The following is a 144,179-nucleotide window of genomic DNA, read 5'->3' on the forward strand; positions in this document are numbered from 1 at the left end:
AAAACAGTGTTGCATGGAAAGATGACCAAGACTGACAGGGATGTCTGCTAGTCCAAGGAAGCTAGAACAGATGTGATAAGTACTGCTCTTGTCTTGTTTCTACTGCTTTTGACTTAAAACTATTAAAAGGGAGGGGCAAAGGCAAATCTAATTCAAAAATGAGACACGAAAATACTATCCACAATGAACTTTTCATACACTGCTGCCTTGGTAATAAGATGGTCTCCAAATATAGTGAATTTCATGCTGACACTTTGATTAGAAAAACACATTGGGAGCTCATTATTTCCAAGCCCTAAGCACCATTTCCTAACACTGCTAGTGAAGCTGTGCACCAGCTCTTTTCTGCATAGGCTTGTTGAGGTGGGTTTTTTTGTTTTGTTTTGTTTTTTTTTTTCCTTTCTTTTTCTTCAGAAAGAGGCTAACCATTATAAAATTCTATAACAGATGTTTTTATTTCAGCTTCAAAAAAAATGAATACTTCCCATTCCTAAAGATGTACACAGCTCCTCAGTGCAGAGAGGCCTTCTCTACTTTTTTCATGCCTGACAACATTTTTCTTGTTTGAAATATCTTTTTATACCAAACACATCTAACCAAAATTGAAGAAAATATTCTCCTATAGGAGAGTGACTATCTTTCTTTAACTGTCTGCTGAGATATCTAGATACTGCAATGACAGGCACTTTATAAATAGGCATAGATCTCCCTGTCCCTATCACACCATTTATCACTGTGTTTGGAAGATCTTCTAATTACTCTGCCAATGTAGGTGGTCAGAGTAGCTGAAGGAGTCGCTTTAGGTATACTGCCAAGTATCTAATTTGTCTTGTCATCCTTCACATTAAGCTCCTATTTCTTGTAGGGTCATTTCTCTGTGCTCATTCTTCTTTGATAGCTATGTTACCTTTGACACCATGGGCTGCACACTACTGCACAAGATACTCCCACCCTTAGGTTTTTGTGACACCAACTTATTGTTTCTTCATCTGGTTGACAGCATTAGAGAGTTAATGCTGATGGATCTTCTATTTCCCCCTGTGTCTGCTGGCACCTCTTAAGGCTCGGTCATCATTCCCTTTCCCCTCTTCCCTGCCATCTCTTGGATGTCTTTGCCAGCTGTTCTGGACATACTTATTTCTCAGAGTTAATGACTCTTGAATCTACTTTTCTGCATGCCCAGGCTTGCCTCTGTGGTATCTTACACAGGACTCCCCACTGCTTCCTAAGATGTTCCATGTCTACGGATCCTAGTGCAATCTTACCCATGGCAGCTCTTCTCCTAATCACTGTCTTGTGCAGACATCTCCCAGCTATTTTGACTGCTGCTTCAGTTCTATCTCCTTGCAACCACCGAGACTTTTTCGTTCTACAATATTGTATCTCCTGTCACTGTTTTTTCCATTTTCTTTGCCTAAATTTACCCAGGTTCTTTCTAAATGGACTGAATTAAACTTCTTGTACCTTCACTCTCTTTGCTGTTGCCTCCTTTTCCATTTACATGTATTATAAAACTTGTTCATCAAGGCTATTCCCTACCTCCTTTCAAAATGAGCAGTTTTAACATATGTTTATGCTGAAGTCTTTTGAGACTGAATTTGAAAAATGTAAAGGAATCTATTTGTTCACAATGTAGTATTTTTTAAAGACAATATGGTCAAAACATTTGAGATAATGAATATTTGAAACCATGCGAAATGCTTGTTTGTTCCAAGGTGGCAAAGTAACTCTCTGGCTGTGTAACAGTACTTTTCATATCTTCATGAATATAATATAGGATTTTCTATTGCAATCTGTTTCACAGTATTTTCTAGTTCTTTTCATCCTGAACTTTTCCAGCCTGCAGTTTTGCAAAGCTAGTCCTCCAAAACTGATCTGGAAAACTTTTCCAGTTTTTGTAAAACACGGGAAATGGATCACAGTCTTTTGCCTTAATGAAGCATTATATTCACTTTGTCTTTGGCCTTTAAAAGGGTTGGAACAGTGTTAGTTGAGGAACAGAAAGTTTTTCTACAGAGGTTACCTCCTGCCTTAAAACACTATTCTGAAAAGTGGGAGGTGAGACCCAATGTCCCCAAGAGCAGAGATGAATTTCAAAACCAACTGTCATGTATTATAAGCAAATATTCTCACAAGCCACATCTGATACTCTTTCATTTTCTGTGATGGTCGGTAGAGGGGAACATTTATTTTCCAAATGGCAACAGTCATTGCATAAGATAGTCAAGGAAAACTTTTTAATAGTCTCTCATGCAATTATATGGCTGCATAGGAATAGAAACAGTTGACTTATCTGACAGACAACAAGGTTATCTAGGCATGTAACAGAGAGTTTTGTAATTGGTGATGCTGAATAAATGTTAGGTCGTTTTAAACACACTAAGTCTGATTTGAATAGTCATCTTAGCTGTTAATTCAGCAACCAGCTGCCTTGCTTTGTGGGTATGAAATACTGAAAGTCTATGGTGACTGCTCAAACATTTTAAAGAGTGGTACTGCGGAGTATTTTCCACATTCCTCTATTTTTGGTCTCATATTACAAGCTGCACTGCAAAGTTAAACACTGAAGATCAGCCAAGATGGGTAATGAGAAATAGCAAAAATTTCCTGAGAACAGCATTTTCAAAAGTGCTGTTCTGAGAGTGACATCTTTATAGCACCTAATGTCTGCAGGACAAGCAGATTTGTGAGTATCAAAGCAAACATTACCAATGAACCACTTGGCATGTTAATAAGGCAAAGAATAGGGGGAAACCCTGTATGTTATGTAGTAAATCTGTTTATTACAGCTCTCCAGCTTTTATCTGCTTTAAAGTCTTAAGTGAAAAGTGATCCAGGTATAGCCACTGATAGCCAGGACCATGAAGATTCAAAAGGGTTGAACAGAAGTGCTTTATATAGGTGTGTGCCTACATAAACTTTGACCTCAAGCTCTGACTATGTAGGAGTCTGTAAGAGAGCTGCCAGGCTAGAAAAACACCTTGAAATTTCTGTCAATGAGTACCAGCTTGGAGAATTAATGTGTAGTGGAAGTAGATATGCTCAGAGTTGAACTATGTCTCATCATGACAACCTGACTGTTATTTCTCTGTATAAAGCACTTTCTGCTCTCCTTAGGGGGACCTTAGAAACATTTTCAGCTTTTTAGGATGCTGCTATTAACTAATATTGGACTGAGCCCAACCTTAGCTGTTCTGCATTAAGGATTTAATCTGAGAGATGGTTATATCTCCCTTGCTTACTCTTCCTTGAATATATGGAAAACATGGTAGGATATAGTATTTGCTATAAGAATACTTGTTCAATGTTAATCTCTTCTTGTCCCTTTGAGGTCCTTTTAAGAAGAGATTGGCTATTCCTTACCAATACATCAGGCAACACTGGAATATGCCACGCAAATTTTTCAGAACTAGAAACCCACAGACAGTGTCCCATACTTCAAATGAAAATGTCAAATCTTGGATTTCATATTGGTTTTACAGTAGTCATTGCACAGCAACATTTGCTCTTATGAAATTTTACAGTGAGTTCATTACAGGTGTCAAGGTATTATTTTCCCTATTGGACTGCCATGAATGCTCTTGTTCATCATCAGCCAAGCTTTTCCTTCTGAATAAAAGTAAAGCTTGTACAATTGTACTATGCAATCAATACTTATTCAAAAAATAAGAATCCTTATATACCACAAAGTGAAAACTATGAAATACACTTCTCCTTGAAGACTTCTGGAGCTGGCATATACAGAATATGCATCACTACAAAAAAAACCATTCAGTTATGCAAATGAAATGTATGGGCAAATGGATTTAAACAGATATTTAATAATCAAGAGATTAAAAATCAAACAAACAAAAAACATTAATTTGAAACCATGTACTTTACTATGCCTCGCACCTGGACAGAATTGGAATATTTGGTAGAAATACAAAGGGGAAAAAATTGACCTGAACAATGGAATGAGATTAGATTGAGACTTAGATTTCAACTGCATGAACTAAGAAAGTACAAGAGAAAGACCAAGAAAGTAGATTAAAATTCCAGTAATACAAATGACAATCTGACTTGCTTTCATAGAAATATGGCATACAAGGATAATCATACAGCCTCACAATTGTCAAAATTTGCACGAGTCTAAATATTTGAGTTAGGTTCCTCTGTATGGAAATATGCAAAAAGAATCAGCAAATACTGTCAAAATATACCTAATGAAGATTTGAAAAGATTCACATATATCCATTCCTTTTCATGAATGATGAAAGGACTCATGAGTTCCTGTGTGCATTGTATATTCATGTATAATTACATTTTGGTCACATTGATGTTAATGGCAAAGCTCCCAATGAATCTGGAACCCTGAATTTCATCTATGTGGCATGTTCAGCCATCTTCAGTTTTTGCCTAACCATATTGCTCACAAAAATTATCAACACAAATTAGATTTTTTTTCCCAGCTATACTGATGCCAACCAAACAGAGGTTTCAAAGATGTACTGGTGTAACATAGGAACAGATCTACCATATCATGCTTACATACCTAACCAACATTACACAAGCCACTCCCCCAAAAGAGATGTCTGAACTGATCAAACAGAAGAAGGCTGGGTTCCAGTTCTGATTTCCAATTGTTTATCATAAAAGAAAATTAAAATGTGAGTGTGAATTTTCCCCATCGCCAATAAAAAGTATATTTATTTTCTCAAGGCAAAGAGGGGGTTGGAGGTGAAGCAGTATTAACAGTCCAGCAACATACATTCATTTCCATAGATGGATGAAGACAAGAAAAAAAAAACATTTTTTGTACAGAAACAGATTTGTGTTTAAAGCCTCTAAGGAATTATTAAAACCCTAATGAATGTTTTTAATTAACATTCACAGTGTCCTTTTAAGTGAAATCATTTAGGAGTTGCAGTGGAAACCTGTTAAACAAATTGCTGGTTGGAAAAAAAATCCAGCTCTACTTATTAATAGGTCTTCTATTTCAAATGGCTCCGTGCAAGCCACTTGGTGTATCTGGAAACTGACAGTGGAACATTTAGCCAGTATTTCATTATTTTTAAACAGGAGATGTGGGCTAAATTTACACATTCAATTTACACCACATGTCTGTGGAACAGGTATGCCAGGCTACAACAGCAAATGGATGTCTCTCTGCACCCTGCACTAGTAAAGAGAATAGATACATTAAATAGATCATTTTCTTTAATAGATCAATATTCTATTGTTTTACAGGTTCAGGTACACTCAGTGGTTTGGCTGGTAAAAAAAATCAATACACACATATACTATCATTTTTGCAGCTGGGACCAGCACAGGGCAACTGGATTCTGTAACAGACTCTCCTTTAGCTCACCTCCCATCAGTCCTCTGTTCCTGTAAAATCTCCACTATTAGTCAAATTCTGCAGGACTAACAAAGTGTTCGGTATTTCACAATATTTCACAAAGTGAACTACTTCTCACCCACAGAAAGAAAAAAAAAAAAAAAAGGTAGCTCTGAAGCACTGAAGCAGAACTTTGGTTATTACTAGTAGGGGGCTAAAACAAAGGATTTTTATCACGATGTCTAGCTTGCTTTTTTTCCAAAATCTGTTGCATAACTATAGCCACCATGCAGCATATTCATACCTCCAGCTACCTGTGACAAAGAGAAATGCCTTTTGCGTTAGAAAGGGGTTTGCCTTTGCTGCACACAGAACTGATGCTACCCTACAGTATGTTTTGTATGTAATTTATAAACATTGTTTATATATTAATAAAACTAAGGTTCTGGAAAACCTTTTTTGTTTAAGTAAAGACATTTTTCATATCACATTAATCTTCCCTATTACAACTTTCAAACTGGTGCATTCACTTTGCTTATTTAAAAGCGATAGATTAAGACTGAGAGAATTAAAATGGACTTTCCATGACTAAAACTGACTACAAAAAGGATGTAGCAGAACACTGCCACCTCCAGTTACAGATCATGTACAGAATACACTGTCTATATTATTCAGACACTCAAAATAAATGAAAAACAGGCGTGAGTTCTGGCAACAGGCACAGACTGACTGCCAGCAAAAAAGCCACATGCACATTTGAGCTTTTGATCATGGCTGACTTTTAAGAAAATAATAACAAAAACTGATACCACAGAAACAAATAAGCCACCAGTCCCCACATACTAGCAACAGCATGTTGCGATGTTAGCAAATTCTTCTGACTAGAGTCTGTTCAATTAAGGACACTTAATACTTTCCCCACACAGCTCACATTTGGTGTAAGTAAAGAGAATCTACTTTCCCATTTTCCATGTCTTTGCTTGCATAGTTGCCTAGGATTCGCAACTCCTTGTATTAGTATACAAAATTCTGGGGGGATCATCTGTGACACAGGAAAATGCATAGTGGAAGTCAATGTCCAGGCTTGTGCCTCACCGAGGAAATACAGGCGGTAGTTCAGGACTCGGAGACTGCACTGATTATTATTTTTATTTTTTGCCAATATGAAGGGATAAGTGTTACCCAAATATGTATAAGACAAGGAGGGCACAGCTGAAGCTGGTGAAATAAAAGAGGATGAGTACAGCTGCTGCTTTAGGTGGTCAAAAGAGGTGAGGTCCTTCTCCTAACCTCTGCTTTTTTTTTCTAGTGTGCCTTAGCCACATTCCGGAGACCTTTATCTTCTTGCTTCACCCACTGAGCCTTTGCTATACACAATTTTGCTTTCCACATTGGGATGACACTTTTTCCTCTGTCCCTCACCCAGTTTTAGACATGCAGATTGCTGCTTGTCTTTTCCTTGGCTGAAATTGGAGTTTGCTTGAAGCATGTTTTGCCTGTCGGAGCGACAACCATGCCTATATAACACTTGATATTAGTATGGTCTCATGTTCCGGGTATGATGTTTTGGAGGATGGTAAGAACTTGAATGAAGTTGAAAGAAAACCACAGTGATCAAGAGACAGAAAAAATAAATTATGATTTAAGACCAAAGAAAATAGATAAATACGCACAGCCCGGCTACATGATGTCTGTGGCTGGAGGAGAGGAAACGGGGCTTCCAATGGCTGTAGGAATGAACACAAAAGAAAGAGAGAGATTATCTAGCATAGCACTTGGAAGCAGTAGCAATAATAGGAAGAAAATAAGGAAGTTTATTGGAATTAAATGACATATATTAGACAGGGGAATTGCTTTCCAAGTCAGGGTCTTATAATAATGTTAACATTGTACTTTTAAAACAATTTGTGGAATATAATTAACCTTTTAAAAAATCTTTATCTTTAAGGATAAAGCCATTACTGTTTCACACCTATATATGATTACATCATTTAAAAACCTATCACGGCCTGCATAAATGATAATGAGTCTCAGAGAGGAGAACAAGTGAGAACAACCAATGAGCATTAGTGTGGAACATGTTTCCCTGTTATTCTGGACAAATCTTTGGTGGTATTCTCATGAAAATAAACTTGCTGTAAATGCAATTACGGTGTGAGACGGGAAGAATTCTTTCAGCCATAAAAAAGCAATGCAAAAAGATTTGGGGAAAGTATAAACATTCAAATTTAAAACCTCCCAAAAGAAACATCTTGACTTTTCTTTGTGTAATGAGATACTAACTTTCAAATTGTCCTGACTTGGACAATTTGACCTGGAAAAAAAATAAAATAATAAAATAATAATAATTTAAAATAATTCAAATATTAAAATAATACACTCTGGATCACTGCATTCCATTGTTTTCTGTGGTTTTTTTGTTTGTTTGCTTGCTTGCTTTGTTTTGTTGTTGTTATTGTTGTTTTCTCCTTCAACAAAACCAGTGTCTAATATTGCAAGGGTATACATCACTCTAACATGATTTTGGATTTTTTGATTTTTTTTTTTTCTGATGATGTATGTACAGTCATTGTTATCAGCACTATTAAATTTATAGAATTAAAGAGAGAAAGATCATAAAATTGTCTAGTTTGACCCTCAGTGTATCACAGGCTCTTAAATTTCAGTAGTTTTCATGGGATGCATCTTAGATCTGGGTTTGACATATCTTCCAAACTACACTCAGCATCAATAGGAAGGCAAGAGGTGCAGAAACCAGTACTTCCGATAATTTGTGCCAATGTTTAATCACTTTCACTGTTACAAAGTGTGTCTGATTTCTCATTTGAATTTGTCTGGCATCCAGCCATTGGCTCTTCTTATGCTTTTCTCCACTAGATTAAAGAGCCCTTTAGTACCCAGTATATTTTCCCCATGAAGGTACCTGTACATTGTAATCAAGCCACCTCTCAATCTTGTTTTTGATAAGCTGGATAGATTGAGCTCTTTTTGAGTCCCACCGTAAGGCATTTTCTCCAGCCCTCAAATCATTTTTGCAGCTTCTTCCTGAACTCTCTCCCATTTTTCACCATCCTTTTAAAAAAGTGGACACTAGCACTGATGAAATATTCCAGTAGCTGTCTCACCAGTTCCTTACGCTCTGCACTGTACTTATTCATCCTCTGAAGAAAGGCAGAGCTAGTCAGAAGGCACCATCTGGTGAGGAAGTCTGGCTGGTGGGGGGCAGATTTAAATACTTAAAGAGTAGCAGAGGGGAGGGTGGAATGGGGAAAGGATATTTAAGGACTGACTTGCTAGACTATGATCATTTTTAGTATCCCCAGGAGGTTAGTGAATTCTTCTCCCTTGGACTCCTATTGCCTGTGTTTAGAAAGGTGAATATAGCAGATTATAAAATATGGAAAATGAAAATTTCATTGGGATTACACATGGATGAGGGGAATCAGCATCTGCCTGCTGGAAAACACAAGACTAACAGGGGTAAGGCAAGCAGGAAATTTAAAAGAAGAGAAATACCATGGTAGTCAAATAAGAAGAGAAGAAAATCTCAACAGTCAAAAGAATACAAATGAAAAGTGGATTTCATGACCCTAATTTAAGTAGTAGCATATATAAAAAAGCATTGGATTACTGAAGTTTCAGGATGCAGGTCCAGTATTCAAGCCAATGCTCACCCTCCAGAGCCGACACCTAAGAGAAGAGACTGATTTAGCCCCATTCTGGCTCTGCAAATTGTATGGCTTAATGAAAGATCTTTTTCAGAAGCTTATAAAGATGTTGAGTAAAGGGCAGGATGCAGAACCTGTGAATTGTTTACTTATGCACCCAGCTGATCATAACTGCTGGGGTAGCTCATGAGAAAAAGACTGCCAGACAGCCATAAAGCTGGTTGCTGAGATCAGAGGCGACATTCGGAGTTGCAGATATAAAAGGCATGCAAGTCCGAGAAAGCTTTTGAATGACTGTTTCAGAAGCTGTGGAAGCGAAAGCACTCTCTTCTCCCCTTCTGCAAGAGCTAAGGCATTTGTCTCTGTCTCTGCATTCAGCTATGCTTATTCATTCCTTTATGATCTTTAGATTGGATTTCTACAATGCATAGTGACTGAAGAATAAACTTGAAAAGTGCATGGCAGCTTCAGTTGTTACAGCAGGAGGCTACTTACTGCTGTGAAGGTATTAGCCCAAGCAGAAATTATACTGTATGAGCCCTACACTGTAAATGCTGACCCTGTGTTCACAATAGCACAAGCATTGTTCTGCCTTCTTTTTTTTTTTTTTTTAATCATCCAACTAATCAATAAGGATTCTTTATAAAGGTCACATGGTATTAAAAAACCTGTAACTCTGAACATTCTTTGTAAACATACGTCACATACTTTCATACACTTTCAAGAAAGGATGGTGCAAAATACTGTTGTTGTCTTTTAACCATCTGAATTTAAAAAACAAACAAAAAAACAAACAAACAAACAAAAAAAACATTAAGATACCTAAGGCACCTATAGATTACAGTTGATCCTTTCTGAAAAATTAAAACATTCTTTGTTGCTTAAACACTTCGCTAAAGGTCCCATAGCCCCTGCTAATATCCATACAAACTTTATAATTTCATACCAACATTGCCTGAATTCCAATAAATTATGCAACACAAAGAACATGAACAGCAACAAATTACACTGTAGCTGAGGAGACAGTGTTTCTTGGAATTCATGATATGGCTTTGCCATACTTAACTCATTGGTGTTACCAAAAAAACAAATAAACAAACAAACAAAAAACAAACAAGTGAAGACTGACGTGGAAGTATCTTAAAGCCTTCTTAAAAACTGAAACACAGATAAAATATGGCCTGGGATGCAGGAGAATGAACCTTTCCAGACATCTTTCCTTTTCACAGAGCACGGGGGCATTTTCTTCCTTCTTCTAAACGGCAATTAATCCCATGAGCCCAATACTAGCAAATACTGTCATGAAAGTCCAATTTATTCCAGATTTTATTTCCCATGCAAGATGGTTAAAAAGAATCAACACTATATTCAGATGCTTCTAGTCATTTTCACACTGGATAAATGTGCCAGGATGCACAATTTGAGAGTAGAACACAGAATTACTATAAGTATTAGGAAATTCTTTACTTTTACGTCTTACTTTTCCAAAGTAAAATAGTGCCACCAACAGAGGGTTCCTCCTCACAGAGAACAGCAAGAAAAATACATTTAAATTCTAAATTATTGTCAGGAATGTAAAAGTAAATTCTCTTTAAACATACATGAACGTGAACAATGTAATTTGTCCTTTGCAGACTACATTTTCTTAGATTTACTTCTTCCTGAAGGTGAATTGTTGGAGAAATTTCCAGAATACTTTATCTAGCTAGCCTTTTGTTGCCTGAGCATGAAGAAGTAAAAAACATGTCTTTTTTTTCCTAAACTTTTATATTCTAAATTGTGTTGCATCCAGATAGACTCAACATCCTCAAAGAGGTATAATTCCTTGTAGTTATTTGATAGTCTGATTTTTCATTTTCCAGAACAAATGATGCTATACTATCACAGAAATATTAACTCCTCAAAAATATTCTGTTCAAGCATCAGGCTTACCTCACTAAGGACAAGCACATTTAGTATGTTTGGAATGTTTTGAAATATTTTACATTTAAGTGATATATTATGAGTTCAGTAGATGATTTCCCCATTAGTATTTTTGATAGAAGTGTATTCATGTAGATCTTCATATTCTCTGATATGAATGTTTACTTCAAAATGTGTTTATTTGCAGCAAAAATGTGACATTGAGCACATAGAGTCAGAAAAGGAGAGCAGAAAATCCAGGTTCCATACTTATTATTAATCTCATCTTCTTTTTGACCTTAGCTAAATTACACTGAACTTGTGCTGCCTCAATTTCTCTAGTTCAAAACTGAGATAGAGATACTTCACTCCCTGTATGATGAAGCTAAGTATTTCTTTATATAAAAACGGGAGATCCTTTAGCAAAACTGATTCAATGCAAATAAACTAATTCAATGTTATGGTTGAGAATCTGAACAGAGAGCTATCAAAAAATGCAAAGGCAAACTCCCACAGCAATTATAAAGTAGGTCATAGTGAATGTATGTGTTAATGCATTGAAGAAACATATACTTGCTCAGTAAAAACTGCAGTGGAAATCATGGCTTTAAATGCCCAGAAATCTGAGAGTTCAAATTCTAGTGCTGAGTAACAGACCGAAAGTTGTATTTTCATTTAATAAGACTTTAAAACAGATAATGCCTTGTTTGCATTTTATCCAATCACTTCTGATACACTGCTCTATTGATCGATATGGCTTCTTTCCTTTTATTTTGACATTGTAGCAGCATATACATAGAACTGCAATGACACTGCTTCATTTGACATTGTGATATTCCCTGTACAGCTGCATTTACATCATTTTCAGCCCTTTAGAATTACAATAACTCCCATGAAATTAAATGATGAGCTATTATTATCACAGAAACATCATGAAAAATAACTAGTTTGAAAGCTGGATAGCAATATATTAGGTAGCCAGGCTATTCAAAACACAGATTTTATTATTATTATTATTTTTCTGGAAACCCTAACTAAGGTTCTCTTCCTGCTTATTCTCCTATTTGCACTGCTAAAAATGTGTCCTAGAAAAAAAGTCCTTTCTTCAGTAACTATCAAACAAATACAAGGACTGTCATATCACAGATCCATCTACTTGGTCAATAACAGATATTTAGAGAGAAAGATGAGAAACAGAGCATGAATGCTTCGTGTGGAAATTATCATTTAGGAATACCTTGAGAAAAAAGTTGTACCAGTGCCACTAAATTTAATAGCTTTTTCACTAATTCTCTAATACCTTTTGAAAACTATTTTCTTAGTATTTTGTGGTAATGAGTTCTGCGCTAAGACAGAATAGATTTCCTGTTGTATATCAAAATACAAAATCTAATTTTCTGGAACAGAAATCTGTGACTCTAAGAAGTGATAGGCATCTAAATAGAGATGTTTATTCTAGTAAAGTGGACCTATCTCTCCACTGCAGGAAAGATGTATGCCTATATGGAAAAGCTTATGCAAATTGTATTTTATATTAACTTGGTTTCTGGTGTGTGTGATCCTGTATATGATCCTAGGGAATACATTTAGAATGCACATAATGGGACTGAGTTATATAAAACTGAATTATCTTGAAAAGGGGGGGATTTAAATTAAAAACTGTCTCAAAGACACAACAGCAACACAGAATTTTTTTATGATGTGCCTCTGTGGTTTCAGTACATGTTCTTCTGAAAGGTAACTCCAAATGAAGCATGTGGCTTAGAAGTGATTTTCAAACCCAGTAATGTTATGTGCAATCCGCATCTGATGGATTTAAACTCAAAGTTTTCATAACAGTCTTCTTATTCATCATAAAGACCCAAATCCCTCTATTTTATTTATGAGGGTTTGTTTGTTGTCATTTTTGTTGTTGGTGGTGTTGTTGTTTTTTCCCTTGTGAAGTTGTCATTGTCTTTCATCTTGAGGGGAATCAAAAAACTACAGTAGGTACTTCTGATGTGGGGATTATGTTTTGTATGTACAAATCATTTCCTAAGGGAAATCTCTAAGTTGCAGGTAAGTAATAGTTGCCTCTAACTTTCTGGCCGCACTGATTAGCTGTTGAGATCCCACATCTTAGCTTCCACAACTGAGGCAACTGGCAGTAAAGCTGAAGAATCCTGAATTTTGCTTTAATAATGCAGTAATACTTCTATCTAGGCAAAGCGAATCTGCTGCTGCTAACACCAATTATACCCCAAAGGGACTCAGTCAGGAACTAACCAGCAGCAGTAACACATCCACAGTGCCGAAATATTTAGGTTATACGTTCTGAGGTAACTGACTAGTAGTCACAAAACCCCCTACATGCTGTCTCCCCTGCAGAATGGAAACTATTCTTATTCTGCAGTTGCTAATGCTTCTGAAGACTAACAGTTCACTGGGGTCTGAGGACCAATTACTTTTGAATCAAAGCACATCCCAGATACTGTGTGAGGATGTGGAACACTGGTTACATCCAGATTCCCCAGAACTCAAACATACTGCTGCACCATGCAGCCTAACTACTGTTCAACACTACAGACAAAATGCCCATGGTGGGACCAGCTGATCCCTTTCTCCAGGGACAACCTGATCGGTCCATAGTCATCTAGCCACCATTGCATATTCTTGCTTCCTGTTTATTCTCTTCATTTAAAATCAAGACACTGACAAGAAAGATATCTACTCATATATATGTGTTTCAGAGAGACAATTGTCTTCTCTTGGTATAATAGCCAGTCTCCTATTCTGTTTCCAATAGAAGAGAGAGCTCAGAAGTGAGCTTATCTTATCTTATCTTCAATTAAGACACTTTTGAAGGCACAGTTCTGAGCATTTTGGAGAAAGAAAATGTTCCTTCATAATTTTCCATTGGAGAACTGCTGGTTAAGAGTTGAAAAATGAGTGTTCACTTTTGCATATTAAAAAATTCAGATTATAGGATTATTGAAAAATAATTTTAAAAAAGAGGCTTAAACTTCCACAGACAAGAGAATCTTGCTATGAAGTCATTTCTACTGTCTAGAGGTGGCTTCAGACATCTGTCATAAGAAATTAAATGTGGATGTGCTTGTGATAATGTGAAGTTATAAAGTTGGCATTGAATTGGAACTTTATAGGATCACATCTGTGTATGTATTCTGGACCTATACTGTATTAAAAATATGATAAATACATCAATCTATGCTAACTGTATCTTTATGGGGTTTTGGTTTTGTTTCGTTTTGTTTTAACCTTTGAATCTCTTATACTATTCACAATGAATTCAGCTTGATTTTAACACTTCTGCAGTGACTACTGCAAAGCTTATTAACTTTTATACTATAATGCAGTCAATGTATTTATAGTTCTTGAAAATGTCACATGGCAATGTTATGCCAGGGACAGCACATCGCAGAGACTCCTTAAGATGTCTGCATTGTTGTATTCTATTTGTAGAGGCATTTTTGTCAGCAGCAATGAAGAAACAGAGCTGCGGCTGCAGCTCTTTCAATAACATTCAAGCTTATAGTTGACCCGAGGGGCTCACATTATGACATCCATATTTAATTTAACAATAAATCATATTCTCATGGACTACAGTATTGTATTATAACCTCATCGCTTTATGTGCATGGGAATGCAGAAAAAGCAGGCTAGTATGTATCTACAACACAGACTAAATGGTTAGTTCATGAGAGCAAGGTCAAAGTGTACGGTGACAACAATATATAAAAGGTTTTATAACAGCTTTTAGAAGTCTGAGGAAAAAAAGGACAAAAAAAAAATCAGTCAAGAAGGGACTGCATTTAACTTAAGGTACGTTTTTTAAAATCCTCTTAACTGTACCACCTTGCTTACTGTCAGTTTTAGTTCTGCTCTGCACTTCCCATGGCAGTCAGCATTCTCTGTATCTCATTTTCTTTTCTGCTTCATTTAAGCATATTTAAGGAGAAAATTAACACCATCTGAATCTTAAGCTTTACCTGTTCCTTCCTCCTAATGATAATTTCTTCTTTTTGTCCAGCATTTTTTACCATTGACCTTCTAGCTAACTCCAAACTGAATTTTCATATGTTTTCTATTTTCTCCCTCCTCTAGTCCCGCTTATTCTCATTTATTCTTGTTCCTCATTTCCCTCTTATTTGTCTCTGCGTGTATCACATCACATCATCCTCAACTTCTTCAGTTTCTATTCATACTAACTTCAACTCTCTTTCTAGTGCCTACTTCTTGCAGTCCTCTGTAATCTAACCTTCATTTAATTCATTCTTTCCTCCCCTTCAGCATTATTATTAATCTTCTACTGGCCAGATTACAGAATAACTTCTTTGCTCTTCTCCATCATCTGCTTCTGGCAACAGTTTACCCACTATTTACATTGCTCTCTTCCATGGACTTTATGAAATTCTATTATCCCTTTTAAAAGGTTCCACTTTTCCAAACTAAGTAGTTTCAATTACCTTTTTATTGGCAGCCTTGATCTTTGGTCTAGATGTCATCCTTAACATAAATTACATAAAATTAAGGAAGAGCAACTGTAGTAAAAGGCATTTCACTACTCTGATCCATTTTCTCTTTATACATTTCATCCAGCCTTCTGTTCATCATCTCTTCATGCATTGTATCTAAATTAGATTTTCAGCTCCTTGGGGTAAGAAGACATCATTTTCATTTATCTGTAAAGCACCATGCATGCTTATGGCTCTGTAGAGATGCTAAATATGTATATCCACATTTATTAAAATATTGATGCTTTTATCTATTCACATAGTGCAGAGGCAACATGGCAAAAGTTGTAACCATTTAAAAACTATTTTCTATCTGTAACGGCTATAATGTGATATATTTACAGTAGCTTCATGCTGTTCACTCTGTTTCCTAGTTCACATTTACATTGCTCTTTCTAGTCTTATTTACTAACACTGCCCCAAAAATAAAAATCTCATTTTTCTCTGACAGCATCAAAATCTTTTCTCTAAAGATAAAACGTAGGGTTAACATACAGTGGTTTTACTACTTATCCATACTGTGTGATTACATTCTTAGTGGGTGAAGGTTGGTGAATGAAGCCATGAAGTAAAGATAGTTCTTGCCCTCCAAAGTCTTGTAACTTAAATAGTCTTGATAGCCAAAATTTTAGGCATTTTACACACCAGAATTCTTGCTACTTAGTTTGAGAGGCACTGAAGTATCTGATTTTCAGAGTACAAGAGTAGAGCTCTTTCAAAAAGAGACACTCATTATTTGAGAAAGCATGTATTTGAGTGAGCAATCCTAAAAGCTAGGATAATTTTTAATGCAAAAAAAAAAATAAAGTGAAGACATGCATTAAAACACCTGTATTTTAATGCACAAGTGCAGTCACAGGCTGTAGATATACTGTCTTCTGTAGTCAAGCATATTAATTTCTTAGACAAAAGACATCAAGTAAGTAGGCATGCCCAAATCCCACAGCAAAATCCACATAGGCCCCTGTCATGACCCAGAGCTCATTGCATGAATAAGCCTGTACTAATCATTTTAAAAGTTAGCTCAAAGATAAGGAATTACTGTAGAGTAGACACTATACGCAGAGCAATTAAACTGTTCTGCTTCACATGACACTTAATAAATGGTTAAGCATTTAAGCATCAAATAATGTGAACGTCTCTGAGTCTCCTGTTTTGCAAGATATCTGAACTGAAAACTTGAAATGGGTTGCTTATTTGTGGGTCAGTACGTAGGGAGTGGCTTTAACAAACTGTTTACTCCAGCCTTCAGGAGGGAAGTTACATAGCGATAATGTGCATTTCTTCATAAAGTGTCTTACAGATGATGGATTTCATATTTATATTATCTTTGTTTACAGAGACCTGTTTGAACCAGTGGCCCACAGAGCTTATTACTGGACAAACAGATAGACATCAATTCAACATAGCATTAAAGCACCAATATAACTAAGCCTGTGTACAGTTGCACTGATTAGCCAGACCATACACATTTAAAAGCTTTGTTGACAAAGCTTTTAAATGACAAAGTAAGGCTCACTGAATGACAAAGTAAGGCTCATTTTACCCAACTCTCAATGTCTCCCATATAGCTAGCTACTTCCCATATAGCTAGCTACTTCAGAGCTAGTCTCCCCTCATTGTCTTCCTGGGCATGAATTGAACTGTGTAAATAAATGCACCTACTAAATAAATGCACACTATAAATTGCAGAGGAACTAGATTTGGTAAATTAACCCCGTTTATATTGCATTGAACAGTAAGAATTGAATGTTTATTAATTTCTTCATCTTCTTCAGAATAAGTCAAATACAGACATCTTGTGTACAACTTGGTAAGTAAAGAAAACAGGACCAATGGCTTGACTCATACACCAACCCTTGCTAATCCACAGAGTTTAATTTTTACTCCTTGACAAAACTTTTCTCCAGATATGGCCTGGGGCCAGATATGGCACAGCGCAGCCACTGCTCTCCAAAGGCAGCTACACTATGGTCTGCCTGCTTTAGACAGAAGCAGACCCCACCAACTGGTTTCAGAGAATGGCCCTTTGTATCTTCTACTTAGTTGAAGAAAAATTGGCATGGATGACAAATCTACGTTATGACTTTGAATGGAAAGGAGGAAGACAGAAAGGTATTTTTTAAATGAACATTTAAATGAACGTAACGGTAAAGAATATAAATATAGCAAAAGTAAAAGAGAAGCAAAATGAAGGCGTAAGAATGACTACAAAAACTATTAAATAAGAATACGACATTCATGATTGTGATCACATTGGACAAATATGACAGGGAGACTAACTGTTATATAAACAAACTGGCATTTTAAAATACGCTTCACATGATACATAGAGAGGTGACCTACTCCTTGTGAATTAGCTCAGAGAATCAGAGAATACTTCCAACCAGAAGGAAGGTAGGAATGAAAGTTCTCAAAACTGTATCAACTTTATTTCTATCAAAGTCAGTAGTAAAGCGTCGTGAAAAAAAAAAAAAAAAAGCCATGCTGGTGCTGAACACTGTTACATTGTTGGCCATCTTGATATATAGGCAGAAGCTGAGCTATAAAGACTTAATGGTCCTATACAGGAATGAATTATTATACGGACTTCATTCTGTATGGGAGATTGTATTCTGTAAGGATATTATGAGATATAATGGTCAGTTTTTCAGGTGCACTCAACTTTACATCCTTCACAATGAGAAGTATGTAATAAGCAGTTCAGAAGATCAATGTGGTTGCTTTATTCAATGAAGAACTATGGTCCTACAAAACTGAGTTTATAAATAATGTATGTATGGAGTACCTTTTCATCTATTTCCATCCCAAAATGGGGAAGCATGATTAAAAATACATGCTATCCTTTCAGCTGAACACTTTAAAAAAAAAAAAAAAAAAAAAAAAAAAAAAAAAACAGATAATTTTACTCAAATTTACAAGAGTTTAAGGTTCAAGAATCATTGGTCATTGCTGAATGCAAATAAGCACAAAGGAAAAATATATTAAGTTAGCACAATTGATCTTTCATCATTTTAAATGGTACCTTATAAAATTTCCTGTAAATTCAGCCTGAAATACTCCCATCATTGACTGTCATCAAGTAGAGCAGGGTCACTTTGGGAAAACCCATTCTCAGTGATGTAAATTACAGGGATATTATATGTATCCTAGAACAAGAGAGCAGAAGTTTTATTCAGAACAGATGTAAGAAAATCCATAAAATCAGATGCATTACCCTCTATCTTTTCTAAGCTACAAACTAAAACTAGTTTTCATCAAATTGCACTGACCCTATTAACTTAATTTTCCATGAGCTGACCTTTTATGACTAACAATGGAAAAGCAAAACTGTGCAAATATCCATGAAGACAGTGAAATGACTTATTTTAATGAGAAGACTAAAATATCTTTCCTGCATTAGCATCTGCTTATTGTCACTGCTCCTTAACCCCTTGGTACTGGCAGTCACCGCACGTCCCATTGCCAGGAGTAGATGCATGCCAGGAATGCTTACTGCTGGAATCACAAAGATCATTTCTGGAGTTCAAAAGACGATATAACACTGGTGTATTATTTCAAATTGTAAAATAGCTATCAAGTACAAAAGCAATAGGAAAATACTAAGGTTCCTACTCTTAATAGATAGCATGCAAAAATTAAATTAAAAATCCCAAGGTGACTCGTCTATTTATGTATCGTACAATGTCTTATGCCATCCAGATGGGCTCCTCAAAAAAAAAAATCACTCATATTACTCATTGGATTCTCAGAAACCTCATTGGCCAGCTAACAGTGGTTAAATAGTCCTGTGAGCCTTATGTCATACCTTGATATAATACAGAAGTCAGTGTAAACCCCATGGTACTACAGCCAGCCACAAACTCCCAGTTGCAACAGGCCAAGAAGGATCCATTATTTGTTCAGCCTCAATGACCATTGAGACGCTTAGATTCTTGTCTGTATTTCTTGATCTTAAGTGAAATAGTTCAGAGCAAAGAAGTCAGCAGTATTCATGACAATCATTTTTAACTCTTTACTGAATTCCAGAAGCCTTGATGATCAGTTCATAAAAGTGAATGTGTTACTGAAATACTGAATTTCTGTCTGGATATTCACCATCAGTAAATACTGTTCTGATAAACCTGTCTAAGATAAAGGATAGCTGCCATGTAAGCTCTGGAACCAGGTTTTATTGTAGCTGGGGCTATGCCCTTTTCACAACCATCTACACCAACAGCATAAGGCTTATTAATAGTGATCCACAGATTCACTCAGTCTTCAAATGCTCTGCAGCAGTATTTTGCATGAATATCAAAAGTCTCAATGATCTTTTCAGATCTCCAGCCCCTTTATCTTCTAAAGACTGAGGTAAGTCAAAGTGATACAGTGAGCAGGATGCCATTTGCCAAGTTATTAATGATTTTGTTGATGTAATTGACTCCCCAAAACATTGAAAGAAATATGAACGGGTTAACTTATTACATTTATTACATTTTTACACGTGAAGATACCTCACTGCACATTTTTCTCTGTTATGAGATGCAAACATTCTCTCTCAACTACATGCTGACTACTGTTACAAGACCCCAGAGTTGGCAAAAATGCTCAGCACACAACATCTTCTATTCAGGCACATAAAATAAAATGAGGATGCAAATTTTCAAAGTAGATCACTGGACAGCAGCTCCTCAGGAGAAACATAATTCTGATGGGTGCTGGTCACATGAAAATATAATCCTTTCATTAAAATGCCTGAATGGCAGCCCAGCTGCTTGTACAAAACCAGAATGCATTGGAAAAATCCTGACACTTCAGAGTATGACAGGTAGATTTGTTCCAATGAAAGTATTTCTCGCCTTGAGAACTCTATCTTTTAAAAACTTTAGTGTCACATTCAGCGAGGTAACCAAGCTGATCTTTTATGATTTGAATTTGGTTATCTGGGTAAACTGCTTCCTCTCGGCTGTTCTGTTTTCTATCGCTCTCCATGCCTACATCAAGACAAAGAAGATATTGTCGATGTACTAAGTACTTTGCAGTGGTGTGAATTTAATCATTCCCTCATTCAATGGGGCATCCTACCAGATCTACATGAAATTTATGGCTTTTCATGGTACTCTGATAGATTTCAGGTGTTTAGGGCACTGGTCTATTTAGCTACCAACTTGAACAACTTTGCAATATTTTATCCAAGCAACCAACTCTCTTCCTTTTACACTACCGTTACGCAGACAATTCAGTCTCTCTGGTTCTCAGAAGGAATTAACTCACCTTTCTAAAATCTCATGACTTCCAACCTTTCTTGTCCCCCATTGATAAGACAGACTTCAACTACAATTTCTTGGATGCACTGTTAACATCGGCCAGCACTGGGGATGCATTTCTAGAGGCTTAAAAGGAATCCACCTTCTGTACAGATTTAGCAGTGGCTGACATGAATATGCTTCCTAAAGGACTATTTTTATGCTGCTCAGAGTTCACTGCAAGTTTAAATATCAAAATACCTTAAGCTCTCATATAAGCATTTTTAATTTTGCTTAAATCCAAACACAGCTACATTGCTTTTAAGCCTTTTGAAAACACTAGATATAGCAAAACACATCATAAGCTCTGGTTCAAAGAGTATCAATTAGCCTGCTCTTTTACTAGAACTATCTGGTTTAGTGAGGTAATTGGAAAAGGCCAACAGAGGCCTTGAATTATTATTTGTTAAGCTAAGAGGCTCCAGCCAGGAATAGGTCTCCATCATGCCACTGGAATTTAGAATCAGACAGCCTTTGCTTCAGAGACTTGGGCTAAATATACCAAAGTGTTTAAGAACCTTAGAAACCTAAAATTCATTGAGGGTTTGTGGGTCAGCTGCTTAGGAAATGTCTATCCCTAGGAGTTGCTGTATTGAAGCCCCAAACTGAAAAAGGTCTAAAAAAGTTGAGAACTCAGCAGAAAGGAGGAGGAAGAAAGGAAAACTAAGCTGCACAAGTTAACAAAATGTAGGCTTAGGAGATTACATACGGTTTGTATTATTATTATCAGTGTGTGAACCACAGATTTTTTTAATTCATATGAGGAAATTGGTTCAGTAATAAATATGTCTCTACTGTATTGTACTATACAGTCCCAGCAGTGTGTAGGTCCAGCTTTGTGTGTATTGATATCAGGCTTCAAATTATCCTAATTGCAAATGACTGATCTTAAGGATTTGTGTCAAATTGCTTTTTTAATGCAACATATACTGCAGCAATCAATTATGAACCCCATATATAGACAGTGCCTTCTTGTAAGCAAACAGGTGCAAACACATGTCTTAGCACAGCTCAACTCAATAAGTTTGTTTACAAAGTAATTAACTCAATAAGTTTGTTTACAAAGTAATTCACAATAAATCTCACAGGTAGTTTGCTTTTTCTTCCAAGCACAGCACCAAAAGAATTTATTAAATTCTGAGGAGATATATACACCCACATAAAAAGGGGAATGATTATATCAGAACTGCAATTTTTGAGAAGAATATTCTTGCAATTTGCAACAAATTAGGTGCAAATACAGTTTGTGTCTGTTACGTTTGAACAGTGACCCATTTAAATTCAGAGGGACTGGCTGTGTGTTAACTGTTACTGGTGGGACTACAAGTTTTACTACATAAACATAATCTAGGGAAAACAATCCTTCACTAGTATATAATTCTACCATGTTAAGAGTAATGGTCAACTAGAAGACAATACTTTTTCTTATTCTAATTTTAAAATTATAAATTTTATAATACAATTTATAGCGTTTAAGCTCAAACAGCTACCATTCATTCTTTGCATTTCAATTAAACAACAATATTGGAAAAGATTTATCCTTTGTGTTAGGGAAAAGAGAGAGAGAGAGAGAGAGAGAAAGAAAGAGAAATCTAACTGCATCCCTGAAAAATATGTCAATTCAAAATTCCAGATTTTGCCATACCTTCCAGAGTAGCCTGGTTTAGTGTTTATGGCTGTATCTGCGAGTTAGCTAAAAGCAGAACTACAGAAGAAAACTTTCCTCCAGGAAAATGTGTAGATAAGTGTTTGTTTGTTTTTTGTTTGTTTGTTTGTTTTTTGAGATATCCCATAATTCTGGTATTACAGACATGTAGGAGCATTTTGTTATGGTAAATTGAAGGATTCTTCTTTTCTCCTTTCTATCATCCCATCCCAGTTCCCTGCCTCAATGCCGAAGTGAGGCAAACCATCAAACTCTCCCAGACCCAATAGCCCCATGCCTGCTGCTTCTGTCTTCCTCCGCATCTGCACTTAGTGTTTAGCAGCTAACCTCTTCTGCTCATGGCAGCTTTTAGGGCACAAATAATTGCGCGAAAATTCTTCAAAACCAAACTTGGTCCTGACACGTTTTAAGAACAAGACACCTACAGCACTGCTTCTTTAACAGACGCCACCCCCACTGAGTTGGAAACAAAATTGTTTTAAAGGTTTTCAAATGTCCTCTGTTTTAGGTGTGAAATTGGTAGTGAATCTCTTGGTGTGAATGATTTCATTTGAAAGGACATTGCTCTAAGCTTTCTAATTCTTCACATGCTCTTTGTAAAAATGTTTATATAGAAGATGATGGCCTTTCCGTGCTAGGCAGTTACAATTGCTTAAACAGATCACTGCACAAGAGAAGTGAACTCCTGCCTAATGAAAGCTGGCCTACTTGGAGTTCCTCCAATGCCCTTTCGCTAAATGTAAAGTTCATAATATTAATCAGGCAACTGCTTATACTGGGGATCGAGTGAACATTTTCTGAAATTATAGCCGAGTTTTGTCAAAATGTTAGCTTTCCTTACCAAGTCTCTGCTATCTTCCACTCCGATGACTGAAAAACAAAGCCTGTTCAGCGGGCAGCTCTGTGGCATTGCATGGAGCCTGCAGCACTAGCTGAAGGAATATCAGTACAGGAAGAAACCACAAGGACCCAGCCAAATTTAAATTCAATGTGCCACAAAAAGCATTCCAAGGGAAGGACAAGCTGTGCTAGTAAAAGTGGGCCACATATTGTAAATTTTGGTGGCAAAGGGAAGTCTTCTGTTCAAGCCTCTACGGGATGCTGGCACAGCTTTTGCAGTCATGCTCGGCAGGGGAAAATGGCTGGTTGGTCTGTTTACAGCAGATCCACCAACACCCCCCCCAGCCCTCCCCCCCCCCCTTCCTGAATTCTTGAAACAAAGGCTCCTTTGCTCTCTGGTGAAAAATATAATCTGCAGAGGACAGACTGCTGCCTATTGAACAGTCAAGCTCTCCATGACCAAAATCCTGCAGAAAAATATTGCTTCTGCTTCTTAGTACTGATCAGAAAAACCAAGAGCATTTTCTTTGAAGCCTTCCATTTTTTCAATCTTCAAACCAGTGGAAGAAAAGAATTTCCAAGGCAAACACGGCCCCAGAAGTGCAAAGGTATATATCTTCTTGGTAGAACTGAGATTCAGAGTAGGAGACGGAACTGAGATTCAGAGGTTCATCCAAATCTGCTTTGCATGTTTTCCTCAGAATGTTATCCTCCCAGCATACAGGAGACCTCAGCCAACTGCTTTGATTCTCCCATTCTTTCTGGTTCAGCTTCAGTTGCTTTTATACTTCACAATTCTCTTTATTTCATCTTTTTTTCCATTCCCTATTTTCTGCAGGGAATGCTGCCATTTCCATATTTTTTTTCTAGTAAGTCACCTTCATCTTTCCCCCAGTCTATACCAACAGAATTAAATAAAGAAATCAGATGTGCAACAAATTTTGTATCTGACATCTAGCAATCTGGCCAGCTTTTTTTTTTTTTTTTTTTTTTTTTTTTTTTTTTTTTTTTTTATGTGCTGTATCCCTTTACACGTATACTTTTATATTATCTGCTGAGGTTGTGAAAACTCTTCTCCTCAGAGCAGGAGCTGTCTTGTGTTTGTCACAGACATAGTCCCTAGCTGAGTCTGAAGAATCCCCTTTAGTTCTCTAAAATAAATAAATAAATAAAAATCTGGAAAGAAATGTCCCTCAGTGTAAAACAGTCAACGTGAAGTTCAGTACGTCAGGGTATACTGATAATCTATCTAAATGTATTTGCCAAATAAGAGATTTGTCTATTGTAAGCCATCCAAAAATATCCTTGTGGCTAGGATTCCTGTAACTAAAAACATTCTGATGAAGCAAAATGATTTAAAGTTACAATTAAACTGAAGTAAGCAAAAATACATAGGAAACATAATACTAATCCTATCCCAAAAGATTGTGCTATCCAAAGGGATCTAGAATATTAATTAGTAAGTTGTTGCAAACCTATAAAAAATCATCCCATAATTACTCTGAAAAAAGTTGCAATTTCAAAGCTACACTGCAGAATAACATACTGGATTAATTATGCCAGACTGCAGCAATAACCTTGAATTAAAGCTGCAACCTTCTATTTTTAAGAAACAATTGCCTTTCTGGTTGATGAAACCTGTCGTCCCATCAGGTAACAGACGTGACCAGGAAAGAGAAAAGCGATAATGAGTCAATCCAAGCTGTTTGATACATTTCAAATCTTCCTCCCACAGAGTGTAGCTGCCACAAGCTACATCACCAGTCTGGTTCTTGAAAACTCGATCTCCTCCCTGATGGGTGAATGTGTCCCAGACATTAGGGCCCTTCCCATCTGCATTCCAGCCTTCTGCTTGAAAAACAAAACTTGGTTGTTACACTTTTGACATCAAAAAGCATATGTTGAATGTAAATATTTACCATGAAGTAGGCACAAGAACCTCAAAATCCTAAAAGCAAATCAAGCAGTATCTCCCTCCCCACATCATTTAAAGTAACTAGGAACTTTCAAGCATTAGTATATATATTTGCAATAGGTTTTGCGTTAATTCATATTTTTGCTTGCTGCTAATTATTTGAAAATCCTGCTTCAAAAAGTACGAGTTCTGACACACTTCATACTTCCTTAGCCAAAAATCAGATGTTTGCAACTCTGGAGATATTACAAGTTTTCACAAAGGGCATTTTCTAATGCAGCTTCCATCCATAAATGTAAAAGATCAGTCCATATCAAAGAAAGCCTTTAGGGTATGAGAAATACATCCAACAAATCGACACTTATGGCTTTCTAGATGTCCTTTGAAAATCCTGACAGTCTGTTAAAAAGAAAGGAATGCCATTATGAGCCATGGCCCTAGGCATATACAAGCTGAATTAATAACACAGCTCTGAAAAACTTCTGCTTTTTGCTTAGCCAAACGTTCACAGAAATGAATTTTAAATGTTCAAAATCCCTGCACCATTTTCTTCACTTTCATAGTTTTGGGAAATTTCTTTACAATCCCAAAAATAGAGATAGTGAGATTACGTTTAAAATATTTCAAATTTAGCTGTTGTTTGAGATTACACATCATTAACATTACATAGAACTTAAGCCAAACAAATGCACCTTCCTTCTTGACAAGCTTCTTTGTCTTTCCAGAGCAATGCTGTAACGGAGGCAAACATTTCATTTTTAATGTGGAGAGCAATGTAAACCTACACTCCTGCAAAGTAAGATTTTATCATAAAATTCCAAATAACCCCAAAATGACCAACATCATTTACCAGCAAGATTTTTCAGAGCTCCAGTGAATGCATTGTTCCAGGGTTACTCTCTAAAAACTAAAATGACATTGTGTGTTAAAATCATGTATAAATTAAATATCAGTTGGGTTGTAAGATTAATAACTATATAATAGCTACATATCAATCCTCAATAAAAGTGTTTTAATAATCAATTAGTATCATAGAAATTAGAGATGGAGGAGAACTATTAGGAGGTCATTGAGTCCATCCCCTGCCAACGCAAGATTGCTCCCTTAAGTATATTCGGTACTTAATACACATCTGTCTTATTAAATCTAAGTTTAATGCAAGGTTAAGCATATTGAAGACACTTAATTTAAAGCATTACTAAAATTTGTAATATCACTTCTATAACCTAGCTTTTCAAAGATCATTGTCACATTTCATGTTCTTTACAGAATTTTATTGCAGCACATGAACACCAATACATCTACATTTGGTTGGTCAGTAAATTAAACTCTTATGTGGGACAACCTTCAAAGTAGGTCAAATTTTAGATCCAGACAGTTTGAGTTTCTCTTGATCTCAGATTTTATCACAGACTTTGCGCTCTGCCTGTATGGTCTTTAGAAAATACTGTACTAAGAATTTTCTCTATCCTGCTTTTGATTTCAAATATGCCTACAAAAATAAATATTCATTTCAGAGGAGTGCATGAAATAACAAACAATAGTAATTCTTTGGTGGTACATAGAATATGGAAGCCTTTGAGAGCAGGCTTCCTGCACCACATCAACATGACACAGCTCCTTTTCACCATGGTGGGGGTAAAGGGAAGCCAAAAGCTGCCAGAATGGGCAGCTAAAACACCTTCGTTTAAGAATCAGCAGCTAGTACCAAAGCTGCATCATTGCTTTTTGTGTCTGCCTTCCTCCAGTGAAGGAGATGAGAGGGAGGGGGAGAAGCATTTGATTTTCAGCAGTCTGACAGTACTTCTCTGGTGGTCATTAGCCACTATAAAGCCAATGGGGGCTGTGTCAAACAGACCCACTTTCAAGCATTCCTCATCTTGTTCAGAGAGCCTCTCTGTACCATGTGGAGTACCTGAGCTAGCTAAATAAAGTGTAGGAAGCAATCCAGGCATGGCAACAGAGAGCTCCACATACACTAAAGTATCCTGCTGAGCCACAATTAGCCTGCACAGAGCTCTGCTCTGCTTCAGCTAGCTTCAATGAACTGAGCCTGCACCTCTAAGCTTGTTCTGAAACCTCTATGCTACATGGCAGTTCATAGTGGAGACATACCCTGAGTTTTAGTAAGCTTCAGGGCCAGGAAGAAAAAAAAAAAAAAAAAAGAATAAGGAACTGATTTACTGATTTTACATTTCAAACACACAGGTGAGGTTTAGCTATCAAATCCTTACTTAGTACAACAACATGCCATCAAGTGATTAATCTAATGATGAACATGATGAAAGGTGATGCATATTCCCCATTCTCTGCAATTATTACAATAGAATAAGATAGGATTCTTTTCCTTTTCAGTGGAGCTAGTGAATTGGGGCTATTACTGATCAGACTATTTTAGTTTTCATCTGCTTTCCAAGTTAGGTTTTCTTCTAATTCAGATGTGCTTTTACCTTTCAGAGTGAAGTTTTCCTGGCCTGGTCTCTGCTAGGTAAAATTTTGTTTGAATTAATGTAGCTTGTATGTAGGCATATGAAAGAAGTGAAGAAAACCACTTTTACCATTACAAGATTTTTTTGCAACTTTTCCCTCCTTTCAAAGAAAAAAAAAAGTCAAGCAGAGAGTTGAAATTTAGCATAGAAATGGCCCTCAGTAAGAAGAAGTGCCTTTGAGTGTTCTGGTGCAAATTGATTTTGATTTGACTGAGTCATGAACCTCTGAAATCTGCACTTTGAGCATGCAGAGTACAATTGGTATGATTTTTTAGCACTTTGAAATATACAGAGTGAAGAAGGTTGTGCTGTGCATAAATACATAGCTGACAGTAAAAAAAAAAAAAAAAAAAAAAAAAAAAAGTAGACTGTCAAGCCCTTGCCTCATCTACTGTGTATCTTGTGATATGTGCAGCAACTGGGTTTGGAGTCTACAAGAGCTATTGCTTCAATCGTGCTGCCTTTAAGTCAGAAGCTGCATAGCTTCCACAGCTTTCAGGAGGAGGAATTCCCTGTTGAGTTTCTTACTTCTGTGGGAAAAGGGTCATTTGAGCAATGTCTAGACCACATTATAGATTTTTTTTAACGTTTCTCCCACTCAGAGGCCTTAGGAAAGCTCATTAAAAATACATTAAGAGAACATTAAAGTTGCACATCTAGCCACTCAAAAGGCAGGAAATTATAATGTCATCTGTATGCACACACAATTCACATTTTAAGAATTAGTTAGCAGAGCTCTGCGCGTTGCAGGACTTGAGTTAGGATCTGGCCCAGAATATCGATTCCCGGGGACGAGTGAGCTGTTCAGGCTATTAGGTGAAACGAGCAGAGCTCGTTAAAAGGTTCCAGGCATGGGCAAATATTCTCGCTTTCAGCAATAACCAAGAACTAAAGGCTACATCCTCAAAGACAATTTTAGATCTACAACTCCCATTTAGGCACTGAAATCAATGGGAGCTAAGTGCCTGTACGCTGCAGGGTATAATATGAGAAAATCAGATCTATATGTATTTTAGGGGTCTCTAAACACACATTTATGAAGAGAGAAAGGTTGGGGGTTTACAGCTGTCAGTGTCCCTGTATCTTATAGATTTGCATTCCCTACTCTGCCACATAGTTTCTTACCATGCTGGGCAAACTGTTTTATCAGTGGCACATGCTTGGGGGGGTTCTCCCACTGTTAACCTCCCAGTTCACAGTTTTTCATATTCTTTGAAGATGAATTCCTCCTTGAGGACCCCCATGAGTACCAATATCTGATGAGGGAGTTCTCCCATCCGTGCTCTTTGGGAACAGCCAATAGTAACCTACCTAAAGTAGCTCTAGAGAAAGGAAATAAGAGCTGGTGGGAAAATGACTTATTTCTGTCCTCCTCCCCCTCCCCCTCCCCCCCCTCCCAGTAGCTAGTGGTGGAGGTTCCTCCTCCATTCCCATTACCTAACCATATTTCTGAGATCTGAATCACCTTTTAGCCTCTTCTTACTGCTCAGGCCAGAAGTGTTTAAACAGAAGTGCTACATGCATTTGCATCAGAGGCAGCATCCAGGCAGTGAGGCAAAGATCAATCACTCTCCTTCCTGGATCCTGACTTCCTGCTCACTTGAAACTTCCTTAACACTTTGGCAGCTAAAAATTGACACCTTCAATTTGATATGCCGCTGTAGCTGCACCCCAAGCAAATCCAGCTGGAAAAGCAATATCCTCTAGCACCAGCTGCAGAGGACAGGCGAATACACAGCATTATGCGATGCTATGGAGATGTGGGCTTCGTTTGCAGACAACAGTTTCTGGCTCGATCACTCTTCCACTTGTTACAAGCAGATTCTGTACTGAAGACAAAAATAAACCCTGTGCAGCTTCACAGGCTGAAGGGTAAGCCATGCACTTTGCATATCTCCGGATTAAAGCAGAGAGATTCAGTCAGCTAACAGTGAAAGCGAAAAAGGCAGCAGTGGAAAAGCCTACAGTGGTCATGGTAAAAGGGCTCCACCTAGTCCGCAGCATCGGCAAACCGAGCAGGTTCCCATTTCCCTTCACCTCCCCCTTGTATCCCACTCCCCCGCCGAAGGACATTGGGGACCCTCTACTCATCATAAATCCTTCAGTCACCAGTCAAAGAATCCTTTCTACCCTTTCCTAGCTTCAAAAAGCAGCAGCACCTCTGCATTTCTGGCATCAAATGTATATTTTTTCTCTCCCCATACCAAAACAATTGGCCTGTCCCTGCTGCAGTGGATGGGAAAGGATGTTTTAGCCATTACATGGTAAGCAATGGAAATCAATGAATAGGAAAGTAAGTTTTATGTGGGAGTATAGGCAGATCTTTCTCTTTCTTTAAAGTCCCATGGATGCTTTTTTTTTTTTTTTTCTTTCTAGATTAGCAACGACAACCTTATGGCACATGTGCCAGGCTCAGCACCTGCAGAGCAGCCCTCAGGTCTCTGCCTCTACCTTCTGCCAGAGCTGTTACTGCTCCCCTGCCAGCAGGCAGAGAGGGAAGCAGCAGCAGGAGGACCACTCTGGGTAAGACTGTAACAAGTGGGATGGGCTGAAAGTCTTCACTGTCCCTTTCTAGAAAGCTGCAACACCTGGCACACTAGATGGCACTACTGCAAATTCTTTTTTTTTTTTTTTTTTTTTGAGTTAGAGGAGATTTTTCTCCCATTTATTATTCTACCAAAGCTATACCACTTTTGCCAAGGTCAGTATCTGCACTTATTGGACTGCTAAGCAATAACGTCTGACAACTAATATTTTTTCTTTTTGTTTACTTCTTTTTCACCTTTTTGATTTTGAAACCTTTCCAGGTGAGGACCTACTCCTGCAAAGTGTTATACATGCATGTAATACTTTCTTTTACAAGGAAAACAAGAAAAACCTTAAGATACACAGAAAAGCCACTAATACAGCTAGCACACATACTTTTCCCAGAAATACGCACAACAAAATAGTCAACTTATTAGGAAAATATATTCCTTGCAGAGATGCAGAGAAGCTGATTTAAATCCAAAGTGCACATTACAGAACCAGACAGTGCAGATGCAATGCAAAATGAATCAGGCTTTCACAGCAGGCATGCATTTCCTCAAGTGTCTTTCAAAGAAAAGGTAAAAGCTCTTTGAATACAAAGGAACAAAGGGGGAAATGAGGCACAACATACCAACTTGTTCTCAAAACACACATTGATGCATAGTTCAGACAGACATACATATTTCTCACATGTTTCTTACCGATGACTAAAGACTGATGCAACGAATGAGTTAATGCTCTCTGGTGGAAGCAGCCTCCTCAGGCTTTCATTTGCAAAGAGGTAAGCATTGGACAGTTAACACTAAAACTCATCAGGGACATCTTAAATCATGATTAATAGGTATTAATGAACCAGAGTAATTATGCATATTTTTACATCATTAAATGTTATTGGTAGGTACGTTTTAAAATGTAAGTGACATTAAATCTTTTCCCAGAAAATCATACAATTCAATTTCACAAGAGATATAATAAATATGTAACTCAATAATATGGGGGAAGAGGCAGACAGGAGATAGTAGCAATAAAAACCCAATAAAAAGTTTTATAAAAATGCTTAACCATAAAAACAAGGCTAAAAAGTGTCACTGCTGATTCTCTGGCAGGAATCAACAGAGACAGAGATGGGTTTTAGGAGAGATTGAGTGGGAGGAAAATATTCCATAAGCAGTCTGGGGAAGAGTGAACAAAATTTGCCTCAGAGGTTAAGGCAGATTCACAGTAATGAGATAGCAGACTATGTCAGATAAGTAGGCAGATACTGAAAGATACAGAGCTTCAAAATTCAGAGAAGCTGAGTTTATAGCAGCTAATCTCAAACTCTTCTGGCAACCCAATTTCTAGATTTGTAACCCCACTTTGGCTAGCATTTCTGGACTCACGAACCCATTTCTTGTTTCAGAAGTGGGACTTGCAATCATATTTCCATTAGACTCACCCAATGTCATGGCCTTTAGGATGCATGCCTGGCTCATCCAGCCTTCATCCTCTGGCAATTTCCCCCACATCTAATAAGTAGCCTCACCTGTACCTAGAATTTTGTACCTAAAAAAATGTACCTACCCTTGTTTTGTCCAATACATATGTACAAAATTATAACAGAACTCAGTTTTACCTAGAGGCAATTCTTTTCCAGACTAGATTTCATTGTTTTTGTTTGTTTATTTGTTTGTCTGTCTGTTTTCACATTTGCACCGAAATAGATTGTATGTAACTAGAAGAACTCAAGCAAAGTATTCCTAGGAAAATTTGAGCAGTTCTTGGATATCCAAACACACTTGGATAACTTGGATAAACTTGAATAAAATTTTGGTAAGTCAATAAATAACAAGAGTAATTGGGTTTGATGCTAAGAGTTGGCAACCTGTCTTTATAAAATGCTAGGTACTATATAAAGGTAAAGGGTGAACAGGTTTTGGTGTCGGTACCTTTAGTCATGTGGGATTAATTAATAACAGTGGAACTGTATCTTGTCAAAATTAATTTTCCCCAACTGATTCTGTTTCTACATATCTTATCCTGTTTCTACATTCTTATCTACATATTATAAATATGTTTAATAACATTTACTATACAATTTAGAAATTAAACTTTGGAGGGGTTGTGAAAATTCAAATCTCTCTCCTGAAACAGTACGCTGTGCAGGAACAGAAGAAGGATACAGATGCTTTGGAAGCATATGTCTCTGAAACAACCAAAGATAGAAGTTCACATATTCTGCGAGTTGTCTTTGAAATTGCTACTCATAAATTTAGCTTCCATCCCTGGCAACATAATGGAACAGCTATTGAGAAAACAAATTTACTAAAACACTTTGAAGCCTGCCAGACAAAGTTGATTTTTTTTTAATTTTATTGTGATACAAAATTAATGAACAGACAGCAGAAGATATACTGTCATGTGCCTGAATATTATCAGTATACTGTTTTCTTTTGGACATTTTAGCACTGATCTTAGGTGTTCTCACTTACAGAGACAGTTTCCACCTTGCACTGTTGATGCAGGAGAGGAGTCCTAACTTTGATCCCCTAAATTAAGCCTTAATTAGAAGCCTCTGCTGGGCTATGGATTAGCCTTTCTTCTCCCATTTCTGCTGTGTCAAAATACTGTTCCCAAGCTTAAATCAAATTGGAAATGAACTCTCATGTTGACTGAAATGAAGGGTGATGACAAACAATGAAGGGTAATGATAAACAATAACTTTGAAGGGAGGCATTTAGTGCAGTACACAAAGATTAGTATTAGTTCTGATCTCATTTAATAGCTTCAATAATGAGCTAGAAGAGGGAGTAAATGGTACATTAATGAAATCTGCAGATCTATTAAACTAGGAGGAGCTGAGCATACTGCTGAAAATGGAGAAATAATACAAGGGGTCATGGCAAGATTAGAAACACAGGCAGAATATTGTAATGACATTCAGTTTAGAAAATAGAAGAATAATATTTGGGTTAAAAAAATAATCAACAGGTGGTTACAGGTATAATGCTGGAAGAGATTTAATATTAAGAACACTGGGAAAACTAGGCAAGAGTCTGTAACTGAGCAGTAGAGAAAAACAGTGAAATTTGGGCAGAACTATTAAAAAATAAGCAGTAATGACTCATCTTAAGCAGCTCTTCTACCATCAGCTCTCCTCTGCATTTAGTCTGGGCACTGGAAAAACAGACTATCTGTCAGATGTTCAGAGATTGTGTAACTACAGATTTTTTTCCAGGAAGAAAACTTAGAAGCAAGCCATCCATTTAACAGAGTGTTGTCCTTCATGGAGTGAATGACATAACTGTGAGCCAGTGGCTAAAAGACAGTAAAAGCATGAGACTGAAAAAGTAAAATATTCTCCCACTGCTTCTGGTAATTGCATCATGCAGCTTGATTTTTTTTGATATTGCTGAGAAAACTGCCGATGCAATGCCAGCTGCTATGAACTTTCCAATACCAGATATATGTGCACAATATCTTGGAGAGCTAAAGCTAGTAGTGAGCAAGTTAATTCCAGTTGAGGAACTAACACAAATTAATCTTGCTGGGAATAATGGGTCACAAGCTATAGTGGAGTGCCAAAGTAATGTTTTATCACTGCCTGTACCAGAGAGGGTTTCGGCAATTTGGCATGGCACAGCATTAGGATGTATAGCATGTATGTAAAGTGATATTCCATATTGGTCATCAGTCATCAAAAGTCCTTGGTAGCTCTTGGCTGTTGAAGGAATCGTCCTTTATTGCTGAGTGCCTCCATACAGAATTTTTAAGTGGGCCTGACCACTCAAGAGTTTGTCACTGTCACAACATTATGACCCAACACTGAGTGTGCAGAGAGCCGGGCATTGATCCACAGCTTTAAATTTGCACACTTCAGTAGAAAAACTGGCTCATGTAAAACCACGCTGTATTCATTTATATCTCGGCGTGTCCTGCCGTTCCAGGTTCCTGGCTTGTTCACCTTCTAAGTGAACAGGCTTAAAACCAATGAGCTGTCATGCAAAAATGTCAGGATAAAAAAAAAAAAAAAGTACAATAAAGGAGAACGCACATATGAAAACCAACACACACACACACAAATAAATGATACCAGAAGCATGAGAAAAAGAAAGAGAAAGCATGAGGCATGAGAAAGATCTCTTGAGAATGACACTTGTTTGTTGAGAAAGCACCTTTCCACCGATGTTTAAGGGAGAGCTGCCTAAGTTTTTCAGAAATTGTCAGTTTCAAGAAATCTGTAGAAACTGCCTACTGGCAAAGTTGCTTGATTTGATTTTGCCAAGAAAATATCTGCTACAGCTAATCAGATTGACTGAAAGTGGTTAGGATGACATCTGAATGATTTTAAATGAAACTTGTTACCATTTTTAAAATAGAAGGTCCAGAAATCTTACATGCATTTGAAAGCTGTGCAATTCCTTTGTTCATGATATTTCTCCACAGGGCTGAATTTTCAAATGTGTGTATTATCTTCACTGCACATACCAAGCTTTGTTTTAAAACCAGTATGCCCCATTTTTTTCCCCCATATGTACACTTTGTAATCCCAACACTTTACCCAAGGGTTACCTCTCTTTGTAATATCATTCATGTGTCTATATGAATGCAAATCTGTGGGATTGTCTTGAAAATGGAGGCCCAGTACCTGGCTGTTTTGCTGCTTCCTCTGTGAAACTTCTGCTTTGTTCACAACTAAATCATATTTATCCTTAGAAACCTGGCAGATCACTTGGGTTATATTACTGGATCTCACTTACATGCTGTCTGTATTAATCTCCCACTGTAGCACTCTCAGCTTGCATATTTCCCTGCACAGCAAAGGTTTTCTTTTTGTTGCAGGTTTCTGAACCCATCGAATGATCAACATGAAGAGGAAGGCAGGAATTCAGCCAAAGCCAGGCAGAGCTTACACTGACGGCAGCCCCATGCACATATCAACCTGCAGCCCCTGCTGCCACTCCATGCCCCCAAAGGGACAAGCATGTGCTCCAGTTGCATCACATGGAGGGCAAAAAAGTGGGTGAGAAGTCTGAGTTCTTACAAAGATGATGCAGCTCAGTCCCCACAGTCTATCAGCTGACATCAGTGGAAATCACTCTCCAGCTTCAACCAAATTTGATAGAAAAATTAACATCTGTGAAAATACATGGCTGAATAAGTGGATAGGGTTTTCAGCTGATGTAAAGCCTGAAAAGTGAGGGCAAATAGAATATTAGGCACTGGAGAATGCATTCCAAATTTGTCACCATACCACCTGGGAAATGCTTCAAGCAGGATGTGCAAAACCACAAAAAAGCAAACCCCCCAATATAAACCTGGTTTTAAAACTTTGAATGATCATAGAAACACTTTTTTTTTAATCAGTTTTATGAAGATTTTTTGGCTGAAACGCTATCAATCCATAATTCTTAACACTTTTTTTTTTTTCTTTTTTTTAACCTTTCAGGTATTTTTATTATTATTATTTATTTTAACATATGTCTAGAATCAGGTAGAAAGGATTCTGCTCAGACTGATTTTGTACTGGGGATATACCGTCTCAACCCAATGATTTCAACATTTATGATCTGTAGTAAGTCCTGTAAATTCCCACATTTTGTTTTCAGAATTAGCTAGAAATAGAGAGACAAGGTTTTATAGCAGTGAAACGGTATCTTTCATTTTCTTTTCTTATAGAAATGCTGTTTCCAATGTCACTGACTATGACTAATGACATTGACTATGACTTTAGCAAATATGCTTGAAAAGCTTCTTCCACCAGTCAGGATTAAGAAATCCCATTATATTAGCGCATTTACATAAAATCCACTTCTCTATATCAGCAATATGGAACTATCTACTATTAAACAGCAGCACACTATGAGAGACAGTAGTTGATATTACTTTTCAAAAGATTTGTGCTATGCCATTATGCTGTAAATATTTTTTCCTTTTGCAAGATATACTATCCATTGTACTGTTCGTTTTTATCCTGCAAAATATTAGTAAATACTACTGCTTGCACCTGGAAAGTGAGATAAGTAGCACAGCAATACTTTAATTTGACAAAGTAATCCAAGTACCTATTTGGAGTTCAGTAAATACAGGTTATTTTTCAGACAACCTATGCTTTACATATATACTTTTGGTCTTCCAATCAGTGTTACAGATGTGCAGTGATGTCTGGGGATGATGTTATTCTGGAAATATTGCAAAACTTGTACCTAACCCTGAATCTAAACTAATAGAATCAGAAGAAAAAAAAAATCAATATAACTGTTTAACATAGCTGTCTCTTGCTTGATTTAAACACACAAATAAATAAATAAATAAATAGAAAAAAAGATTAAAGGATATGGTGGGTATAATGGTGCAGCACTGACCTTTTTATCATCAGAGAGGCTGACTACTTAGCAAAGAAGTCACACAGATGAATACAGTACCTCATTCAATTTAAGTTCTTTAATCTTTTCCCATGTTTTAGCTTTGCTCAGAGGAATCTGAACATTCACATAGTGCAGATAAAATCATGTAGATTCGTCCTCTTCTGATTAAATACTAACGAATTTTATAAACAACACACACAAAAAAGTGGAGTTTATGGGTAAGTAAGTCTGTTTGTGTATCCAATTCCTTTTTATATTAATTGTCTCTTTCAAACTAAACTGGTGAATAGACCTAGCAGTGGTTGCTGTATTAAAGCTTTTGGCTGTTGGGTGATCAGTTTCCAGTAGGAGGCAATAACTAAAGACATGAGGATGGGAAGGTTGGCTGAACACATACTGACCTCCTAGAAATGGTTCTGGCTCCTTACGTTCCCAAGGAGCCCTGTAGAAAAATGGTGGGTATTTGTGTAATTAAAAGACTGTATCAAGATCTATGACATGGATTGGGAAGGGGGAGACACAGGCAATCTATTATTTTCTAGCCTTTGAAAAGCAAATTTTGGAAAATATTAATTTGGAAATTCTGTTAGCAGAATGCATACAGCACTTTATTAAATGCATTTAAAATCTGGCCACTGGTGGTGCTGCTACCCACATCACTTTCCTCTCTTTGTCTGAGCCAAGGCAAGAAGTTGTAGCAATAGAAAGCTGTTACCTTTCATGTGGACTATTACTACAGCTTGTCACTGGTTCCAGTTATTTGTTTCCTTGCCAAAGACTGAGGAACTTTACGCTGAGTTCCAAGTTCTGCAGCAGAGTGTGCACTACTGATTATAAATTATTTTTATACTCCGCTTCTGGCCTACATTCCTGATCTTAGCGCCTGTTGGTTTTTTTGAAACAACCTTTGGCAGCAGTAGGAAAATGGCAGGGAATGTTTTGTTTGGCCTCTGAACTCTAGAGTGGAGCCTGCTCAGTCTCTGCAGCACTGGCCCAATCCAGGTAATTCAAAGAAGCTGAGAAGGGCTGAGGCATTCTCAAAGTGGACTGAATCTTTGGCAAATTATACAATCAAACTCTAACAAGCTCTCCACTGGGCTTCTGTAAAAAGTTTTTCTTCCAAGGCTTATACTGGTTCCAAATTTTAATAAATATAGCCAGATATGGCAAGATGCTTATGGTAATATGCATTTGTGTCCAAATTTCAACTTCCTCCTTCAGTGTCTGGAGATGCTAAAGTAACCTTGCTTTCTTCCTGTGAAAATCTCATGTTTCAGACACCTCTGATCTACACCAGGACAAATTTGAGACCAGAAAGAAAAAGGCAAGTGCACTTATACACCAAAACAATGAATAGGTGCAAGATAGAGCTGTTAGCTGAAATATTTGCAAGAAAAGAGTCCAGTTCTTACATTGCCCCAGTAAAGTTAACATTAGAACTAGATGAGTGTCCTAATAATCAGCATGTGTTTTCTATCCTACATTGAACTTGAATTCCCCCCCCCCTTTTTTTTTTTTTTCTTATTGACAAAAAGCACACCACGATGCTACATTCTGACAAAATATATCACAGTTCTACTGGTTCCAACAGTAAAAAAGTCATAATCATTGCTACTTTTTAAAATCTTTTTTTTCCAATTTTACTGTTTTCTTCCTTTTATACATACCATTGTAGAATTCCTCAGAGTGCAGTGAAAAAATGCAAATTCTATCACGGTTTTGACAAGTACATTACAAAAAAAAAATCCCATTTCAGACTCTATAAGGGAAGAAACAGCCTCTATGATCAAAATCAGCACAAGCTTTCCATTGGAAGTTGGATGAGGTCTTAGCTTTCACCAAAATGTGCTGTATGCATTCAGGTTAACTAAATTTAAGGAGAAGAAAATATGACACATGATGGTATCCAAATTTTTTCTACCCACAAAACATTTTTTTTTTCACACGGCTGTAGCTGATATTTTAAAAGCTATTTTCTCAGTCTTCTTTTAACCTGGCTGCACTGCCACTATTGCAATGGGTTGTTAAATGGGTATTGCAAAGAGGATTGGGATTTTTTCTTTCACTCTCTCCCTCCCAATTAGCCAACTCCTAGTCAACATATGCTATATATAATATTTCTTAGGGCTTTCTAAAGACTGCAGGTTGTGTATACTCAAAAAATCAGTATTTCTCTTGCAGTTCCAGCATAAAGTCTTGGACTGATGCCTAGAACAGACCCAAGATGTGTATCTCTCAGCATGCTCTGTCATGTGCTATTGGTTATAAAGCTTGCAATTGTTATACAGCTGGAGTAGTGCCTTAAGCATACCTTTACCTTTCAAGGAGAAGGTTCAAACAAAAAAAAACTTTTGTTCTCCCAGGAAAGTTCAATGAGAATGTCAGCATGACAAAGCAAGCTGGGAATATTTTCTTAAGAGAAGATCTTTTGATTAGTATAACTTTTGTTTCTGGCAATATCTAGCTGTTTGCTACAGACATTACTTTATGTAGGCATTGGTTTATTCTCTTCCTAAATTCTTATTTTTTATTTAAAAGGGGGTGACATGCATTTTTGAACTTTTTTTGGGTATTTTTTCCTTCCATGTGATAAATTTTCCAATAAGAAGAGTTCCCAGATGGAACGAGAACACAGTAAGTTGGGAATAACATTGTCAAAAGGCAAAGTACTGTAAAACAAAAACAAAACAACACCAGTTGTTTACAATACAGTAAACAATTTCCAGTGCAAAAAGATTCCAGTGCTGTTATGCTCAGAGGTTCTTTCTCTATGCCTGAAAAGGTGCTATGAAGGAGAATAGAGTCCCTAGAGAAAAGATAAATGATTTCTCAAAATCCATATAAAAGCTCAATATCAGGATTAGGAAAACACTTAGATCTTTCATCAAGCAAATGTCCTTTTCAGGGGACAATACCTACCTCTACATTCTCGCCTCTACTGTAAAATTATTATCTCTCACTATGCACATTTCTGAAATGTTAGGAAAATGTGCAGATATATGTTTTGTTCTACCATACACAATTAGAAAAATGGAAATCTGGAAGTTTTTTGTTAGATTTAATTAAAGTAAGTTACTGTGCTGCTTTGTCCTGGAAAGCACATGTGTAGAAATGCTCAACAGAATATGAAGCTCAGAATAGCCCTTCCAAAATAGACATTAACAGAGCTTTATAACTTAGATGTTAAAATTTCAGAAAGAAGACCTTAAACTCAATATCACGTACCCCAGCTCTCCCGTACTGAATATTTTGTATGCAGTAACTTCTATGTACTGCCAAGTGGATGCTGAAACGTATCTTTTCATCCGTAACTTTGCAATGGCAAGTCTTCTGTACTAAATTTACTTTGCATTTTAAAAGTTAAAAAGTTGAATGATTGCCTATTAAATTCAATACTACCATATCTCAGCTCCTGTGGAGAAGTAAATCTTAAAGGCTTGTGTTCAGTATACAACCAATTCAAACACGAACACTGTAAATGATGTTAGAGATTACCTTTTTATCATTCAAATTTCTCCTGTGAATCTGTCAGGGAAAGAGGTGGTTTTATAAAAGAAATAATTAGAATTGCCTTTGAAGTGAGTTGTGATCACAATCTAATAAGAAGGTAGATAAGTATTTGACAGTAGGACTAGAATTTTAACAGATGCAGCAAATCTATCTGCAAACAATAGCTTTTTCATTGGACAGCATCAGAAAACTGCTATGCTTTTCTGTTGTGGTTTCTCTCTGCTGTTGTCCACCTATCACTTTAAAATTTATCCCCTTAACAATCATTAAAACTCGAATACAAACTCTTCTCAAACTATGTTTGTGTATACATAGTGTAGATATTCATCACTATGATAAATGAAGGGAAGTTTCTGTTGAAAGCTGGAAATAGCCCAATTTTTTATTTATTTTTATTTTTTTTTTAAGCTATTTGAGCCTAAATCAAAGAAATCTATGGAATAATGCCATTACCCAACCCACTGCAACCTTCCATGAGATCACTTCTGCCACTCGCTTTTTCAGGCACGATGCCTCTTATAATTCTTTGACCACTGTGGAGTCTCTCCTAGGTGCTTATTTCCTAAGTGAAGTCACTGCATCACTTAGTGAGATAAATGTTTGTGTGCAGTTATTCTGAAACATGAACCTCTCCAAGAGGAGAGGAAGTAATTCAAGTTTCTAAATAATGGCAAACACATAATTTTCATTAGTTTCTTGAAGTTCTATTTCTTTCTGCACATGGTCCATACTAATGAAAAATAAAAATAGCTTGGATAATCTGTATAACTCTATCAAATAGGAATAGACTGTTAACAAAGCACTGAAAAGAACATGTTTAAACTAAGTACATGCCAAGCTAAATTTCAGTCTTCAGATATGCTCAAAATTGTGCAGGCAAAAACACAATCCTTCACAAGAAAAAAAGGAAACAGTTACATGACATATGATCACAAAGCTGGATGAAATGAATTTTAAAAAACTTAAAATAGTAAGTGACCAGGATAAAACTGACCTTTGGTCAGTAATCATATCTGACAAATTTCAGCTGTAAAGGTGAAAGCTTGGCAAAGTTATAAATAACCGAAAAGGACAGAAAGAAAACATTACGAAAATTATAGCTGTCGATATGGTCTCTATCTGGAATACTATTACTGGTAGTTTTTCAATATAGCACAGACAGCAGAGTAAGGTGATCTATGGAAAAACAATCTGTCATTAATTAAGAGGAAATGAAGACTGTAGCAGGGATGAGATCATGGACCATCCAGAAAACCAACCACTGAAAAAAAAAAAAAAAAAGGAAAAATAAAGGTCTGTTTTAGCCAACTTCAGTGTTTTACTGAATTGACCTTTGAACCACTAAGTCATCAGTTTCCAAATATCCAGTTTCACTGGCAAATTACTCAGCAGAATATGACATGATCAATGATCTGAAAGTTTTCAGCTGGTTGTATTGATCAAACATATAAACAAAACACAACTGTCAGCTGCTCCGAGTTCACTACTGATTAAGTGATGTTTAAAACAATTAATGAATAAACGCTTGAACACAGAAGAAAAAAGCCTAAGTGATATAAAGGGGTAAAGATGTTTATTGCTCACTTAATTAATAATTTGCTTTATAATTGATTTTTTTAATCATTTGACTGACAAACCTTAGGGTTTGAACTATAATTACTAGCTACCTACAATTACTCATTTTTAGATTTCCATTATACACACCTAAAGTTCAGAAAGCAGAATCACTGTGGCTGCCAAACTCTCTTCCAAATATTGGTGACAAAAAATAAATCTCAGACAATGCCAATTATTACAAGAATGTGAAGGTTGATTACTTCTTGTACGAAAAGGCACATAAGTAAATGCTGTGGAACGCTGAGGCAGGGCTTGGGCACACAAAGGAATTATCGTAAACTGATGAGCTTCCAGGTGTCGGCCGAGCTTGGGTAACTAATGATATTCACACTCTTAGCCTGAAGCAAATCTGAAGCAAAACACATTAGATTAATCTTCAGGGAGAGCACCCTCTGTTAGCAAAACCACCAACCCCAAACAAGAGTCTAGTTTGCAATGATGCACTACCTCATGAAGAACATCTACCTGATTCTCCCTTGTCCTGATCTGACAATAGGAATGATTGAAATTTTAATTTGGGATTTAATTTTCCTTAGACATCAACAGAGTGATCCAAGACTCAGTTCTATCTTGCCTTTGCAGAGGAAGAGCCTATAAAACAAGGGCTACTATAAAAGAGAGACCTGGAATCAAATTCCACATTGGTCTCACTAGAAAACTGAATTTATGTCTTTCTTAGACAGATAAGATGGGAGACAATCTAGCTGTTAGAAAATAAGGACCTGAGTTAAAGAAAATGGAGGGGGAGAGAATCTACCGTGGAAAGAATGCTGTTTAAAGAAAGGGTGAAAACTGAAAGATTAGCTTACTGTTACTCTAGTTTTATCTCTTGTAAGTACATTTTTTAATTCTTTAAATCAAAGTTCTTCTGCTTTATGTCTGCTGCTATTATTTCCCTGGAATTTAAAGTGCCTGTTTTGTTCGGCAAGTGGCTGTTAGAAATCTCGGGCTATTAAAAGATGGTGCCAATGTTAACTATTATATGAAGGATTAAATCTTAACTAAGTAGTATTAAAAAGTGACTGTATAAACCTTTAGGTTATTGGTACTTCCAAGATTTTTCAAAGAAAAGAAGACCAATATGAAGGATTAATAGTTAAGGTTATGCAAAATCCACTTAATCAGCATGGCTAATTTTAGCTTAAACTAAAGCTGCTGGCAACTCTATGCATTTTGCTTTGGGGCTTTACTTTTGAAGAGAGGGATGAATGCATTTTTGAGGTAAATCTATTTTAACTGAGAGACTACCTAATACTGTTTAATTGCAGAAAAGGTGATTTTAATAGCATTTGCATGTAGGAAAGGAATCTGTAAGATCCTAAAATAAGCATTATATTTTTCACATTTTTATAATATATTGGTTGATTGTAGAATAGGTAAGTTTTATAAACAATACAGTCATCAACATGGACATTAATTATAAAGATAGAATTGTTATAGGTTAATATATCATATATAATAATAATATATATTATATTAGATATAATATGTAATAAATAATAATAATAAATATCTAATGACATATATATATGTGTGTGTATGTGTGCTATATATATCTGATATTAAATACCCGATTCAGAAAAGAGCCTAGGAAAATTGGAGCACACTCTGAAGATATGAATATAATGACTTGCCAGGCTATCTGGGGTGCAAATACTGAAGGTGGGTGTGTTTCACTGACAAATGCTACCTAAGCAAGACAGATCATGTACAGAGCATTGGCTCAAGCACTCCAAGCATTTTAAGCCAAAAAGATGAATTTACTAAGACTTACAGGTCTTTTACCCACCTCCAAAATCACAAAGGATTAGATTATTCAATGCGAAGTGGTTATGATATGGTTATGCTCTTAGTCAAAATACAGTGATATGAGTGCTAAGTTTCCTAACCACTGAGAGTCAGACAAAATCTGGCTGCATTTCAGATTAGTAGGGTAAAATGTGGAGAAAGAAGGGGGATGGGTATTTGGTGGGATTACATAGGGCTTCTTCATGTGGCTAAAGTAGGTAAGATTGGTAAAGTATGACTTGATTTACAATGAAGTTACTGCAATTGGAGCCGTGAGTGAAATCCAGCCATGCTATTATTTATAGACCTAATGTAACTATGTTGAAATGTATGTCTAGATCCTAGTGCACTAATACAGTATAATTTATTTTGAAGTCTTTTTAGGCACCTTCAGATTTTTTTTTCCTGTGTCATGAATAAATTAATTGTAATTCATAAAGCTTCACCTCCCTATGCCTGCTGTCATGCCCTGAGAAGGTCATCCCAACTTTCCATCTCTCTTAGGTTTTTCACTACTGTTATTTTTTTCACTGAAACCTGTTTATCAGTTAGGAGCATAAGGGGTGATATACTGGACTGAAATCAATGCATACAGCATTGTGTGTGTGGAAGTGCTTTAGAAGATACTTCAGAAGGACTGTGAACCCCCACTGAGCTAATGAACTTTCTCTCAGTCTAAATTAATGCCTGGAGAACGCTTAGGCCCTGTGGACCAAAGCTGAAAATTGTATGTAATTAGGTCTCCTCACCCTGTGTAAAATTAGGTAAAGTCAATAACAGAAATAATAGAACCACTTCAAGAAAATGGGGAATCTCAACAGCAAGTCAGGAGTGATGTTCTTCCTTCTTGCAATAAATCTACGCTGTTTATGTTAAATCTATGCAGGTTATGTTTAACTCAGTCTGTCTGCTTACAGAGGTTAGAGTTTCAGCTAACTAGCTTAAGTGCTGTTAGTCATGATGCTGTACCAGCAATAGTGCTTAGCAATCTACTAAGGATTTGCATAAACACTTAGATGGCAAGCCTGGACTGATTTTGGTGTTGGCCATTTAGCCATAGACATACAGCTATTCGCAGCTTTGTTATGGGTTGCCTCTGCTATAGATAGTATGTGTGAGAGCTAGTGTTCTGTTTTTTGTTTTGTTTTAAGTGCAGCATAGATATTTTGAGAGTCTTGCATGTCTTGGATATATGTCCCACATGAGGATCAAATCATGGCTGTTAAAAACTCCTTCTTCCAGATTGCAAATGGAATATACTCAATGAAACAGATATGTATATTGTAGTATTTCCCTTGGCTAAATATCATTCAGTATTACAGTTCCGCCTGTTTAGAATCTTCCTGCTCCTGACACCTGTTCTTAGTCAGATATGGCCTTCGATTTTTGGTTTAGACCATTGTGTAATGGATCACTGTGCAATACTCTTTACTGCACCTCAGAAGAAACTGTACCTCTTTGATGGAAAAAAATATTGGTGGAGATTTGTGAGAGGTGTCTTTGAAAGACGAGGAGTGGCTGAGGGAGCTGGGCTTGTTCAGCCTGGAGAAAAGGAGGCTCAGGGGCAACCTTATTGCTCTCTACAGGTACCTTAAAGGAGGCTGTAGTGAGGCGGGGGTTGGTCTGTTCTCCCATGTGCCTGGTGACAGGACGAGGGGGAATGGGCTAAAGTTGTGCCAGGGGAGTTTTAGGTTAGATGCTAGGAAGAACTTCTTTACCAAAAGGGTTGTTAGACATTGGAATGGGCTGCCCAGGGAAGTGGTGGAGTCACCATCCCTGGAGGTCTTTAAAAGACATTTAGATGTAGAGCTTAGGGATATGGTTTAGTGGAGGACTTGTTAGTGTTAGGTCAGAGGTTGGACTCGATGATCTTGAGGTCTCTTCCAACCTAGAAATTCTGTGATTATGTGAAAATAAATTATGCTGATGGCTCACTTAAGAATCTTCAGATTCTGGCCTCTCCGTTTCTCACTGTAAACTGGCACTTGGAGAATAGTAATTATGAGCAATGAGAATTTGAGCCTGATTTTTTTTTTACTAGAAGCATTCAGAAAGAACATAGCTATAACCATCTTAATACTATCTTCTTTTAAATTCTTACATATGCTTAAGTGTCAAATGCATTTCTATGGGGTTAAAACAATTAAAACAATTTAAAGCTCTTGGAGAACTATTTATCTCTGTGTGTTTGTACATACACAGTTACACTACAGCTTCTCATTTAAAAAGGAAAAATGTACCCTTCTAAATCTTCTAGGAATCATTCTTTAAAATATATTTTGAGTTACAATCTCTGACCAGACCTCCTGAAGTGAGATGCTGTATGGTTCTTTTAAGTAAAAATATTGTTACTTAAGAATAAATCTGTCTAGGCATGCTATAACAAATTACTTTAATTCTAGAATAGAAAGTCAAGTATTTAAATACATTATAATTTATAAGGAAGAACAGTAAATTTAAGAGTACAGAGGTTTACACAATCTCTACCTTGTGTTAGCTGCTTCAAACCATCAGTGTGTAAAGCAAGATGGTAAATAGCTGTCATGTCAATATACATTAAAATAAGCACTACTGAAGTCTGTATGGACAGACAAAATCATCTGTTAACATTTAATTTTGTTAAATTTGCTTCTTCTTGTGTAAAACACTTTTTTAAAAATTGTATCTCCTTATTCTCTGTGCTCTGGATTCTTCTAGTTTTTTTCTGGATTCCTCACCTTTTGCACATGATGTCTCCTTTCAACACTACATTTCTATTCTAATATCTAAAATACATTTGTTGTTTTCTATTGTTAGAGCTGATTAGTGCACACTCTGTTCAGGTTTGTGCTACCCTTCTTACTTGGGAAGATTGTTTCATAAGAATCTCGAAAACTAACCTGATAATCATTCTTTAAGATTTCTTAAAAAAAAAAAAAAAAAAAAAAAAAAAGTTTATTTCCCTTAAAAGCTATGAAAAATCTTGACAATGTTGATGAAGCTGATGTGCTTGCTACAATTGCTGTCTATAAAGCTTACAAAGAATTCTCACTGATATCTTGGGCTCTCGCATGTCTAGCAAATGTTGTCTCCCGTCACATCTCAGTGATCAGCTTTTGGGGCAAGAACAAGATTTTGTTCTATTTTCCAAAATATTCTCTTGCGTGTCAAAATGCGTAGGCAGCTAACTACGCATTGTGCCTATTTACTGTGGTAAAACAAATGAATAAACATACAAATTTTTATTATGTCTTCTATAAAGAAGACAGCAAAAGTTATCAGAGACGTGATGCTACTAGACATTTTTCTCACTCAGTCACAACAACAAGGCATAAACATTTCATGAATCATGCAATTTTTAGATGGACAGAAATATCAGTCAACAGAAGCCACGTCAATAAATAAATTTGAGATAATCCTGCAGTAATCAAAGCTCTATTTAGATATGCTCTGGAGTATTTAATATGTCTAAATAAAGAAACTCAGCTGTGTAGCAGAAAAACGATGCTGATGTAAGCTATTTGGTGCTGGCATGGAACCAAAATGGATGACATTTCTGCTGTTCTGCTCAGTTTCTTTATTTAGGTGTTTCTTACACTAGATGCTGCTTTATGATAGTTTTCTTCCCCCACCCCCCTCCTTTTTTTTTTTTTTTTTTTTTTTTTCTTAAAAAAGGCAAGCAAAACACCCTTCACGTCTAAATTGATCTATGTAGGATGTCTGATAATCTAAAATGTTTTTGATCACTTCCTGGCTACCAGCGCAACTGTTCATTAAGATTCTCAGTGTTAGATTTATTTACCTGTGTAGTCAATTTATGGTGGTTCAACCTAATCTAATTTTATTTGGCTTCTTTCTAAGAATGCAATGAGCAACCATTATCAGTGTCTTACTAATATTAAGAAGTTCTGTGTCTACCACTTTTCCTTTATGCATTCATTATTCCATCAAAGAAACCAATTAGTTTGTTTTCACTTGATTTGTGCTTTTTACAAATGTGTTACCAATTTATCACTGTATTTTCTTCAAGCTGTTTACATACTGATTGCTCTTGCTTTGCTAATTGTTTTAGTTATTTGTCAGGTATTGAAGTCAAATTTAGTGGCCTATAATTCTTCATCTTTCCTTATCCCTCACTTATTCTCTTTAAAATTTTAATATAAATTTAACTCCCATCCCCCTTGGTCTCCAGAGGCAAAGAAATAAGTGGAGACAGATTTTAAATTAAACAGTAAACACTAAGTAAGACTTGACTAATAAAACCTAGTTTGAGCAATAAATGACTTCAGTGGGCAAAGGAGAAAGTTGTACAGAAATTGGATGAGAGGAATGGATTCTGTCTTTGGCCTACAAGGCCATACCCTCTCTTGTTGCCCATACTTGTTCTCCATAACTGTGCGTATCTGCAGCAAGGTAAAATGTTGGCACTGCCGTCTGCATATTATTTTTGGATCATGAATCAACAAATTAAAGATCACTGCTCTAGCCAAACTAGAGCTAAGGCTACAACATCAGTGTTACAGCACTACAGGAAGAAATAGCATGGCAAGAGCCAGAAATGATGTAATATTTGGCTTTATATGAGAAAGAAAAATTAAGTCCTATCAAGACAAGAAAATAGGTACTGTTTGAAAAGGGCAGAGTAATATAAAATATCTGGTTCTTAAGTAGCTGAGGACTGATTCACAAAGACATTTATTACTTAAATCTCATCAGCTCTTTGGATGTTGGCCTTAAACTCAATGTTCAGCTGCAAACAGCTAAACATTTTAAAGGATAGTAAATCTGTCTATTATTCCTTTAGCTAACACAATTTAACTCTTTTTAAACACTCCCTGTTTTCACAGACTGGACAAGATTATGAGGCCTGTGCTCTTTCAAGGCAGTTACTGTCATCAGCTCCCTCAATATTCAGCTTTCAAGGAAAAGAGTTCACAGGATAATCACGACATGAGAGAGAACTATGGAAGAGCCCTTACCAATGCTATTTTATTTCTGCAGCAAATTTTAAGATCTATTAAGTTTCTATCAGATTTGAAGCTAGCCAGCAACAGGTAGTTGGCACATCTGACATGCAGTGGGTGCAAAAACTACAACGCAGCATTGCAGACTTACAGGAACACAGCCTGGCTGCAAGATGCTGCACAATAGGAACTAATGGACAAATACAGTTCAAAACTACAAATTTCGTATTTGGAAGTCTTGTAAAAAATAACACACTTGATTTTGAGTCATCACTGTGACCATGAAGAATGTCATACATCTATGAAGGATGCAATTTTTTTTGCAGTGCTCAATTAACTTGTGGCTGAGACTCCAAGGAGAGTCTGCTAAGCACAGCTCTTACTCAGAGATGTTCGCTTTAATGTGTCTTGTAAAGCTGAGTGAATTTCAGGGAACAGAAGTGATAGTACTGTTGTGACAATATTCAGAGCATAATGACTTGTACAAATTTTTAATCTGGAAAAGTATAGCAAAAGTCAACACAGGATTTAATTGTTCAACAGAGAAAAATTATAATTTACCATCTGCCATTTTTAAGTACACCTCTTAAATGTATTTGAGCTTTTTCTTTCTTGACACAAAGTTTGAACAATTCAGGTAACTTCATAGATGTAATTTCTCTCCGAGAACTATAACACCATACCAAACAGCATTCTGGTTTAAAAGAAATCGGTGCTATACATTTACATTAGGATATATGTTATCTGGGTTAAACGTTCAATAATTAATACACCTAAAGTCTCCTTATGATGAGATGTTTCTCATGTGTCTCATTACAGATTTAGTTCTGGTACTATGAAAAATGTTAACGTTAAGTCTGGAAAAAGTAACGATGCACGATAGTGATGGATAATATGTACAGGGTAATAATACAATTTCCTTAGGATTGTAGCACAGCAACTTGCATGGGACTTAGATCAGGTTGTTTGGGACCTTATCCCATTCTTTACAGCACAGAAGTCGGTCCTGCTTTGAGCTGGAGTTCAACCAAATGACCAAAAGAGGTCCTTTCCAACCTAAATTACACCATGATTGTAATCTGAAAATTGCAGGTTTCAAGTGGGAACTGTATTGGGAGGAAGAGCTGGAGCACTGTTCTGTTGTGCTTGTGGTTTGCCTGTTAGATGTTATAGCACCAATGCAACAGAACTCTCAGACATAAAAAGCTTTATTTCAGAAATAAGGAGTCTTTCATGCAAAAACAGCATGCACTCTGGAAGCAGCCTGCTGTGCTCTTTCTATTTAAAAATTTACATGCATCTTCATATTGCCACATACACAGATATACACAGGTATTCTACCTAGACAGGACAAAGAACTCAAAGCAGATCTGCAAAACCAAAGACTGCTCAGTGGGCTCCTGAACAGATTCTCAAAGGACAGTGGCAGGAAAACAAAACTCAGGCAGTGGAAAGATAGAAGGAATGATGACAAAGAAGTCATATGGCCTTGATGAGACTAGTATTGGAATACCATATATAGTTTTGGTGACTGTGTTTTTTGTAAGATATGTTGAGTAACTGTAGTAGAGAGTGAATAAAAGATCTACAAAAGGGCTGGCAAGCCTTTTGTACGGCAGAGACTGGCTTTAAAAAGACTGAGAGGTGATATAATCATGGTGTATGTATAGGATAATGAGAATAAAATACAGGATGCTGAATAATGCCTTTATAGTTACACAATCTTCTAAAAATAGCAAAAATGCAGTTCAAACTTCATTTGTTTCCTATTCCAGAATGTTTTCTATAAAACTGAAGGTGAATGCATTCTGAAGAGAAGCAATGGATTTGCTAGCTCTGGATGTTCTCAGAAATATTTTTTCTAGAGAGCTTGATTTCGATATAATTTACTGAGGTCAGTACAGGCTTTTGATGGTTTCTTGTAGTATATGTTAGGTAGCATGACTCAACAGTTCTTTCTGGCATTTGTTTTAATGAATCTTGTCCCTTTCTCCAATGACACAACCTGGTTCACAGATCAAAACACTCCGATGCCAGTTATTGCTCATTGCTATGCAGTCTTTATCAAATAATAATAATAAAAAAATCTAAAGTCTAAATCTAGCATTATGCTAGCTTCTCACATTTGTTATTCATAAGATTGCAAGAGATACAGTTACTATTAAATCAATTCTGTGGTGATCTTGATTCATTTAGAGAAGAAATGTATTCTGTAAATTTTCAGTCTTACATCTCGTCCTGAGAGATGGTCATTTTGTAAACTCACAATGTGCAAATCCCACAGCTGAATTTTTACTCAACGATTTTAATGAACTGCTGAATGTCAGTTCTTGCAGGCAAAAGGGTTTACCTTTCCTAAACAAACACGTGATATTTTATTATCTTCAGGTAATGCTAATGACACTGGAAGGAAATGGGAGAGAATCTTTAATATTGCTATTAGAGAAGCTTGGTAGAACGTGATTCACAGATATTCAGAGCACCTAGTAACTATATTCTAAATGAAACAAATTTACTCAGTCTTTAAGACTAATTTTAATGAAAAAATATGAAACAAAGATCAGATCTGCTGGGAAAATAGGTAACCTTTTAAATTAATGTTCCCTGAGCCACAATTAATTTAGATTTAATAGGACAGTTAATGTATGTTATTTGAATACTGATTATTAAACATTCACAAAGGATTAAAAGTTATGTAATAGATTCATAACTGTGAAATTGATATGGACCTATTGCATAGCCATAATACTCTGCAAATATGTTTGAGTATGTAGTTGCTATTTATTTAATATATATTAACTGTTTTATGAAGTCTAAATTAAATACTTAAATCTCAATTGAAAATGTTTCTGGGAAATACAAAACAGAATGTGGGATATGTTTAATGTGCTGTGTTTATCTAGATAAAATCCCGTTGCTTCAGAAACAACAAAAACTTGAGTAGTCTGTGGGGCCTGCTTGAGTAAAAAGTTTTCAATGGATAGTTTCACTGCTGAAATGCCTATGAAAGTAAGTAGACGTCAGGATGATGAAGTATCCAAAATGCAGGATCCAGAAGTTTTGCTAATGTTGACATCAAAATCCTTTGTTTTCCCAATCTCCTTCCTCCTCAAGAAGCAAACCTATAATGATGTATTAATTGCTGTTTATTATACTTCCTATTGCTTCATTTTTGATGGCTTGTGGTTGCTTAACAGAAGTAAAAGTAATCCTATGGATAAAACGTAGTGATATAAAAGACCGCTACAAGTCTTACTGCAGATTTCTTGGATGTTTTTATTGTAATTGAAGGTGGCACAAAGATCACTTCTCTAATGACAGGAGCGCTAGCTCTGCGACCAGACAAGCATGCTATACCTACTGCTGTGGCTCCACCTGCTGAAAGGTATGGGTTTGAGTTCAGAAGGAGTACCACGGTAAAACACATTGCATCTCCTATCCACTCACTGTTTTTTTTGCATCTCTGCATGGTACTGTGTCTACGTAGCATATAGGGTGTAGATGTATCTTGATTACTTGACAAGAACACAGCCTCTGTTTCAAAGGCAACTTGTACCTCTTGCCACCAACAGGCCTGTAACTCCTGCCTGCTCCATCAGCTGCATCTCAATGTAGGTACACCTCCGAGCCCAGATGTGTGGCTGGGCTGGCACAGTCCTGTAGGACATTGTCTGAGCTACAGTCCCATGTCAGTAATGGTACTCTGAAATCACTTGCCTCCTCTGGCCAGCATAGCCTTTTTTATTCCAACTACCATATGAACCTTTCTCTTTTTTTTTTTTTTTTCTTCAGAGTTTTCTGCCTCAGTTTGAGGCACTTTGCAGGGGAAGAAAAAGAGAATCTCTTGCTTCAGGCACCATTACACAGCCAATAAAGTTGGGACTTTTCTAGAGTTAATGTTCTGTAAAATCTAAGGTGATAAGATTTGGGAACGCAGGAAATTCTTCAAAGTATTCATGTTAAGGAAGTTTAACTTCTGAACCATTTGAATGCTTAAGCATCAGACAGCTTTTCTTTCGTATGCATTGTTCACACAACAGTGCAAATCCCCATCTATCTGGCTAGATATAATCACTACCATCTTGGAATACCATTTCCTTCTTTTCAGCCATAAGCACTGATGTGTTAGTAATGAAGTAGTTCAGCTTGTATTTTCCCTGCTAATTCTACTCCCTCCCCTAAATCTGTGTCTTTGGATCTTACTTACATTATAATATCTTTTAGAGTATTTAATGAAATATGATGAGGAATAGAAGGAAAACTACTTTATTTCCATTTTTATTAGTAGTTATTGCTTAGAAGTCTATTAATGCTGAGTAATGTGCCTAACAGATGCTAATCTTTTCAGAAGGGGTTAAAGTGAGTTACACATTTTAGCAACATTTTCAATGTAAGGTCTTACAAGAACCATATTTACTTCTTCCCCTTTCATGCAGATATATATTTCTATAACTTTTTATTGAAAATTCACATTGGATATATAAAAATCTAAGAGGTTTCAAAGTTACATGAAACGTTTATTTGGAGGCCAAATACTAAAGAAGTGGTGATTGGATTGCATGTCAATAAGAAACCTGGCACAATATATTTTACACATTTCTGTGCGGTGTGCATTGCTTTCAAAAATTTACTAATGAGACTGTATTTCATAGTCAGTCTTCCACCTACAATTATAGACTAGAACAGCAGAGGAGGAATGAGATCCCTGCATGAGTCTGCTGAATCCACATGGTACTTTTTTTCCCTTTTGCTTAAGGCAAAGAAAAATCAAGCATGGAAATCTTCAGGGCCGACTGTTCTTTCTGCAGAAGTGCATCTGGTGATATTTCAGGTTTTAACATACAAAATTTCACTGTCTAATTCTGGCTTAATTTGGGATTTACTGAAAACCAAAACCAGAGACTTCTAAATAAACAACTTAGAGAGCAGTCTCCTTTTAAGCATTTCCAACAAGTTTTCCATAAGAAGTTCACAAACTAAGCCAACTAATGTTTGGGGTTCTGCCAAAGCATTCTTGAAATACTCACGTCTACTTAAAGGAACAACCAGGTAAAGGGAAGTAGTGTTCCTCCTCAGTTTTCCCCACTGAGTCTAAAAACTATAATTTCACCCAGTTATTTCACCCAGTTATACTACTGATACTGAAGATCCTGACCCTTGAATACAGCAGTGCCCAAGTTTGTTGTGTGCAACATGACAAACGTCAGCTATGCATCTGGGAATGCCTGTGTTTGTCACAAACCAACAGCAGAGCTCGGATTAAGTAAGTGAACTGACAGAGGCAGAGATGTAATACTACAACCTACAACTGTAAGATGTAGGTTGTAGATGTATTTATGCAAGATGTACTTGTATAAAGGTGACTCTGTGCCTGCTTGGATTTAGTGGTTAATAGCAAGCCAGTGTGTGCCAGCAGTTATCATCACCTCTGTCTACTTGGAATAGCAAATAACCACAGTATTGCAGACATAGCTAAGAGCAACCAAATGCTTCCTCTTCCTTGGTGATTGCTGTAGCAAACAAAACATATGTCCCAATCCATTAAGGAAAGAGATGAAATGTGGTAGGTAGAAGACTCCAAGGCAGTGAGAACTAGGGGCAGTATGACGGTCCCTTGTGAGGAAAATTAGGGAACAATCATTTTGATGAAGGTGATGATAGCTCAAGAAAAATGTGGAGGGATGTGAAATCTGAACTGATAAAAGCAATGGACAGAAGTAAGCAAAGTAAAGAATCAGAAGGAAAGACAGACAAAAAATCACTTAAGAGCTCCTATTTATCTCTCTACCCTGAGGACACATGAAGGATTTGAAGTGCTGCCAAAACTATCTTTGTTTACACATAAATGCTGATAAGAATTTCCTTCATCCTCCCCTATTTCCCACCCCCTTCCTCCTAATTTCTTGGATACAAAAATTTTGTAATTAGTAAACTAGAATGAACAGAGAAAAAAATAATTTTGAAAATTGAATGTGTTAGTGGTAAATTTTATGAAGGGAAGGAAAACAGCAAAAAAGGACAAAGGATACTCGTTTGCAAACTGGAAACAAAAAACATTTTTAAAAGTTCAAGTCTCACCTCAAGTAAGACATTACCAACACTGGCAGAGGATTGCAGGACTGAGGGAAAGAGAGCTTAGGGTTTTTTTTGTTTGTTTGTTTGTTTTAATCCATTGTTTAAGAAAAAGAAGTATAGACTGCAGAAAGAGAGAGTATTTTTGAGTAGTTGCTACTCCTACTATGTCCTGTAAATTTTGGGTACAGTTTTCCATCTTTTTTGCAGCCATATCACCTACTATAAGATATTGCCTTCCCCTACAGATCTTGTCTTTCTTTAAGGTATATATTCTGGCTTACTTTACTGCTAAGACAGGAGCTTGTGCTCCCTTTGCTAGTGTTCTTGTCTTGTTCCGACACTGGTAATCTGTTAGTTTTTCCCTGAGCTGATTCAACTCCATAACCTGTCAGAAAACAAAAAACAAAAAACAAACAAACAAACAAAAAAAAAAAAAAAAGAGAGAGAGAAAAAAGAGGGTAGGTTAATTGTTGAGTTGAATGGGTCTATTGTACAATCAGATTACTACCACAGGTAGACCAAGAGACAGGGTATATAACCTAAAAAGTAGAACGGTTGTGGGAAATCTAGGAGGAACAGGACTTTCTGGTTTTTGAAGCAGCTGCAGAACATAGTTTCATCCTTATAGCTTTAGACCACCACAACTACAATACAGGTAGTGATCTAATGAATGTGAAAAAAAAAATTACATTTCAAAAGAACAAAAAACAAAACAAACCTTGAAATATGTTAAGTGATTCCTGTGAGACACATGTTTTGGATTAAAAGCTTTTCTGAGTCAACGTAAAAAATACTTTTTCAAATCTTTAGCAGAAAATAGAAGTTGCAGTTTTTGCACAATGGAGGAAAGATAAAGGTAAAAAGCACAAGCCTTCAAGAACAGCCTTTTGCTTAAAGCTTTCAAGCCTTTTGAAAACAGGTGAGGAACAATATAATTTGGAATTAGATTCATTGCAGAAGCAGAGTAACTAAGAGAAGACAACAAAATAAAAATCAACAAATCACTCTGAGGTTTCAATAATACCAGTTTAAACAGAGGCATCGCTTAAGATGGTAGGTGCTTTGCAGCTAGGAAATATAGTTAGAGACCTTAGTAGGGGTGATCTCAGAGAAGTGGTGAGAACAGCAGATTGTTGAGAAATACCGAGGTCAAGAAACATGTGTATCTATAAAATACAAGGAATGAAAGTGGACAGGACATTAATATGAAAAGTAGTGGTGAGAATTTGTCTCTTCAGGATTATGGGAAAATCAAGAGTTAAAATGGTCTGTGACTGCAGTCACCAGAAGAAATAGTTCCTCGTCACCACTTCCGTCATCACCTCTGTGTTATGTGACAATGTTGATCACCTCCCTGATGCAACTGGAGACTAATGTGGTCTAAACAACACATTACCACAAATGCAAGGCAAGGGAGAAGAATAAGTAGCTGCAGAAGAAAAATGGGAATGTTCCCTTCAGTAGCACTGAAGTGCAATCTTGATTAGCAACACTGAAACTGAGGTGATGCTAAGCCAAAAAGCTCTGGTGGTGTCAATGGTTTGAAGTGACATATTCTGCCAGAAGAAGCAGCTCTATGCCCTGTCTCCATGTTGACCTTCACATGTTGTGTTTCAGCCAGCTTTATGTAGCTGTGCTGTGAACCACACTGTGGAACTGACATAGGTGAAGGTAGGAAGAAAGTAGAAAACATGAAGAGCTGCTTAACTCCAGACCAATTCTTGGGCCATGTTTTGATACAGTAAATCCAGATATAAAACTGCTGGTGCCAGATCAAAAATAATGGGGCTCCATGATACAAAGCACTGATCCAACAGAAATTCACTTTCCAGTTTGAATTTGTTTAAAACAAAGCCCCAAACTGAAGAATTGACTTTATACTGCTGAGCTGTATGCTGATCAGATATGTATTTTCTTATGGGTGCCACAATAGCATCATAAGAGCACAGACATTGTCATTTTGTATTTCGTGTCCTGACCTAATTTGGGTCAAGTATAATTGTGACTTCGCATCTCATCCAGATCAGGCTGGTCCTGCTGAGTGACTCTGTGACTAATATTAAAGTTCAAGGAACAATGGTCTCTTTGTACTCTGGTCAACAATTCCATTAAGTGAGACAGGCTCCATTTTGATTTGTCAGAGTCCATAAAACAGAGGAGAGAAAGCATGGTGGTAGGTAAAGAGTATCCACAACACGCCCAAGTAATTTTGATGCTGTTCTTGAAACCTTGGTCCACCTGCCACAATCCACAACTCCAGTAGTCCACCTGTATCTTTTATTAGGTTGCATCTAACACTGGGCTGCAACCTGAGGTGTTCCAGATCATTTCAAGGAAACAGTATGTTAAAGATTTTCTTAGCCTCATTTTGGAAGCTGTTAGTGCCAATACTTAGCACCGAATTTCTGTGTAACAATAGGTATTTTGAAGGGTGTTACTTGCCAGTGCTCTTCCATAAGGATGTGGCTTTGTGAGTTCTTAGTTAGGGACCAACAACTTCCCATGGGTTCTGGAAAGTCTTCCTTAAACTTCTAAAGTAGGTGCTGCCAGTTCTTGTAATTCGATTGCAAGTTAGATGGCAGTTATTTTACTAGTCTCACACATGCTGGAGGCAAAGAACATACTGAGAACTTCTACTGTCATCGGCACAAAGGTGTTTGGGTCTGGCCAGCCTGGCTGCTTAGAAAACTGCAAAAATGACCCAACGACACCCAGAAAAGCAGTCCCAAGAGTATAATGAAAAGACTCATATCTCATATCATAACAGGTAACATGTTTTTGTTTGTTTAACATGTAAGTTTAATGATATTGAAATGACTTTTTCCATCTTCTGGCTCCTTGGCCGTGAAGTGGGAATAACAGTTGCTTGTTTTTACAGGGATGACCTGAGGAGGACAGATGAATTACGAGTGCAAGACGCCATGGCAACAAAGGCCATTTAGCACCTATGCACAGGATGACCCTTTTTCCATGAGGCACGACTGGAAACAGCCCCTTGTGGACAACCGATGATTCAGAGCAGGGGACTGAGAGATGAGGCACACATGCAACCCAACGAGAGGAACGGCGCCCACAGAGCACCACCACGCCCCAGAGTGCTAGGAGGGGGGCACTCCCCCAGACTGGGCGCTGGCAGGAGGAAGGCCCCGACGACAGGCAGTGCCCCCACAGCGGCAGAAGGGTGGCCGGGGGTTCCCCGGGGAGGCACCACGTCTCTCCCCAGTCCCCGGGGCAGCAGCACCTCCCCGCCCCGGCCCCCTCAGCCGGCGAGGCGCAGGCGCGCTGGAGGCCGCCCAGGCGGCGGCGCTTGCGCGGTCAGGCCGAGGCCCGGCGGGGGGCTCCGGCCGCGGGGTTCCGACACCGGCGGAAGGCGGCGCTGCTGCCGCCGCCGCCGCTCGGAGCCCGCCCGGCCCCAACACAAAGACGAGGGCGGGTGCGGCAGCGGCGGCGGCTCCTGCCCGCCCGCGGTCCCCCCCCCAACACTCCCCGGCGCCACATGGCGGCAGCGCCCCCGCGGAGCTAGGCCACGGCGAGCCGCGGCGCCCAGCTCGCTGCTCTCCCCCCGGCTCCTGCGGGAGGAGCGGGGCCCTGAGCGCCCCCGCCATGCTGCCCCCGGGCCGCCGCGCAGCCTGCCGCCCGCCTCGGCCCCACCGCCACCGGCGGCCGGCCCGGCTGCTGGCCGCGCTGCTGCTGCTGCTGCTCCCGGCGGCGCTGGGGGGCGGCGGCGGCGGCGGCACGGCGCTGCCCACGGGCTGTAAGTACGACGGGCGCCCCAAGAGCGCCGGGAAGGCGGCCGTGGCGGCGGGCGGCGGCCCCGTGGAGGTGAAGGTGGTGTGCAGCAACCTGCAGCTCGCCCGGGTGCTGCCTCCCGAGGCGCTGCCCAACCGCACGGTCACGCTGTGAGTACGGGCGGTGGCGGGGGGGGGGGAGGACCGGACCGGGGAGGGGGAAAGGGATCCGTGCTGGGGCTGCCCGGGGACTCCGGCGTCGCTTTATCCCGCGAAGTCGCCTTTAAACTTCTAAAGAGCGCCCTGGTGTATTTCTTTCTGTGTTTTGGACTTTCTCTCAGGGGAAAGCCAGCCTCGGAGTGCCGTGCCGTGAGGTAGCTGTGTCCAGCGGGCGTGAGCCGCTCGGTGCGTGGCAGGCAAGGAGCTTGGCGGTAGCAAATATTGTCACGCAGCCAAAGGGACTTAGTTTGTCTCTTAGGAAAACGTCAGTTTACTTTCAGGTAACAGTAGGCGTGTTGTTTTTACCTGGACTTAATCCTGGCTCGTCCGTTTGAATAACAAGTTCAAACTGGGTGTGCAGCTTACTCCAGAGCAAGAAGTGTATTGCTGCTCGCCTAAAGAGCACGCACATGCAAACGAAGCATTTGCAAGTTGTTTTTTTCTTCTCCCTGAGATGTTCACAGGTCTATGTAGCAAAGAAGATATGTAGCAACACTGAATCTTATCAGTGGATGGCCCAAAAAGTGCAACCTGTGTTCATTTTATTAGGGAGCCACTGCAATTTTGGGGGTGCAACAAAGTAGCATGCAAAGAAGGTTATGAAAAGAAACGCTCTGATGAGGTCTAGCTTAAGATACTTATTATTTGACAGGAAATCACAGGTTTGAAAGATCTAGAGATAATTGGAGTTTATTATACTTCTGTTATGAGAATAACAGTTTGCCTTGTCTTTGTGAACTTTGGCAGCACTGAACACGAAGGAAGGGCTTCTTTGGGAAGTTACAGTGAGATGTATATGCCAGTCCCGTGGACGTGGACCTATGAGAAAGGGGAAAAACAAAAAAGGGAGATGATTGAGGCCAAACTAGTTGTGCTCAGCTTGTCAGTATGCAAGGGCTCAGAGAATATTTCTAAATGACCTGTGAGAAGTGACCAGAAATATTGATGTGTGAAGTTTCTGAAGTAGACAAGAAAGCAAAAGGTGGAAGGTGACAGCTGTTTGATCAACAAACTCATTTTAGTCTTTGTTAGCTGTAAGTGCTTTGCAGATGATTAACTCTTGAGCATATAGTATTCACACAAAAAAAAGATAAAAGTATTTGTTAGTCTGGGTGATATGCTGAAGTTGGCAGTGGGGATCTTTTGATTCAAAAAGTTTGGAGTCACAGCTGTGATTGCAGTGAAAGACAAGCAGATATCAAACACAGCAGCCTTGCTGTGAATGGACCTTTGTTCATAATTGTAGTCACAGAAGAATTTGGAAGAATGGCTCATCTTTCATCTTGATTCTTCATACTCCTTCATTATCTAGAGTGTATCTAGAGCATATCTACATACAGTAATTAGTTGTTTTCACTTTTAACTGGCCTTTGAAGATTATGATAACTTCTGAAACATTTTTTCTCTTAAATTCTCTTAAACTTTTAATAGACTTAGCAAGAACATGCTTTTGCATTGTTTACTCTAGTAAGTATCATAACTATGTTGATACAATCAATGTGAACACATACTTTGAAATTTTACTTAAATATAAGGCAAAGGTTATTAAACCAATACACTTTTCTAAGAGACTGGACACAGTAAGTGTTGTGGTTTGGGATCTTTCAGGTTTGTTCACTTCTGAGGAGTGACTTTCTGTATCATTTTCCTGAATCAGTGTTAACCTGGTTAGAAGATTTTGGTAGTTTATGAGGTGGGTTGCCATGTGCCATTTCACTACCATGTGGATCAGCTGGGTTAATTGTTATGTAATTGTTTGCCAAAATTTCTTGCCTTTTTTTTTTCCCTCCAAGCTGATACTTAGAACTGCAATACTTGGTGGGAAAGGTTGTCTGATTAGAGTCAAACTGCCCTAAGTTATCTTGAATCTTGATTCTTGTGGGATCCTTCTATTAAGATAACTACTAGTTCTATTATAGCTTTTTGGATTAGTGGATTGCTGTAGAGATAAGTAGCTGAAAATAGGTTACTGTTGTGTAGATCAGCTGCACTTTAATTCAGTTAATTTCCTTTTATGTTGACTCTTAATTTGCAGAAAGCAATCTTAAATATAAAGACTTTATAAAAAGTTTTATAATTTATTATGCTTCTGGAAGTGAGCTAGGAAGGACTCAAATTTAGTAATTATATTCTTCTTGGAGATCCTGGTTCCATCTTCATCACTGCTCAAACTCTTATTAGACACTCAGTAGATGAGCTGCTGTGCATTTAGCATGTATATTTCTGTATTTTTCCTCCAGTGAAACATTTTTGAGGATAAAACTCACTAAAAAGTAGGGACAGAAGAAAAATAGTGGAAATAGCTTTTGTAGTTGGTGGTTAACACTGGTGTTGGTAAGTTTGGCAAGGTCACTTAAATCATGAAATGCTTGACGTTTGTTTGCCACAAAAGCTTTCATTGCTTGTAATTTAGGTCTGTACTAGTTACGGTTGGTTAGAATATCTAGTTACAATTCAGGAAGAAATATCCTAACTTGATGTCAATTAATAAAGGACAAAGTAATTTTGCTTTATGTTTGAAGAAGGAAAGCAACCACTGAAGGAAGAACCATAAAGTATGGAGAGGTGTGTACATGAGACTAAGTAGTGTTTAGGATTTAAAGCTGTACTGTAAATTGAGATTCCTTTAGAATCTAATTAGAATTAGCTAGTGCTTTATTGAGCAGTAACTCAAATTCAGTATGGAATTTGACCTCTAGTTATGGTTATAGTTAGTCCCTAAGGAAGGGGCTGAGTATTTTGTAGCCTTATACAATAAAAAATGATTGGGATGCAAATGAAGGGTGGTGTACCTACACTAAAATCCAGAGATGGCTTTGACCTCTGTAGTTTAACTGGCCAGATGAGATGCTTTTGGTGTGAAGATAATATAACTGGGTGAATGTAGCTATGTGCTTTTGTCTACTGTGTTTCTCTAGATACTGAAGTCACTGCCATGATTCACATTTAAGTAAGGAGCACGCTATATTCACATGTACTCATGAGATAAGATAACTATTGCTGTGCTTCCTTTGATGCAAGCTCAAATGATGATCTCATAGCTTGTTCTGTGAAAGAGAATGTGTAATCCCACTGAAGACACGCCAGTGAAGTCATAATCCTTGTTGTTGAGAATTTTGGTTACTGGTTACATATAGGTTATGTTATAGGAATATAAATAAACAGAGGAAAAGCATGGGTGCTCAGTAAAGAAGTGTTACTGAAATAGGAATCTTACTGGTCTGCAACTTTGCTTACCCACATACTCTGATAGGAACATGAGTATCAGTGTTGGCACTTACAAGCATTAAGGTTTACAAGCCAGAACATTAGTCTGGATTTGCGTTCAGAACAGTCCAAAGATATGGCTAATTGGATTGCTGTTGAGAAACATCTTAAAACGTCACACTTTTTGCCCAGCTTCTAAATATAACCATATTGAACTGTATCCATTAAGCATCTGAAAGGTGTATTTTTTTGGCCTTTCGGGTACTTCCAAAGCCTTTCAATTTTTGTAACACAAGTTCTTATACTCCCAGATTTTCAAAGCAAAAGGTCACTCATATCACAAGGAGTCATTCCTATCACGGTGCGTGATGGCATTGTAATTCCATTAATTATGTGTAGTTACATGAGTAATTTTTTCCTACTTGCAGTAAAAGGACTTCCAAGTTTTAAAAATAAATACATTAGTATTATGTAGTGACTTTATATTCAGAATTTTTATACTCCTTTTTTTTTGAGGCATTGTCTAATGCTTTGCTAAACTGTTTTATTTCATTTGCTTTACTTAGTTGGGCATTTCTTTAGTATGTGTTAGAAAAAGATGTTCATAACCCAAAATTGACAAACAGGAAATACAGGCATAGTAAGTGTATTCTGTGGAAATATGGCTCTTTTGGATTATTTTTGAATTAATAATTTGTGTTATTAATTTGAATGGTTCTCTTGACAGCTAATCCCTCTTTTGTTGAAGTATCTGCCAGGGGCTTCTAAATACTCTGTACTAATAACTGATAACATTTTTTTTTTTTTTTTGAAGACACAAAGGGCTAATAACTCCCACGGAAATGTATCTTAACATTTTCTTCAGTTGGTGGGTACATGGACTGTGCAAAAATATTTTCCTCAAGAACATGTGGCAGAACAGAGACAGTACAGTGCTTGAGAACTGTTGTATCCACAGTTGAGTCATTTGCAAGTACTTGTGCATGCCCACCTACCAGTGGCATCCAACCTGTAAAAATCAGTAGTGATGCTTCATTTTCTGTTAGATTTTTATTCTAATAGACCTCTTCAGTATTCAGCTGTTGTTTTGTGTACATATTTGTTGAGAAGATAGCAATCCACGTTCAAAATAAAATTAACATTTTGCTGTATACCATGTTTCAAAACTGATTTATTATTGTGCAGTTGTTATTATTAGACATTGAATATATACAATATACTTTTATGACCACGTATGCCTATATGTTCGTAAGAGCATTGCAAAAAAACAAAGGTCACAATTTGAACAGCTTTTTCATCTAATTTGTAGTATTTTGTTCTGCCTAAATAACTACTGAACTTCAGAAGGCATCATCATGTAATTATGTGCACACTAGGACACCCACTCAGTTTTGCATAGTGTGTTATTGTTTATTATGTAGTAGTAATGTCTTCAACATAGATGGTGGGTTGTAATTGGTAATAATCTTCATGTGAAAATGATTATTATTAATACTGATTTTTTTGAGATTCTTACATAAAAATGTGTTTGAATTGTTTTAGGTGACTTTCAAACAGAGGTCATTGTACTTTTAAATAAATACAAATACATGAAGTACTTAGAAATATGGCTTTTTATCATAAATACAACTGTAGTCAATTGTTACACGTCTGAGGCTCAGAGTTTGAGAGCAACACATTGGTTACTGCTGAGTTTAAAAAGAAAAAAGGACAGGTAAGTTATGCAAAATTCTGCAGAGCAAATTTAAAATTTTGTAATGAGGCCAAATTCAATTTTTTGATTTCTGGAGCAAAAGTATTTATACAGAATTGCCCAGAACCTTTTATTGCCCATGAGGTTATCCATGAAAACAACATCTTTTATATGTTTCATAACCTTTCAGTGAATGTTAGATGTTCATTGTGTTGTGCAGTGTTTAACCTCAAGAAGTGGTATTTTTATCTTAAGGATTAATACTTTTGTATTCTTTTATTGTGGACTTTATTGATCAGTAGTATGCCTGGTTTTGCTGTTTCTGCAAATCTGCAAAACCGTAGAACTTTACATTTGAAAGTTAAATGAATATAAATAGGTGTTGTACTGCATTGTTGAATGAAGAATGAACAACTGCATGTCTTGTTCCTTCTTGCTTGCAGTTTGTTCATGTTTCAAACATTAGTGTTGCAATTTTAAATAAATATGGAGATGTAAGATTCAATTTATTTAGTCTTTATCTTGACTGTTATAGTCTCTATAATTTTAAATCTATACAGTTTAAGTGCTTTCATTGTGCTAATAGTTAATCCGTGGAGATTAAAACCAGTTGAGCATTTCTTCTCATTATTAATAAAATTTATTATTAAATTTTAAATTTAAGAACTTCAGAGAAGATAAGTATGTTTTCATTATATTTTGCTTTCTGTGGTGAAATAATTGACGAATTCAAAAAAATACTAAGTTGTAAAATCAGAGAGAAATCATCTGTTAAATATCTGAAATCTTTAACAGCAAATAAGTGAGAGAAATTTATTTTCACCCTTGGATTTCACTGTGCGGCTGTTTAGCAGTGAAAGCTACCATGTCTTGCTGCTCCTCGAGTGCTGCAGTGGCCATTAATTGCTGTTTCCATGCATTGCCCTGTTGTGGCTCCTCCAGTGATGTCCAGTGCTCAGCGTGGTGCTGCCCTGCAGGTACCCACACAGCCCCAGAGTGAAGGGGAAGGAAGGGCTGTAGGAACAGAGGCAGATAGCTATGGCTGGCAGCTGGGGAGGACCTGAGGTGGCAGGACAGGGGGAGTTCATTGGGATGGATTTGCTCATTATGGAGATGGAAAATCAGAAAGGCTTCGGAGGGAAAGAAAGTAGAATAAGTTAATGTTCTGAAGTGGAGGGTACAACTGGTTAGTGAAAGTGAGCAAGAATTTTGGGAAATTTAGCAGATACAGAGGAAATCTGGGTAGGATTAGTAACAGGTTGCCAGTAGGATGTGGATCATACAGCAGCATCTCACAAAACTCTTATGGTATTGTCCTCATGATGTATTTCCATCTGAGGAGATGAATGTAGACTTTTTCTGTTAGAAAAGAAAGCTCATGAGTTAACACTTGTTTTTAAAGAACAGGTTTTACCATGAAACCTAGCATCAGGCAGGTTTTGTAAGTTGTGCTGATTTCTAAATCGTCCTGTAAGATATCTGGAGGATCTTAGCCCATCTAATAATACCTCAGTCTTGTTTTAGGGTGACAGCCTCACCTGTTGACAGGCATTTACGTGAACCCTCAAAACTGTGCCGATGGTCATGTTAAAGCTGCCTGCTTCTGCGAGCTGGCATTCCAGCTCCATGCTGCAGACTGGGGGGTCCCTTTCCTGCTCCTCTCCCTGCTTTTGGCCTGGGGATGGTGTGGTGTGAGGGAGAGGAGAGCGGGATCTCCTTGCTGCTAGCAGGCAGTGACACCCCCATTCAGCTGCCTCTCGGGCACAGGCCGGGCCGCGCTGGGGTCTTCCTCACTGCTGTGCTGTGTGTCCAGCTCCATGTGGAGTCAGTTCGGGGAGCTAAACTATCCAAAAGCTGCCGACTTCTGCAGCATTAGGATATAAATTTTTGTGGAAATGTGTCTTCGTGTGTTAGGAGTTGACAGGAAGTACTTGCTAACGTGTCTAGACAAATCATGTCTAGACAAAGCACTTTCTTATCAGGTAATATGTGCGCGCTGGAAATATAAATACATGACTGTGGGCTTGACGGCATGGGCTATAATTACTGCTTCTGCGATAGGGCGTACAGAACATATTGCCTGTAACAGCTTAAGCTGGTTAAGGGTCTGGCTAGACTTGTGTGTCTGCAGTATTTCCCATGAAGTGAGCTCTTCTCGTGCATGTTTTTGTGGAGCTTGGAAGTGTAGGGTATGCTTGCACTAAACTGCAAGGGAGAATCCTAAAAAGTGTATAGCTGCTGGGTAAGAAGTGGAAAAGCTAGGAAAAGGGAGAGGAATAAGACAAGAGGCCACAGAAAAAGCCAGTCATCTCTTAAACTGATGCAGTTGCTACAGATACGGGGAGGGGAGGAGAGAATTTGGAGGAAACTGGGAACATTGTGGTCACAAGGGTTAGGTTGCCAGTACTTTTGGTTAGCTTTAGGACTGGAAATGTGGAGTGTTTGGAAAAAAAATAGATGTCACTGTGTTCTCTTGACTTTTCCATCTTATCCTAGGTTGAAAAACTGAAGTACTAGAAAGAGAGGTTTGGTTGTTAAGCTTATAATTTCACAAGCATTTCTCTTCATGGTAGTGTGATTTTCAGCAATATTGTTTCTCATTATTGCATTCTGCTTTGTCCCTCATTGCTTCCTTTTCCCAATATCTCTTTCATTTAGCATTTTTGATTAGAAAATTAATTGAGGTAGTCCAGTGATGGGCACTGTATTTCATTGGAAATCAAGAATAATGCCCTTAAAGATGATAAAGACTGTGGCAGCACACTGAGTATCAGGAAAAAGTCTTGAATAGCATTGCAGAAAATGAGCATCATTCCTTTTGTAAATTAATGATACAGGGATTGTGCAGAAAAAAAAAATAATTGGTCTGTCATTACATTGTATAAAGTTAGTATGTTTCTGGTTTTAAAAAAAAAGGAAAGATAGATACAGGTGTAATTCAGTAACCTCATTAGTTTAGTTTACAATGTTAATATTGCCTAATGTGCATAATAGTGAGATAGAACAGATCTTTTTACCTGTTACAAACTTGTATTTTTGGAATACAAAAACATTTGGAAATGTTACATTGCTAAATTTCCTCATATTTTTATATATTGGAAAATGCTCTCTCCTTTAGTAAAGGCTTTAGAAAGATTCACCATTCTATTTCTGTATAATAGTTTGTAGAATGTTTTCATTTCAGGGATTACTTTTAAGCAAGTACTGTTCAAGTTCTGCTCAGTGTATTACTTAATGTTTCTTTACCTTTGACACCAGTAATTCGCTAGAAGGCAAAGTACTAACTGTGCAAAATTCAGTTTTTATGTCCTTATTAAATCATAGTTTCTACAAGATAAACTTTGATAAATATATTTATTTTTGCACATCCACTGCTTTCAGCAGAAAGCATTTTTCTTGGTTGTACCGATGGTTATTTTAGTCCATTTTTTGCTGGTGGTCACTTTTCCTAGTCCTTAAGAATATACAGCCATCACCGTGAAATGATCAGATCTATTTTCTGCTTCCTAGCTCACTGCTGAGCTCTCCTAAATTTTGTTCTGGAAGCTACTTAAGTGTTCAGCTACAAGTTACTGTCTCCCAGTCTTGATACTTCTTGGAGGCTATTTTGACTATTTTGTAATAGCGTTAATGGATGTTAATGTGTAATTTAGTAATACCCCATTAAAGGGATTCATTTGTGAAGTTTGGAGATGTATTCTAAATTCCTGATTAGTTGACTTCTGTCATAATAATGGTTGTTTTATTGCTGACAAGCCAAAATTGTTTTACAGCACAAAACCTTTTTCACTTAGTGTTTTATTACCTCATTATAAAGGTAAAAATAAGCCTTTTTTTTTTTAATTTTCTTCTCTGTCATAAAGACATGGCTGATTACATCACATTTAATGGCTGCTGTTAAGTAATTGCATAAAGTAGATCCACATCTCAGTTTGTGTTCTTACGCAAGGGTTGGACAATGGAAAATCAAAATGTATTTCTTCAAAGCAGGTACTGTTTAAAAACAAAACAAAAAACACGCCCCAAATCTAAACCAGAAAAAAAACAACCCAACCAACAGAAAAACAGTGAGTCTAAACTGGAACTTATGAGATGTATGGCGTAGCAGTGACACTGGCTTATGGAAACCAGCAACATTTATGTGTGAGGTCACTTGTTAAAGAAGAGTTGAACAAGATGGGGTTGAGTGGAGTGTGCACTCATGCTCATTTTCCCACTCACTTTCTTAATGATGTGCAGGTTCAGGTATTTTTGCCTCTTAGGAAGAATTATGGTCTTAAACTAATAAATTAAAATTATTATTGATCACAAAATAATCGTCTGTGTCTAAGTGGTACATAATAGCTCATTTCACTGCACATTAATGGACAGGAATTGTAAAAGTGGATATAAAAAATCTACTTTGAGGTGAATGCTTTATTGTGTTTTGTCGTCTTATGCTACATCCCTAAACACTTCTAATAACGTATAGACTAAATATATTAATAGCAAGTTTAAGCTGCATTTTTTAAAGATTACACTTACAACATTAAGTGTGATGAAATGTCTTACGTTATATGGAGTGTTATAAAATCTATCATTTATTGTACTAAACCTTTATGGTTAAGCAACTAACAGCCTCTGCAGGAAAAAATACTAAATCAGACGGACTATAATTTGTACATCACACTCCAGAGAGAAATTTACCTAGTGAACAGATATTCAGAGGCTTCTACTTCAGGCCTTTTGTTTTATAGGCAATGTCAGAAAACTGATTATTTATTTACAGAATTGTAATTTTTTATTTCATTTAAATTTAGTTCAGTCAGTTATACCTACTTCTGAAGAGGTTTCTGCTCCTCTTTGAGTAGCTATTTTTTTTCTGGAAAAAGTACAGGTGAAATCAATATTTCGTGAAATGAAGTCAGTTATAACTAAAACAAAAAAGATTTCTGTGCCACTGAAGATGGTAGTTTGTTTGCTTGTGTTTTCACTTCGATGTTTTATATCTGACTTTCAGGTTTTTTCTTTTCATTTTATTTGTAAACCTGTTTTTTATTTATTTTTTTTTAAGCTGCTGTTATACCTTGTGCTCAGTTTGCATTAAGTAATAATTAGTTTTTTATAAGCTCCTTCATTCATTTATTTTTATTCCGTTTTTTTCTGCATTTTCCTGGAATCAGGAAAAATGTTGAAATAAAGATGTACTTCCTGTAGATTTAGCTAGATGGTTTGAGGTTTGTAAAAATGAGTCCTGTACTGTCTAGGTTGAACCCCTACTCTCTTTTAATAGAAGTAAAAGTAGTTTCAAAGGTTTTAGGGTATGTGCTTTTAACACTTCAGTTAAGTATTAATAGTTTTGCCGGCATTCTGTGTTGAAGATAGATTTAAAAAAATAAATTCATTTTACTATTAAAATGTCTGCATTCTGTCTCGCCAAATTTCAGCCTTTCAAATGTGTGCTCTGTTTTTCTGTTCTGTGTTGGGTCTTCCTTGAAATACCTGCTGATCTCTGAAAAGATTACCCTTGTTTCCTTGATTTGTTTGTCTGTCTTTAAAAAACTCTCTGTGGTTTCATTTGTTTGGTCAACTAGATTATCATAGATGCAGCCAAGGATAATTTTCCTTTTTCTGGAACTGTATTTTTGCAAGAGCAGACTTTCTTAGCTGACACTCTAGTGGATATTACAGACATAGACAAACATACCAGCATATTTTTGGTATACTTGTAAAAGTAAATATTTTTCTTATCCTTTCACCTTTCCACTGTTCCTCTGATCAGTTTCCACACAGGACTGTGTAGAGCACTATGTTGATCACAGTTCTGCAATTAACATGTAATTGTTCATGTAATTGACATGACACCTTGAAAGTTCCCTGGGGTATTTGTGCAGTTTAACATTGCTTATGGAGCAGTGGGCACCGGGGTTGGCTTTGGATGAGCTGCTGAAATACGTGGTATGGGTGGAAGAGCAGGAAAAAGAACGGGATCTCCTTTTAGCATCAGAACTGTTACCTTGGTTGAATGATTCAATATTAACTTCAAGAGTTTTCAAACCTTCTGCCTGTCAGATTGGGAATGGAAAGATTTTCACAAAAATTGTTCAGCTGTCTCAATTCTCTGCATGTGTGTGATCGAGAGAGATTGACTCAAAGCCAAAGCTTTGAGATGAAAATTGCCTTCACTGTTTGTCTAAACCATAGACGCTTGAGGCAATCGTTGAGAAACCCAGAGAAGAAAACTGCTTAATGTAATATATGGCTGTGTCAAAAAGGTGCTGTTTTCATAGACGGTATTTCTGTATTTTAGTTTTGTCTTATTCATGATGAGCTTTGAAGTACTAATGCTTGTCATTGGATAATAAATTTTATGCATTGGAGGAAAGGTGTGTGTGTTTGTTTTTACTGCTACTATAAAGGATATCTGAAAGATGTAGCAGACTGGAAAAAAAAATCTCCTAGTGGCAGTCGTTAATGCTGAAGTAGTGTGATCCAGTCTGAAGATATAATTGGTGTAAGTGAAGAAGGGCATGGACATGCTGGATCTGCGAGACACGTTTGATAGAGGATCTGACAGAAATTGAAGTGACTGTAGCAGAAGTTATGGAACAAGCTGACAGTGAATAAATTTACAGGATGAGCTGGTTTTCACTGGAGAGCTTTTTAGAAGAACTTGGGGATGAAAAAGTCAAATGATGAATGTCTGAAGTCTTGCTCAGAATGAACTTGATTTCTGAAGGCTGGAGGGTGGCAAATACACTGCTGATTTTAGAAGTGCACCAGGAGTTTTGTGGAACTACATGCTTCCAAGTCTGATGTTTGCACTGAACAGTAGAAGTAGTGTTTGTTGGAAAAAGTGAGAGATGTACACTTTGGAAAACTTGTATCTGCTTTAAGTCAATGATCAGCCCTCTCAATGGAGTGGGATCTTACAGACCTGTGATGTATGGTGTATTTGTTAATGACCTGTAAATGAGGGTTTTGGGTTGTGACAATTTGAGAATGAGGGTAAACAGAAGAATTTCAGAAGAAGTCTATGAAACTACTAACTGGGCAACAAAATGGCAGAAGCAGCACATTAGAGAAGTGAGAATTGTGCTGGGAACAACAATGACAACAATTCTGTCTTCATATGTGAGATGATGGGCACTGAGCTGACCAGAAAACTTCAGTTTTCAGTACAAGTAGTGAAGGCAGATCAGATGTTATGAATTGTTAAAAAAAACCATAGGAAACAAAAAAACAGCATCCTTATATCACCGTCTGAATCTGTGACTTGTCCATGTGTTGAATACCACTTCTGTTTTGGTACTTTAGTCTCGAAATTTTCTGAGTTTAATGAAGCTGGAGAGAGCTCAGAAAAAGTTAAGAAGGCAAAAATTTACCTTTTGTGTGAGAAGTAATTAGTGAAAATGAGTCTTCCACCTGGCAAGAGACAATCTAAGATTCTACAAAATTGTGGGTGGTAAAGAGAGGGTAGACGGGGAGTTTCAATATAAAAAGCAGGGAGCACCAGCTGAAGGTGGTAGGAGCTGTGATCCAAACAAATGAGATGAGGGGTTCTTTATGCAACAGTTGTGCGCTGTGAAACTTTCTGCTCAGGAGTGTTGTGGATGCCAACATTCATAAATGGTTTCAAAAAGAAAACAGGAAAATTTAGTGACTTGGATATAGAAAGCAGGACCTTCTAAGTAAGGAAGCCTTCAAGGAGTTTCTTAGCTTAAGGATAAGTTGCATCTGCAGACGGCTACTGGAGACAGGACACTTGACTAGATGGAGCTTAATAGAATCATACAGTCAGGTTGGCAAAGACCTCCAAGATCATCCAGTCCAACCATTAACCTAGCAGTGCTTACCGCTAAACAATGTCTCTAAGCACCACATCTACATGTCTTTTGAATACCTCCAGGGATGGTGACTTTACCACTTCCCTGGGCAGCCTGTTCCAATGCTTCACAACCATTTAAATGAAGAAATTTTTCCTAATGTCCAGCCTGAACCTACCCTGGTGCAACTTAAGGCCATTTCCTCGTTTCCTACTGTTTGTTGCTTAGGAGAAGAGACAGACTCTGACCCCCGCTGCAGCCTCCTTTGAAGTAGTTGTAGAGTGATAAGGTCTCCCTGAACCTCCTATTGAACAGGAGTTCAATAGCCTTTGATCCAGTTATTTGTATGGAAGAGAAAACATGCAGTGATCTGGTTCTTCAAGGGAAGAAGTAATGGATAGGCAGAATGCTTGCTGACTTCTTTTAAAGGTGTTTTAAAAGAATTACATTAGGTAGAAAGCTGAGTATGTGAGGGACTGCTGGGAGATTAGGTACAAAAAAAGGAAATGAACAAGTCCTGTGTCATCTGGAAAACCAAAATGGGTGCAACAGAACATCATGCTGAGTGTGTAAGCTTGTTGTTTTTTTAATACTGCACTTTCTATTACACCAGTTACAGCATTTCATTATGGTGATCCATAATGGTGTTTTTGGTGTTACAGTGATTTGTATGGTGTTTTTTCTTTCATACGTTATGACATAAGCTTGCATGTTACTTAGAGCGCTTAACATAAAAATAAAACACTTCCTTTTTCCTGTGTGATATTTGGGCAGTGCTGTTATATGCATTTTAGATAATAGCTAGGTATTGTAGTTCGGTGTAAAGACTGCTAAGTAGAAAGGTTGTTTAGAAGTCTTAGCACCAGAAGTGTAAGCCGTAGCAAATAATGTTGCTATTAAATATGTAATATATTGTTCTATTCTTGTTTACAGGATTCTGAGTAACAATAAAATAACAGAGTTGAAGAATGGTTCCTTTTCTGGATTAAACCTTCTTGAAAGATTGTAAGTACTTCTTCAAAATTCGATTTCACTTAAAAAAAAAAATAAAAAATTAATTCTATACTGTTTATTTCATTAATACTGCTGTAACAAGATATGTTCCCATTGTATTTTGATACAACTTTGTGATTGCAGAGTTAACGTAGTTGAGTATTTTCTTTATGAAAATGAATTTTATGTAACAGCCTAAAGGGTGCTTAGTGAAAGCTGTAACTCTCAAACTAGGTGCAAATGAAGAAAATGCAAAGTCAGCAAAACAACCAACTCCTTCCCTCCCTCCCCCCCCATCAGAACTCCAGCAAACAAAAACTTTCCTACTTTTTAAAGGGCGGTAATGAAATGTGACATTTTACAGGAAAGCTGTAGCTCATAACCCGATTTGGGTGAGATTAGGGCATTTCCAGTGGGAAGTTCACTGGAACACTATGATGGACTGGACTTGCTTTCTTGTTGGCCTTATAATATGAAAACTTAGGTTGTAGAGAAAGCTGTTTAATTTCTTTTCTTATGAAGTGTCAAGCCCTCTATCAAACAACTTCAAAGTATTTGTCTAGGGGAAATAAGTATATGACAGCCTCTAAAAGAGGCTGTATGCACTGTAGGTTTGTTACTGACATACATGTTAACAGTTTTGTATGTTACTTTACAGTCCCTGTATATACCAAATATATGGGGAAAAATGGGAGCGAGCCTGATGGGAGTAACCTCTTTGACACCTTTCACTTCCTGTTTTCACTTTCCCTTTCAGATGATGTATTGCCTATGGGATAAGAAGCATTATAGCTTCTGTTACAGTCAGCTTTTTTTCCGGCTGGTAGAAGGTCAGGATTGGCAGGTTGATCTACCTGGGAGCAAGCAGAAACTTTAGAGATAGGGATTTTTCTAGGCCATTTGACTGGGAAGGTAGCCAGTTTCATAATAATCTTGCAACATCTAGGAAGAGTTCCAAAGGACTTCTGGCTTCAGGGGATTAAAAGAATTTTATTCATCCTCTGAAGCTTGAAGGCTGCAATCCCAGTCACCTGGCCTAAATAAATTCAAATGCTACCACTGTTCATCCCCCACAACCTAGGAGAAAGATCTGTCTCCTGCACTGACAGATGAGCTCTATTGTAGAAATAAGCCTTTGTGCCAAAGAAGCAAGGTTATCAGCAGGGACGGCATTCTGGATCTTTACACATTATTTTGGCATCGTTGCTCTAGGTAATAAAAGCATCTGCTGACAGTTGTTAGTTGTTGAAACTCATTACAATTTTCAGACAGGAAATACTTGAAACTCTAATTAGTTTGAGGTGATCGTTTACATTTGCTCTATGAATCCAAATCTTAATTTCATTTAATATAATAACCCAGCTTTCTTCCATTTAATGCCTTTTGTTTGTAAGGATTTTTAGGTTATTTTTATATCTCTTTTCAAGAAAAGGAAAAGAAAGCAATACGTAATCCATCATGTTTTGAACGTTTAAAGTGATCTGGAATAGGCAGTATTTAGATGGTATGGTGATGTAATTTGAATGAGATAACACACTGTGCGTACTAGTGTAGGAATTAATACACCAACAAATGATTATTGAGGGTAAGGTGTCTTCATCGTAAAGGAAGGGATAACTGGCATGACACACTAGTCCTTAATGACCACTCTTTCTTGTGTGTGTGAAAGACCTGATGAGGGGGAAAAAAAAGTATTTAATAACAAAAAATAAACTTTTCTGCTTTAAATATTGCTAAGACATGCATCTAACTTAGGACAGAGAGTAATTGTATAACTGAAACAATTTTTCAAACTTAAATTAATAGTCATTCTCTTGAGACTATATAGCAGACTCATCCTGGGGAAACTGAACCTGACAAGGTACCCTTGCCTAGAGGAACCATGAGTCTCCTGTGAGCTTTTCATCATTATTTTTAGCAGTCCAAACGAATGTATTGTACTGCAGTTGGTGTTTGAACAATTTGAAATAACACCTGTATTTTGAATTTCTCAACTTGGAAGTTTAGCCAGTGCCGTATTCTGGAAGGGTATCAAGACATCATTATGTAACCGTAGTTCTTAATTCTGTCTTCTGTGAACTAGACAGTACTTGTTTACTCGTAAGCTCTGCTTCTAAAATTATTGCAAACAGTTTGAAGAAACAAGATTCATACATTTGTTTGAATTTATTCTGTAACCCCTTACGTGCTAACCTGGATTTAGGAATGATAATTTGAGAAAATAATGGAGAGCATTTCTCACGCAGGTCTCAATGTGCCTCTCGAATATGCAAAATAAAAGAAACACTGCAAGTTTAAAATAATTTATTTTTTTCTACCTGAAATGTTTGAAATAAGAAAGACTTATCCTCTATTGATCATCCATTTGGAAACATCTATTGGCTATAGTTCACCGTTATATTGGATTTCCTTCTTGATTTCCTTTTGTATATGTGATATTTTAATGCTATTGTTATAGGGGTTGTATACTTGGCCATGATACCTTCCTTGTGATGAAAACAAGATATACAATTGTTCTCCTTTAAAAACTTCAGTTTTTATATTAGCTTTTGCCAACTCACAAGATGAAACAGTCTGACAGTCTGTTTTCTGTGTTCTTTCAAGGAAATTAAAAGATAATTTAGTATAATACTACATAATAACATTCTTGCCATTACATTGATATTGAAAGCTTTCTAAAATGTGGGAAATGTAATGGAGAATGACTAAAAAAGATTAATGGCTGCTCTTGTGAAAGAGAATATTTTGATTTGTGTTGGAATTATGAATATCTGTGTACTGCATCCTCCAAAAATTCTCGTTAGATGTTACCTTAGTAGTAACAGAGTTCTGATGTGTGTGCATGTGTGACAGGGAAAGTAAGGAGGCCACAAAGTTTGACTGCCTATGTGCTGCTTCTTTGCCGAAGAGGGAGTACACTTAGAGTGGTGTTTGTCTGTGGCCTTCAGCCCTTCTGGCAGAAAGTGGAGTGCTCAAATGTCTGCTTCTTTCAGACATAACAGAAACACCCTCCCAATTCTCTAACAGTGCTTCTCTATTCAAACTGTGAAGCTGTTCTCAGGGCTCTTGTTCTGTCCTAAGAAATCATGGATTTCAGTTTTTCCCACTGGACTCTTAATATAAAAACTTATAGAAGTTCAGATGAGGAAAATTCTATTCAGTGACCTAGAAAGAGTAGAAACAGGAGGAAATATTTACTTTTGGTAGTAAAGTTTGTCCTGTTTTGAAAGGAGAATGTAATTACAACTATGCCAGTATTTGCTAATGTAATCCAGTGCTGAGAACACTTCCAGATATGTTTGTTTTAATTTTCTTGTTTGTGTTGGGCTGTGCCCATTGTCATATGCGTGAACACGTTACTGGTTGATGTAAGTACTACTTTGACCTTCCCTCAGTTAACTGTCATCTCAAATTAAGAATTTTAAATAATTTCTTCTCACTTTCCAATGAGGGAATTGTCATTTTATTAAGACTGTTGTCTTCCAGGGTGGAAAAGATACAATTTCATTGAATAACTTAATATTACTATAAGACACTGAAATAAATCCTCCTACTTTTTCCAAAATGATTTTTGAGTAAGCATGAGAAGGCTACAGAACATTTTTTTTGAAGTTATGTAGAGAGAGATTACCAAAATAAGAGCTTTATTTAACTGAAGGATGGAATGTTTGTTGGGAGTTTTTTGGACAGTAGCATTTTCTGATTTTAGTTTCTGTTGTGATAGTGCTGCAGAGCATATACAAAGAGGGACTTGTGTTCTTCTAGTAGTGGAACTGATTTTTATTGTATTTTGAAGTCTTCTTAAAAGTGATCGATGTGTGTTTCTTGTTTGAATGACACTGAGCAGAGAAGTGGTTTTATGGATATTCAGAAACTTGTTTTCTGCTCAGACATTAGGTCTGTTTTCAGTTTTGGGAGCCACATTTCTTTTTGTTCTAGGAGAAGACTGGGAGTTAGGCTAACAAAATGGTATTTGTTTGCCCTATCCTTGCAGTGCTTCAGAGAGAATTTTTGAAAGATTAGTGGTACGAGAGAAAATGTTCCTTTAGTCTCTGAAAAGCCAGTGCTCCAGAATTGAATAGTTTGGAATGTTCTGAACTGTGGGAAATGGCACAGAAATTGAAGGAAAGGGAAAAATAGGGCTTCTGGTCTGGGCTCTAGCTTTTGTGTATACCCTATAAAACTGTGGGAGGGAGAGGTTGGCTTTATGTAATGATTAACCTATTTTTATAACTTCATACTTTGTCCTTTCTCCCCATTTTCTTTTTGAAAAGGCATTTTATATAATAGGGGTGGGGTCCCTGTAAGCTAATCTCTCTTACATTAATTTTCAAGCTCTATTAAAAAAAAAAAAGATTACTCAATAGTAGTGGAGAGCTAGATGTATACATGCCAGTAGGTACATATATGCATCATTTGTGCCTGCAGGATGCTTAAGTAACTGCTTAAACAATCTTTGTGTCCTGAGACAGAAAAGGATAAGTTTGCAAATAGGGTGTATTTATGCACAAGTAATTTTTAGATACTTATGCACATGTTTTTTTGACAATTGGCTAATGAAATACAATTCTAAATTTTAATGAAATAGAAGGATTTTTTTTTAATGGCAAACCACAGTTAAATCCAAGTATATTTTTTCATTTCTATTTTTGTTATATTAGCCAAGTAACATTAGGGTTGATTGTTAGGCATCAACATTTTTGCTTGTTGAGAAGTTGGTATTTGCCTGCTTAATTGTGGATTTGTGGGGAAAAAAAGACCGAACATAAGAAAATCCTTTTTAATGAGAATGATTAAACACTGGAAGAGGTTGCATGATAAGACAGTAAAATCTCCATCCTTTCAGGTTTTCAGGACTTGACTGGATATCATAGTGGAGCAGTTCATCTGACTCAGTTATGCTTTTAGCCAGACTGTATGACCTCTAGTGATCCCTGCAAACTAAAGTTTTCCTATGATCCTAATCCCAGTTAGTCACCTCTCCTGACAAATACATGAGCATCCTCATCTGCGGTGTTCTGTAGATTTAAGAAAAATTATTTTTTTTTTAATATAGCTTCTCAGTGCAAGATTGCTCATCTGCCTGGCTTGTGGTTTTTGTTGTTTTTCAGCAGTATTTCTAATTACTAGATGGAAGATGTAGTTACTGTAAAATAAAAGATGTGCCAATGAGATAGAGCTTGAAGTTGTAATACTACCCTAACTGAAACCCTTCTAGTGGATTTCTGTGTTTTTAAATAAACTTTTATTTGAACAAATTAATACCTATCACTATATCCTGTTGGTTAAGCTTTGCCAAAGAAAAAATAATTAAAATCAGTGAATAAGATGATTACATTCCATTTGCTAAAAATCAGTAGTTCTGTTGGCAGATATTAAAAGTGGTAAGAATAAAACAAAACCCTTAAAAGCCAAACACAACTTTCTAATGAGATCATCTTCCCCACCCTACCCCTTTGATGAGGATGTGACCAGTCTGTCAGTTTGGCCACAGCTGCCACTTCTTGAAGCTGTCCCAGATCCCGGAGTCCTGGCAGCTGCACCACCTGGGCATCAACATCTCATCCTATTTTAGGAGAGCTGCCAGACATGTCAGTACTGTGTTAATTTGTGCTCTTTAAATGTCTCTTACGTTTCACAGTTTTCATCTGCTAATGCTTTTTGAGAGCTGAACACATAACTAGTCTTCCAAATGATTGCCTCTGGGAGTGGGAAAAATCCCAAAACGCAGACTCCCCAACTGTTGTTGTTGCAGGTTGAGAAAAAGCTATCGCTTTGGGTATTTGGGATGTTGTTTTTTTTGTTTGCTTTAAAATATTTTAATATAGTTGTTGATTAATGCTTTGCTATCTTATTTAAAAAATATGGAGCATCAATTGAATGAGTTCTATGAAAACATGACAATTGTTGGCATTTCTTTTCTAAAAAAAAATGTTAATTCTGGTTTAATTATCCCTCTGGAACTTGTTTTAAGACCTATTAAGAGGAGGAAAAAAAATACTATGTATAAATCAGACTGGTCACTTTTTATAAAACTAATCTGAAACAGATTTTGGAAGTAATAAAACTCTTATAATTCTGAAGCTACATTGTTGTGGGTTGGTTTGTTTGTTTTTCCACTGAAGTGTGGAATTTAAGTAAGAGATGTATCAGAGAGTACAATTTGAATTAAAGTAATGAAATTAAAGATAATCTAAACTAGTGGATTTCCAAGGCATGCTGCCAAGGTTTTTTCTCCCCGAGTGGGAGTTGTATGATTTCAAATTAAAGCTTTAAATATGAAAAGAGACTATCATTTTTCTTCATTGTCCAAAGACTGATGGTAAATAAGTGATGACTAATATTTCATATTCTCAGATTTGTCACAGTATCGGGACTGGATTTATCAGTCTTCTGAAAGAGGCTTAGAAACATCAGATTTTCAGATTCCTAATACTGCCTTGGATGCTGCTGGCAGTCCCTGCTCCACACAGGGCAGGAAAATAAAGTTGAAATAAGAGAGCAGAATATACACAATATACACACATCGTTTGATTTAAAACTAACTGGTGATACTGCAAGGTAGATTTGAAGTATTTCAACTATTTAAAACATTTATTAGGTATGGCAGTGAGGCCTGATCCATGTGCCCTGGCATTGTCTGTTGTACCGTGTCTGACTAATCTGGCTGCAGGAAATGCTATTGTGAAATCTCGGGATGAACTTGTATTTTCATTCATGCATATCTGTGTGATGGTAGATGTAATCCTCTTGTACTGTTCTTTTTTTTTGGCAGAACTATTAATGTTCTAAGAGCTTTTTTTTCCTACCCCAGCTAACTAAAACATTAGTTTTAATTGGAATTACTAATTTTGTTTTCAAATGTGAATCTTTCCTGCATTACCAAATGAGTGAAAACTTTTCCATGTCACAATAAATGCCTGAGAAATTTCAGTAATAATACAGTACAAATATTAGATGAGCAAGAAGATAAAAATATTTTTAGCAGTGATAAAGTTTGTTCAAAACTCTGTAGCTACTGGCAGACGCTACTTGTGATCTTTCAAACTAAGCCATATCTGCAGGATATCTTAATTCAGGAATTGAAACTATTGTACAAGGACATCACTTGTACAGTTAATAAAGCTGTTTAATGACATAGACACTCTAATTCCCTACAGTCTCCTGTTCTAGAAATGAAAGATTTAAAAATTTGTGCTCTGAGTCTTTTCGCCGTCTTTAAGTGGGATTTTCAGCCAAAGTGGAAACTTTCAGTGGTCTGGTATATTTTTACGATCTTGTTTTGCTGCTTTGGTTGCTTTGGTAGATGTTGGGCAATACTAAAGCATTAAAATGCAGGTAGGCTGAAGAAAATAATACTGAACTAGAATGTATTGTACTATATAATGAGCAAATGTAATACATCTTGAGCAGGTATAACTTATTTGGACAGTATGATAAAATGTCTTTGACTGTACCTTTTCATGTGGTAAGAATCAATAGAATATTTAAAGCAACATATATGCTGTTTGTATTCCTCTTTCTAATTAAAATACAGGTTTGCAAATTTCAAAAGATGTGAAAAATTACAAATGTGTTGTATGGGGTTTTGGGGTAGTTTGCAAAGTGGCTAAGACAAGCTAGGTGTATCTTCATGCATTTAGTTCTATATTTAATGGGTAGTTTTTGATTAATGTTTTAATTTTTCTATACAGGGACCTTAAAAACAACCTTATTAGTACTATAGATCCAGGAGCTTTTCTGGGACTTTCATCTCTGAAAAGACTGTAAGTAGCTGGTCTTCCCCCCCAGTTTATGGGGGTGAAATAAAAATAAAAACAAACACAAAAAATTATTCTATCTTTTTTTGTTTGTCTGTTAGAAGGCAGATATATATCACAGTCACAGAATTGTAGGGGTTGGTAGGGATCTCTGAAGATTATGTGTGTGTATCTATATAGTTTTGCTGTCTAATACGCACATTTACGTCTATATGTAAATATAAAACAGTCTGCTTTCAGTCTAAAAGAGCTGCTGCTTCAGTCTTCAGACTGAAGAACATCTTCAGTCTGAAGATGTTCTTCATCTTCTTGAAGAACTACCAAGCCATGGCTTGGCAGTCTCGCTTGATCTTACTGGCAGTCTCTCTTGTATTATTCCTTTCTTTTAGTATTTCAGTGACTTGAGACAACACTGGGTTGTTCACTCAGAGCTTTGATGCCATCAAGTGTTGCTTTATTAAATGTTAAACTCCCTGTGATTTATTTTTTTTTTTTTTGGGTCATAGTGGAACACAAAGTCCCTTGCTATTAATATTACGCTGAGGTTACTATGCTGTTAATGCCGCTTTACTGAAGGCTGTGCCAACATTTCCATTAACGCATTTTTCAGGGATCTATACCTTGGCTGTAAAAATTCTGTCTTAGATGAAACTTGAAAAACAGGATATTGGTGTGACAGCTTTTTTTTTTTTTTAACTCTGTTATTTCAAAATATCTGGGACGGCTTTTAAGTCATGGAAGTCCTAGTAATTCTATTTTTCACAGGCCTTTGCTCAGCGTGCAACTGTGCTCTTAAATTTTCATTGTGTTTATGTATGTTTGTTACTGTTCAGGTGATCTGGCTCAGTGAAAAGGAGATTTTGTTGCCAATTGCACTTTCAAGAACCTCAAAAATAAAGCTGAAGGGCCAATTCTGGAACTTGCAAGCTTAATTTTTATTCCTTATTAAGATTTACCTCATAAATTATGTAATGTTTATGTATTAATATAAATATTGAAATATTCATACCTGTATACAGTAAATAAACTGGTGTAGATTCCTTTGGCAGGCTAAAAAAAAAATCAGTGAAGTAGCTCATGAATATACCACACAAATGCAAAAATATGCTTCGTAGTGATATAAGCCAAGCCTGTTCTGAGGGGACTTATGTTAAAGGTTAGGCTTATTTTACTGTATATAGGCAAACCATTATTGAGATAGAAATGGGGTAAGGAGTGTGTGTGCATACCAATGCACACAATATAACAATACATTTTGATTTTTGCTGAAAAAGACTAAATGTATATATGGTACATTCCATTACTCATGAATCTTAGTTTAATTACTTCAGTTTGCAGACTTGTATGTCATTTTGAAATGAAATAGTTTATTCTGATTTTTGCTTTCTTTTTCCTATTGATAGAGACCTAACTAATAACAGAATAGGCTGCCTGAATGCAGACATATTTAGAGGACTCGTAAATCTTATTAGACTGTAAGTATAATTTTGTTGTGTATTATTTCACTTAAGTATTTTTCTCATGTAAGTTAACATTCTGTGTTTTAAAGGGACTAGTTTGTTTTAAGTGTGTGCATGAAAGACATGCCCTGTTTGTGGTCAGTAGCAAGCTTAAGATAAAAAGAAAAGGGCAGGGCAGGGGACAACTAGTGGATACTAGTATGTACTCTGCCTGCTTTGCAATTGTTTTCCAGTTCCTTTACTGGAAAAGTAAAGGAACTGTTTTTTTACTTTTCCAGTTCCTTATACTGGGGGGAAAAAGAGTAACAGATCGTACAGAATATTTTCTGTAGAAATGTATGTCAGGCTTACACAACCCTGCTTTCTTACCTTAGCATCAGTATGGTTGTGTTTTGCTGCCTTTTTTGCATATTTTGTAAATATTCTTCATTTATTTTAATAAAATAACATCTAAGATTACAGAATGTTTCTTTGTCTTAGCTATTTGTTTCTTACAAACTTTCGCTGTCTTTGGGGGGGAAAAAAAAGGGATGTTTTTGAAGTATCATTGAATTTTTACTATATAATTTTTTTTTTTTTTTTTTTTTTACAGCATGGTAGTGATGTCAATTCAGTGAAAACAATGAAGTTATTTTAAAAATTCTGGAAGTGTATACTGAATACATGCTAATTGTTTTTAATAAAGTATATGCTACCAAACCTTGTAACCAATCTTAAAAATTCCTCAGCTAAGAAGTATCGGGGAACAGTTTATCTGGGGATTTTTGCTATGCTTTCAAACTTGATACAATTCTTAGTCTTATGAACTATGGCAGCGTGCCATAATAGTTACTTATAGGTTTTAAAAAATAATGCTGTGTTGAAGAGGGATCTTCTTTGTAAGTAAGTTTCACATTAATCTCTCGAGCATGAATTGAAATCATTTTACTTTTATTTCTCAGAAATCTTTCTGGAAATCTGTTTTCTACACTTACACAGGGAACATTTGATCACCTTGGTTCACTAAAGTCTCTGTAAGTATTGCATCTAATTTTAAAATGATCATTTGTGTTTTAAAAAACAATTACATTATTAAAACATGCCTCAGTGTTTTCTTGGAATGGCCTTTTGTGTGAAACAAAAATAGTTGAATCCAAAACTTCCACAGTTTTCCAGATTTTGGTTGAGATTTTTACATTAATGTGAGTGCTTTCACTTGCTAATACTTCAGTTTCTATTTTACTTTTAAATATCATAATAGTAGTTTTTAAAGCCTGAATTAAGTGTATAGGAAATGTGCATACTAACATACAATATAAACACACGATACTCTGTGTTTATAGAAAAACCTTCAAAATGTTCAATGTGTTACAAAGGTCTGAGAGAATAATACTACAGCAGCTTCTGGACTTCTGAAGTTTTACTCCGTATGTATGATTCATACATAAATACTTCATATTAAATAGGATCATACATTTATTTAAAACGTATATCTGGAGAAATGCCTATGAAAAAAGACCAAACGGAGTTTCACAAGAATGTTGGTTTAGTGTTTGAAGTGTTCAGCCTATGATGTGCTATCCTCAAGACATTTGCAAAAATAGAAATGAATTGTTTTTAATAGAGGATAAAACAGTGTAGGCACAATGATCCGTTTTGATCCATTTTAACTATTTCTAAAGAGACTAATTGTTTTTTACTTTGAGTACAACAGACACCTATGGGGGATTTGGTATATTGTTTTAGTAGAAAGCATTAAGCTCTACGGAGATTTTATGAATCAATGGAAAGCCTTATGTGATTTGCACATAAAGCAGAATAAAACTATCGTTAAAATTGTGTGAGTGGTGGCTCTCGTAACCGAAATAAATGAGAGGATGCTTTTTATATTTTTGTTGATTTTAATGTTAAAGCATTTGATTGCTAAATAAACCTTTTGTCGATGAAGCGTGCTCTTAAGTCGTGGTGATGCATATTCAGGCACATTATTTAAAAATTACTAGAAATTATTTCATACACAAGTATTAGATGTTATCTGTATTTACTGAGAGGATTACATTTCTTGAGGATTGTTTACTTTTGACATGACACCAGAGCTTGCAGGGTTATTAGAGTACCTTCCAATATGTGGTAGTAGGCCAGGCGGCTGTGTTGTGGGGTTTGGTCATCTGTTGACAGCGTGTCTGCGCCTGCGAGAGGCATCTACAGCTGTTCTGTAAAGCTTTCAGGCCTCTGAGTGTCTCATTTCATCATTGTGAATACTCATTTTGCGTTGCAGAGAATTTCAGACTGATTATCTTCTTTGTGATTGTAACATACTCTGGATGCATCAGTGGCTAAAAGAAAGAAATATAACTGTACGTGAAACTAAATGTGCCTATCCCAAATCACTGCAGTCACAGACGGTGACGGGTGTTAAGCAGGAGCTTCTGACCTGCGGTAAGCACTTCTGACAACTGACACTTATTTTCTAATGCGTTTGCTACTGTGTTAATATTAGTGAACAGGCTTTTTTAGTTTTATTTCCTTGAAATAAAGCACTTGTATGGAATGTGGTAATAGTGATTTGTTTTTAAAGACTTGGTTTTATTCCTTGTCCAGTGTTACTTGCTTTTTGGAAATAAGTTTTTGATTACAGATATTAGTATGTAGAAATTAAGGATGAGTGGCGATGCCTGGAGATAAATTCCTTTTCCTTCTAATACTTGTTTTAAGTGATTTTTACCTAAACTTCACAAGAGGAATCAGAAACTGTTATTATTTTTTCCCCAGTCTAGTTATCTGCCTTCTCATATACACAAATATTTCCAAGCCAAAGTCTGAAGTTAAAAGGTCTTCATCTTATCACTGATTTTATTTTCTGGTATTTTATATATATTTTTAATTTTGTTGTTGTTTAGTTTCCAATGCAAATAAATAAAATTGGGGTAGGGAGAGTCAGTGTAATAATTTTCTGATCGGTTATGTGATTAAGATGCATACAAGAAAAACTTGTGAGAAAGTAGCTTTATTTAAGAAGAAGGGGGAATACCACTACACTGGGTTGTTCTTAAAGCTTTCTCTTATTAGAGAAGGACCAGAATGCACACTGAACTACTCAGATTATTTTTTTGACGGGTTCAGGAAATGCTTGGCAGTCTTCTGTGCCTAACAGTAGGTCTGCCTCAAATAACCTTTCAGGGTATGTCCTATGGCTTTAGGAAAGGAGGAAAAAAACATTGTATTACCTATAAATTACAGTCTGCTTGGCAATAGTGTTTCAGAATAACTGAGATGTTTATAGAAGTGGCTTGCTTTTCTTTGTCAGACTTCTGCTAGAGAAGCGCATGGGTAGATCTGGCATAAGCATCAGTTGTGCTCTGCCAGTGGAAGAGGATATCCTGAGAAGAGGACAAACAGATGAGAAGAGGAATATCAACTTCATAAGCATAGTATTATATATATGATTTTCAAATATTAATGTTGAAAAATTTTAAAGAAATAAAATGCATAGGGATATTCTTCTTTCAGATTTATATTCATTCACGTGGATGTAGGATAGCAAATGACTTCAGGAATGTACTACATTAAAGGAATACTTTTTTTTTTTTGAAAAAGGATATAGTTTGAATTTCTGATGCATCAGATGTGGCTCTTTGCATATAAATTTTGCAAATTGTAGCTTCCAGTGCGATTGAATCAATAATTGATATACAGTTAATGAATTTGTCTCGTTTTCTGAAGAATGCTTATAAAACATTTCTGGTGTTAATTATGCTTTTATTTCTTGAATTTCTAGAGCCTCCTCTTGAGTTACCATCTTTCTATATGACTCCATCTCACCGCCAGGTTGTTTTTGAAGGAGATAGTCTACCCTTCCAATGTATGGCTTCGTATATTGATCAAGACATGCAAGTCTTGTGGTACCAAGACGGAAAGATAGTGGAAACTGATGAATCCCAGGGTATTTTTGTTGAAAAAAACATGATTCATAACTGCTCACTGATTGCAAGGTAAATCACTATGGAGAAAGTGTATTCCCCTACCTCCCTTCTACCCCTCAGCCCCCCAGCAGTTTCTTGCTGGGTATGTAGAGAAACATCCTTGCAGGGACATAGTAACAGTTAAATCAGGTAATTTAAGATATCATGTATGATATTTCTAACTACTTAGGAGGGAGCTCTAGAGATCGCGTAGCTGACACGTGTACACACGCACGCACACACACACACACACATATGGATTTAACATTGCATTTCACATAAGACAGCTTCGTGGTACGATACACTTGTAATTTTACCATCCTAAGACTGCAAGAATGGGGTTTTTAAGTGAACTCATGAATTGTTCCCTCTTCCTTTGGACTACACCACAACTGGTAATACGGAAGTTCTCCATCAGATCTGTATCATTTATTCCACCTACAACAGATTTTTGATTTTTCACTGTCTACAAAGTGATTATATATAAAGTAATCATATTAGTAAATAAGGGTGTTAACTTTATCACAAATTATGCATTTGGAATATTATTTTAGTTTGGCATTTCTACAACAACTATTAAAAATTTGTTTTAAGAACAGTGGTAATAATTAATGGAATTCAGTCTTCTCATCTCTTCTTTCAAAAGTCAAGGAACTTTTTCTAATGGCCATTTTCTTTCTTCACTGCCTTGTCGTAATTGAGAGCTAGAAGAATAGAAAACATTTCTTTGTTAATCACAGTGCACTTATAGCTGTGATCTTACAAGATTACTCACAGTTCTGTGTAACTGGTTGTTTCTTCCACTGTCTTTCTGTACTTGATTAATCCTTTTGATAAAACTTACGGGAATCTTGTTGCAAGACTGGGGTTTTTGTTTGTTTATTTTGTCTTCCCAGTGCACTGACAATCTCAAACATTCAGGCTGGCTCCACAGGAAACTGGGGTTGCCACGTACAAACCAGACGTGGGAATAATACGAGGACAGTAGACATTGTGGTATTGGAAAGCTCTGCGCAATACTGCCCTCCAGAGAGGGTTGTGAACAATAAAGGAGATTTCAGGTTGGTAACATCACTTTTTCTCAGAAAAAGTCTGTTTACTTCTGTTTTTAACTCAAACATTATTGCTTTAAAGGCACCTAAATTAAATGGATGTTCATTTGTAAGTGATAAATTTTTAGCTGTTCATGGTTAGCATGTGTTGAAAGAAATGCACACAACTGGAATACTAAACTTTTGAGCTTATAAACTCAAATCTTTGTAATAAATGGAAATTAAATTGTATATATCATGATATCATAGTTTAAATTATTAGAATAGATTAAAACTTTTAAAATGAGCTGTAAGTTAGAGTTAGAATGCATACTGGTGGATTGGGTTTTCCACCAGGTTGTCATTCTGGTTTTTAAAAACTTTTCCTGCTTTCATACGACAAAATAACTGTATAAGAAACAGTCTTGTGTTTTTTTTTCCCTGAATATTCAAGTGAATATTCAGAATGTTGCTTCCTTTTTATGATTGTTGGGATTGTAGTGCTAGTTCTGATATTCCATTGTGTTGGATATTGCAGATTATGTTGTCTTTTTGTTCTTACCTCTTCACCTGTTTTCCCTTTTCTGATCTTTCTGCTGCTGGTCACTCTAACAACACGTTACTCCTGGAGGTGCCAGCTGTAACAGATAGCTTCTGTATAGATTCTCTGTATGTAAGGTAATTCCCTTTATAATACTCTCTGTTGTACCTCCCTACAGTAGCTCCTGCTGAGAATTAGTGTATGTCATAGCATATATTTTCACTACAGGTTGTAGGGTTTCTTAACGTTGTGATAACTGCTTTTCATTTATGTTCCTTTATGCTGCTTGGCTATGTTGATCTGTTTACGTTAATAAACTTTCTTCCTTTCCCTGTGTACATTAGGGCTCTTTAAAGTTGTCTTTATGTAGAAATAATCTAAGGCCATTAACATTTTAAGAAATTAAAAGCAAGTTAAAGCATGTTGCTGAGACGTAGTTTATGGGGGGAGAGAAGACATGCTTTCAAGTACAAAAGGCCTTCTCCAGTTCTAGCAAAAATTCAGGTAAAGCCCCAGCTGAGAACATTTGTGTTGAGTTCATCTTCTTGTTCATCAGCTGGACGTTTTTGAGGAGAAAGGTAGTGGCCATCTGGGTACTAGGGAACTGTTAGTGGGGAAGAAACATTAAGATCAACTTGCTGCACAGAGGCAATTTGGAATTACTGAAGAGTTTCACTTTCACGTTATAATGAATTATTTATGTAGGAAACAGTGTGAATATCTTCCTTTTACACTGTAGTGGTTCCTACTGCAGGGATGAGCGCTACATTAGCGAATGAGAACTTCCTGCTCAAGATAAAAGGTGAAGAAAGTCAAACAGATGCATGCTGTATTCATCAAAGAACATACACATCTATTTAAATCACTTACGCTTTTTTTATGATGCAAGTGTGAATTGTTCTTCTTTGATTTGCCATTAGAGGTGAAAACAGATGGTAAAGGCTTTTTTCAAAGTGTTTTCCATTAAATTAACCTGTGCAGTTCAATGACTGTTGAGTATAATAGGATTTACCCCCTCTGGAATTCAGTGGAAAGAAATAAGGGAAAGAAATAAGATTTCAGGGAATGTTCAGCTTATCAAAAGCTTCACTGTGTCTGAGTTCACTATAACAGTCTTCCATTTGTAGTTTAGGTAGAGTAATAATAAAGAGTAATTTTTCACCTTTGAGACCATATGGAAATATGGCTTTGACTAGTGAGAAAATGGTTCTGAGCAGATGGCTGTAAATGATCCTAGGTGAATTTGATTTTATAGTTTTTTAGTTGGAACTGGCTAGTCATTTTAGCTGAGAAGCTGCTTCAGAATTGGCAGCTAGATTTTTATCCTTTCAAAGATGGGAGAGTGAAGTGTCGTGACGGAGAATGTTTGTCTTTAGTTGGTGCAGTAATGATGGTTTAGCATGAGTTCATAAGGATTAGGTAAAAGCTGTCTCCATTATGGGAATTGTTTTTGTTGTGTTTTTTAATATAAGTATTCTTTTAAGTCTTAGCAGACATCCCAGAATACATTACAATCCATGAATGAATAGAAAATATAATTTGTATGTTAAAATATAACGTATTGCTTCTGCTTCGGTAAATCCTTCAAGTGTTGTTTGGCATAACTTTCTGCTGGTAGTTGATAGAATTCTGTCATAAATGTAAGAATTATCCTTTTGAAAACTGTTACAAGGTTAAATTAATCTTAAAAATGTAATTGTTATGTTGAATTTAGAAAATTATTAGATATAATAATAAAAAATATTCGACTACTTGCAAGCTAATGAAATTACGGTATCAAAACCCATTGTTACTAAAAGTTATTGTTCAAAGAAATGTTTTCAAAACAGCATTAAAAATAAGCATGAAAGAAAGAATGCTTCTATAACCTCATGGTCTGGCTTTTTCTTTCTGAAATTTAAATTACAGTGTATAAATATAAATGAATCCTATTTTTCCCCACAGCTGTCTACTCATGTATATATGATAGATTTTGAGCACATAATTATAAACAGTGATGAAGTAAGAGTTAATACAGTCCAAATGTTCACTTCTGCTAGCATCGGTTAAAGTGTGGAAGACGTTCAAGCATAGGCTCCCAAGAAATGAAGAATGCAGCCAAAGTTATACAGCCTTTGTTCCATGATGAGAATTTCATATCGCTGTTCACCTTTTGAACCCTGCTTCAGGGAAGAGCAGAGTACCTCATCTCATGCACGTACTGGGGAGGGAAACAGTTTATGGCTGAGAACAGTTAAGATTAACATTCACTAAGGAAAAATGGGGAACTAGGGAAGCGTAGCTACAGCTGGAGTCAGTTCCCCTATCTGATTCACTGCTGGGCTACAGAGAAACTTACACCTGCACATGGAGTACTGGGACCAGGAGAGGGAAAAGGGCAAGGGACTTGAGTTCCCCAGAAGGTGCTTTTAGTGACTGTGTTTATTTCTATTGGTTTTGCATATGGGGAGTTATGGCAGGAAGCTTGGGAGTTTAAACTGGACATAAACAGTAGGCCGTTTAAGTGGAAAGCTTTCTAAATCATTAGATACATAATGTATGAGCTTTATTAGCAAATTGTTTCTGTAAATGATTAAATTTGCTAGAAAAGTAGTAGTGGCTATATGACTTTCTGATGTTGGCAGTCTTCTTTTGAGAAAATTGTGGTAAAAGACGATAAAATGCTCTGTAGGGAGATGAATGAAAAGTAAATGCAGTAGGAATAAAGGAATGGTGACAAAAAGGAAAGAGATGCATAAAAAAATAAGGCGAGTATAGAGATGTACAAAGAGAAAAAAGACAAACCATCTTGTGATCATCTAATAATCTTTGTTGAATTAAGGAATTAGTGTTACACTGAAACTCATTCTTCCCATTTAACAGCTGCGGAAGTTCCAGAAGCTATATATAGCTTACCAATGATACTTGCTTAGAAATGTGATATTTAAATGTAATAATTAAAACTGTTGCTGGAAAAAAAAAAAAAAAAAAAAGCTTTTTAGTTGAATCCTGCTGTTTCACTTTTTTCTTTTTTTTTTTTTTTTTCCCCTAATGTTCTGAGTAGTGAGCAAAGGAATTGAACATGCCATTTTTCGATTAAAATATTTTCCTGATCTTCTTGGAGGTCATGTCATACAACATCTGGTAGGACCGCAGAGTTCAAGTTAGTATAACACCACGCGGCGCTCAGTCTGTAATGCAGCGTATTCAGTCAAAACTGAGGCAGCCACACTTCAACTTAAAAGCCTTTGGAAAAATACAACTTCTAGAAAATTGTGTGTAAAGAGACATAGATATACCTTTAAAAGTGCTGGCATTGATGTAGAAACCTAATCTTAAAAAAAAAATAAAATTGTTTTTGTCAAGGAAATAGCATTTTGAAATTTTGATGTCGGTATTTCTGGAAACCCGAATCTTTGCTTTCTGGAAGCTGTGTTTTGGATGTATTCCCCAAAGTGTTCGTGGGCCTGCATGTCGTCCAGTATCTGTTAACTGATTCTTCAGTTGTCTTTTAGCTGCTTGTTTTCTGTTTACTTCATCCTCTGAAGGCTTTTTGTATCCATAAGAAGTAGGAGCTCAGAAATAACTCAACTTTTTAGTTGTTTTCCCCCAAATCCACGCAGATTGGGCTGTTTTGATTTGCCCATGCAGGAATTTCAGTGATTTGGAAATATTTATCATGTATAGTATATATTGTACTCCCTTACTCACTTCCCAGCAGATCTGTAACTTGCTCTGTCCACGATCAGTTGTCCAGACATGATCCAACACCATTAATTCTGTTAGCTTACAAGGATGCACATAATGTTGCTCTAAGTTTGCAACTGGGATTGCAGCTTTTAACAGAGGCTGCTGTGATTTTCATAAGAAAGGTTTTGTCCTTTCTGCTGGCTTTTCCTCTCTACAGGAGATACGATAAATAATTACAGAATCTATACCTACTCTTTGAAATTGTTTACATTGTGTAAAATACCAGTACATAATTGCTGGCATTTTAAATCTCTGCTTTTTTTTTCATCTTCTTTTTAACATCCTCTATTGCCATTAATTCTGGTATAAGTTTTCCTTCCTGATATAGGTTGAATAATGACCCTTTTGTTAATTTCTTGAAGTGGCCCTTGAGGCATGTGTACTAGGCTGAATGAGGCTATACTACAAGACCCAAATAATCACCTTTCTTCTCATCTAGTACTCAGATATTATGGTGATGGTCATATGAAGTCTCCGTATCTTATCTCAATTATGTCACTGCAGTATGGCAAATTGATTTGTAATGCCAAGCTGTTAGAAATGCACAAAAATTTAAGCCTGTATTTCCTTTTTTTGGTTTATTGTAATTATATTGTCTAATCTTTTCCATTAGATTCCTTACTGACTTTCGATTTTTTGTGGTGATGCCGTGACTCATGCATTTTAAGGATTCTGTCATTTTAAGCTATCATTTTGTTAGTTGCTTGTTTTGACCAAACCGAAGTAATCTCTGCCAAAATGCCTGCAATGCTTTTCTTCCGCTGCTGAAGGTGCTTGGAGTTGACTAGAAGTTCACAGGAATTTGAGATAGAGAGGACTTTCAGGATACTGGAGATGGTTAATGTATTGCATCATGTAAGACAATTTGATCATAAACCATTCCCTGGAATTGTTTATCACAGAGTACTCTGATACTAGAACTCAACTTCTATGTTTTGTTCATATTATTTACATTTTACTTCCCTGAAGTGGAACGATTTTTAAGGTATTTACTCCAGTCTCCTTCAAATGCAGAAATTTGTATTTTTTTCAAATTTAGGTAATTTGTTCTGCAAATCTGTTAATTTAGATAATAGCAGTGATTAATTGGCCGTTTACTGACATACAGTCCAGAGATATGAAGAAAAAATAACTTTTTTTTCCAGTTTTTTTTACAACTGCTGTGTGTAAAGATAATAGAAATTCTTAAGACTGAGAAGTGTGTTGGTTCTTCAGGCTCTTCAAAGAGCTTGCTTTGGCTTGACTTGATTATGGTACAGAAAGCCCAGGGTGATGGAATGAAGCTTTCTTTTGCTGTTGGTTTTAGTTGTACCGTATATGTTAGCTTGTGAGATTTGAGATACTTGGCTTTTTGTATTGTAGGTATATGTGGTTTTGCTTTCAATTTTAAGCATTAGTGTTCTGAATGTAAGCAATATTTTATTCATATCTTACTGGGAGAGGGCAGGAAGCATGGCAGACTGGCTGGCATTTCTTGTCCTTGCCTTTCTCAGTGTTGCAGCTTAATCCAATTGTTGTTTCTTTATATTCTTATATCTCTTTTGAAACAGTTCTTAGGTTTTGAATGTGTATTGCAATTTAACTTTGTGTTTATTCTTACTCATTTTTACCTGTGTATATGAATCTATAGATATACAGTAAAATTACAGAAGAGAAAATGGAGAATATTCAGGTTTCCTTAATCTTAGTTCTCTGTCACTTTAGTTAAAGGAATCCTTTCCTATTTAACATTATCAACATTTCCCTCTCATGTTAATTTCTATTTGGTATATGTTTGGTTGCAAAATCAGTCAGTGGTAGTACTACTACCACTGTTTCAGAATTAGTTTGAAAGTTGTTTTCTGCAGTTTAGTGTTAATACGAGTGAAGTCACTGATGAAGTTAGTGATGCATGTGAACAGGACAAGTAGAAAATTTCAGCGCTTGCTACTGTATTTTTAACAACTATTTATATAGCTTTAATACAGTTTTTTTCATGAAATAGGCTTGTTTTCTTTTAGAAGAAAATCTGTAAACTGTTCCTAGCAATTGTATGAGCACCTTTTTCACTCCACCTGCAACCTTATGAAAGAACGAAGAAAAGCTTGCAGGCATTAGTACTCATTTTGTTAATAGTGCTCAAATATGAACAGCTTGAAAGGGCTGAAGGCGAGCCAAGGTGGCCCTTTAAATAGTTTAGAGATGCTTAGTTTTGAGTGTCTCTTTATTTCATGTTGTAGTGCTTAATCCTTTTATTTACTTGTCATGTAAATTTGTCTTTTTTTTTTTTTTTTTTTTTGGTTTTTGCTTCTGACTCCCCAGGTGGCCTAGAACATTGGCAGGCATCACAGCCTACCTGCTGTGTACACGTTATTCTGCTGGCAGTGGGATATATCCTGGCAACTCACAAGATGAGAGAAGAGCTTGGCGCAGATGTGACAGGGGAGGATACTGGGCAGAGGAGGACTATTCTAGGTGCCAATATGCAAACGATGTGACTCGAGTTCTTTATATGTTCAATCAGGTAATTTGTTTGTATCTATGAAATCAAATTCTTTAATGAAAACAAAAACTCAGAACCCTACTTTTCCATTTCTTTTACGTAGGTAAAACTGGGGGGTCTTGGTTGAATTATGAAAAAAGAATGACTCTGAGTATGCAAGAACTCATAGGTTTATGTTAAGAGCTTGATCTATTTTGGATGCCCCAAGTTTGAGAGCATGAGGAAATTCTATTCCTTAGTGTGCTTGTGTAAAGCTTAGAGAGGCTGAATGGTACATGTCTTGAATATATTTGTTAGCTGGATGCCCTATTCTGCCTATGTTCTGTAAGGAAACAAGGCAGGTTCAATTTGTAACAGAACAGCTATTTTCATTATAATAATCATAGAGTGGCCAAATGCTGCTCAGCCTCTGTTGCAGTAAGCCTGTAATAGTTTTTTGTGGTTAATGAGAGTTTACGAGTAAAAGTAGCAATTATTGCCTAGGCCTCTATAATCTGATTGTATTTACTAAAAAAAAAAAAAAAAAAAATAGTGTAGCTTTGAAACAATATTTTTCTGCTCAAACTACTTTTGAGGCTTATCTCTAGCTAATGCATGCTTTTGGTACATCACTGCAAAACAGTGTATGTAAACCCTGTGTGTATAGGTACTAGGGAACATCAACACAGTGCCTAGGGTCAGATCAGTAGCACCTGTGCAACAGAGGGGAATAGGGAGGTCTGAGAAATTCAGTTATTTGTAATACAACTATACCTCTTGAGTTGATGATATTGGTAGCACAGGCCGTGGTGCTTGTCTGACCTCAGGGAGGGATTACCACATTTCATCAATTCACAACATTTCCTTGTGTGAGCTCATATTCCTTTAGAGAAAACTGTGCATCAGAAGCACCGCACCCTCTATACGGGAGTTAAGATCTAAACCAGTATGTGTTCTCTGGATGTCTTTGACTTACATGTATGGTGAGTGCTTTATGTCCAGAGGCTTGGACTAAATCTAGCCTGAAGTAAAAGCATTGAACTGCATATTGTGTAGATTGGTAGCTGCTGACTCGCTCCCTCTGTATACTTAACAGCACCAACTTACTAGCATTTACCTTTCTGCTCTGGTTCCCTGGGGATCAGTGAACACTTGTGTACGATGAGTGGGAGGGAGAGAAAGGGAGAAAACTGCCTGTTGTGGCCCAGGTTGAACTTGGGTCGACATAACTGTGTGTAGCGCTCCCTTACATTCCTAGCACGGGAGGTGTATGCTGTGGCTGAGGGTTAAAGGGGGGGAGTGCTCAATAAGTGGTTAATAGGTGAGAGGTGATGCCGGGGATCCCATTATTGTCCCATTGTGGGACACAGTAAGGTCAAGTATTTGCTTATTAAAACCTTTGATGTAGATGGGTTGCATTTTTCCTCACTTAAGAATTCACATTTTCCAGCAGGGCCTGTAACAGCCCGGTACTACTGACTGCATGCTGCAGCATCAATTTATTGCTGCAATTGCTCAGAAGCCTGGATGATTTCAACCTGTTGTAGCTGTTTTGTTAGCCAATGTTTTTCAGGTTGTAAAAGAACGTTGCCAATTTAGTGTTAGGAAATTTAAAATGCGTTTGATCCTTCTTAAAAATATGGGAACAGGTTGAAATAAAGCTTTCCATTTTTTTTCTTTAAAGAGAGGAGTGGCATGTTTTGATTTTGGGGGTTATTTTCTACTCATTAGAGCCTTCTTCTCTTTATGTGTAGTAGGTCTGGAAGTCTTTCTAGCAGTATTCTGCACAGAAGTTTATTGTCTCTTTGAGACTAACATTAAATGTAATAATGATATTATAAGCATCATTAGAGTCTTTGTATACAAAGTAGTTGATGAGCTGTTTTGAACATTAGAACTCTGCCAAGTAATTTAAGTCAAATAGAGGCATACATTTTAAATGGCAGGAAACCTTTGTGGCATAATAAACATTTTTATTTTTATATAAATTTGTATATAAAGGTATAGTTCTTGGTGAAAAGAAATAAATGTTTGAAGTTCAAAAAACCCCCTCACAAAATATCTGAATTTGAAAATTTACATTGTTCAGTGTCTGTTATGACATGGAATTCTGAGTCATTTAAATTGTAAATGGTGTTTTGGAAAAAAGAATCTTCCTTTAGTTGCATTGAATTCTATGTATGTGAGCTAAGACCTGCAGGGACTAACATATAGCCATGTTTACATGGCAGATTGCAAATTCAGTAGGGCAGACTGTATGTCCAGACTCCAAATAATGGAAAGAAGAGAGGTGTCTACTTTAGATCATCGTGGATAGACAGCATCTGAATACAAGCAGATTACATTTTACACAGTGTTCCACTGTCCTGTGTGAAATTTATCATTTTGGGGCCCTTCTACCTCAGGCGTGTTGGAGTTGTGTACTGTTTAGTGGTAAATATTTTTTTTAGCCTGTCCTTGTTTCAGGAATGAAGTGATCAGATTTGTTATACGGAGGATCTGCCTTGGGTTTGTTGTTTATGCGTGTTCAGTTCCAAACACTTCCAGTAATTACAGAATCAAGAGTGAGTGCTACAGCAGTGGTGTGTTGGAATTTCTTTTGGCTTCTCTTACTATAAAATGCTGTATTTTTAGAAACTTTACATTACTCAGGCTCTCATGCAAAGCGAAATAAGCATTTAACAATAAAGTCTCTTTTGCTGTTCATGGTGCAACATCTACTTTCCAAGACAACTGGACAAAAAAGGTCTTACGGCTGCAGATAATGTTGGTTCTTTGGCTTATTTTCAAATGTGGTGTTGCTATCAGATATACTGGTAGTTTTGGCTAGTTCAAACACTGTTTGAAGTCTCCCATGATCCCTGTGGGATTTGTTAGCCTCTTTGGCAAATGCTGGTTTTTTAATTGCTGAAGTGTTTCTTCTCTATAGTACTTAAACCTTTCACTTTTTTCAAATGTTTTTCTTCTTTATGTAGATGCCTCTCAACCTCACTAATGCAGTTGCAACAGCAAGACAGCTCTTGGCTTACACTGTTGAAGCAGCAAATTTTTCTGATAAGATGGATGTTATTTTTGTGGCTGAAATGATAGAGAAATTTGGAAGATTTGCGGAAAAATATAAAGAGGTAACTGGATAACTTGTCGTCGCTTTAAAGATAACCACAGTGTTGGTCCTAAAGTATTCTGAGCAGTGAAGCCTTTTCAACAGTAGATGCAGGCACTGAGTTAGTGGTTTATTAGATGCTATTCCATGTTTTTGTTTGTTTAGTAGGTCCCTGAAGTTGCTGACCCATGGTCACAGACTTTGCATTGGCGCTGAGATCATCCAGCATTCACTGGACCTGTAATGTGAGTAACACCTCTGGTCAGCACTGGAGCAGGGAGATAGGTACAGTAAGTCTGTTTTTATTTAATATGGAGTGGGTCACACAGGTTTTCATTGGCATGTTCTTATCTAAAAAGATAAATAATGAAAGCCTCAGAGATCCTCTCAATAATGAATAAAACAAGACTTATCTTCTCCCCTTCCACCGTGTCAGGATGTCTTTATTCAGTATTGAGCTGTATCTCTAAGGTTTTCAGTATTCCTGTATCTTGCAGGATATAAGATAAAACATGAAAATAAAATCTTAGAGAACGCTCGTTGTCGGGGAGAAAAATGTGAGTGGTTAAACAGTCCCACCAGTGGGCAGGAACTCTCTGTTTCACTGCTGAACAGAGGTTATGTTGATCTCACTGTACAGTGCATGTTGGGCAATTGTAGACCACAATGCCTTGGTTTTAAATTTGTACACAAAAAAGCATCCAAATTTCCCCCTCCACCCTCAGCAAACCATAAATGCCAGCTGTAAATTCTTTGCAGAACTCTTGGAGAATTTTCAGTCTACAACTTGTTTTTACTATCATAGCTTGGATTTTTTTTTGTGTATTTTGGAATTACATAAGTAGTTCATAAGCAGTTCATTAAATAGCTAGTTTTCTATCGAGCTGAAAGTAGAAACATTTTTTAGATTGCTGCCTCATTTGTTACATTATAAGGGTATTCTTTTCTCAGCTGTGATTTATTGTCTGTGAGGTGACACAATCTGACATTGTTTTGCCATTTTTGAAGGTAATAGTTGATATGAAAATGTCCTAAGTTAAATTCATTGGCAATTTCAGACTTGCCTTTGATGTATTTTTATCTAAATTGGTTTGATTTGAAATCAACCTTGATGATATGTTAAAAAAGAGTGCAATTTCATTTAATACTCATTATTAGTTAATAAAATTCTTGTTGGCCTTACTCTACAAAACTCTTAGCTATGAATGATACTGTATAGACTTACACCATCTCATTTTCAGTTCTTTAGTTTGCATTACGGTGGCTATTCTGAAATACAAACATTGTACATTATAAAATGCTTCATTTAATAGCTTTTTGATGTGAAAAGAAGAAAAATTGAAGATGTTCAGAAACTTCTCGGTAGATTGTCTTAGGTTAAAATGCAGTTTTAACCTTAACATTTAACCTTTAACATTTTAGGTTAAAATGCAGAAACTTAGGCATACCTTGATAAAGTGAAAGAATAATGTTTAATGTATGGAACGTGAAATAACTTGAGCCCTATGACTTTAGGATCTTAACACTGATAATTTATTGTAACAACTCCATCTATTGATGTATTAAACATGATAACACCTTTCAACTAATAAGTAATAATAAGCATCTTACGTTAATATAATTTTGATTTGTTCTTGAAAATTTAACAAAAAGCGCTGTAGCCTGCAAATTTTGCTTGATGCTCTTTGTTAGCTGTGGAATGTTTACTGACTGTAGCTTCTGTCCCTAACTGTGTTCTCGACTTACTAATGATATTCCTTCAAAAAAAACAACGCCACAATCTGGATCAAAAGGAGATCACTTCCCAACCCCACCACCCTGTCAGTTTAGGCACTGTGAATTACATTTCATTCAGTTTGGTTAGAATTACATGCACCTTCACTTTTGGTGCAATATTTGCCACTTTCTTAAATGCGGTGAAAATCCAGTGTAGGCCAATATAGGTACTTGATAATTTTGGCACAGTTGTGGTCTAAGTGAAGGAATTCCCTTCATTGGTTTGTATTTCTGTTATGTAGAAGGCCAGGTAGGGAGTGCGAGCATCCACTTTAACAGTGTAATTGGTGGTTTGAAGTCAACTCTGGTACCTTTCTAAATTTCTTGAATAGCCTGTGACGTAAAACAGTCCACAAAGAACTGAAAGTAGGCAAGGAAGGAATCAAAGAAAAGGCAGACATAACAAAAGGAAGAGAGGCAGAAGGATTGTGTGCTAATTCTTCCTCTGTTACTCTTTTCTTGACATGCACACTGTACTATTGCTGATTCATAGCTATTTATTTTAGGTTTAAATTTGATTATAAATTGTTCTTTAGAATAACTTGAAAAGTAGAAGTTGGAGTATTACGCCTTTTTCTCTTACTGAAATACTTGTATTTCTCACGGTTTTGTTCTGTAGTTCTAATGCAATTACACAAATTACTTTGGTACAGTATTCTGATGGGGGTAAATGTCTATGTATTTCAGTATGTCAACTTGACAAGCAGTGATTGAAATAAGGACAACCAATTCCTTTTTCTTATGTTGACAAGTAGCATTGTATCTTCTGGTAATGATCCTGCTTGATGCACGTTATCAAAGATATAAAATAACCTTATTTCTTTTCCCTGCTAGCTTGGTGACGTGATGGTGGATATAGCAAGTAACATTATGTTAGCTGATGAACGTGTTCTGTGGATGGCACAAAGGGAAGCAAAGGCTTGCACTAGAATTGTACAGTGTCTACAGAAAATTGCTATGTACCGGCTTGCAAATGGGGCTCAAGTTTATTCAACTGTAAGTACAAATTTCTTTAGAAGACATGTTGCTGGCTCGTAAGTTTCAATAGCTTTTTATTTTTCCTTGCTTAATAGCTTTTGGCATTATCTTAATCTCTGCTGTTTCTGTAGGAAGAGGAGAAGTATTCTGAATTCCCTGCCAGATATACAGAAGTAGTTTTTGTTTTGTTTTTGTATACTGTTATGACAGAGAATCCCTTAAAGATTATTTGTTATTCTTTCTGTAGCGTGTAACATTTTTTATTTGATTTTTTTTTGTCTCAGTATTCTCCAAATATTGCTCTTGAGGCTTATGTAATAAAGGCTGCTGGTTTCACTGGGATGACGTGCACCGTATTTCAAAAAGTGGCTACATCAGACCGTACAGGACTCAGTGATTATGGGAGAAGAGATCCAGATGGAAATCTAGATAAGCAACTAAGCTTTAAATGCAATGTTTCAAATACGCTGTCAAGCCTGGCTTTAAAGGTTGTATACTCACTGTTTTCCCACTCTTTGTAATAATATCATAAATATGAATCACTTGGAAAGCAAGCTTACATTATGAATTTCTGATGTTAAAGTAGCATTCTTATGTAATCCAGAATGACACTGACAAGGGATGATTAAAGTGACACAGGATAATATAGTTTGCTTATGGGATAATTTCTTAATGGACTTAGTTTTTAATGAGTAGGTGTGGTTTCCCTTATTAAAACATCTTAAGTGGAAAGATGCTCTCAGGCTGTTTGTAGGTATAGGTATTAAATGCTCCCTAGTGCATAATAATTCGTATTTATTTTAATCTGTTTATTTCTAGAATACAATCGTGGAGGCTTCTATCCAGTTGCCAGCTTCCCTTTTCACCCAGAAGCAAAAAAGAGAAATCAGACCAGCAGATGAATCTGTCTACAAGCTTCAGCTTATTGCATTTCGCAATGGAAAGCTTTTTCCAGCAACAGGAAATTCAACAAATCTGGCTGATGATGGGAAACGTCGTACAGTTGTAACACCAGTTATTCTTACCAAGATAGGTTTGTTTTTTATTATTACACTTTTATGATCTTTAAAAATAAGAAGCTTTTCTTAACTCATTTCTGTCAAGTAGCATATTTAAATTTTTTTTTTTTGCATTTGACGTACTGAGAAATTCATGTGCAAATACATTTATTTTGTAACAGATGGTTTAAACCTAGCCAGTCACCACATTCCTATAAATGTGACACTGCGGCGCATTGCGCATGGAGCAGATGCTGTTGCAGCTCAGTGGGACTTTGATCTACTGAACGGACAAGGGGGCTGGAAGTCTGATGGCTGTCGCATTCTTCTGTCTGATGAAAATATTACTACCATTCAGTGCTACTCCCTCAGCAACTATGCAGTTTTAATGGTATGGCACTTAGAATTACATATTTCTGGAACTTAAAAGCACTGGAACCACAGTCCTGTTTTTTGTTTCTGCATTAAAGTAAGCATTCCCATGTCTGTTTTCACAGAAAACTAGACATAAGAAATGTTCAATTGTTACTTCTGTTAATACAGATTTTGATGTGAAATGAGATTTAAGTGGAAAACTGTCAAAGTGGAATTAATTGCATAGTATGATGGAGAAAAAATAATTTTCACACGAAAAGAACTATGCTATAGGAAGCAATTCTAACGAACCATTTAATTAGATGTTTTTATGAACTTCAGTCTTAACAATGGCAGTTTAAAATAACAGCGTTGGAGAAAAATTGCATCTGTTAGATAAAATTTATTAGCTTTGTCTGTTAATAGGAATGCTTCCCTTTTTTTTTTTTTTTGCTATTATCTATAATCAGGGTTAGCTATCTTACTGTAAATTAGCTATTCATTCACTAGTATTAGTGAATGGAACAGTATTAGCTAATCTGGTTCGTTAATGGAAGAAATGAATTGAAAAGGTTAAAAAAATAAATAAATCAAAACACTATATAAAATACTGTTCCTTTAAGAAACACCTAAAACTATATATCTCAACATTAGTCTTCATGTAATGCTGCCAATAAAACAGTTAACCAGTTGTAAAATATGATATAATGGGGGGGGGGGGGGGGGGGAAGGGAGGGAAAGAAGGAGGTGCCTTCTCATGCACTTTAGTTAGAAGTAGAATTTCTTCTTTGTTCCTGGAGTGCTTCGTTTCAGAAGCTTCCAGTTTTCAGTGATTGATACCCTGCTTATCAGTCATCACCACATGTAAAATGATACCTTAAAAATGGTTGACCAGTAGGAAACAGGGTGGAACTTGCTACGTGTAAATTTGGTGTGGGTTTTCTTTTGTTGTAGTTAATGTGCTGTTTGAAATTATATATGTATGTTTATGTAATCATACTCAGAAGAAAGAGCATTTCTTGATGATCAGTGCATGAGAAGTTGCAGGTTTTTGTTGTTTTCCAACTCAGATTGATAATTCATCCTGTTAAGGGAATTGAATAATAGAATAACGAACAGCTAAATAGAAATAAACAAAATTATGTTATGGCATCATGCCAAATCTTTTAAGATTTTTACCTCTGAAGGTACTGTTTTAAATGACTTCAAACCGTTATAATCCCTTAGCTCCCTTTTTAAATATTTTTAATATATAATTCTTCCCTTAACATATATGTTCTTTAGAATTGAATTCATCTGTATGTGTAGTATACATGTAAAGAGAGATTATACTTTAAATTGGTCACATTTCTGCCATCTGGAGGAAGAAAAATGAAGGGCATACTCAATCTGCAGCTGTAAATGACTTTCTGTATTAACACATGGTACGATTACATCAATAACTATATTGTGAGGCATATAGAAAATTGTTGACTGCCAGAAGTTGGAAAGGAGGATGGGGCAGCTTTCTTGCTTTTCTACCAGTGGCTCTTTGAGCAAGCATTCCTGTTCCATACTCAAAACTGGTATTCCTTAAATATTTAGCTACTTCCAAAAGTGTTAGGTTGAGACAGGAGAGGAGTCAGTAGGTGGAGGATGAGGGAGAGTAACTCTCATCTATATTTCTTATAATTTGGTGCAAAACATCTGGCTAAGTAGCTGCTGAAGAAGGTTTTCATACTTCCTATGTGTTATTTAACTAAAAGTTAAAAATAAAGTTATGTTATTTTGAGTTCAGTTTTAGAAGCTTGGCTTTGAATTCAGCAGTTATCATTAACATAAAATGATATGAACAGAAGTGGCAACCAAGGATCTGAATGCAGCGTCCATCATTATGGCTACTGGCTAATAAAGAGTGAAATAACACTGGTTATTCTTTCTTCTGCGCATATATACACTAAAATAAAAGGTTCAATATAGTGGCCTGTCTGTATACATTTCAGAACATAATGTAAAGTCTTCTCTGATAAGGAATGCCATGACCAAGTGTCCAGTTTCCTAATCTAGTGATCTAGGAACATACAGCTATAAAACTTTGTATTTATTTGGAAATAATTTTAACTACTGCTTAATAATGGCACAGGTAACCAGGAGGCTCAGCAGTTCTCCTACAGTTCTTGTTCTCCAGCACCCAGCAACTGTGGGTGCCACTGCCTTTGCTTGTGCTTGTAACAGCAGTGGGTAGTTAAGGATCTCCAGCTGGATTTTAATTGGGCTGTGGGTAGTGTTCTGATCAGACTATGCTGCCTGCCTGAGGTGCAATATCTTATGACTGTTCCTAAAGTGTTTTCATCCAGGTGCTCAGGAAAACCAAATACATAAAAAATCAAACTGACAATCTAACTAAATTAGTTTGAAATGAGGTTAGTGAGTTAGCAACAATAAATTTATTTTCTGATAAAACAGTAATTGAAGGAGTAGTGAAGATGTTGCTGATTCTAATTTTAAGCCTTGATTCAAGAGCTCTTTCCCTGACCATTAAACCAGATTACCCATTGTAACCTTAAAAACAGATTATATATCACTGATTTTTCTTAAAATAAATTAAAGCTTCCTTCTAATGTTTTACAGTTTTTTTTGTGAATGCTGAATTTATTCTCCCTTCCATCAGCATGCATTTGAACTTCACTCAAACTTCTAGAAGTTGTATAATTCTCAAAATATCTGAGAAAAGTTCCTGTATCTTGGCCCATCTGAAAGTAAAATATATATATATTTTTTCCACTGAACTTAGTTTTATTTTGTGCTGGAAGGTACTGAAGTTTTTTTCATTACCATTATGGAAACAGAATCCTAGTAAATCGTTTCAACATGAGTGGAAACTTACCTAACTGCATCCAAATCAAATGAGTTTTTTTTTTGCTTTTCTTGTTCATAAGTGAAAATGTCACTCCTGAGATGTTATTTAAAATATTGTCATGCTTTAACAGTTCAAGATTCCATTCCATACTTATTCCTTGAGGAATATTTTGACCAGTGGGTTCACCAAGCTTGAATGATGCTAAGGAGATGCTTAAATCTTGAGTTATCAGCTATCTATTCAGTCAAACAGTACTCATGAAGTAAGTCTGATAGGAACCTCTGGATGTCAGTGGGTCCAATTACTGCTTAAAGCTGGATCAGCTTCGAAGTTGAATTATGTTGCTCCAGGTCATATTCAGTCAAGCTTTTTTTTTTTATTATTTGCAAGGATAGCAGTTGTACAGCCTCACTGGGCAGTCTGGGTCTAGTATTTGACCACTGTCATCAGAATTTGTTTCCTACATCTAATTAGAATTTTCCATGCTGCCAACAATGTCCATTGCTCCTCACAGTTTCACTGAACTCCAAGTAGTTTGACTCTGTTTTCTTTTTCCCAGTAGATGGTTCAATATAGTAATGAGATTTCTCATTATAATGATTAGTCCAGTGTAGGAGTAATGATTTATCTCATCTTCTTTCTCTTAGAGGTGAACTAATCCAGCTTTCTCAGCCTTATATATTGTGTGCTTCACCCTGTTAATCATCCCAGTGATGCTTTGTTAGACATGCATTATCCAGTGTGTCGGTGTCTGTCTTATACTGGGGAGTCTTAAACTGTATATACCTCTGCAGAGGTGGTCTTGCAGCGCTGAACAGAGGGGAGTAATTGCTTTCATTCACTTGCTTGCTATATTTTTACTAGTACAGTGAAGTGTGGGCTTGGGCTGTAGGGTGTGCTGCTGACTCGTGTTCAGATTCTGTCTTACCAGCACCCTTAGGTTCTTCTTTTGCTTTCTATTCAGTCCAACACCCAGTCTGTTCTTTAGCATGTGTGGCATTATTCTATCCAAGATGCAGAACTCTCACATGTTCTTTTGTTGAAATTTGTGGCATTTTATCAGCCTGTTCTGATGGCTTTTCAGTAACCATTTGAATATTGTCCAATCTACTGATCATTCTCCCCACTTCAGCATTATCTGCAAACTTGCTGAGGGCACTTTCTGTTCCGTTCTCTGAGTTGTTGCAGATTTCAATCATCACTGAAACACAGGATTGTTCTACGTGCTATACAAAGTTATACACATCTTAAAAACAAGAAAGTTGTGTTCTGTCTAAGCTGATAACTTGTCTGTATATTAAGACATACACGAAGTCGAAGTGTGTTATAAAACATAACTGCATTTATAACATTCAGCCAGAATAACGGGTATTGGTAGAAGAAAGATAACCTTAAATAATGGGGGTAGGCTTCAGGGGTATAGTATTATATCTAGAAGGTTCCTGTTTCTTATATTGTCTCCTCTCCCATTCCCACCCGCAAAATAAGGAGATAAGATGGACTAACGTTACTTGTGGTTTTGTTGCCAGGACTTGACAGGAGCTGAATTATATACACAGCCAGCTGATCTTTTGCATCCAGTAATTTATGCCACTGCCATGGTTTTGCTAATGTGCCTGATGATGATCATAGTCAGCTACATATACCATCACAGGTATGAATCAAAATCACTAGAGACTAAAAAAATTACTTTCAAAGTTCTTAGGATCCTTTTCTTTCTTATATGAACGTGATATAGTAATTTGCATTCATATTTTTTCCTGTAAAATTTGTTGATGCAGACTAACACTTAAGCAAGTAGCTATTTCGTATGTTCTTTAGTATGATAATTTAACTCATAACCGTGTATCTCTTTGTCATTTTTCCTTCATGATGCAAGAAGAGACCACTCAAAAATGACAGTGAAATTTAACAAAATGTTTAGCTTTTGACATTTCTGTTAATGTCAGTGAAAGCTTGAAGCCTAAAATTTCTTGAATCAGATCCCAAATACTTGTATAAGCCCGGGTTAATAGGAGGGTGTTTTAAATTCTTGTAACGAAGATTAGAGATTATATTTGAAGTCAAACAATCATTAACGTTAATTATATCTCATTTAACATAAACGTATCTTGCTGGTTTCTGAAAGACAATAATGCAGCTGAACTTTATTTTATTTGTTTTTCTTAACAGTGTGATCAGGATCAGTGTAAAAAGCTGGCACATGCTAGTTAACCTAAGTTTTCATATTTTCCTGACATGCGTGATGTTTATTGGAGGCATAACTCAGACCAGGAACGCAAGCATTTGCCAAGCAGTAAGTAAATACAACAGCACAAAAAATAAGTTACAGTTATTTCCAGAAAACAATGTTAAAATACTGAATTTTAACTCTTCCATCATTTGGGAGGCAAAGCTGAGCTTTTATGTAAGTAGGAAGGTTTGCTATTTTTAGCTCTTATTTATTATAACTGAATATTTGGAATTGTACTTAAGATCATTTGAAAATACTAGTTTTACCAGTTTCATACTATTAGGGGTATTCATATATATATATATATATATCCCCTTGCCTCCTACAGTGCAGTACAGGTATTTTCATCAGAATGTAACATTTTGATAAAGAATCAATTTTTTTCTATCTTAAAACTTCTCTTATTTTGACCCATGCATGGGGATAGAACTAGGTCATTATTTGAAAACCAAAAAGTACTTCAGAAGTGCTTGGGGTTTCTTTAGCCAGAAACGCTATCACAACAATGTTTTTTACCTTGTAGCTTTATATAAAAGACTCATTTGTTACAGAATTATTATAGAGAGCTGTAGGTGACATTTACAGACCACACAAAAGGTGATTTCTGCAAATATAAAAGTATTTATTTCTACTGCCTCAGTATAACTTAAAGGTACTGAGAAGTATTTAAAGTGAAAGACCTGTTCTTTCCATAAACAAACAGCTTTATTGGGACTCCTCTTTTATAATGATTTATTCTTCAGCGATTGAGCCATCTATCATTCAGTTGCTGTGTTTAAATGTAATGCAGTTGCTTCTTGATGAAGCAACTGTATGTAAAGTCAGGTTTTATGCAAATTGCATGGTAAATGGTTATCTTGTAACTTTGTAAAATGGGAATGTTTAGGGGTTTGTTTCTATTTTTCTTTTTTTTTTTTTTTTTAAGGTTGGGATAATTCTCCATTATTCCACTCTTGCAACAGTATTGTGGCTGGGAGTGACATCTCGTAATATTTACAAGCAAGTAACCAAAAAAGCAAAAAGATGTCAAGATCCTGATGAGCCGCCGCCTCCACCCAGACCAATGCTGAGGTGAGCCTTGTTTGTTTCTGCAACTCTGTGTACTAGGTCACCTTGCTCATACTCTGACCAGAAATTTTAACAGGTTGATACTGTTCTTTTGCAAGTGCTTTTCCTATAAGATTTTTCCTTTCAAGTTTACAAAGTTATTTCCAGATTTCTCTGCTCCTCGTTAATGAGGATGAAGTGCAGGATGGTTGGTCTCAGCATGTTACGGTTATGATGATGTATTTCTGATTTGTAAATTAACAAATTGGTACTGGTTTAACATCACTCCTGGGGCTTTGATTAGGAGTTCAGATAAGAACACTTCCCATTAAGTTATCATAGGGGAAAGAATGTGGAGAACTGTGTTACCAGACAATTAATAACCACTATAATTCAAGTAAACATAGTTTAATATGGTTTTCCGAAAAATTGCTGACAAGTCATTTCAAAAAATGTCAGGCACTGTCAAATGAAAATAGTATTCTTTGTAAATTAATCCTCTTTACAATTTGTATTTCTAAAATCACTGAAATGCAAAAAAAAAATAATCTGTAAAATTCCCCTTATGAAATACTTTTAGTAGTAAACATTCATATAATTTGTACATATACCTTACTGTTTCTCCAGATACTAATTAAAGACTGCTGAGCTGGAATTCTCCACAAGGTGGCAGACATTGATTAACTTTGATTAGTTACATAGCAAATATTTAGATTAATTTTAAGGTACAGAAAGTGCAGAAAATCAGAAATACTCTTCTGAATATCAACTAAAATTTGCAGTACTATGTATAAGCATATATAAATATTAAATACATGAGTCAGAAAGTAGAATGCTAGTATTTATATTACTAAGCACTCCCTTTGCTTTATTTAATTTATTCATTGTTTTTGTTTTCAGAAAAATAATCTGTTCCATTCAGTGTAGGATATCATGATCACCAACTGTTTGCCTTCCAGCAGGATACTGCATGGCTATTTTAACATCTGTGTAATTTTATTTCATTTTCCATCCCCTATTATTTGTCATGCTGGTCTTGCTTTGGAAAAATTTACAGTAACGTTACCAGCCTTGGAGGCTCAGCTTTGTGTAAATATAAACATGCACATACCTTTTCATATCTGGGCACCTCCTCTGTGATAATGACAGTAACTCTGGAGAGAGTATAAGAACTGAGCAAGCATACTTAATAAATTCTCAGGTTATTCTGTCTCTGCAGATCAAAGATTTCCTTAATCAATGTGTGATGTCTTTATGTGGGACAGCCATAGAAGGATTTAAATTTTTTTCATTGAGTTGCCTGTTAAGCTCCTGCTCAAAGCAAACCTACCCATTAATGGCAGAGTTCTGTATAAGAGTTTCTTGCTTGTATGGAACCAGTCGCTGTCTTTACTCAGGCCCCCTGTTTCTTGAACCGAAAGAGACAAAACCAACTAATTCACTCTTTGCCACCATACTGCTGAGATTCTTCCTCCGATGTACCTTTTCACATTCACAAAGGGTATTTTGAAATGGATGTAGAAAAGCCCTAGTAGGTGTAAATAGGTATATAGTTTTCTCCTCATTTGCCATATCCAAATTATTCTGCTTTGCACTCTTTGGGTTTAAAGAATTCCACTCTGCACTTGATAGGAAACCATTATGCTTACATGTGGATCTTCAGTTCCTGTAGGTGTCTTATGAGGGTGGACTTAATAGCTATTAGCCTTCCTTCCATACTAGCACAGATAAGCTTTGTTCTTTATTTTGGAAAATTCATTGCATGCAAGATAATTTTTGTTGATCTTCTCTATTCTGTGTGTTAATGTGGCTTTATACAGTTCATAAACAAGATGAAAAAGACTTCAAAACTGATTCAGTGTTTCGTAAAACACTCTAGACCAGAGAGGGGTTCTTATGTGGTTCACAGATGCCATGTTGCAAAGATAGTACATCACTTGCACTGGGTGGAATTTCTTAATTGTTCAGAACTTTATGCCAAGCACGTTGCATTGCATTGCCATGCCAAGCAGGAGGGTGTGAAAAAAAATGAGTCTCCTAGCTGCCAGTCACAAGCAGGAAATGGAGTTTGTCATGCAGAAACGGTAGTTTGTTGACATGTCAACCAAGACAAAAGGAAACAGTTTCAAATTATTTTTACTTAAAAGGATTGCTTTTAAAAGAAATTCAAGATCTTAATCATAGTATTCTTCATGGAAAGTAAAATATGGTAGTACCAATACTGGGCATGAATGTTCTACATATAGTGAATTTTTCTGGTTTTGTGTTTCTGTTACTGTTGTAACACGTTGTATATCCATGCCATTAGATTTTTGATGTAACTGAAGGAGAAATTGTAGCACAGCGTGCTATTGATTGGAGTGATTGTTGGTAATTAGTGATTTGATTAGTTAGATCCTCTAACAACATATGCCCTCATCCTTGTGAAAGCATACAGTTTTCAGTACAACTGCACAAGGAAACAGGAAGTAAGATCAGAGTTCTTTTTAAAAAAAAAAAAAAAATCTTCAGGAATAAGACAGAGAACACTTATTTCATTCTAAGTTTCCATATTCTCTTGTAACAATTTATAGCTTCTGTCATCTTTTGCTTCTTCCCTCTAACTTCATATACCTTGTCTATTCAGTGCTGTGAAGGGAAGTGAGAAACTGAGAGAAAGGTGGTTTACACAGAAGAAAAAAAAAACGTAGTGAGGAAGACATGGAAGAATTGCTTTTACTGGAGTCCAAAACCAACTCACCCCACTTTTTTCTTTAAAAAATTGCATATTTCCAGAATTCTGGAAATTCCTTTTCCCTATGGTGACCAAATAAAATCCATTGCCATTACGCAGCCAAGTGTTCATACATTGTTTTTACTTCTTAGGTTCTACCTTATTGGTGGAGGGATCCCAATCATAGTTTGTGGAATAACAGCAGCAGCAAACATCCGAAATTATGGCAGCAGACCTAATGCACCTTAGTAAGTACTGTATAACTGAGAGCTCTGTTGTAATGTTTCACAGTCTTGCTTTTCTAAATACTACTTGCAATTAATTCTGATAGTTCCAATAAATGTAACGCAGCCGAGGTCACTTCACTTTCCGTTTTGAACTGATAAAGCATAAATAACTTGTGAGAAGGTGTTCATCCTGATTTTTGTTTCTTTTCCAGTTGCTGGATGGCTTGGGAACCTAGCTTAGGAGCATTTTATGGACCAGCTAGCTTTATCATTTTCATAAACTGCATGTATTTCCTCAGCATATTCATACAACTAAAACGGCACCCTGAACGTAAATATGAACTTAAGGAACCAGTTGAGGAACAGCAGCGTCTCGCCACCAACGAACATGGGGAACTGGCTCACCAAGATTCGTTGTCAGTGTCACTAGTTTCTGCATCTGCTTTGGAGAACGAGCACAGTTTTCAAGCACAGCTTCTGGGAGTGGGCCTTACTTTGCTTCTGTATGTTGCTCTGTGGATTTTTGGAGCTCTGTCAGTTTCCCTGTATTATCCTATGGACCTGATTTTTAGCTGTTTTTTTGGGGCAACTTGTTTAAGCCTTAGTGCCTTTCTTATGGTGCACCATTGTGTTAATAGGGAAGATGTCAGGCATGCATGGATAACAACGTGCTGCCCTGGAAGGAGTACGTACTCGGTGCAAGTGAATGTTCAGCCCTCCAGTTCCAGTGGAACCAATGGAGAGGCCCCCAAGTGCACCAACAGCAGTGCAGAATCTTCATGCACAAATAAAAGTGCATCGAGCCTGAAAAATTCTTCTCAAGGTTGCAAACTAACAAATTTACAAGCTGCTGCAGCTCAGTGCCACCCTACTTCTCTTCCACTGAACACAGGTCCTCAGCTTGATAACAGTCTCACTGAGCATTCAGTGGATAACGATATCAAAATGCATGTAGCTCCATTAGAGGTACAATTTCGGACAAATGGACACCCAAGCCGGCATCATAAGAACAGAAGCAAGGGACATCGTGCTAGCAGGCTTGCAGTATTGAGGGAATATGCATATGATGTTCCTACCAGTGTGGAAGGAAGCGTGCAAAATGGCTTACCGAAAAGTCGACAAAGCAACAGTGAAGGGCATTCAAGGAGCCGAAGAGCTTATTTGGCATATAGAGAACGTCAGTATAACCAATCCCAGCAAGATAGCAGTGATGCTTGCAGTACGCTTCCCAAAAGTGGCAGAAATACTGAAAAAACAACAGTTACCAACAACAAAAAAGATATTCTGAGGAAACCAATAGTGGTTGAACTTGAAAACCAGCAAAAATCTTATGGCCTAAATTTAGCCATTCAGAATGGACCACTTAAAAGCAGTGGACAGGATGGACCCTTGCTCACTGCAGACAGTACTGGTAATATTAGAACTGGCTTATGGAAACATGAAACTACTGTGTAGCATTACAACTTGTGGGACAAATCCATGTGAACTGTGATTACACATTCCTTAAAGCTATTAACACTTTTAAAGACTGTTTACAAACTCTAGGTACTTTATGCAGGGAGGGAACAAGGATAATCTGCCAAGCAAAAGATTGTATGCATTACCTTCACTGTTCTTACAAGGACAAACTTCTGGTGTTTTTGTGAATTTTTTTTGAAGTATCAATCTTGTTAAGAGATGCAGAATGGAACTTTGTACATTTTTTATTTTTTACCTGTAACCCTGCAGATGTGTCCACAACACATTTCAAGTTTGTATTTAAATGTATAATAAATAAATAGTATTTTCCCCAGCAGCCTAATGTTGCACTTACTTGTTTTTCAATTACAGATTATTAGACTCAATGTCATCTTGATTTTACTCAAGAAGTAAGAAGTGTGGCAGTTTCAGTCACCAAAGAAAATACTTCGTGTCTGAAATAGACAATGCAAATAGCTTAATTACATCAGTCCTACAGTTTGTTTAAAATGCAATTCTAATTTATAGAGGTTTTTCTAGTTTACAGGCAACTTCTTTACTCCAAAATCACTGTCTTGTTGTGATACATAAGTTAGTTATATTTTCAGATGGTTGTGGCTGACTTCAATACGTACTTACACAGGGCTGTAGTATACTTGTCCTGGTAATGTATTTGGAAAATACAGTTTTTCCCTCATAATTACTTGGCTGGGGTTTTCTGTTTTTTAATTTGATTTAATCATTTGTAATTGAGAAGGAAAGGGTGCATGTGTGTAAATTTTCAAAAGGGACGTTTTCCATGCAAACAATCATTTCATCAATGTATGATAAGACTTGAAGGTGCAAGTATTTTACATTCTTCCGAATGAGGAGATCACTGTATTGTTATTTGCTTGTGGGTAATGCAAAGGAATGGGTTATCAGAATGCCTTAAGTGCTAATTACTAATTTTAAATTTCTGTAGGTTAAGAAATGTCAGGTGGTGGGGTGGGGTGGGAGGGGACAATTGCTTTTCATGGAGTTTTCATTTTTGTTAAGATGTATTCCATTTTGACAGTTCTGTATTAACACCATGCTGCTTACTGAAACTCTGTCTGGTGTTGTATTGCTGCTTTTTCACATCCCTGAGCAAACAAAGATCAGTGGGAGTTTTTTGTTCACGGTTTCTAGATTTTAAACAGTGTTTGTTTCTAAATCTTAAATCAATAGCATAGATACTGTTGAGAAATTGTCCTTGTAGTTCAAGATTTGCTTATAAAACATGAAGAAAGTTTGTGCTGTAACAAACATCTTGTGAATTTTTAATTCTTGCTTTCCAAAACAGGGGGACCTGTTGTGTTGTGGGAGTTTGTTTTTTCATTTGTATTTGGTTTATACCTTCTCTGGTTGGATGGTTGAATATGAACATGTGGGGAGATGGGGGAGGAACTGAAGGGGTGGTATCTATGAATATAAAATTTGTTTCATATGGAAAATCTAACTTTTGAAAGTGATGGGGTTAACAAGATCTGCAAATATGACAAACTTTCGTACCTGCAATATTAACCTACCAATGCCACCTCGCATCTGAACTCACCTCCATACAAGTAGATAAAAAGTGTCAGTAGACTGCGGTCCTGAAGTAAGGAGTTGAGGAAGTCAGCTTGATATTTACTGTTATGCCTAGTGTTTGCTAACCTAGCACTTTTAATAAAGGCCTTGCAGAATTGGCACTGCTGACCAGGCTTCTATGCTGACTGCGGTCGTGGCTACCAGCATATCATGGACCAAACCCGGTGTCGAGTGGAGAATGTCCCTATGCACTCAAAAGACAGCAGCTAAAAGGTCGGTGCAGAGATACGGCTTTACAGATCTCTGAAAGTGTGCTTTATATGCAGTCAAGCAGATGACTGGTGTGACTTCAGTTTAAAAATTAAAATAAAATTTTCATCACTGCGGCAGTCTGCAATGAGGATGGTTCTCCTTGAAAATTAACCAAAATCAAAGCCCAAAATGCACATTTTTTATGTACAAATGAATACTTAGCTGAACACATCATCTTCTCTGAATTCAGCACTTAGTATAATGGTGCTTATAAATCTTGCATTCTCTGAGCTCTAGCACAGTAGATGAGGCAGGACTTAAGATTAAGTGAGATCAAATTGTGGAGAAATTTTGTAGTCTTTATCAGATGAAGATTGTTGAAAATTTGCGCTTCATTTGCACTACTTGGCTATAGTAAAAGTTTAGTACACACCTTTCAGTGGGGCATCACTAAAAAGCCTCAAATCCAATAGATAAAAATCCAATAGTTAACTTTCATGAATGCAAGAAAATACTAAATGTTAAAATAACAAATAGAGGAATGTAAGAGTCTAGAGATTTCCAGAGAACATGCTTCTCATAAAATGCATGAAGACACAAAAAGACAAACATTTATATTAAAAAAAAACCTGTTGTTAAATGTAAACTTCTGTTTTTGTTTACAGGAGGAGGACTTCAGCCCATTGCCAAAGCCTAAGGGATAGGTGTGTAGAATCTGTGTAATTCTTGATGTAATGAGCTATATTTTGTATAATACATAGGTAACGTTTACTTCCATTGACATCCACGTAAATTCTGTTCACTGGCTGATCTCTTTCCCTCAAATTCAGATGTTCCCCCTGCATCATTTTCACTCATCTCTGCTGAGATGCAAATGAATTGTGTTAAACTGCATGCTGCAGTCCTCCGCACCCTTCTTCCTATCTCATTAAGGTATCCAGCAACTTCACAGACTGTGGCAATTTCCCTTTAAGCCACAAATGAGTGAGTTTTTCCTCTATCAGAGTCTAACTCTGAGGAGCAGAAAGGTGCAGTATGCAGAAACTTAATTTCCTCTATTAGCTAACTGGTCACAACTGATGAAACAGAAATTTGTATGACAGTTTTCCTCCTAGGGAGGAGGGATCCCTAGCAACATCCAGAGCTACTGAGCAAGTTATTTAAAATTAGAATAAATACTGATGTGCCATGCAGCCAATCATTAGCAGACTTATTTATAGAGGTGGTAGAACGTGCAACTTCTGCATGTTCCCACGGAAGCTATAATACATGATGAACTTGTTTATTCTGTTGACACTTAAGAGCACTTACCCAAATCAGACCACAGTTTAATCTTCAGCTCTGATGGGCCGAAGATGTGCTACTATTATGAATTTTCATGTAAAACTACTTGGAATTTACGCATTTGTTAGTAACTACAAGGAAAAGAATGCAGAGGAAAAGAGTTTGATGTAAAACCAGAAAAGGATAGTTAAAAGACTGTTTTTTTACTAACTATGGTTGTACATACCAAAATACCTATTCCCAGACCATTACAGTTTCAGTATCTGGTTAAAAAATTGATGCAATCACTCCCACCTGGTTCCTTCCTCTTGTGGATAATGAAGAACCTAGTAGGTTGTCACAGAATCACAGAATTTTCTAGGTTGGAAGAGACCTCAAGGTCATCGAGTCCAACCTTTGACCTAACACTAGCAGTCCCCACTAAACCATTTCCCTAAGCTCTACATCTAAACGTCTTTTAAAGACCTCCAGGGATGGTGACTCCACCACTTCCCTGGGCAGCCTGTTCCAATGCCTAACAACCCTTTCAGTGAAGAAGTTCTTCCTAACATCTAACCTAAAACTCCCCTGGCTCAACTTAAGCCCATTCCCCCTCGTCCTGTCACCAGGCACATGGGAGAACAGGCCAACCCCCACCTCGCTACAGCCTCCCTTGAGGTACCTATAGAGAGCGATAAGGTCGCCCCTGAGCCTCCTCTTCTCCAGGCTGAGCAAGCCCAGCTCCCTCAGCCGCTCCTCGTAGGACTTGTTCTCCAGGCCCCTCACCAGCTTCGTCGCCCTTCTCTGCACCCGCTCAAGCACCTCGATGTCCTTCTTGTAGCAAGGGGCCCAAAACTGAACACAGTACTCGAGGTGCGGCCTCACCAGAGCTGAGTACAGGGGGACGATCACCTCCCTAGCCCTGCTGGTCACACTGTTCCTGATACAAGCCAGGATGCCGTTGGCCTTCTTGGCCACCTGAGCGCACTGCTGGCTCATATTCAGCTGACTATCCACCATCACTCCCAGGTCCTTCTCTGCCTGGCAGCTCTCCAACCATTCCTCTCCCATCCTGTATCTCTGCTTGGGGTTATTGCGCCCCAGGTGCAGGACCCGGCACTTGGCCTTGTTGAACTTCATGCAGTTGACCTCAGCCCATCGGTGCAGCCTATCCAGATCCTCCTGCAGAGCTTTCCTACCCTCAAGCAGATCGACACACACACCTAACTTGGTGTCATCTGCGAACTTACTGAGGGTGCACTCGATGCCCTCATCCAGATCATCGATGAAGATACTAAAGAGGACAGGATGCTGTCCTAGGATGCTACCAGGCTGGTGTGACATGGAATTGCCCAGTACTGAAAGATGATCTGGATATGGGAGCCCATCACCAGTGTAAAAAATTCCTGACAATGACTTACGTTACTTTAACCTATGTATCACATCACTGAAGTTTTCTCAGCCTTGTGGACATTGCAAAGGAGCTTTAAAAAATCCTGACGTACAGTTGAAATGGTTTTATGTCACCAGTTTTGGAGAAATGGATCTTTCAATTTTAAATGAGGTAAGGTGCACAAGCGAACCTTGGGGGTAGAAGACTCAGTATGAGCTTTTTCTATTGCAAGATTCAAGAGCTTTCCTAGTACCTTCAGTAGTTGTCAGTGAAGTGAACTCTGTTGCCTCCATCTTTTTGATGAAAGTGTTTTGTAGTTTGAATTTTCTCATCCTTTTTTTTTTTTTTTATGCAGTTTTCTGTCATCAGATTTTTCAACACTAAGGTATCCAATCAGTTATATCTATTAAATAGATCAACTAAACAGGTGTGATTTCCCCTTCCCTGGTACATCTGCTACCTTACCATTCCTGTTCCTGAATCTAGGAACCACTAAATAAAGGCAGCTTAGTTCTTGATCATTAATTTTGTAATGAACTCTTAAGTAGCCTCATGTATACAGAAATGCTCATGAGGAATCTGAGATTTTCCTAATCCTGTGATCCTGTCCAATATTTCAGATAAAGGAAATAGAACAGTTTTAATCCAATAATTGTCAAAAAACAAACAAACAAACAAACAAACAAAAAAAAAAAACCACCTCCCTGTACAAGGAAACCAAATAAATTTCTCATGCAGATCTAAAAAGGAAGGAGAGCAAAATTTTACTACTACTTATTAGGTAAAAATATGTTTACTGGCAAAGATGAAGCTGCTTCTTGCACTGAGGTGCCCTTAGGCTGCACAGTGTTTAGACATGTTAATGATGTTGGAGTATAATGGATGAGATCTGATGTACTAATTCAGCTCCTACTTGCCTATTTTGGAAGGTTTTGTCTGAAAGCAAGCAAGCAGACCCAGGAGTACCCCTAAAAATGACCTGGAGTGAAGTTACATGTTAGAAATACCACAGCAATTAATGACCAAAGCTATCCGAGGGCTGATCTTCGTTTGTTCCCAAGACATCTTGTTTTGGAACAATGTAATTACTGTAGTCCTATGACTGGGGTAAAATTATTTTCTACCTTCTACCAAACAGCTGATAATCAACTTGAATAGGCACCTGATTTGTTTTGTTGCCCCCACCTTGCTCCTCCATGAAGCTATCAGGTAACAGCTGTTAACTCCGCAAGTTAGTGGCTCAGCTTCTGCAATGCACGTCAAGTACCTTTCCTCTCCTAACATTGTCCGTCTAATTTTCTTGCTTCCCAAAACACTTTTATAGATAGGTACCTTGATGGGCAAAACGCCCAAAAGCCAGTCTTTCCCCCCCAGGAATCCTGGCTTCTGCTGCAGGCTGGTTTCACTTCATCAAGAAGTGTTTTGTAAAGTTTAATTCAACAGTACTGAGATTGAAATGGAGATGTTACATTTCTACAAGGCCGCAGGCTTTCTTCTGTGAGATAATGACTGTTCACCTAAGATAAGGTGACAGACTCCGTGGTAGCGTGATGCCATGATTAGTCTGGATCAGAAATTTGGAAGATCGTTTGGAGGTCTCTAAGACCTGCTCTGTAATTCCTGTTAATTTCCCTAGGTATTCTGCTTTTCACCAAGTGTCATTATAGCGTTGTCTTCTCGAGAGAGTGCTAAAGCAACTTTCTTAATGCACAGGAGGAAGATTAACAAAATAAGCCCAAACCTTTTATGTCTGAAAACACACTACAGAGAAATTCTAAATTTATGCCTGCATAACTTTAAAAAGACTGTTTAGTGTAACTTTATTTAAAAGATAAACAACAACAACAAAAAAAAAGACATACAAACTAGCTTAAGGCAAGTACTTTTTTTTTTTTTTTTTTTTTTTTTTGAAAATGTGTTGCTAGACAGCTGATTAAATCACCTGCTGAAAAGACCAAAGTTGCTGATAGGCTGTATTTTTACATTGTCGAGTCTTTCTGTTTTTTTACAGAATAGGTGTCCATAAGCACAAAGTGCCTGTTAGTGCTCACACACTTGTCCCCTGTGTTCTCATCCCGCTGTTAGCATGGCACGTTCTGTACAGACAAAAATTGAAGGTGCTTCAGAGCTGCTAGTACTGTGTGCCTGCTGGTAATGAGGCCTCAACTCCTCCTTTCCTGGGTGTAGAATCCCAGTGAATTTAGACTCACTCTTGCAATGATCAAATCTATTCCCTGTAAGCCATAGATACCTGCTATCTGTAAGCTATTACTCATAGTTCTAGATACATGGGTTTTGGAGAGGAAAGAATTCAATCAATAATACTGGCAAAATGTTTAGTTCTTAATGTACAACCTTTATTTTAAGGAAACTTGCTGTTTAACCAATAAAATCTGACCTTTAATCATGCAAACACTCCCTTCTCCACAAGGTCAAAATTAAAATTGGTATGCTTCAAGTTACAAGTTTTGCTAGATTTCCTTTGTTTGGATTTAAGCAAAGTGTTTATCAGCAGTATTCCAACCTAATCCAGTTGATAGTGGAGAGTCAAAAATGCCCTAGAACTGTGTCCTACATATTCGTGGAAAAGAAAGCAGGAGGCAAAGGAATGTAAAGAGAGATGAAATGAGAATGATAATGGAAGAAGAAAATGTGAAAGAAAAGGCACTTCTTACAAAGATTTTTTGTTTAAGCTGTAGCATGGGGGCTGGTGGGTGCCAATAGACTTGGACCCTACTCATGGCTGCTGCTGCCTCTCAGAGCTTCCCAAGGGGCTGTGAAGGTTAAAATAACAAAGAGCCTGAAAGTATAGCCCAGGGAAACTTGAGTAGGAGGGATAGAGGTGAAAAAGATACAAATATATTGTAATGCTGCTAGTGACAAGCCATTTGCATCAGACAGAGGCAAAAGTAAATGAATGGGACTTCTGTAATCACAACCATAAGGAAGTGGCGTAATAATGATCTGAAGTAACAATATAAGTAATAGCAGAATGGTAAGGACCCACCAGAAGCCTGTCACAATAGACTGGTTCAGTTATGGAGAGAGTGTTGCTATAGATTTCAATGGAGTGAAAACTTTCAAAGTTGCTTGCAGTCACGTTAAAATGGAAAAAGTTCCAAATTGAGAGCACACTCAAAATCATCTCCAGAAATAAAAGCCTGCTTCTGCTGTAGTGCTGCCAGTGAAAACAAAAAGCGCAGTGCAGCTGTGTTAAGAAACAGATAAAGCAGAAAATGGGTAATACTGCACTCAAAATAATAAACGCATGTATTTATAACTTCTAATGTGTATTAGAAAACTGTATGTGCTTTCTGCTCCTTCTGTTGTTTTTAGCTCCTCAAAATCCTACACTGCCAACTCCTGATGGACACCTATTCTGAACCTGATGCAAGAGAAAAAAAATAAAGGTTTCAAAAAAAAAATCATCTCTTTCCCAAACCCCAAAGTCTTTGCTTGTGCGTTCTTCTAGAAATCCTATTAGAACAACATGGTACATGTACACAACGATGTTTGCATTATTTTGGGGGTAGTCTATTAAATTGCTCTGCTGCTTTCATTGATCTTCTATGGAGTGAAAAACAATCTCCAAGAACTTAAAATGTCCAGTTATGAAACCCAGATGCAGAAAACACGAGCTTGCTTGCCCAGCTCTGACCAATGTAATCATTGCATTAAGGCAGCTGATTTATGGTAAGTGACGTTTGGCTCTTGCATGTGTATTTTATGTCTTAAGAATAGAACCAGAGAATTAAATAAATTAAGGTGATTCATAATCAATAAAAATCAGCATTCCTTAAGCATGTACAAAAACACTGAAGTTAAAGTTGTAGGGATACAGATAACAGCTGGCCTTGGAATTAAAGCTTAAGTTTGCTTCCCACGTTAATACAAAGGCAACACAATGCAGAAATGCCCCTCACATGCTATTCCTCTATTATTAGATAGTCAGGAAAACCAAAGTAATCACTCAATTTTATATTGTATTTTTGGTATACCTCCCCTGTACTAAGGAGCCAGTCTAACATTTAATGTGTTATGTCTGATTCTGTATTGCATGGGAAGCTAATCAAAGCATAGCAGGCTCTAAGGTTCCCCCAGCAAAGCTTTTGGACTCTAGGTCATGGCTAAATGTATTTGTGAGGAGCAGGAGAAGTTAATGCACCAAATGATCCTTCTGAGGGGCTTATGTGTCAGTTTATTGTAAGCTGTAAATTGCTTTTGGAGATGAAAGACGTTCGTCTCTGCTATTAACTATAACATAATGATGCTTAATGATTCTGAAATTGTTTCAAAGCCAGGGACAGGAACGTGCTCAATTCAATGCAACCCAGCACTCCCAAAAGAGCACGTTACTGAAATACCTTTCAATCTCAGAATAGGAATGTGTGGACACAATAACAAAACCCTTGCTATAATGTACAAGCCAAAACAAATTTATTCATCTCGAGTTTTCACGGTCACTTTCACACAAATATAGCATTCTTTAAGATTTGTTGTGTTAAATGTAGACAAACAGTGATGAGGTACCAGGAAACACCAAGAAATGATGAAACCTTTACATAGGCAATGCCAGGAGAAGAGTGGAATTCAACCTACATACATCTCACGTAGAAGAGGCATTTTTATATTCTGTTTAGGGATTACTTGTTGATTAAAGTACTAATCACACCAAGTAATGCCATCACTAAATCTGTGCAGTTAGACAATTATGGCAAGTTTTACTGCACAAACCTCCTTCGCTATTGAGATAGAAACGATATATAACTGAGATTAACATGCCAGAAGCATGAAAACAGGAGGTGCAAGTATTCATTGCATGAGTAACTTCAAAAAACAATTTTGCAACATAACCTCATGAATGCAAAAGTTGTGTACGTGTTCACCATACCAACCTCAGTTGCCAACTTCATACATGCCACAGACTTCAGTGGTTTCCCAGGGCCAACAGTGGTGAAAGCTTAGTCAGTAGTGCTTAAAAGCGACTGAAACTTAAGCTACGAAATTCTTTAGCTAATTCAGGCCATTCTAGAATTTTACTGATTTTGTAGGATACGTTGCAAATGAAAGCAAGGGTTATGTGTCTATGTGAAATGTATCACCCTCTTGCAGGTATCCCCAGTTTCTTATGGATATTTTCAGATCCCAGGTGACTTTAGGAACTAAAAACATTACTTGCACAGGTTTTTGCTTCTAACTCAAAATACACACTGTACACTGTACCCATCCTTTATTATGTTTAGAATATTTTTAAGAAGTAGTCATGGTTTTGTTCATTCCTGCTGCCTCTTTTTTTCTTTTTATTTTCCCCTACTTTTTTTTTTCATATTATAAATTTTCCTACATTGGCAAATGCCCATTTTTTCCCCCAGAAGATAGTGCTGAAGGCTGTAATACAAGGTGTGCATGTTTCCATACTGCAGTGTAAACTACTTCCACACGTGATGTATTGCATGCAGCTGAGCCCGAGGAACTTGCAGCCAATATGCAAATAATTCCTAGAGCACAGCCCTTTATTGTGCCCCAATAGCCCTACTGCACCAACCACCATCACTCAATCTTTGCATAACTCATGGGCAGCCTTGGTGGCAAGGGGAGCTTGGGCTCACCCCAAAATTATTTAGCTTTGTCTTCCTACCACTGTGATGCCGTTTAAAGAGCAGTTTTTTCTCTCATCTCAGAGCTAATCCTTAAAAATATTGTAAAACTTCAGATTCATCTCGATAACAGACAGGGTAAGTTCCACCCAAAATTAGATTCTTTGCTAAATTAAAATCTTTTTATACCTCTCATCTGTAAACAATTAACAAAATGCAAATCCTATTACTTGCCTAGGCAAACACGACAATAAGGAGAGAAACTTAATTTACCTTGGCAAAACTGAATTTTCTCTCACCTCCAATCCATACCCAAGAAGACAAAAGTATGATCTCATGCTGTTATAGTCTTGAATTGAATTGCTCCAAGAAAAGAGCTGGCACTGAGCAAGCTGTACCACGGTATTAGGTCACAGTCCTTGAATTGAAGTAAAACAGAAGCAGTTAACTCACCATTTTCAAAATTTTGCCTCAAATTTATTAGTTTATTGATTAGTCTGGGGCTTTCATTTTAATTTCCTGTTCATTTTAATTTTCCTGATAACAGCAATGGCAATTCTAGGATTTATTAACATTATAAAAAATGTTTTGAAAGAAACTGTGATGGATTCATTCATTAAAACTGCTGGAGTTTTACTTGTTGTGGAAATCAGGGTGGTAATGGTTTGCATTACAAATGTATGAAGTAGCACAAAAATTCCTATGAATTTGTACCTCATCGCACTGCAATAATAATAAAAAAGCAAATTAATGAGCTTTCTGCATCTAGGCTAATGACTGGAATATTCTCCAAGCAAATTAATGTTATGCTCCTTCTGTTTGAGCTTTTTGAGCTCACTGCAGGCAAAGTTCACCAGCAAGTTACAACCCTGGGTCCTTCCCTGCTTTCTGTGAGTCTTTTGGCAATGGGCTGCTAGTGTCCTGAGAAGGTTTTGCAGACTGGCATAGAATCAGATCAACCTTCAGAAATGTCCTTTGTCAGCCACTGCAGCGGGCATGTTACAGTGGTGCCCCTTCTCAGGCAGCTAGTCCTTTGTTCCATATAACTGTCTCATTTGAGTACCAAAGCATGGGAAGGTCTTGCCTTGACCCTCCCCTTTAGAAAAACTTGGAATAAAGAAAGAATCTTAGACAGCATTTTCCAACCAAAGGTATTTACATGGTGTGCAAGAAAGAGTGAAATTACATTTGCTATCAGTGACACAACACCCTTTGGGTCCCTCAATATGAACCAGCTCCCTGATATACCAATTGTCTTGCATGCAAAATAAAATAAGACAAAAATCAAATCAAATAATAGGAAATTAGATCTCTGCCCCCAAAACTTACCTGTACAATTCCTAGAGATCATCATGCAAACTTGCAGTTAGTTTCAATGCCAACAGAATTGCTTCATGAACCAACTTTCATGGCTGATGGAGATGAAGTTGATAGAGTTATCCTGTCTGTGCCAGTCTGTATCAAGGTCTCTTTTATGCAATTGTGATGCATCAGATGCTATATTTTACAAAACAGTCAACAGAAAGTAGTGATTGAAGCCTTCTCATCAGACAGAGATCAGGACTTGCTTGCTGGAATAGACTACTTGCTGCTGCCTGCTGCAGAAATTTAGAGATGCTTTTGAACAGTTAATATCACCACATCATAAAAATCAGGTTTTCTACTTGTGTGATTAGCAGCAGCAGACACTCTGTCTTGTTCTCTGCCATTGTCAATGCTCTCACCTTGCTCCCCAGGAAGGCCCTCTCCAGGAAGCAGACCTTGTTCACTGGTGGTTTGTTCAGAAGAAACTCACAAAATTTGGTACTTTTCACACAAAAAAATCTTGACTGTTTCCAAAAGGCTCTTTCTCCTGTTGGTTTCCATTGTATTTTGTACACCACAACAGCTATCAACTTGTAACGAACCCATAGTACCCTGGAAGCAGCATCAGAACAGAGAATTGAGTACCTTCCTCACTGCTCCTTTATGTTTTCCGGCCCTCAGCTTTCCTTTTGTGAGGTAGGTTATTACTACTGCCTTTTTGTCCTAGGGATCATTGAAGAAAATAATTGCATTACAGGCAATTTCAGCTTTTGCTTTTTTCAAAGCTTGTGAGGAACAGAGCCAGATTTTAATTTCAAATCCAGTAACCAGAATATTGGTCAAAAGTGTCCTGAAAGTAAGTGTGAACGTGATGCATTAATATATTAAGGTATTTTGTATTGCTGGGAGATACCTTCAAAACGCCTTCAAAACAGTGTAAAGCTGATGATGAATCACATGAATAAATGTACAGAACTAACATTTACTGACACTTTGAATATTTTGGGGTTGATCTCATATCTAAACATGATTTTAAATACATGTATTTTGCTACAAAAACTTTGGCATTGTCTTGTAAAGCCAGCTGGATATATAATCTGTTAATTTAATTACTGAAACATGAAGTCCAGAAGAAAAATGGAAAGATTCAGAATTGCACAGGTCTCATAAAACTGGAAAGAGTAATAAAAAATTGAAAAAATGAATAGTTTTATAGACTTTTTAATGTTGCAAATCCAAACATAATTTTATGACAGTGGCAAACTCTAAGTGATGAGATGTGAAAGAGAAAAGTAGATTGTAAGTTCCTAGTAGATATTTAAAATGGGTACTGCCAACCAGAATTTCACTCAGAATTTAGGTTCTAGATGAGGTTTTATTAAGCACTAAAGAGGAGAGTTAGATTAAGTGTTTCCATGACAACTGTGTTCAAGTTTCAGGAGTTTTTTTTATGTAAATAGAACTTCTTTCCAAATCTAACCAAGGCAGTTTTGACTTAGTGCTGTCACTCCAGGGACACAGTGACATTAGCTAAGAGGCATGGTTGCATGTTCGCCAGTTCAGGTGTACATGTGCAAGAAAGTAAGTAATTAGAAGCTATTTTCATTCACAAGCAAGGTAAAATGCCCAGATCTCCTCAGTTGTCCTAAAATGACATATAGACACATTCACATTTAAGAAAAGTGCTAAAGGAGTAGCATTTGAAAACAGCAAATACAATAACATAGGCTTATAGGGCACATCCACATTACAAAACCATAGAATCACAGAACTATAGAATCACAGAATGGTTTGGGTTGGAAGGGACCTTAAAGATAACCCAGTTCCAACTCCCTTGCCATGGGCAGGGACACCTCCCACTACATCAGGTTGCTCAAAGCCCCATCCAGCCTGGCCTTGAACGCCTGCAGGGATGGGGCATCCACGGCTTCTTGAGGCAACCTGGTCCATTGCCTCAGCACCCTCATAGGAAAGAATTTCTTCCGAATGCCTAATCTAAACCTACCATCTTAGTTTAAAGCCATTCCCCCTTGTTCTATCACTACACTCCCTGACAAGAGTCCCTCCCCAGCTTTCCTGTAGCCCCCTTCAGGTACTGGAACTCTGTTTGCAAGCAGTGGGACCATCAAACTTCAGTACAAGTGCATGGCTGTTGAGGATATGGCAAAATGTCCATGTCTTTCTCCCTTTCATGATAAATGTGACTGACAAGGCCAGAGAAGAGGCCTAATATGCTTAACTAAGCAGGCTACTTGCAACAAGCAGGTAGCATCAGGGAAAGCACTTTCTGCAGGCACAGAAGTAGTTTGAGGGAGATAACCTGTACATATTCTGTAGCCTTTCATATCAGGCAAGTTGCATGCAAGCAACCAAAGCAATTTCTCATCTGAGAGGGGTAAAAATGTCTGTCTTTATCCTTTCTGCTCTCATAAACTGCTCTTATAATTTTCTGTATCATAAACCTCCCTTCTTTTTAGAAAAGCAGAAGATAAAAGATACATTTGGGGCACATTATTTTCAGAAAAATATCTACCTTCATGTATTTCAGTTTGTACGAGCCATTCTTCTTGGCCTGCCCTGGTAATTTCAGGTTTTTCCATACAAGTGTTTGCTAGACAAGCTCGCCTTGTACTCTAGCAGGTTTGTATTCAAAACACCCACACACTTTTACCAGGCAATAATTCCCTAAGGTTTCACTAATTACCTCCTCTTTGCAGTCTGCATCATTATATCAGCCAACTGAGCAATTCTTCCTTTTGCATCACACTTACATAGAAAAGTGAGAGGTCAGTGCATTAAATTTAATGACACTCATTTTTGCTTGCTTGTTATTTTTTTCTTTTTTTCTTTTTTTTTTTTTCCCCCCCACACATCTTTACAAGAACAGATAAGCAAATGATCACAAATGTAACTTCTGTGTTTATATATGTATAAACATCCAGCTGGATGGATTACAACCAAGCTGCTTCCCAGGATGATCAAAAAAAAAAAAAAAAAAGGAATTATTCCCACCAACGTACAACTGTAGGGGGTGAGATAGAGGAAAGGGCTAACACATGTTGATACTGACTTTGGTGAGCTCCTAATACAAAAGAGAGAAGCAAGATGTGTAGGCTTTGGGGCAGTATTATAAATATATTTATATTCCATGATATCAGTTTAATCTACCTTTCTTACCCACTTTTCATAAATGAGACTGAAGTAACTTTAAATATAGAAGGTTTAAGTTCCTGTATTCAGCAAGGTAGGTGATCCGTGGAATATTGTCCATTGGAAAGTTTTAATGACAAACTGAAAAACACACAGAAAAAGATTAAGCAGATGTTAAATTACTTTGAATCCTCCCACGTGGATGAAGTGCTTGATGTCAGGGTTTCAGTAAGCCTACTGAATTTCAGAAGTGCACATTGAAGCACACGGTTCAATAGCAGCATATCTGTGGCACTCAAACAATTGCAGTCCATATTAAAATCATATTCAGAATAACAGCAGGTATTATCAGGAGAGAAAATACATGTAGAACTGTGCAAGATACAGCAAAACAGAATCTTAGCGAAAGCTCCTGAAATGCTGGTCGTTACATATGTAAAGTCTTCAGCATAGGCTTGTTGAAAATGTTTGAGCCTTTCAGATAAGCCTGACCTCGATTTAGAATGAAATTGGGTTGTTAGGGAAGCCAAACTAGAGAAACAGAAAACAAACAAAAAGTATCTTTAGACTGGTTTCTGTAGGCAGTGCATCTATACAGTTATGCTCTGTTTTTCCTTTTCAAAACCTCTCCAAAACCTTTTTGACACTCCTAGCTGTTTTAGCTCTACTTAAAAAATGGGTGCATACCTCAGAAGATGGTGCATTTTTGTGTTTTGTGGGTATAGAGAAGATCAACCAACATAATGCTGATACTGAGGACAAACTAACACTCTAGCTAAATGTGGAAGTATCCCAACTACCTAAAAGCCTATTCCATTCTGTAGCTGGACTAATACAAGTCCAATGAGACACAAAGTGTGTTTAAGCTTTGCCACACAGACAACCACTTGTTTTTCAAGGTTACAGCAAAATTCTGCCATATCATACATTTATTTTTTACGAACTTGCATACATCTGTTGAGACCAACAGGTTGCAGGGGATCATTATTGTTCAAGGCACTGTAAGCACATCAAGTCATGTCAGCTGAGTGACAAAATCCTGCCCCAAATCAAAGTTATCAGAAAACAAAACAAAGCCTCCCCCACTCCTCCCATATATCCCTAAAAAAAAATCACACAGGGTACCAATTGCACCAACAAATATTTCTGCATGATCCAATGAAACTTGAACTACCCACCTTTGTCTAATTAAAATGTATATGAAATCAGAAGAAAGAACTGATGGCCATGGCTAATGTATTGGCAAGAAGAAGAAAAAGGGCAAAGGGAGTCATAAATGTGCCACTTCGGGCAAATAGTTGGGCTGAGACATGCTGAAGCATATGTTCCACTGGAATTAACAAAAGCAAGCTGGCAGATGTGAAATTGCAGAGCTGGAGAAAGGAGTTAAAGCACAGAGTGAGCACTTTTCCACTGAGCTTCTGAAGCAGATCACAATCCTGGTTTGTTTCAGTGGAAGGTGACTTTAAATCATTCTCTGCAATGATTTCAATTGCATTTTCATGGATATAGTGAATGAGAGTATCCTGTTCCCCAATTCCGTACATTTTTTTTGCTCTGCCTCTTTCTAATTTCCATTTCTGTATGCAGAATTCTCCAGGTTTAAGCTTTCAGAATGCACTTTAAGACAAAAAGAAAAGATGTTTCAGTATTGAAATCTCTTTCTTATAATTTAATCTATATATAGACAGGCTTCTAAATCAAATTCTGTTGTGCAACTCACTGCAACACTTCTCCTTAAGTCAATTTTGTTGAATTCAGACACTTGTCATGATGATGAACCACTGAGTAATGGTTAAATCTGTAGTCTCCAGCTGTTAATTTCAGGAAGAAAATGCAGAATATATAATGTCAAAAATACAGAAAAGAATCTGGAATGAGTGCTTGTTCTGTTCATTACTTTCACAAGACTCCTACACAATAAATTCTTGGTATGTGTGAAGAAGTCATCTTCAGCATATGTCATTCAATAGCCTTTTAGAACTGCCTCATAATCAGTAAATGTGAGATTGAAAGCTAATGCCATGTATTTTAGCATAGTAACTGTCTAACAGCTTCACTTGTAATAGGATTGACAGAAATTGCCATATCCAGATGAATCAGAAAGGACCAGACAAGCCCCACTAGCCACAATTATACTTGAGGAACAGTGATAAAGTGCTACTCTCCTCACCACACATGAACCCTGGAGATGAAGATGACAGATGATATGAAGATGGCAGGAGGGCTGAAACTAGATGATCTTCAAGGTCCCTTCCAACTCAACCCGCTCTATGATTCTTTATCTTTCTACTGCCAATCCCTAAGATGTGGCCAGAACTGAGAATGACCAAACGAAATAAATTGGAAAAAAAAAAAAGCAAACAAATGTGAAGCTGATATGAAAGGCAGAAGGTAGCAAGTGACTTCAAGCTGCACTGTGAGAAAGCTGGTGACATTCAGTCACCAACACTTGATGCACTTGACTTAACAGTATCCTAATTTTTGATGTTAACTTTACCTACTTGCAGTATTTTGAATAAGGATGATTTAGTCTTTGGAAATCCTGTTTATTACAAAGATCAAACTATACGGAATACTTCAGTCAAGTAAAATTGAATAGCTTTGTGGGAACAGAGGGGAATAAGAAGGAAATGGGGAACACCATGAGCTGTGAACCTATAAACTTTGGTAAATTTGAATGGGTATGTTACTTAGTTGTCTATCCTTTATTTAAACATGTAATTTGGTTTTATATTTACAGAGATTTAAAGGGTCATAGGAGCAATACAGGCTGAATAAAATTGGACTAGATGCTGTGAAACACAAAAGACAGAATTTAAGTCACTAATGGATTAGATAGATAGGAATATTTTTCTGCTTAGAAAAAAAAAAAATGATTTTTTTCCAACCTGCCATCTGACCTTTGATAATTCTTCATGAATCATAAAAGGGCATTTAACTTCATCTCTGAAAAACAAGCCAGAGTCTCAATGCACCTTTTGCTAAGTAACTATTTGAAAGGAAGTGAACTGGTGAGGTCTGCTGTCCTGAGCCCTGTTCTTATAAACCCTTATGCTGAGCATTTCTTAACTCAGTCAATTTTCTTTTCTATGAGACTAGGAGAGAGTGTGAGTCACTACCAATAATTCCTAGAGTTAATTCGTTTGAGAACATCTTTGTTCCTGCAGACAGTAAGCTTGGGAATCACATACAAGAGGATGTGTCCCACAGGCCCTCTACTGCTGAGATGGAAAAATAAAATCCAAGTTAAAATAAAATAAAAAGATAATTCAGATATTTTGTGAAGAGAACAAAGTATACAAGCTCTTTGCAGCATGATTAAAGTTTTTGTTTGTTTTTAACTGGCAAGCCTTATACAAAAGCAGGTCTTCAATTTTTCAAGGAGTAAGGAGGTTGCCATGTGGCTGATTTACTCTTAATTTCACCAGTCTCACTACTCTGAAATCCACAGTATACCTTCCTAATAGCCAAGGATTTTGGTACACATAAGGACTTGCTCCTTCTTCTTTTCTTATCCTCCATTCCTTTTCAGCTACAGCTTCAATAACGAATTGCACTACTTGGAATTTCCTTAAATGCCTTGCTGTTGGATCAGTCCATACCTAAGACTCATTAAGATCCAAATAGTAAGTGTTTTTATGCTGGGATGTCGAAAAATCTGTGTCCCCAGCCTACACAGCATTTGCAGCAGGCAGGCTGAACAGGGATCACAGTACTGGAAGTCATATTTAGAAGAGCTGACTGGCAGGGAAGCAAGGCTAGGTTTGGGGCATACCCACAGGCTGAGGAGTTTGTGTCACCTGGCAAGAGAGTGTCAGCAGCCAGTGAGAGAAGACCTCTTCTCCTCCCTGTGGCTGAAGCTGAAGCAAAAAGAACCTAAGATCCACCAAGTGCAAAGAGCTGAGGAGAAAATACATGACGGTGCACAGTATAACAAGCATTTATAATTGCAACGCTGTTTGGAAGAGCAATCAGCCAGGGTTCTGCTATCATCACTGTTTTCAGGACCTCTGTATGGGTTAAGTGCATGCACAGCTCTCACTGGCATCACCATCCCTGCTGGTGAGCATGCTCCGAGCAGCAGGAGGAGGGGCCCTGTGCATCACCAGGTGCTCCAACACAACAGCATGGGAGGCCTGCCTGCAGACTGACATGAGAGGTGGGGAACGGCTTGCGCTCAAAGGCTGAGGCTTAGAGCACCAAGGATTCTGAACAAGAGTCTGAATCCCCCAGACAGACCTGGAAAATTAACCTGTGCCTCCTAACCAGATGAAGCACTTGAGTAACTTTGTAAATAGATAGAAAAGAAGGAAACACTCCCTACCGCAGTCCTCTCCTCACCCCCAAACACTCCCAGCAGGCTTTTCTTTGAGATAAGCGAGCATCCATGCATTCCTTGGAGCAACTGTTTCTGAGGACAGAGATTTTCCCAGGGACACCTGTATCTAGCACCTCAATTCTGCAGAAGGAAGGCATTTCAGCTACCACCGTGTTCATATTCCTCATTTTGAAAGCTCTAGAAGCTGCCTCTGACAGGGAAAGAACAAAGTTGAGGTTGTTTTTCCTTTTTAACAACGTGCAGAAGCGTGCATGTGGGCAGGGAGTATGAAGACAGGGAAATAGTTTAAGGGATATGACTGAGCTGGGGTAGCTGAGACCATGTATGGGAACAAGACTGGCACAGATATCAGAAACACCAGGATGATCTCTCTAATTCAGCTCAAAAAAAAGCTTGCTTTTTCCTAACACAGAGCAGAAAAAGGCAGTTTTAGGAAACTTCAGTCAAGAGCAGATTAAGAACAAAAAAATACAAAGCCTCAGTTTATAATACAGTTATTACCAGTAAAGGCAGGTCTTAGGTAAAGAATATTTGCCTCTTTGTTGGTTACTACAGGAACACACTGATTGAGGAAAAGGCACTGAAGCCACTTTAGCCTGGTGTGTAGCCCATTCTGATAGATTTGTTCATGTTGGGTTTTTGTTACATGAATACAATTCACTCCCCGATAAATGGAGCATTTTATTGACTGGATTATATCTATGCTAGGTTTTGTTGTTGTTTTTTAAAGACAAATCTGTCAGAGGTTTATTTTGCTTTGATTTTTACCTTACCCAGAATCTATAGCTGGAGTGTTAGCAGACAAGGTGAATCCTAGCTTGTAAGCCAGACGTAAACAAAAAAGCCATTAGATTTACCCAGCTTTTGAAGTACATGCTGTATAATGAACACATTGGAAATGAAACCCATCATTGCTTCAGAAACAAAGATGATTACATCCCCTGATTGTCCCGAGCTTTACAAAGTACACAAGACAATCACATGTAATTGGTATAAATTGAACATCCTGAACTGCCTGGAGCCTAAATTGAGAAAATGGAGAACAAGACCGAAGACCTATAAAGTGGTAATGTTTTCATGAATAGAACACTGAATTTGTATTGTATGCTTCAGCTTTAATTCCAAAACTTATTAAAGTTTTCTCCTGCTGGTTGAGACATACTTTTATCCAAGCTCTGAACACACGACATTGTTTATGATCAGCTTCTGAAATGTGGTGGTCCTATTCATACATGAAATGTCACCAGTATTTGCCTGTGATGTTTAAAGGTAGGTGTTAATAGTAATATGTAAAGGGTGGAGCAGAGGTTTGATTCTTAAATTTAAAAACACCTGTACTAAAGAGAAACACACTATTTTGCTGTCAGACAACAAGGGGACCTTATACCCTTGTTTCAGAGGGTCACTTTCCATTTCCTGCTGCTGTTATATTTTCCTGCAAAACAGACTAGCTGTTATTACTAATAATGTGGTCTAATAAAAGAAAAATTAGAAAAGCATTCTTCAGTAATTGTTCCTCCTATTCCGGTTTCAATTCTATTGGTTGTTCTGTCTAAAGACTGAAAACAGTATTTTCCCCATTACTCTTAATTACCATTTCTCCAGCTGTATGTATACAATAAGTAGCACACAAATCTGACGGGATGCTAGCCAGACAGAGGATTCCGAGGAGGTGGGGGAAGGAAATAGTGTATAAGGATACAGGTCCTAAAGATGTTGCAGCTTACTACAAGCATCTGCCGTAGTGGCATCTGTTTCCAATTCATGTGATGCTGATGTGATCACACTGCTGGAAACTTCTCACACTTGGATTATCACCCCGTGGCTGCAACCAGAAGCAAGACAGTTTGTCATGCAATTGCCGATGCAGTCCTTTCAGCAACTGGTAATCTAGTGTCTATTCACTGTCATCATAATTTTATTATTATTTTAATATTGTTTTATTTTTTTCCAGGAGATGCAACTACAACATTTCTTATGTGTACACAGATCTGCCTCAGTTTATTGTGAAGTAACTAAACTACTGAAAAGGAGATTTTGGAAAGAAATTCAGAAGAAATTTAGGACAGAAATAAAGACCCACTGAGAGTGACCCAGTGTAATTAAGTGATGACATCTTTAGGGTCTATATGATTTTCAGCCAGTTCTAACCTACATGTACCTAGCAAATGTGTCCGTCTTTCCTGCTTAATGTATTTGTTGGAATATCAAAACAAAAACTGTGCAATGCACAGTGTCCAAATTAGGAGACTCTGAAACTGTTGTTTCATAGCATTTTTAGAGGTCATTTGCTGTTCCTGTAGTTTCAGAGGTGCTCTAAATTGTACATAGTGAGTTCAGTATGAAAGAAGACAGTTGCACCATGGCTGAAAGACAGAATAGTTTAGAGGTACCTTTTAGAATCTTTGAAGTTCACAGAGTTGATTTGCAGGTTTAGCTGCATTTATTCACCCAGGAATTCCACTAGCCTGAATAACACAGTAAATTTTGGGGGGAAAATTTCAGCTTCCAGACAGTTAAGCATTAAGTTACATGCTCTCTACCAATATAGTAAGATTAGTGTATGTTGTCACTTTCTGCATTACATGGGCACAGAATTCCATTACTAGGAAGAAAACGATTTCTGTTCAGAGCAACAAGGACCTTGATTAACAGAGCACACGTTGTAATTTTAAAAAGTCTCAGAGGAGAGTGAAGAGATTTCTGTACTGGAACCTGATTAAATATTATATCATTTTTATGAATTCCAAATACTATTTAGTGATCATAGGTGGGAAGATTAGTTTCAGTTGGAAAGCAATAAGATTGTTTTATGACATTATATTTTGTTAGCCATTAAAGTTTATTAAAGATACCATAAGCTACGCTACTCCTCCATTTGCGATTTATGGTGGATATGCCACAAGAATACAGTAGAGCAGGAAAGTATGTTGTCTAAAATAAACAACCTATAAATGGGTAAAGGCCATGCAGAAATAACTAATGATCCTGCTTGCTGCTGAACATCTCTCTCAACATTTCTGTGGGGGCAATATTTGATAATATAGTTCCAAAAACGTAGTTCCTGGAAGATAATGTAAGAAACTCTTACTACTTCTACCAATTAATCTGTGGGTAATGCAGTTTCTCTTTTTGCAATCACTGTATTACTGCACTGAGCATAAAACCAAAATTCCTAAACCTTTCTCAGTACTGATATGTGTATGTCTTGTTAGGATCTACATAGATTAGATGTTTTCCCACATATTTTACACCCCATCCTGCAGAATCCTACAGATATGAATCTAACATACTGGAATAAAACCCATAAGACTCTCTTCCTTCCCTTCACAAGATGACCTAAGTCACAAAAGAGTCCTTTTGTACAGCGAGGGACAGTACAAAACGCTAAGGATGTGGCAAACATTATTCAATCTTCCATGTCCACAGCAACAAAAAACTTACATTTATTGCTTTCTGGCCCATTAGGTTAATGAGTGCTCCATCTCCCCTATGTTGAGGCAATCAAGTTTTGAAAAGCAAATCTAAAAAAAAAAAAAAAAAGAAAAGTATTGAAAAAAAAGAAAGAGAGAGCTCCTGATCCAGAGCTTATTTGTTTTGCTTTCCCTGCTGATTTTTGTAGATTTGGTCCTCAAAAAATTTGTTCATTTCATGCATAGTATGAAGCCAACTCAGAACTTATTCTGTGAGATAGTTATTTAAGGTACAATGATGTAGGCCTCGATTATAGTAAGTTCTTCTTAAAATGGGCTTTTTTTTTTTTTTTTAAAGATTTTGTTTGTTTGTTTGTTTTTATTGTGGTTTAAATACCTCAATATTAAATATCCTAACTCCCACCTGAATATTTGAGATTACATATATTAACTCTATTTAAAGTAATCTCTGCCTCATAATATAGTTTTGGTCTATGCTAGTAAGACTTTTGCAATCTAGATGAAGACAGACTTTGTTCCTTTCAGCCCCTAATTGCTAACAGATAGCTAAGTCTTCACCAGGTTATTTTCATCAACTATCAGTCTGATAAGGATCTGGTGTTTCTTGGGTACAACTTATTTAATTACAAAGCATACACATTGTATCTTCATTCCCAGATCAACATTCTGTGGAGCTTTCTGAACAAAAAGAAAGCCTACGCTCATCTGATTCTTACTGGAGAAACCATCTCTCATCCCTGTAATTCACAAGCAGAAAAGCTGAGGATCACAGAAGCACCTAAAACCATGCAGGCAAGTTTCTGTCAAAAACATAGATGAGCTGAAACAAAAACATGTTTATATTTCAGCTTCCATGCATCACAAGTTACTACAACTTTTTGAATTTTTCTCCTTGAGGCTTGAAGTTGTGTATCTTTTCTGCCCACCCTCTGCCCAACTGCATAGCAGTTGTCTGTTGTTTCTTGTCTGTTTTTATTGCAAGCTCTCTAGAAGAAGGCTCTGGTGCAGAGAGAAATCTGTTGAAGGAATGATTTTGGTTACTACTGCAATATATTTAACTATCATAAGTTGTATTGACAAAAATGCTGACACTAGCCTGAGAAAGGAGAGACATGGGGCACAGTGACTCTATGTTAATTAAAACTGTTTTACTTAAAAGAGCAATAACTTATCAGAAGGAGCAATTTGTTACTCTCGGCCAGTTTCCAAGGTGTGTCATGAAAGACTATAGTTAATTTGTTTTTATTTTTATTTTTTAAGATAATTAAACTCATAAGATACAAGTGTCTATTCTCATATCAATGGGCCTTTCTCAATGTTGCAATATATAAATATATATATATACACATATATATATATATATATATTTTTTTTTTAATAAAAAGCACTTGGCTTCTAAAGCATGGAAAAAAAAAAGGAGTGCTGGAGACCAAACCATACCAAGGAAGCTTAAATGAGCAAAAAAGTACTGAGAAGCAACCTGCAAAGTTTTTTACTCCTGTGTCTGTCTTCCCTCTCTTCTACAAATTCTCTTCCCTTTCTTTTATTTCCACACCCAGAAAACAGTGCAAGTGATTTACAAATAAGTGAAAAATGTCAATAGATCTGCAAATAAGCAAAAAATGCATGATGGATGAGGGTGGACAGAATTCCCTTACTTACCTTGTCTAGTGTTGGGAAGGCCAAAAGAAAAACTTATTTTTACAACTTTAGGAAAGACCTAATGTTAAGGTCTTCATATTACTATACATTTCACATATGTTTCATTATCTCAGAAGTCACCCCTTCCTCGCTGTTTTATTTGCCTGGAATACACTGTACATCAGAAATGAGATTACTGAATTTGGATGTCCTTTTCTACATCTTTTTGTATGTGTTAGTCTAGGATTTTTATAATCAGAGGGATGTACAAGTTGAGTATCTGTGTTAATATATATGAAGGATACTATATACCTGATCAAAATATTTGGAGCAAGCCACACTAGAAATGGTGAAGTCAATATCTATGTAATGAGGTTAGCAGGAAGTTCAGAATTTCCTAAATTAACCCAGGTAACCACAACCCCAAGGGACATTTTCAGTCTTAGTCAGTATTGCCATTCATCAATTTTCCAGATTTCTGTATTTATTACTCTTCAAAAAAAAAATAAAAAAAAAAAAACAAAAACAAAAAAACAAAAATGATGGAGCCAAGAGCAAAAAGAAGCACTCCATCTTCCAGTTTATTTAACACAGAATTTGCTTAACGTACGTTTTTGTGACTTACAGGTCACAGAAAAGTTGAATTTTCTTTCTTATTTACTTGTTCATCAATTAAAAAAGAAGAATTAGGAATTAGGTGTCAAACCCACAAATTGTGTTAGGCAACACTATGGGTAACTGAAGTATGTTGAACTAGGCACATATCCAGTCAAATCAATGAAGCAAGGCTGAGACAAATTCTGGATGGCACCATGTCCTCCCCAGAAAAATGTTTCAACACATTTCAAAACAAAAGATGTGAGCCAAAAAAGTAAGTACCCATCTGGTATTTATCTGCAATTCTGCAGAACAACTTGCCAGAGGACCAAGTTATGTTCTGCTTGATCAAAAGCACATAACACCCCAGCAAACTTCTACATCCCTGCCTTCTCTTGTCCCTGTGCAATCTCCTCCCTTCCTCCCCACGCAGTTAGACATCTATGGTAGCATAAAAATCGTTACAGAGCTAAAAACATTTGGAGACAAAACCCAGAGCACACAGTTATCCCAAAGAGTTGAAGAGTTCTCCATAACAATCAGATCTGCCAAAGTAGCTTCCATTTCTGCCTGCAAAAATCACATCTCCCAGCACATAGTCAGTTGATTATACCAAATTTGCTATTTTACTGCACGTGGAAATCTGGATTTCCATTAAGAGTAAAGACAGCTGCCTGCTTGTCTGGTTTTTCCCAGTTCATGCCCACATCTCTTGTGCTGTTGGACCCTCCTTTCCTCTGCAGCACTCCATCTGCCCCTTCATACAGGTCTTTGATTTGCCATCTGTTAGGTTATTACATGAAAGGAGGCTGTACTTGCTCTTCATTGAAAGGACTGTTAGCAGATACACTTCAGCCAGCACTGGAGACACATCCAAGGCATGCTGGCACCTCTTTCAACCTGTTCTGTCTCACTCAAACTCCATTTTGCAGCTATAGTACCCGACGTAGTTTAGCTAACCAGCATTTCCCATCCTATCAGCAAACATCTGCTCTCTTTAAAGTACCACAGTATTCTCTGTGCTGTTCACTCCTCAGAAAACCAATTGGAAACCTGGAGGCAGGTCTCACAAGTAGTTTTTCTTAATTCTTTAACAGTGAAAAGACGCTGTTCTGAGTAACTACAGTGTGTGAGTACATGAAGAGAAACTTGTAGTAGTGAGCAGAACTAGAGTGGGTGGTATGGAGAAGCATTTCTCAATGTTCCCAAAATGAATCAAGCTTCTCTGAAACTCTGGATAATGCATCTAATCAGCTTGCTGTATGAGGTGAGTCTCTACATGTAGACTCCTCCAATAAATCAAGGTAACCAAACACAACAGGAGAACATAAAAGTTATCTGTCATTCCCGACACTTTACAGAGCTTCTGTCTTAACACTCAACCATTCATTTAGCCTCCTCCAAGTCTACTTCAAAATTTGCATCACTGCATGAAAATTTGTACTTGTGATTTACTGGCTTAAAAATAAATGTGTTGATGCACAAAGCAATGAAAAATAACATCTCAGGTGTGTGATATATTATATCCCATCTTCAGCATATTTTCTGAAGGTTAGGTTACCTTCTTGTCTTCATACATGTGACAGATATAAATACAGAAGGAAAAAAAATATGAAGCATAGTAAGAAACAAAGACAGAACTATTGATGAATTAAATTATTGCACTTTGGATTTATCAAATGGACCAATGTTCATATAATCACAAAATATCCTGAGTTGGAAGGGATCCACAAGGATCATGGAGTCCAACTCCCAGCTCCACAAAGGACCACCTAAAAATCAGACCCTGTGTCTGAGAGTCAGGCCTCTGCCAGGCTCAGTGCTGTGACTGCTGCCCTGGGGAGCCTGTCCCAGTGTCCAACCACCCTTTGGTTGAAGAACCTTTCCCTAACCCCCAGCCTGACCCTCTCCTGTCCCAGCTCAATGCCATTCCCTCAGGTCCTGTCGCTGTCCCCAGAGATCAGAGCTCAGCGCCTGCCCCTCCGCTCCCCTCATGAGGGAGCTGCAGGCTGCCATGAGGCCTCTGCTCAGCCTGCTCTGCTCTGCTCTGGGCTGAGCAAACCAGGGGACCTCAGCTGCTCCTCATACATCTTCCCTTCATACATATTCTGTGCCCTTCACCATGTAGTTGTAGCCCTCTTTTGGACATTCTCCAATGTTTTTATATTCTTCTTATACTGTGGTGCCCCAAACTGCATACAGTACTCAAGGTGAGGTCACACCAGCGCAGAGCAGAGCAGGACAATCCCTTCCCTCAACCGGCTGGCAATGCTGTGCTTGATGCACCCCAGGATACAGTTGGCCCTGTTGGCTGCCAGGGCACAATATTGATTCATACTCAATTTGCCATTAACCAAACCCACCACATCCCTTTCTGCAGGGCTGCTCTCCATCCTCTTGTCCCCCAGTCTGTATGCATAGCCACGGTTACCCCATCCCAGGTGCAGAATCCAGCACTTGCACGTTACATTTCATACAATCGGGGCCCAAACCTCTATTTTGTCAAGATCTCTCTTCAAGGCCTCTCTACCCTCGAAAGAGTCAACAGCTCCTCTCAATTTAGTATGATCTGCAAACCTAGTATGAATTCAAATCCTGCATCCAGACCATTTATAAAAAAAGCACTGAATAGAAATGGCCTTAAAATGGAGCCCTGTGGACACCCCCTAGTGACTGGCTGCCAGCCTGATGTAACCCTATTTGCTATAAACCTTTGAGTTCAACCCATTAGCTCATTGTTCACCTATCTTATTATGCACTTGTATAGCTGTATGCTGAATGTTTTGTCTATGAGATTACCGTGAGAATGATATAAATGTCCTCATTATACATAGACTGTAATCTAGACCTCATGACAACACATTCAAACATCACAAGAAGGGAAGAACTGTGCCTAATATCTAATTTGAAATATTTTAAGTATTTGCCATCTACTTTGGATATGTGATGAAGCCTAATAGTGTACCTACAGCTCATCATGTAGTTACACGTAAACTTTTTAAATAAGGGAGGCAGAGTATAATTTCAAGGCATTAGTCTCTTTGCTCTCCCTCTGTCTCATTTGTCTCTCTCCAGAGGCTTTTGTGTTTAGGGCTCCTCTGCACTCCTCCTACAATGGACCTACATTCAGAATTATACAAGGAATTAAGTCAAATATTATTTCTGGTGCACATTTCACTCTGTAAGCTACGTATACTCAATAATTCATTCACTGTTAAAGCTTGCAATAATGATGTAAGGCATATGAAAAGCTTTTGACCTTTATGATTAAAAACTTCAATGACAGATAGGTTTTGATTAAGTGAAAAACTTCATAAAGTCATCAGTTATATGTCCAAGGACAGAAAGTTCCCAGCATCAACAGAAAAATTCTTGCAGTTAAGACTCAGACTCAGGAGGCCTTTGCTCAATTACAGTACTGACAGAGTATTCCTGTTTGATCACAGCACAAGGCATTTGGGATAATTCTCAGAAGTAATTAGGCTTTGCAGTGTCTAGGGTCATGCATCAATGTCAAGTTTAGAACTGAGATTTCATGATCAATCCACAGCCTGAGCAAGGCATCTAAGGAAAGGACCTTCATGAACAGGGAGGAGTAAAACACAGAAAGGACTTGGGCATGTTAGCTATGCCAAAAGGCTGTTTTCATTTTAAACACCAAAGTATAACAAAAGGCAGGTATTTTTCAGGTTTTCAGGATAAAGGTAACTGAGTGGCAAGAAAAGTAGAGGATGACCTTCAGACTAACTGTTTTGTTGTATGATGCCAGAGAATTTTATCTCAGATATGCCTATTCGTGACATGTTGGTGCCTGCAGTTCAAATGCCTTGTTTGGCTGCTGGTTTGAGAAATCAGTAACACCCTAAAGGACAGAATGCACAATTTCAGGGCTGATTCAAAACCTCATAAAGTCAACAAAATCTTTCCACAGACTTCAGTTAATGCTTGATTAGCAACATAACTGTCAAGAGCATCAAGTCTTGTTCACTACTACGTGTTTAAGTAATACTTTCCAAAGGCTGTTGATAACAGTGGAGGTGTCCCGATCTGGATATATTCAGTAACTGTAGAAATACCACATAGGTCATGCTAACCTAACTACAGTAATTGACAAACATCCATTGCTACTACTTAGTTGGATTAACAAAGAATGAATATCCACCACTTATAATGGTTTGCATCATGGCTTCCTTTGATGATCCATATCATCTAATTGTTACCATTTGTTTATTGGATCCAACAGGGAAATTCAGTTGCAAAGATTTAGTGGACAGGCATGTCTGACTTTTGGAAAAACTGTGGTGAACTTTAGTCAAATTGCAGAACCAGAAGCAGCAGTGATTACCCAAGACATTTAGCCTACATGATAGAACTTTTCTTAACATGAAACAACAAAAACAAAACAGTTTTTCTTGAAAACCAGACATGATTTTTCCTCTCACTATTAAGTAATATTCAAAGTTTTTTTTTTTTTAATGACCTTATAGGTATATTCATTTTCACATTACTCAATGAGCCATTAGCTAGCTAAACTCTTAAATGCTTATTGCATGCATTTGTAAGTTGAGATAAAAATGCTGTACCAGCTGGTATCACTCTCAACTGCACAGGTACTGGTTTTCTAGTGGAAAGAAAATACTCTAACCTGCTGCACATTAATATGCAAGCACTAGTTCATCTTTTTAAAAATTGTCTGTCAAATAGCTTTTCTCACAAGTTCTCCAGTGAGTATTTCTTTTAAAGTGTCAAGTCCTTCTGTTCTATGTAATCTTCCCTGCATTCCTTAGTATTCAACTTTATTTTGAAGGGAACTTTATAAAGTAGTATTCTGGTAGCCAACAAACCTCTTTCCTTTGTGTAGTCATTTTTTTTCTTTGACATTTTAAACAAACACTTTTCCCATTGGAGCCAATATAGTCAAAAAAAGTGCAAGTTGGAAGCAAGTTCTCTTATAATGATCTATCTTGTTGATGAAACACTTTTCCAATATACCTTTCAAGTTATTCTCAGGCATAGATATTCATGAGATCAGTTTGGCTTGCAGACTATTTATGCTAGCTGATAAGCAAGAAGAGCGGGGAAAAAAAAACAGTGTGATTGCCATATCCCAGACTGAGTCTGCAGATTAGCAGTTACAGAACAGCATGCATCTAAATGCGGGCTGAAATTTGAACAATGAACATGGAGGTTATACAAGTCATTTGGTCAAAATAAATAAATTCCAAATGCTCCCTGTTTATTCACTCACAGCATTAGTGACTCCAAGGTAAAGAATACCAATAAAATTTTAGATATATGGGAGTATAAGAGGAAAAGGGCAGACCTCTAAACAAGTAAGGTATAGAGTTTGATAAAAAAGTATCCAGATAAAATGGGTAACTTCAACTCCTTAGTAGAGGTTCACTTCATGGTTGCTTTAACCAGCAGAACTCAGGATAATTGCCACTTCTCAAATGCCAATGGTCATCCTTCATATTTCAGTGAAATGCTAGCTATTTCATTTAATGTCTAGCTGGATAGCTACCATTAGATCTCTGTTAGAGATTTGACTATGAAAAGCCATTATTTTTAGATACAGATTTTTATATATTTTTTTTTAATTTAGCATAAAAGTGAGCTTTAGTACCTTCCTCACCTGCTCCTATATCCTATATCCTATTTCCACCCTCCATGAAGCATGTCATTAACAAGCTCTCATAAACAATGCAGTACACCTTTTGCCATTTATAAAGCTGTTCCCAAACAGAAACATTTTTAGAAACATGTTGTTAAATATGATTGTTGGTTTTCTTTGCATACCTGACTGAAAAGATGTTGCTTTTCCCTATAGGAAAAAAATACTCAAGTCTTTCTGACCAGACTCAGTTTATTTTCCACCAGCTATAGTTAAAACATTTTAGTTTACTGTTCTGCAGGTGTGCATCCCTTTCCCATCACTGAGCTCATAAATTACTTCCAGTCTCATCTTTCCTGTTTCTACATACCCGTCCTTTTGCAGGTAGCTTCTCTCCCCTCTCATTATCTGTGTATGTGACAGGAAAGCCCTGGCATTTCTTCCCTCTTTCTAGCACTATCATCTTGTAGGCAAGCACTTTATCAGGTAACAGTTTTCTCATTCAGTGCCCCCTCAACATTTTTCTTTTCCTACAAACATCCTGTTTGGAGGCAAAATAAATTATTACAGTAAATACTGATATTTATATAGCACGAATTCACTGAGACAGGTATAGCAATGACTGCATCTACAGAGACACCTCAAGAATAAACTAAGCTCACATATCTGTAAAGGTAGCAAGTCACTGTACTGGCTTTAGGTGGCAAAGTATTGGTAGGAGGGGCACTGCAGAGGTGGCCTTTTTGAGCAGAGCCCAGCAGCTGCCCCATGTTAGATAGGAGCGAGCTCCAGCCAGCTCCAAAAGGCACCCGCCACTGCCCAAAGCCAAGCCAATAAGTGATGTTGTTTGTGCCTCTGTGAGAACCGATTTAAGAAAGGGAATACAACTGCTGCAAAACAGGAGCTGGGAGAGTGAGGAGTGAGGAACAGCCCTGCAGACCAGGGTCAGAGGAGAAGGAGGGCAGGAGGTGCTCCAGGCACTTGGGGAGAAGTTCCCCTGCGGCCTGTGGAGAGGCCCTTGGTTGAGCAGGCTGTCCCCCTGCAGCCCATGGGTTCCACATGGAGCAGATCTCCACGCTGCAGCCCGTGGAGGAGCCCCCAGTGGAGCAGGTGGACGTGGCCTGGAGGAGGCTGCGGCCCATGGAGAGCCCCCGCAGGAACAGGTCCCGGGCCAGAGCTGCAGTCCCACACTGGAGCAGGGGCAGAAAGTGACCATGAAGGAGCAGCAGAGATGAAGTGTCATGGTCTGACTGTATCCCCCATTCCCTGTTTCCCTGCACCACTGAGGGTGAGGAGATAGAGGAGGGTGGATGGAGGAAGGTATTTTTAGTTAGCTTTTAGTTTTGTGCTGTTCTAGTCTACTAGTGATAGGCAATAAATTATATTAATCTTCCTACACTGAGTCTGTTTTGCCCATGACAATAATTGTAATAGGCAAAACATCTCTGTTCTTATTGCAACCCTTGAGCCTTTTCCATCATATCTTCTCCCCCTTTTCCTTTGAGAAGGGGGAGAGAGAGAGTGGTTGTGGTGGAGTTCAGATGCCCACCAGGGTAAAACCACCACAGTCACTCACACTTGTCTATATCATATCCCAGAGAACTGCCATGGAAATTTCAGATTTAAGCTCAATACAAAACCAAGATGCATCCTGCTTTTTCCTAAGGCCTAAGTTTCCGTTCATTAAATCTCCAATGGAAAGAATCTTTCATAGTACTTTGCTACTGCATTACAAAATTTTTTTCAGTGTTGGGGTCTTTGCAGATGGTTAAGTCAAAGGTCTTATGTCAAAGGTCTTAAGTCAAAGACATATTTGCCAAAATTTATTTCATCTTCTAAAACCTTTTTTTTTTTTTAAATCTTGTATTATTTTCAAAAATTAGAACAGCTAAGCAATTCTAAAATATACTTTGCCATTAATGTAATTGCTTTCAGCCATATTTCTTGGGCATTTTGTATTTGACGGAAGGAAGAAATCATGCCAATTTATTTTATGCAAACAGTGAACTTGATGAACTCAGCCTATTACATGATAGCCTTGATCAATTTGTACCAGAAAAGAAGTGAATCACAAGTTTTATCTGGAATGAATTATCAAAGAAAAAAGATAAAATGTTGACATTAATCTTTATCACTGTAAATAGTGTAGTCAATACTTACTGATCTTAGATTGTGTTACAGGTTATGACAATGCTACGGAGACATTGTTAACTACAAAGGACATAAGGTGGGGGTGTTTTTCAATTTATTTCATTGGTAGGGCACCACACCTCTCAGAACACCATACGGAAAGTAGCATACCTCAGAACCTCATGGCATATGATGAGTTCCAGACAGATTGCAGGCAAAATGCATCTAGTAATTTTCATCCTCCTCCTCCAACCACCCACGAGTCATTTACTGCCTGGTTTTCTCTCTCTCAAGTTCACTGCAGTAGTGAGGTGGGGCACAATAACTGAACAGCTAGTCTTAAGACCTCACAACCCACAGAGAATCTAACTAGCTACTATGCACATCCCTCCTGAAGTCAGAAACAGGCCATATTCTGTAACAAATAAATAAATAAATAAAATAAATAAAATAAAATAAAATAAAATAAAATAAAACAAATTCTTTCTTCATTCTTTGCCAGATGGTTTTCAGCCCCCTCAGCTGCATCCTTACTTGGCCTCTGTATCTTAGAGTTCATTTCACACACCAGCTAACCAGAGGGAAAGTTCAATAACATTCACCTTTCAATGTACCCCCCTGGCACAGTAAGACCAATTCCTGCTGGCACCTTATTTTTGGGTTTCCCTTCAGTTCTCAGCCAATTCCAACTCATGCCTGTTAATTACAAAACACACCTCTCAAGTTCTTTTTCTAGTTAAATGAGTTGGCACACATGAAAGGTATCTTTATGAATTCAGAGCTCATTTCCCCTGCCAATTCCTGACTTAAATACAATTTTTTAAGCTTCCTTCCTCCTTTACTTTTAAGAATTTTCTGTCACACTGCTTTTCAAAATGAACTTAAACGAAAGGGAAGTTTGTTACCCTTCTCTTCCTGCTGCATTTTCTGTGCTGATTTAGAAAGGCTCAGCCACGTTCACAATTCTTACCCTGCTCTGAGTAGTACAAAAGATATACATCTCCTGACTTTTGTCCTTCTGTCAGGAACTTTTAGCACTTTGTCAACATGGAAGACACTGATGTTATGACCAGCTTTATGGCTTCTGCATTCTGCAAAGTTCCTACGAGCCCATTGTTCTCATCAATCTGCCACATTTTCTTGCATGGTATCTTGGTTACCATATTTCCTTGTGCTGCCATTTTCTGCTTGCAGCTCCCAAACAACAC

The 144,179-nt window shown here is 37.2% G+C and overlaps 2 protein-coding genes across 2 annotated transcripts; one reads left to right on the forward strand and one right to left on the reverse strand.

Moving 5' to 3' along the window:
* Positions 1–18,430: 18,430 nt before the first annotated feature.
* On the reverse strand, positions 18,431–57,051 carry LOC311209270 (cytosolic beta-glucosidase-like; the record flags this gene model as incomplete). Its single annotated transcript, XM_084286534.1, is given in 9 exon segments — positions 18,431–18,469; positions 18,473–18,553; positions 19,213–19,230; positions 19,234–19,311; positions 19,529–19,656; positions 24,816–25,043; positions 29,240–29,312; positions 54,690–54,793; positions 57,033–57,051. Coding segments are annotated over 9 exon segments (768 nt in total).
* Positions 57,052–57,896: 845 nt separating this feature from the next.
* Positions 57,897–111,027, forward strand: ADGRA3 (adhesion G protein-coupled receptor A3). Its single transcript, XM_084286779.1, has 19 exons — positions 57,897–58,307; positions 71,994–72,065; positions 79,748–79,819; positions 81,217–81,288; positions 82,215–82,286; positions 83,531–83,691; positions 85,031–85,244; positions 86,111–86,275; positions 92,817–93,018; positions 95,952–96,101; positions 98,690–98,851; positions 99,118–99,321; positions 99,653–99,866; positions 100,014–100,222; positions 104,554–104,678; positions 105,197–105,320; positions 106,183–106,328; positions 109,170–109,265; positions 109,457–111,027. The coding sequence occupies exons 1-19, from the start codon at positions 58,012–58,014 to the stop codon at positions 110,697–110,699; spliced, it is 3,999 nt and encodes a 1,332-aa protein (XP_084142905.1). The 5' UTR covers positions 57,897–58,011; the 3' UTR covers positions 110,700–111,027.
* Positions 111,028–144,179: the final 33,152 nt, after the last annotated feature.

This window comes from Netta rufina, assembly GCF_964035555.1.
Source record: "Netta rufina genome assembly, chromosome: 4".
Classification (NCBI taxonomy): domain Eukaryota; kingdom Metazoa; phylum Chordata; class Aves; order Anseriformes; family Anatidae; genus Netta; species Netta rufina.

Bases quoted from the DNA above. Each gene is read 5' to 3' on its own strand.
- ADGRA3 (XM_084286779.1), top strand. From the start codon at position 58,012: ATGCTGCCCCCGGGCCGCCGCGCAGCCTGCCGCCCGCCTCGGCCCCAC. The intron at 85,245-86,110 runs GTAAATCACTAT...TTGTCTTCCCAG, and splicing joins AACTGCTCACTGATTGCAAG to TGCACTGACAATCTCAAACA. The intron at 104,679-105,196 runs GTATGAATCAAA...TTTTCTTAACAG, and splicing joins AGCTACATATACCATCACAG to TGTGATCAGGATCAGTGTAA.